At 46.0% G+C, this 144,179-nt stretch overlaps 3 protein-coding genes across 6 annotated transcripts; 1 reads left to right on the plus strand and 2 right to left on the minus strand.

The window, feature by feature from the left end:
* Positions 1-19,571: 19,571 nt before the first annotated feature.
* Positions 19,572-76,171, minus strand: Znf652 (zinc finger protein 652). 4 transcript variants are annotated; one of them, XR_005975618.1, is made up of 7 exons: positions 75,912-76,171; positions 33,753-34,907; positions 30,859-31,006; positions 30,439-30,554; positions 29,877-30,021; positions 27,500-28,290; positions 19,572-20,256 (listed from the first exon to the last, which is right to left on the minus strand). XR_005975618.1 is itself a non-coding variant. In XM_041664117.1 (6 exons), the coding sequence occupies exons 2-6, from the start codon at positions 34,647-34,649 to the stop codon at positions 27,770-27,772; spliced, it is 1,827 nt and encodes a 608-aa protein (XP_041520051.1). In that variant the 5' UTR covers positions 34,650-34,907; positions 75,912-76,171; the 3' UTR covers positions 22,497-27,769. The 4 variants fall into 4 exon arrangements, 2 of the variants coding, with proteins under 2 accessions (XP_041520051.1, XP_041520052.1); XR_005975617.1 differs by lacking the exon at positions 19,572-20,256 and adding an exon at positions 22,497-23,602; XM_041664117.1 differs by lacking the exon at positions 19,572-20,256 and having other exon boundaries at positions 22,497-28,290.
* LOC121456175 (translation initiation factor IF-2-like) lies at positions 75,304-88,336 on the plus strand. The gene is made up of 4 exons (XM_041664050.1): positions 75,304-75,415; positions 75,724-76,476; positions 85,872-86,100; positions 88,071-88,336. The coding sequence occupies exons 1-3, from the start codon at positions 75,304-75,306 to the stop codon at positions 86,018-86,020; spliced, it is 1,014 nt and encodes a 337-aa protein (XP_041519984.1). The 3' UTR covers positions 86,021-86,100; positions 88,071-88,336.
* Positions 88,337-110,957: 22,621 nt separating this feature from the next.
* Phb (prohibitin) lies at positions 110,958-123,143 on the minus strand. The gene is made up of 7 exons (XM_041664763.1): positions 123,057-123,143; positions 121,930-122,044; positions 119,239-119,400; positions 115,667-115,809; positions 115,418-115,534; positions 112,866-112,961; positions 110,958-111,336 (listed from the first exon to the last, which is right to left on the minus strand). The coding sequence occupies exons 2-7, from the start codon at positions 122,015-122,017 to the stop codon at positions 111,124-111,126; spliced, it is 819 nt and encodes a 272-aa protein (XP_041520697.1). The 5' UTR covers positions 122,018-122,044; positions 123,057-123,143; the 3' UTR covers positions 110,958-111,123.
* Positions 123,144-144,179: the final 21,036 nt, after the last annotated feature.

Consider the following 144,179-nt stretch of genomic DNA (forward strand, 5'->3'; position numbering starts at 1 on the left):
AGCAGGAATGTGGGCAGGCCAGAGCCATGTGGCTTGGCTTAACAAATAACAGCCCAGACAATCTCAGACCACAAAATAGAGCTCACTCTGGCGAGCTCCGAAATTAGAACTTCAGACATTAGCTAGTTACAAATTAGGAGTCCTTTATTTACCTCGATCGCCCACAGGGGCAGCATCTTTCTGAGAAGGGCGCCAAAGCAAAGGGAGCGAATAGAAGGAGGGCATGTTGTCGAGGTGGGACATATTTGGGTTGGATCTCTTCAGACCCACACCCACCGATGCCAGTGAAAGAACACGGTGGTGGCTTTTTCCATCCCTTTGTGATCCAAGTTCCTCTGACCCCAACCCAGGTCAAGGGACTTGAGCCCAGAAGACAAGTTGCTGAGCAGCACTGGAACCGCCAACTACCTGGTGAATCTGAGTGAAGACTGGCTACAGCTGGCAGAACAACAGAACACGCTTGAGGGGAAGGTGGATCTGTGAGTTCGAGGCCACCCTAGTCTACGCAGTGAGCTCCAGAACAGCCAGGACTACATAGAGAGACCATGTCTCAAAAAAAAAAATTTTTTTTCAACTTGTGTGTGTGTGTGTGAGAGAGATGTGGGGGCAGGGGAGCATGTGCCATGGTGCCGGGTTAAGGTCAAAGGACAACTTTGTGGAGTTAGCTCTTCTTTTCCAACTTTCCCAGTGCTAGGTGACTGAACAGAGGCCATCAGACTTTCACGGCAATCCCCTTTACTCACTGAGCCATCACGTTGGCCCCATAATCACCTTTGTTCACATAAAAATGCCAACTCTGCCTCAGTGGAATAAAGAAGTTTCTTCTGAGCTAGACTGAAATGGCCAGGGCACCATAGCTTGGAAATACAGATTTCAGTTACCCCGAATGACATGTTCCACCTTGCAAAGGTTGCACGGGCACTAATCTTCAAAATAATAATCTTCAAAATATTGCACATGAATTCCTCAAAATGTTGCAACACATTTTGGATAGTGTACCTTTAAATCTACAAGAGTGGCTGACTCCTTAGAATAATAACAAAAACCCAGACACAGATTTTGGAGTTCAGCCTGAAGATCAGAAAAGCAAAGCAGCCAAGCCACTAGAGAGCTCTTACCTCTATGAAATCTTCAGACTGAAAGAGAGCGAGTTCCTGTCTCATCCCGCCTGATATTCCTCTCTAGTGCTGGGATTAAAGGTGTGCACCACCACTACCCAGTCTCTATGGCTAACTAGTGTGGCTGCTGGGGTTAAAAGTGTGCACCACCACTGCCTGGCTTGTATGGCTAACTAGTGTGGCTGTTTCTCATTCTGGTCTTCAGGCAAGCTTTATTTATTAAAATACAAATAAAATATTATTACATTTCCCCTTTTTGTCTAAAACAAAAAAGAAGGCTATAATTAATATAAGTAAAACTATATATAAGTACAATAACTATATACAATATATACAGGCAATAAATATATCAACAATGTCTAGTCCATTTGCATTTGACAAATTCAGAGAAAATACTCTTTATTTATCCTATCTTGGTGAGTCCAAAGTCTTGTACCTAATTCATTTTCTATCATAACTTGCTTTCTGAGTCTGGTAAACAAGGAAAACTATAACTATCTAGTCTCCAACTCCCTCAGAGACCCAAGAAGGAAATATTATTAACTGAGTAAGCAGGAAGTGCAAGCAAGTGACTTCCAAAAAATGAGAGAAATGACAGAAACAGCTGATTGGCTGAATAGTCACCCAAAATTCCTCTGTAAGATTGGGGCATCCATCTTCAGCCCACAGGCCTAGTATACCCCACAGACTTTTCTGTGAAGCAGAATATTCTGAAGGACTGTCCCTCCTTGCCTTGACCATGTTTGTCAGTCACTTTCTTTTGTGCCCTGCTTGTTCAATTAGGACAGCATACTGTCAGCAGTGGAGGCAGGGGCATTTCCTTGCCCATTGGCTTACTTTTGCCACAAAGAAAGTAAATTCCACATGGAGTTTCTTTGATGTCCATTGAAGTAGACTGGTACTGCCAGGAGCAGACATGTCTCATTGTCATAAAAAAAAAGAATCAATGTTAAGCCGGGCGGTGGTGGCGCACGCCTTTAATCCCAGCACTGGGGAGGCAGAGGCAGGTGGATCTCTATGAGTTCAAGACCAGCCTGGTCTACAAGAGCTAGTTCCAGGACAGGCTCCAAAACCACAGAGAAACCCTGTCTCGAAAAACAAAAACAAAAACAAAAAAACCAAAAAAAAAAAAAGAATCAATGTTTCAACGTTATTAAATTATTAAAACATCTTAAATGTCCTATTCTGTAGATCTCTTAAGTGTTTGAAGATGATCAGTCTATTTAAAATATATCTCTGTTTGACCTTGAAAACATACCTAATGTGTCTACAAGTTCAATTGTAATAGGTGACAGTTACTAACCTGCAATTCATTATTATCCTAAACAATTGGTGATAATAGCTTACAAGGAATAGAAATTTGCATTGCATTGTTAAATGAGTTGTATAGGTACAGCACCTTGATTGTTTTTTTTTTTTTTTTTTTTTTTTTTTGGTTTTTCGAGACAGGGTTTCTCCGTGGCTTTGGAGCCTGTCCTGGGACTAGCTCTGTAGACCAGACTGGCCTCGAACTCACAGAGATCCGCCTGCCTCTGCCTCCCGAGTGCTGGGATTAAAGGCATGCGCCACCATCGCCCGGCTGGTACAGCACCTTGAACAGAGTAGAAATTTATGTTCTTTTTTTTTTTTCAGAGTGAAGTGGGATATTTATTTAGTGGTTTATGGAAGGGAAGGGGGGAAGGAGAGAAGGGAGAAGAGCAGAGAGAGAGGCAGAGAGAGAGAGAAAGAGAGAGAGAAAAAGAAACAGAGGGGGGGGATGGGGAAAAGTGGGGAGAAAGGAACAAGGCAGAAGCTGCCACTTCGGGGGAGAGACAGATAGGGAGAGCAAAATGTATGTTCTAACAAAATTAATCTCAAATTTGTATCTATATACAAAATTTTTATACAATATACAAAAGTCTAATCTAATGTAAAACATTTAAAACTAGTAGTTGCTTTTTAAAAGTAGATTCAATAATCTTCCCTTTTATCCTATTATATCTATATCCTCCCTTTTTTATTTTCAAAACAAGAACTCTGAATCTAATCTCTTTTGTTCAACTTTCCCCCTGGTCATAACCAATAACAACTTGTAACCAACTCCCCTAAACAATGCCAAATATCCATAACCCATTGAACAACCAAAAACTACCCACTCCACCTCTCGGGAATGTGGGCGTCATAGTCTTAAATTTATTTATCTTAGGGGATCCTAAAGAAAAGAAAAATTTGGGTTAGTTTTCTAGTCCTGGGAGAGGCAGCTTTATCATTTGTTGTCCAGTCTTCTGTATAATTGGAAAGTGCAGGGTTTGTCTCAAGTCCTGGCTAGAGTAGTCTGTTAGACTAGATCATCTCAGCTAGCCACCTTGAAACTGTTCTGAGAAGTTTGCAGTCTAAAGTCGATGCTTTTCAGCTTAGCAGTGTTATCATCGTCCTGGAGGAATCTTTGTTGTGGGGCCCCATCCTCCTTTTGGAGACTTCAAAGGTCCCTGTTAGGCGTGCTCATGGTTCACTGCAGAAAACTGATAGAGACTCAAACCCAAAATCATGTACAGGAAGGCAGATGAAACCTTTTTCTAAAATTAGTTAGTATTCTATACAACCATTAATATCCTGACAAAGTTTTTTTTTAAAAAAATATATATATTAAGCCGGGCGGTGGTGGCGCACGCCTTTAATCCCAGCACTCAGGAGGCAGAGGCAGGCGATCTCTGTGAGTTTGAGGCCAGCCTGGTCTACAAGAGCTAGTTCCAGGACAGGAACCAAAAGCTATGGAGAAACCCTGTCTTGAAAATCCAAATATATATTAATCTTATAAATGTTATACCTTAAGAAAAGCTGTTGAAGAGTCAATATAAAACCAAATGATTATAAAATTATAAAATAATCCTCAATTTTTTTTCTTCTGTCCCATATCAAGTGGCTTTTCTGACTGAGGCAGATTTTGGATTTCACTTTAACAAGCATGCTTGGGTTTAGAGAAGGAGAGAGCCACACTCCAACTCCAAAGCCAGCTTTGATCTTTAACTGGACTGGGAATATAAAAGGCCATTTGCATTGTATGTCTTTAGAGAACAGCAGAAACAAAACTTTGGGAAGATTTATGAAATTTTAACCTGTTGTAAATGTGATATACCAATAGGCCAATGCACTCTTTTGCTTGTGACTTTTTTTTTCTGGATGATTTGTCCTTTTTCTTCAGATGTCTCATTTGTCCAGTGGTCTTCAGATCCCTTAGCTGGATACTTTTATTCTCCTGAAGAAAGAAACAAAACCCTTCCTCCACCTAATTTTGGGGAGATTCTTTTTTGGCAAGTTATATCTGATCAATTGAAAAGGATTTGTTAGTTTTATAGATTAGTTTAGGTTAAACGGCCATGTTGTTTGATGAACTATCATCTAATTAAGAGGTGTCTCTTGTTCAAATTGAATCTTTATCAATTTTGATGGTATTCATAGTTTTTCTTCTCCTGTGGAAACAAAAGCAAAACCCCTTCCCCAACGTAACACATGTCCTGGTTTCCATTGTGAGATCAGTACATCTTTAATGTATATCAGCTGATTTAATTCTCTAGCTTTTTTCTACTATCCAACATCTCTCTGCAGCTGTTGTTTCTTTCTCAATAAAAATTAGAAAATTCAAAGCTAATAAAACATTATGCAATCTATTTCTGGGGATATTCATCATCCCTTTCTGTTTATTTAACATATTCTTTAGAGCTTGATTTTATCTTTCTATAACTGCCTGTCCTATAGGATTGTATGCAAAAAACTGTTTCATTTTCTTAGAGACTGTTGGACCCTGAAGTCCAACTACCAGGAGGAGTTGCCCCAAGAGACCATTTCTCACACCACAGTTGATGTAAAAGCATGAGGATTTTATTAATTCTGTCACGACAGGGCCTTCCAGCATTCAAGAAGCCAGAAAGACCCCGAATGGCTGGTACAGGCTACTTTTAAAGCAAAAAGCCACAGAAACAAGGGGGGAATCTGGGGGTTGTCCTTTGACTATTATGATTGCCTTATTTAAAGGGATATTACCAATAATTGGCTGGAGAGTGGTTGCCAAATCAGGTAAGGTAAGGGGGAAACATCTGAGGGTTACTTTGACCCCTTCCCAGGGACTGAGCCAAAACACCAGGAACTGAGTCAACACCTAAAGGTTATCTTGCCCCTATTCAATAACTGAGTTCTATTTGGAGAACATTCACAAGGACTCAGGGAGATGGGAAATCCCCAACATTCCAGTACGTGCATATGAAGTTGTTGGGTCCAAGAGTTTTACAAGACATGCTGGAACATTGTCTGTCTTTATTTGTACATGTATATGGTCATAACTTCTAGCAGATGTGTGGTTACGAAATCAGACTTTTCCAACCAAACTCAAAGGAGTTACTCATTGAAACTCTGAATAGGTATCAATGGTGTGGTGTACATATTTTAGTTTTCCAAATTCTACAAAATGGAACACATCCATCTTTAATTTCTTTGAGAACCCTTTGGGTTACTTCCTGCAGGTAGTGGTGTTTGGTTGTATAAAGAACAAGTAGGACATTTCCTTATAATTTTCTTGGCTTGTTGCCACATGATGGAAAAGTCTTTCTTTTCTTTTCTTTTTTTTTTTTTTTTTTGAGACAGGGTTTCTCTGTAGCTTTGGCTGGAAACTAGCTCTTGTAGACCAGGTTAGCTTCAAACTCACAGAAATCCTCCTGCCTCTGCCTCCTGAGTACTGGGATTAAAGGTGTGCACCACCACCACCTAGCAGAAAAGTCTTTTTTAAAACCTTTGCTATTGACATGATTTTATTCAGGAAGTTCCAAGGCCTTCAGCACATTTCAAATCAATAACTGATTGATTTCTACATTACTTTGTGCTAGAGGATCAGGAAGACCCATATGGGATCAGATGTGTGTTAGTATATGGGATGATTCTATTTCTGATTGCATCTTGTAACTGAATAACTAATAAAGTCAATTCTGCATAATCTGATATAAATTCAGCCATTTCAATATGCAAAACAACTTTTTATGCATATTGAAAATCAGTAACTATGTTGAGATGTTCTTTAAAATCCTTTAGTACCGCCAGGCGGTGGTGGCGCACACCTTTAATCCCAGCACTCAGGAGGCAGAGGCAAGTGGAACTCTGTGAGTTCGAGACCAGCCTGGTCTACTAGAGCTAGTTCCAGGACAGGCTCCAAAACCACAGAGAAACCCTGTCACGAAAAACCAAAAAAAAAAAAAAAATCCTTTAGTACCTTGAGAATATCATATAATTCTGACTTTTGGACAGAACCATATGAATTTTGATCCACTTTACTTAAATTTTCTGATTTGTAACCTGCCTTTCCTGGTTTATTTACATCAGTATAGAATGTAAGGGCTCCATTTATTTGTGTATCCTGTACAAGAAGAATCCAATTAGTTCTCTTTATGAGTTGAATTCTCTTGCTTTTGAGATCATTGTTATTAATGTCTCCAAAAAATTACTACAATCCCTTTGGCAGGATTCACTTTCTTCCCATAATGTGTCAATTTCATCATTATTAAAAGGTGTTATAATTTCTGCTGGGTCTATTCCTGCTAATTGACAAAGTCTCAATTCTCCTTTTCGAATTAACTCAGAACTTTTCGGCCGGGCGGTGGTGGCGCACGCCTTTAATCCCAGCACTCGGGAGGCAGAGGCAGGCGGATCTCTGTGAGTTCGAGACCAGCCTGGTCTACAAGAGCTAGTTCCAGGACAGGCTCCAAAACCACAGAGAAACCCTGTCTCGAAAAAACCAAAAAAAAGAAAAAAGAAAAAAAAAAAGAAAAATAACTCAGACCTTTTCCACATAAGTTTTTAATTTATGTGGTAAAAAGAACCATTCTAAGATAATATCTTCCCTCTGCATTAAAATTCCTGTAGGGGAATGTTTTGAGGGTAATATGACCAGAATGCAGTTAGGATTCGGATCCACATGTTTTGCATGTGCCTCCTGTAATTTCCCTTCAGTCAAAGGCAATTCTCTCTCAGTAACTGATAATTTCCTGGAACTGTTTAAGTCCTTGTCATCATCTAAGGTTTTGTTTAAATTAATCAGGTCATCAGGACCTATCCCAATTGTGTGCTGTAGATGGGAAAAGCCTCCTAGCAATCTTTGGAAGTCATAAAGAGTTTGCAATCAATCTCTCCGAATTTGCACATTTTAGGTCTAATTTTTGTAAACATATTTTATAACCTAAATAATTAATAGACTCTTCTCTTTGTAATTTCTCAGAAGCAATTCGTAATGCCAAACAAGGCAAAACTTTCTTTACTTCTTCAAACATTCTAAAGTATCTATATTTGAATCAGATAGTAAAATGTCAACCATGTAATGGTAAACTATAGAGATTCAGGAAATTGCTTAGGTATCATTACCAATGGCTGACTTACAAGATATTGGCACAGGTGAGGCTCTTTAACATTCCCTGTGGGAAACCTTCTATTGACATCTCTTAGCAGACTGAGGATTATAAGCAGGCACTGTGAAGGCAAATTTCTCTCTGTCTTTTTCTTGTAAAGGTATATTGAAGAAACAATCTTTTAAACTGATAACTATAAGAGGCCATCCTTTAGGCACCAGAGAAGGCAAAGGAATGCCAGGCTGTGGAGAGTCTATTGGCTGAATCACCTCATTAACAGCTCTTAGGTCTGTTACCATTCTCCATTTCCCAAATTTCTTTTTTAACAACAAATACAGGAGAAATCCAAGGGCTGGTTGGCTCTTCAATATGCTGAGTATTTAATTGCTTCTGTAGTAGATGTGCTAAAGCCTGCAGTTTCTCTATTGTTAAAGGTCATTGCTTAACCCATATAGGTTTGTCTGTCAACCATTTTAAAGGTAGGGCTGTTGGTGCCACTGAAGTATCAGCAACCTTTTCTTGTACAACCTGAATGGTCAGTGACTGATATTTCCCGGAAACATACATTAATTTATGGCTTGTTTCTAAGATTTGGGGAATGTTAATCTGAGTAGTCCATTGCTATAACAAAATATGTCCCCATATATTCATTGCTATGTTTGCCACATAATGTCTTAATATTCCTCTCTGTCCTTCCAGCCCTATACATTTGACCCATTTCACACACTGCTTTATCTGAGATAAAGTTCTGATCTCTAAAAACTGAACATTTGCGTCCTGAAGAGGCCAATTTGGAAGCTAAGATTCTGATGAAATTATTGTTACATCCACACCAGACCTTCAATGACAATGTCACTTATTTGTATTTTTAATTTTGATCTTTGTTCATTTATAGAAGTTTGGCAGAAATTGCTTTATGGTTTCTCCTGAATTTTTTGTTCTCTCTTCTATCTATAGCTGCTCTAATATCCAGAGCAAGGCATTAGGTTCTTTAAGTGCTCTGGGAAGGAGTTTCCTCTATGATGGCAGGAAGTGACTCAACTGGATTTGGAATAGGGGCTTGCAATAGGCCCCTGACAGAGCTTCCCAATGGCAAAGGATGCCTGCCTTTACCACACCTTCCTCTTAATCCAGAAGGGAGGGTCATTCTGAATGGATTATTCTTAGAAAAAACATTGGTTCTAAGAAGTACCTGTCTACAATCCCTTTTAAGGTTTTTGTTTGCTACAATTATAACATTTGACATTTTGAGGTTTTTTTTTCTCAGAGCTCTGGAAATCACCTCTGCTATTCATGCATTATCATGTTCGTGAGAGTCAATATAATTCTATCTTGAATCCACTCTTCCAAAGGTGCTGACCTTGCCTTTAATGGTCTAGTTATCCTTTTGCATAGACAATTGGCATTTTCAAAAGTCAGAAATTCAATTATAATTTGTCTAACTTCTGAATTTGGTATCCTTCTATTTACTACTGAAGTCAATCTTTGTAAGAAATCTGTAAAGGCTTCCTTTGGGACCTGTTGTAAGCAGAGACCACTCTTTCGTTCCTGGCCATCCAGACCTGAATAATCACACAGAAACTATATTAACTACAGCATTGTTTGGCCAATGTCTTATGCACATTTCTAGCTAACTCTTACATTTTAAATTAATCCATTTCTATTAATCTTTGAATTACCACGAGGCTGTGGCCTACTGGTAAGGTTCTGGCTGCTGGTGGTGGTGGGGTTGCTGCCTGAAGGCAGAACCAGCCAGTCTAGGCAGGATGAATCCTGTGGCATTTGGAGCCCAGGTGCTTCTGGAGTTTGGGTGGCAGCTGGGGACTGTTTCGGAGAGGCTACAACAGGAAAATCCCAAACTTGCTCAGAGGCTTGGGGAGAAAAGGAAACAACGTCTAGTCGGGTGCAGCTCCAGCCTGTGCCAGTGGCTAAAAAAACCACAGGCAAATGACTTTTTCGTGAATTCATACCCCAAATGTTGGCTGCCAAATATAGCATGAATAGTAAAAACCCAGAGACAGATATTGAGGTTCAACTCGGGAGGCAGTGGCTGGCTTAGAATGAAGAGACCCACTTGTCTCTGCTTTCCAATGATTTCCATGATAGCCAAGGCTATACAGGGAAAACTATATAGTTAAAGACAGTCTGGGTCCCATGGGAAAAAACAAAACCAACAAACCAATGAACTCATCCCAGAATAGGGTGGGCCCTCCATCCGTGATGACAAGGGCAGTTTGGGTACAGACGGGCACACAAAGGGAGCACCTCATGAAGGTGAAGGTCACTGGCAGCTTCCACAAGCCAAGCAGTGTCAAAGGCTGCCAGCCAAGGAAGGAGAAGAGTGGGAGGGAGCGTGTTCTCACAGAGTGCAGACAGGCGGCTCTGTGGTCATCACCAGACCTGAGGGGACTGGTCCAGGCTGGTCTCAGACTCGGTAGCTGCCAAGGACCATCTTGAAATCCCGATCCTCTTACCTTCCCTTTTATTATAATTTAATTTTTCTGAGTACTGAGGATCGACTCTAGAGCCTTGGGCACATTAAGCCAGCACACCCTTACACTGTAGACCCGGTTTCAGCTTTAGACACAGGGTTTTCTAAGTTGTTCAGTTGGCCTTGAGCTTGCCATCCTCCTGCCTCAGCCTCCCAAGAGCTGGGACTACAGGCATGAGCTATCATGTTCAAGCCCATTCCCAAACTTCAGCATCTTTCTTTTCTTTTCTATTTTTATTTTCTCTTTAAAACACATCTTTTGGGAGCCAGGTGTAGTGGTGCATGCCTTTAATGCCAGCACTCGGGAAGGCAGAGGCAGGGGGATCTCTGTGAGTTTCAGGCCAGCCTGGTCTACAGAGCGAGTTCCAGGACTGACTCCATAGCTACTGAGAAACTCTGTCTTGAAAAACTAAAAGGGGAAAAAAAAATCTTTTATGCTGGGTGTGGTGGCACACACTTTAATCTCGACCCTTGGGAAGGGGAGGCAGGCAGATCTCTGAGTTCAAGGCCAGTCTGGACTGTCTATATATGAAGTTTCAGGTGAGCCAGAACTGTATAGTAAAACTCTGCCTAAATAAATAAATAAATAAATAAATAAATAAATAAAACAAAACACTGCTTATAGGCTGGTTAGGCTGGAAATTTTCTAGATCACTAAGTCCTAGCCTCTTTTGGATTTTGTAACCATCTTTTATTTATTTTGACACTTATTCATTTTATATGTATGAATGTTTTGCCTGCATGTATGTATGTATGCGCACCACGTGTTCCTGGTATCTCAGGAAGACAGAATAGGGTGATGTCTTGGGATTAGTGTTATCGATGGTTGTGAGCCACCATGTGGGTGCTGGGAATTGAACCCGGGTCCTCTGGAAGAGCAGCCAGTGCTCTTAACTACTGAGCCATTTCTCCAGCCCCTTCAGCTCTGTTTTATCTCATTTAGAGATAGGGTCTCTTTATGTAGCCCTGGCTGTCCGGGGTCTTGTAGGCTAGGCTGGTTTCAAATTCACAAAGATCAACCTGCCTCTGCTGCCAAAGTGTTGGGATTAAAGGTGCAAGCCGCCAAGCCCAACCAGTTTCAATCACATTTTAGTCTGTGTGTGTGTGTGTGTGTGTGTGTGTGTGTGTGTGTGTGCAGGTGCGCACACGTGCTCACATGATCTAGTTTACATGCATATGCCTGACCACAATGGTGCAAGTCCGGCAGTGAGAGGACAAACTGTGGGAGTCGCTTGTCCCCTTCTCCCATGTGGACCCCATGAATTGTACTCAGGCCTCCCTGGGCCATCTCACCAGCCCCACTTCGTGGTTTTTATGTAGTCCAGGTTTGCCTTGAAGATCCTAACCCTTCTGCTGCCTCTACTTCCCAAGTGCTGGGATTTATCTCAAGCACAATTCACTACTCCCAGCTTGCTTTAAAAAAATTATTAAAGTGTGTGTGCACGTGTGCGTGCGTGCATGTGCGTGTATGTAGTCAGTTCTCTGACGTTTCGTGGGTTCTGGAGACTGAATTCAGGTCCTCAGGCTTTCGAGGCAAGCACCTTACCCACAGAGCCATCTTGCCTCAGGAATTCCTACCTCCCCCACGGCTAGCTTTTCATTCAACAGTTCTTTCCTGGTGTATTTTTTTTCTTCTCACATGTTACCATGAGTAGCAAAAAAGCAGGCAGGCTTTGCCCTGGAATTTGTCATGAGCATTTGCAAACTCTGTTTTGCATAGACTGACCCAACACAGTTCCGTCAAGCTGGCTGCTCCTCTGGCTTCCAAGGGAACATTCCTCTCTCCTACGTGTTCACTGTGTCTAGCTGCTTCTGTTGATGTCCATTCCTGAAGACTCAAGCTTTCTGCTGGGTGTGACCTGTCACTCAACACTTGGGAGCCAGAGGCAGGACTGCTGTAAGCTCAGGGCCAACCTGGTTTACACAGCCAGTCAAGACGGCACAGCGAAACTGTCTCAAAAGGAAAGCAACCGATGAAGTCTTCTCTGCTTAGGATTTCTCTCTGTCTTTCTTCTGTCTGTCTTTCTTTCTTTCATTCTTTCTTTCCCTTTCTTTCTTTCTTTCTTTCTTTTTTTTTTTGGAGACAAGGTCTTACTGTGTAGCCCTAGCTGGCCTGGACTTGCTTATCCAGACAAGGCTGGCCTTGAACATCCTCTGTCCCCTGAGTGCCTCCATGTCTGGCATTTTTAACAAAGGCAATCTAGGGTTTGTTTTCTTATCAAACTTCCCAATGTTCTGTCCAGCCCCCTCTCACTTGCCCAGCGTCAAAGCCGCGATTGTAGGTGTATGCTGTGCCGACTTCAGAACCATGTTCTGGTTTTCTGCTGCAGCAGCTTTTCTGAGAAATGGTCTCACTGCGTAGCTCTGGCTGGCCTGGAACTCACTCTGTAGGCCAGGCTGGCCTCAGACAGACATCTGCCTGTCTCCATCTCCCAAGCACCAAGATCAAAGGCATTTATCTCCGTGACCAGCTTTAAGCAACTCAGAGTCCTGTGACTTCACACTCATTCCTGTTCCTCTGCCACGTGTAACAAAACACCCACTGCCTTTCTTCCTCCAGTTCACCGTCTGTGCTCACCAGAAGCCCAGGCAGACTTCCCTGATCAGATCCTATGACCTGCATCGAGGCCACTCCCCGGCTCAACACTGCACCCTTTAGCACTGTACTTAAACTACCACTAGGGTGGAGACCTCATTACGAGTTGGCTAGAAAGTCCCATGTAAGAACTGCCTTCCTCCAGCCACTCAACCTGTCGGATGTTCTGGCACGAACATCAGCACCCAAAGCCAAAAGCTTGTTAGTGAAGGAAATAGGCCAGATCAGAGGTCGTGTTGGACACCAGGCCTGGCTGTGATAAGTCACCATGAAGTCTGCAGATGATGATGTCACAGGGGTTCAGGAGAGCATGACTCTTGCTCTTGAATTCCATCTCGTCTAAAGCAACAAGTCTGATCTGTATACCAGTCATTGGACGTGGGCCTCCTCCTCAGTGCTGGGTTTCTAGCGGTGTACCCCTGTGTTGTCTGGCGGTGTACACAATCGTGTGTGTGTGTGTGTGTGTTTTGACATAGGATCTCGTGTAGCCCAGGTTGGCCCCAAACTTACTACGTAGTCAAGGATGAGCTTGAGCTTCTGATTCTCTCGCCTTCGTTTCCCGAGGTCTAGAACTGCAGGCAGGCATGTGCACCGTGTCTGATCTATGTGACGGTGGGGACTGACCCAAGGCTTTGTGCACGCACACATTCCTGGTCCTTTCATTGCTTCATAACAAAGTATCCCCAGAAGCAGGACTTGTAGCACAGTCCTGCAATCCCAGCTCCTTGGGAGGCTGAGGGTATGATCTGAAGTTAAAGGCTTACATGGACTACACAGTGAGTTCAGGGCTAACCTGGGCAACTTGTTGAGACTTGAGGCTCACTGGGGCTCAAATGAAAGAGCGCTTTCCCAGCATGCACGAGGCTCTCAATTTCTAGGGCCATCCAAACCCCCAACAAGAAATAAAATTGCCATGCCGGTCAGTGGTGGCGCACGCCTTTAATCCCAGCACTCGGGAGGCAGAGGCAGGCAGATCTCTGTGAGTTCGAGGCCAACCTGGTCTACAAGAGCTAGTTCCAGGACAGGCTTTAAAACTACAGTGAAACCTTGTCTCTCAAAAACCAAAAACAAACAAACAAACAAACAAACAAAATTGCCCCCCAGACCTCATTGCCTGAAAACACATTCCCTCAGAGTTTCTATTGTCAGGTGACTCTCGCTCCCGGCTCAGAGTCTCTAGGCTGTGCCCTGACTGGAGAGTGATCTTTTGACCTTGCTTATGTGACTGGTTGGCAGGCTCTTACAGAACTATGTCCAAGATCTCTCACATGGCCGCTGGCCAGCTTCAGTTCTGTGGTGTCCTGCACAGGCTGCCTGGGTGTCCTCATGACGCGGCAGCTGGTGACTGAAGATGGAGGCCACGTCCAGAAGAGACTTTGCTTTTGAGATTATGTGTCATATAATCCAGACTGGCTCAGGACTTACTGCGTAGCTGAGGATGCCTTGGACTTTCTGCCTTTCCTGACCCGACTTCCTGAGGACTGGGATCAAAGGCCTCCACCCCCAGGCTAAATTTCTCGGGTTTTCCTCTTTTACCTTGTCATTGGCATCCAGTCACTTCTGTCATAGCACACTTACCAGAGGGAGGTCACTGGATACCAGCCAAATCAACGAGGGGGTTGTTTAAGGGTGTGACTGCACCAGGGACACCTGGCAAACATTGAGCTGAGCCCTTCCCCTGCACAGCTTCACTGAATGCTCATGGTGACCTTACGGCAGTGGTTAGGAATGCCACCACTTGCACACTTGGCAGTAAGCTCCAAGTGGCTAGATTGCTTACTCACAGCCATGGACTATGATTCGGGTTCTCAGCCTGTGTCTCGGGGCTCCCACAGGGTCACCTATCAGAGATTTACATCGTGATTCATAACAGTAGCAAAGTTACAGTTACCAAGTAGCAATAAAGCAATTTTATGGCTAGAGATCACAACATGATCTGTATTAAAGGGTCACAGTATTGCGGAGGTTGAGAACCACTGGAGAGATGTGAACAAGCCCATGCATTCCTGCTTCCTCTGCTCTAAGATCCCCTTCTGCAGACCTCGGGAAAAATCCAGGTCGTGCAGATGAGTAGAGCTGAACTGGGGCCCGCCAGAGGGCTGGAAAACCTGGCATGTCCCGACTGCAGAGTTCAGGAACGTGGGGCGCATGCCTGAGGGGAAACTTGAAATGGTTGTATAGGTAAAATCCCTCCTCCTTCCTACAGGACAGAATAGAGGAAGCAGAGGTCTAGAAACAAATGTAAGTGCTGACAATTGCAATCAAGAGTATTTCACTTCTTGTATGGGGGTGCAGGGGAGAAGGGGGTGCAGCGGAGGAGGGGGTACGGCTGTGTAGACCAAAATCTGTGGACCGTTTCAAGTTACCTCCTGCTGCACCGCTGTTGCCTGTCTCACATCTGACGTCCCAGATTCTGAAGGTGGGTTGGGTGGTCATCTCACTGGGGCTCTGAGCAAGCCATCAGCTGTTGGGTCAGCTGACCTGGAGCACTGCAGGCCTTCTATCCTCCGGCCTCCACTGCGGAAGTGCTGCGGGCAGAGGTGTGCGCCGCCACCATACCTGATCATAGCCTGGGCTCCCCCCCCTTCCCTCTTCACGTCTCTCCGTGTGTACACACATGTGCACACGCGCATGGAGGCCTGAGGCTGACGTCAGGAACCATCTTGCACGGTTTCTTCACTTATTGACTGAGCTCACCGGTATGGCTAGTCTTGCTAGTCAGCTTGCTCTGGGGATCCCGTCTCTGCACCCAACAGGCCTGTGGGTTTGGGAGAATCTCGACTCTGGTCCTTGGGCTTGTGGGGCAAACGCTTCAACAGCTGCACCTCCTTCCAAGTCTGTGTCTTTATCGGGAGTCATGTGTAGGGATAAGTCCCGCCCCTTAAGGGGCGTGTTCGCCTCGGGCTAATGTCTGCCTATAAATTTGGCGAGCAAGCTCCGAGCGGTCTCTTCTGCTTTCCTGGTCACCGCGGGAATGGTGGTTCTGTAAGTCTATTTCTACATTAAAACTATATATATATTTTTACAATCTGTCTGCATTCGTTTACGCCGCTACAGTCATGTTCCAAGGGAATAAAGGCAGAAGCTGCCCGATGGCTCCACACACGGGGCATTTGATGAAATCTGACACACTATAAAGGTTGTGGACATAAGGAGGTTTTTGCTTTGTTTTATTGAGACAGGGTCTCACTGTGTATCCCTGGCTCACCTGGAACTCACTCTGAAGACCAGGCTGACTTGGAAATCACAGCCATCCACCCACTTTTGCCTCCTAAGTGCTAGGATTAAAGATGTGCACTGTGCCCGGCACAAAGAAACTTTTTTTTAAATATTTATTTATTTATTATGTATACTATATTCTGTCTGTGTGTATGTCTGCAGGCCAGAAGAGGGCACCAGACCTCATTACAGATGGTTGTGAGCCACCATGTGGTTGCTGGGAATTGAACTCAGGACCTCTGGAAGAGCAGGCAGTGCTCTTAACCACTGAGCCACCTCTCCAGCCCAGAAACTTTTTTAAAAGTCATAATAACCTAGAAAGGATGGGTTATGAAGGGCCTGGAAGGTAGCTAAGTTGAGGGCACTTGCTTGAGAAGTGTAAGCCCTTGGGTTCAATGCACAGCACCCATTTCCCAAGAGAAGGCCTATGTGTGAATTGCAAAGAAGTACTAGTAGTTAGCCACCTGTTGCGGTACTGGTAATGGGGTATGGTCTCCAGTGAGAAGAGACTACAAGTGTCTGGGAGTGAAGCTCTGCACTGCAGGAGACAGGGACTAACGATGGCCAGTCTGTGGAAAGGGGCCTGCAGTTTGGATGCAGTCAGAGAAAGACACTGCTAAGACATTGGGAAATCCAGTTAAAACAGCCTGATTGTCTGTGAAATTGAATTCAGGCTGCTGCTGCGAAGGGACAGAACCGAGCTGTGCACATTGGCTGCTGCGGGACAGGGTTCTGTACTCCAAACAGGACGCTCTAATGAGCCTCAAAATTAATTTAGGAGCTCATGATTCACATAAAAAAAAAAGTAATAAGGGGCTGAGGACAGTTCAGTCTGTAAAGGGCTTGCCAGAGTTCATCTGAGAATCCACACTGAAGGCCAGGCTTTGGTGGCATTCATTATAACCCCGGGGCTGCAGAGACAGAGCATCACTGGGGCTTGCTGAACAGCCAGTCTAGTCTAACTGATTGGCTCAAGGTTCAGTGAGAGACCCTTTCTCAAAGGAGGCAGATGACATTCCTGGGGGTGACAGCTGTGGCTATCCTCTGGCCTACTGACACAAACACACACACACACACACGCACGCACGCACGCACGCGCTCTCTCTCATAAACGAGCAGGCACACACTTGCATCAGCAGGCAGATAAACTGAGATAAACTGGGCCTGGTGGTTCAGTCATCCTAGAACTCGGCAGGCTGGGGTTGAAGTATAAGCTCCAGGCCAGCCTGTGCTGTATTGTGAGCTCCAGGTCAGCCAGAGGCACACAGTGGAACTGTCTCAAATAAATATATAAATAAAATATAAATAAAATATATAAAATATAAATAAAAGCACAGTGTCCTGGAACTGTAGACCAGGCTGGCCTTGAACTCAGAGATTCACCTGCCTCTGCCTCCCAAGGGCTAGGATCAAAGGTGTGTGCCATCACCAGCCAGCTATAAATATATTTCTTACTAAAGTTGTGGTCAATGTCTAGAGCCACTGATGTAATATGTGCCGGGGCAGAGGAAGCTATAGCATGTACTAATAAGAAAAACAGTGGCCACACCTACAATCCTAGCACTTGGAAACAGGACGAACAGAGGTTCAACGTCACCTTCAAACACATAACAAGAAGTATGTAGCCATGGCTACATACACCTGTCTCAAAAACAAACCAGCTGGGTGCTGTGGTGTACCCTTTAATCCCAGGATTGGAGAAGCAGAGGTAAGCAGATCTTTACAGGGAACTTCATGCCAACCATGGTTACTGTGAGACCTTATCTCAAAAGCAAAATGAGGGGCTGGAGAGATGACTCAGAGGTTAAGAGCACTGGTTGCTCTTTCAGAGGTCCTCAGTTCAATTCCCAGCAATCACATGCTGGCTCACAACCCTCTATAGTGAGATCTGGTGCCTCTTCTGCCTTGCAGGCATGCATACAAACAGAACACTGTATACACAATAAATCTTTTAAAAAAAAACAGTGTGAGCCGGGCGGTGGTGGCACACGCCTTTAATCCCAGCACTCGGGAGGCAGAGGCAGGTGGATCTCTGTGAGTTCAAGGCCAGCCTGGTCTACAAGAGCTAGTGCCAGGACAGGCTCCAAAGCTACAGAGAAACCCTGTCTCGAAAAAAACTAAAAAAAACAAACAAACAAACAAACAAACAAAAAAAAAACAGTGTATTAATATCTGTCAGATACAAAAGGACTGGAGAGCTGACTCAGCAGTTAAGAACCCTCAGTGCCCACAACTGGTAGCTCACAACCACCAGTAACTCCAGGTCTGGGGAACTGACACCCTCTTTCTGACACCCTCTTTCTGGCCTCCTAGGGCACCTTTACCTTCTCTCTCTCTCTCTCTCTCTCTCTCTCTCTCTCTCTCTCACACACACACACACACACATACACACACCTTTAAAAAAAAGTAGAGAGTAAAAATGGCAATTCTGTGGTCTGCTCAGCTCTGTTCCATTCTAAGAGGTTTCAAGCAGAGGGAAATGTGAACAATAAGGTTTCCTTCCGAGACATTGGAGTCCCTAATTGGAATCCTGGAAAAGGAACAAACAGGGTGGATGTGAGCTGGGAAGGCTTGTGACAAAGCTGGCTTATCTTCCAGTTGGCACAGCCCTATCTCAGAGGGCAAGCTTCAGGTTGCAGGGACCCACATCACCTGAAACCACATTACATAATTTTAAATATATATATGCACTCATTCATCCCCCTCCCCCAGTACTAAGCATAGGACCCAGGATCTTACTCATGCCAGGTAAATGCTCAACACCAACTCTAGAGCTCTTCTTGTTTTTTTGTTTGAAACAGGGTCTCACTAAGTTTTCCAGGCAACCTTTGACTTTGTGATCCTCTTGCCTCAGCCTCCCAAGTGGTTAAATTATAGGCTTTGGTTCCAAACTCAGTTGACATAAATACTTGTCAGGTTGTCTCCACTGGAAAGCATGCTCCCAGACAGTAAGGACTCCCTCCCTCCCTCGCCCACTGCCGACTCTCTGGGTCCTAGATCCAAGCACTCAATGGACACACGTGGTGTGACTAGCTGAGGGACTGAACTGGGCAGGGGTGACTGAACTGGGAGGGGTGACTGAACTGGGTGGGGGTGACTGAACTGGGAGGGGGTGAGGAAAGGAGCTGCATCAGTACTGAATTTCCCACTGCTACCGTTCACTAACTACACTTGATAAGCTGTCTGCCCTGTGTTTAGCTGGGCCATAGCCGATCCTGATCCTTTCCCAAACACCCCCTCGGAAGTTCTGTAATTCCTGCTCAGCTGGTCAGGGCAGTGTTACTACAGCAGAGGAGCAGCAAGGGAGCAACACTGCAGAAGGGACATCAGGTTAACTGTGGTCGCCAGCCTGGGAGGCATGTCACTCAGCTGAACCTGGGGGTGCAGACCTGTGAGCCCAGACACTCAGGAGGCTGAGACAGGAGGACGGCACATTGAAGACCTGCCTGAGTTCCGGAGTGAGTTCAGGGCTAGCCTGGGCAACTTAGTAAGACCCTGGGTCAAAATCCAAAGTGAGACGAGGGCTGGGGGTAGCAGCGGCACAAGCTTGGGATGCAATCACCAGGACTGGGCGGGCAGGTGACAGCAAGTACGCTATTCATAAAAGTTCAGGCAGCATTTGGGGCTTGTGATAGGTGCTACCAACCAGAGATACCAACCAATAATCCAGGTGTGGCTTGCAGGATTATTTTATATAAAATGAGCAGTCATTAACCAAGGGACCCTCAGAATGTCATCTGAGGAAGGAAGAAATGAAGAAAGACACATAGGAATATGGCTACTTTTTCTTCTCTTTTACTTTGAACATTAGCATGAAGTTGGTTACCATACACATCCAAAGGCCCAGCATGTTGGGAAAAATCATTATATGGCACACCTGTACCAGAGTCTTAATAAGAATAAAATATACAATGCTACATTGAGTGGTTAAAAATATACAAAAAAGTAGTTTTAACAATCTATAAATTTTTTATACTTAAAATCATGATTGAGTTGAAATAAAAAAGTGCATTTCATTGCTAAAAAAATATTGGTATACCTAACACAAGGAAGAAACTTATCACCGCGGGGGACTGGACAGGATGCCAGGCCTTGTGGGCCAGCTCAGAGGCCGCCTAACTCCACCCTTCACACAGCTCCCTGGGCCAAGCAGCCCTCCTCTTCCGCCAGGCTTCCCCATCTCAAGAGATTCTGTCCTACCCACCTGCCAACCCCCCAAGGTCCTCTAAGCTTCTTTACAGCATGACAGGTACCTTCCTTCACTAAGTCCCACCTTGACTTGACCTTCACCTGTGCCTCTACAGAGACGCGAGGGAGACACTGCCTCAGTCTGTACAGTCAGTCTTTTGACTTTGCAGGCAGGACCGGAAGCAAGCAGCTGCTCTCTTCTCTCTCATCTGGACAGACATTCAACAGCAAGCTTTGTAAACCTGAGGCTAAAGATTCCCGGCGAGCAAACTGGACTTCCTTTAAGAAAAGAGAAAGTACAAGTGACCTCAGCACTATGGGGACAGCCACCTGCTACCTAACCTGGTCACAGCTTCCATTCCGCTTCTGCCCAGGGCTGGAATTACAAGGAGCCCTCAACTCTATGCATCCAGCATTGATCAGGTTCTTGGGTCTTGCTGGGGAAAAGGGACCAGGAAGAAAGAAATCAGTAAGGGATGCCCTTCCACGGGTAAATACTTCCTGGTCCTACAGGGTAAATGTTCACAGCTGGTGTTTCCCTTAGTGGATACCCAACTTTTCATCTGAAGATGCGCAATGAGCACAATCAAAATTCCCAGAAAGCTGATGAGGGCCAGGAGCCCAAAGACAAGGAAACTCTGGCCTGAGGGGTGCATGCTGTGGGAGGCCTCCCCACTCAACTGGAAGACCTGGTATAACCGATACCGACTTGGAGCAGACAAAGTGAGAGCATGTGCCCGTACACACACTCCAGCAGTCCTCAGTCACAGATGGGACGGTGCTGGGCCGCAATGGGACGCAGAGGAGGAAATAGGGAGGAGGGTTGCCTTTCAGCTCTGCATTTAATTAGTAAGCACTGGATCCTTCGTGACACGGGCCCCACTTCCAATCTCATGTGACCAATATTAACAAAGGCTGGATGATTATGCTGCCTGGCCCACACAGAGCTCAGACCCAGGAATCTTTGCTCCCATCATGAGGCCTGAGCAACTACTGAACTTAGAGATATGTGAAAATGTTTTCATCAAATTCAGTGAGCCAAGCAATATCCTAGAAGGGCTTTAAAAGCTGAGAGGAAAGTACTTTAGCGCTCCCTTATGGTCAAAACAAGTACTGCAGATGGATAGAATTAGCTCAAAAAATGAAAAAAATTATATTCAAATTTGTGGAAGATAATTGATTTGATTTTCTGAAGTATCTGAGTAACTTGAGAAGTAAACACATATTACACTACACTGTTTCTTTCTTTTCAACTTAGCTAAAGTGAGCAATCATATATGGGAAGATACTTTCCAATGCTGCCAAGTAGTCTCAGGTCCTATGCAGGTGTGAGGGAGACCCTCCTTCTGGCTACATGGCCCCGTTCACCTACAAGGCAGACTGGAGAGCCTTATTCATCCAGGAGAGCCAGGGATGCAGAAACAAGCTGCTTCCTTCTCAGGCCTGGACAGGCCGGTTCTTGACTCCACTGAAACCAGCCAACACAAGCATCAGATTTCCTTTGGATGTTAAGCAAAACCCAGCTTCCAGATCCTTTTGAGCATCTCCATTTCCTATGAAAATCATTTTCAAGTAATTTGTCACATCCCCGATCTCACCAGATGCTCAAATAGGACGACGGTAACCTGGCGTTAAGCAACGGAACACCTCTGAGGGGGCAGGGTTCCTCTGATACCTGGCCAAAGGCATCCTAATAACACAAAACAAGTAGTCATCCTTTCCCAGGGGTGTGGCTCCTCCCAGTGACAGGCAAGTATAGCTCTCCACTACCCGAAAGCCTGGGACTCTGCAGAGAAAACTAGCCGGTCTAAAAGCAGGTACTTTTAGGCATCCGGTGCTCCAGAAGTGACTGTCTAGAACACGGGTGGGAAACGGCAAGGCTGAAGCTAGTTAGTGACTTCTCCAGTCCAGAATCTACATCTGACAGTCTGCATACTGCTCTCGTTCTAAATAGTCAGTGAAACATTCAAACGTCTTGACTTCTCTATTATCGAACCGATTCTCAATTTGGTACTACCCCACCAATTAACATCCTGTCTGTTCCCAGACAAAAAGTATTACAAATTTATCAACAGCTGCCTTTTGAGATGCCTGCCTCATGCAGCTATCAGTCCTGGATGCCTCAGTACCAATAACTTTAAGGATCGAGGCAAGAGCTTGTAAGTCAGAAAGCAAAGACAAGGTCAAAAATGTGCATTAGTGTTCGCTCACCTACAAAAAGTAATTCCAATTCCCTCTCTGAAGGAGCTCGTCTGTCTCCACTTTAGGAGGAGACAATGAACCCATCACACAGCACCAGCTTTGATCTGGGACAAGCGAGACCAGCCAGCTGCTAAAGGAATTCTTATCAATGAAGTGCACATACTACACACAGAACACACTTCGGTTTCCTTTTTATTACATCTTTCATATATTTATACACCAATTACACTTTTTAAATGACTTGTAAGAAGACAACTAGAAAGGAAAATAAACTGGGTTTGCACAGAGGACGGGTGGCTGGATGAGAGGGGCTGCTCAAAAAAAAAATCAATGACGGACTTTCGTTAAACCCCGAGAGCACTTTTAAATTCCTATGACTAAAATAAGATCACGGGAGGAACCCTGTAAAACATTTATGAGAGAAAGGATGTGCAGCAATAGCAGCATTCAGCATTCCTTTAATTTGAAAGGGTAGGCATTCAGGAAGACTTCAGAGGAGAAAGAGATGGCCCAGAGAGACACTAGATGACCTTCGACTGTACAGGAACACCCAGCCTGCAGTGAAAGAACAGAAAGGTGGCAAAGGACAAGAACAGTTCTAGTACTAGAGGTGTCGTATGTGGGGAGTAAGACAAGCAGAGAAGCTACAAGGCTAACCCAGCAGCAATATGGAGGACCAAAACACAGACGTGTTCACAATCCTCAGCCAGGTTTTAGCCAGTTTGTAGCTAAGCCCTTTGGAATAAGGGTGAATTCCAATACTCATGGAGAATGAAACAATCAGAGGTAGGATCCAGACCAGGGAAAGAAGGCTCCAGGACACGGGCTTGTTGAAGGCACTCGAGAGCAGAGTGATAGACAGCAGAGGGTCAGACGGACAGCAACTACTCACTCCTGTGCTACAGTGAGAGAGACAGCTCCAGGAAAACGTCACTGAGTGAGCAGAGTGGAAAACTCCACTTTATCACAGCCTCTAGCGAGGAAACAAGAAAGAGGAACTTGTTTGCAGAATATGTAGGTCTGCAAAGCAGTTCTAATTTTAACGTGATTTTTTAAAATAGTATGGCATCTGATTCTTTAAACAAATTTACTGAAACTAGAGTTTCAAGGTTGGGAATTTAAGGAATTTTATTTTCCTTGGAGTCTTGCAAAAGCTATCCTCTAAGATGAAAAGGTCTAAATGTAAGTCTATAAAAAGTCTAGCGAGTACAAAGGTATAGAACTGCGAAGGTGCCAGACTGACAACGTTTATGGCTTCCATAGAGTGTAGCGAGGATCTCTGGGTTGCTTTATCGAGGTAGTTCCAGGGTTGGAAGGTCAGCGTTACTTCTCATGAATGCTACGGATTTGACAAGCAGACTAGCTAGTGAGTTGCTACTGCGTAACAATGCCATTATTTCTAACAGCCAATGACCTTTTATTCCTGAAAAAGAAAGAAAAAGATGGAGAGAGAGAATTCTTGGGAAATTTTCTAGCTTAGTTTAAGTAAAGAAAAAAACTTAAAAACTGGTAATTCTTTACTCCACTTTAGAGTTTGAAGAATTCCAACTGATCTCTGATCTTTTTTTTTTTTAAGTTGATAAAATGGTTAGATCTAACACACCTCTTTTCATGATGTGTTCCACATATAGTCTGGAACAGCATTAAAATCTCTATCATGCAGACCATCAAAGCAACAAAAGTGGTATTTCCGCACAGCAGCTTAAACAGAAGCTTTAACTGAAATGGGTTCTTCTGATAGACGTTTTAGTTTTTCTCTCTTTGCCATAAAAACTCACCTGTCATAGTGTGTTTTCCTAACCAAAATCTGCAAGAGGGGAATAAATTCACACACACACACACACACACACACACACACTCACACACACACACACATTCACTCTCACACACACATTCACACACACACACACTCACACACACATTCACACACACTCACACACACACACTCTGCAATGGAGTTCTCTATTTCATATTCTCAAATTTTAAATCTTCCAGTGAGATAAAAATGAAACTAAATACATATCTATTCAACGATAATAAAAACTGAAAAAAAGTTCAAGAAGTTAAAAATTCAAAGCTTCAGAGAGTTTGCGTCTGCTTAGCAGTGTGTGTGGGTCACGCTCAGAAGCGAGGTTCTTAGACAGGCAACTTTGGAAAGGCCCATGCTGAAGGACCACGACAGTGCATGGAAATGATTCTCAAAGGGTTTTCTGAACTTTATTAAAGTTCTATATGGAGACTTCTGCACTTGCTAAAAATAAGAATCAAGTAAAAAATATACAGAAAAAATGAAGCTACATGCCTTTAAGTGGTTCATCTTCTCTTCATTCAGTTTTAAAATCTAACCCAGTATGAGCCTACCTGACTCAATTTGAGAGTAGCAGCCTTTCATTAGGCTAAAAAAGTGTGTATCCAAATGATAAATCTATAAGAAAAGAATGAAAGATGTACAACCCAGCCTCTAAAAATGTAATGCCAACTCAAAAACGCCCTTGTGGTAGCCAGGCAGGGTGACGAAGCACCCATAATCCCAGCACTTGGGCAGCTGAGGTGGGGGAGTCATTGGCTGGAGGCTACGTAATCCACATAGGGAGTTCAAGGCCAGCTCTGTGAGACCATTTCTCAAAACAACGACAACAACAAGTTCTTGGGTGCTGGCTGCTGTAGTTCACTCCTTTAGACCCGGTCCTCAAGCTGTGAGTTTGAGGCTTGCCTGGTCTACATAGAAGTAAATTGGTAACAATAAAAACCATTTGAAGACAAAGTAATCCTTGTGACAATACATGCCTTTGAAGATAGTATAAAATGGCAACAAGAAAGCCTCAATTTAATATCTGTTATTTTGAAATAAGGTCTATGTCTTTAAAAGAAGTACAGATATGGGCCTAGAATCAAACTCCTCCACAACCTTCTCCATGAACAGATAACAAGAACTGAACAGGTTCCGCAGAACCTTGGGGCACCGCAGTACACATGGAGAGGACACACATGATGCAACTTTTATCTTAGCAGCGGCCCCCAAGTACATTTTCAACCCTGAGTTTGAGTCTTCAGCATGTTAAACCCAATGCGCCTGCATGTTTCAGGCTCAACCCTGTGGCCCTGGGCTCAGAAGCATCTCGGTATGAATTTCATTATGCATATGTTCATTATTCATACATGACACTGATGAGAGCCATGTTTTAAAGAACAGGTTTCTTACAAATCCCAAGTCAGGGAAGATATACTTATCCAGAAAAAAATTGGCATTTCTAGATTGTTCCAGAATACATTGCAGTAAGAATGCATTACACAGTGTGACAGTGCTAACTCACTTTCCTAATTCCTTACTTTCTGCTTCTGTTAAGGAGAGTGGTGGTTATTGAGTTATTACTGGATTTCCTATGTAGCAGACACTTTCTTATGGCTATAGTCATTTGAATTAAAAAAAATCAGACTTGACTACCTGAATTTTTCAATGAGTATTCATAGTACATCCATAAAATAGTTGATTCAACAGCCTCAAGTCTAGAATTTAGAATCTCTGTCCAATACTGTATTTAGCACAAAATAAGATAAAACCAATTAACTAAGCTATAACATACTTTTTTGATAAAAATATTTTAATATTATAGACTTGACCATGAAATATTGATATGTCTACAAGAAAGTGTAGATCTGCAGACTTTCCATGGGATGCAAAGGAGACTGTGGAAGTGAGCGGAGAAGGAACTGGCTGCCTATTTGGCTTGGGTATATGGGGGCTCCGGGAATGTACGCAAATATTAAAACTACCATTTGTTAAAATTTATGCCTAGAACTGGAGGAAAGGTGTGTCCTGAGATACTTTCCTGTCTCAGCACACAATTTTTCCTATGTATTACAGAAGACAAAGGTAAAACTGTAGTAAATCTAGAAATATGAAACCAAAAAGCTAATGTAGAGTATGATACGTAGAAGCAGGAACCTAACTTCAATCCAGAGTCCATGTGTCCCCAACCAGAGTTAAGTGGCCAGAAAAAAAAGTGCGTGACGCATATCTGCACATTTCATATCAAAGATAAATAAATAACAGCTAAAGTTCTGATTTACGAGCCTGAGGAAAGAGAAATGAGGAAGAGAAGTGGAAGTGGCCACTCTTGGAACTCAGTCTCTAAGGTGAAGAAGTAGAAAACGTGTAGCTTCGTGGTCCACATTTGCCAGCTGACCGAAACCACTGTTGGCCCTTCTCTTCAGCTTCCTATACAACTCGCTCCAGGGTGACCAGGCCCTGTGGAAGTTGCCCAGAGGCAGGGGTGTTGCTCCTTCCTCGCCTAACTGTGGAGGACAACGACGAGGCAGCAGTACTTGGGGTTTCCTCTCACTACAACTTAAATGGCAGATGCAGATCAAAGTGACACCCACATTTTAGACACTGCAGACATTTTAAAACTTAGAAGCCAATTTGTCTTCTCATTCGCATTTCTCAGCCTCTATCAGCAATTACACTTATGATTTCAGCTCACCATTTAGCTTCTCCTAATGGTTCTGGGAAACAAAGCAACCTCAAAATTAGAGATGCCAATTTATCTTCCCTAACAGCTGAGTATGACAAAGTTCCTAAGAGAAGTGAGAAACAGACGTGATCGAAAGGAAACCTCTGCCACTTCCTTCTGAAGGTATTCACAATGTTACTCAGATTTTCAAATCAGACAAGCTTTTGGTGACCCTATTCCAATGCACCACCCCACTGAATCCACAGAGGGGCTCAAAGGGACACCAGGGATGGAGCGTGTCAGTGAGCCGATGGACGGAGTGCCCAGCAAAGATGGTAAGTTCCTGAGTACTTATGAACCTTGCTCTTCCAGTAACCTGGTCTGGTGACCCTCACCCAGTCCCAGAAGCACCTTTGTGTTGTACGGATGTTAGAATAAATTTGAAATAGAAGTTACTATATGCATCTTTAAGAATCACATTTTGATGATTATAAAAATTTATCTATTTTACAACATGGGTTTAGCTACACTGAAAAATTACACAGCTTATTGAAATACATTTCATTTTAGAAACAGACTACTAAAGTCTATACAAAAACTCTAAAATAATTTCTGTAGTAAAATAAAGAGTGTGTTAAAAGAGCTACACAAAGAAGAAAACTCCCATCTTCTCTATAATGCTTGATATTGTGTGAATTGTGACCAGCTCGACTGCAGTCAGCACCAAAAGCTGAAAAGAACTCATTACAATACACAGTGATACAGTTAATGCTCTGGATTAATCTCACAGCCTTCCCGATTAGTATAAAGGAAATCAGGCCTGTCCCCTCTTTGAGGAGAAGACCAGGATATAAAAGCAAGCATACCTCATCCGCTGATATGAAATTATAAAATCCCGCAGTCTGAGTATCTGAAATTTATAAAAGTCATCAGAAAATGCAAGCAAATTGGGCTTTAGTTCAGTGGTTCCCCTGGTTGTGAGGGCAGTCTTCTTGTTCACTCCTTCGGGTCAGTCTGATCGCTCACCAGGACAGTGGTCAAAGTCCTGAAGGAGGCCATGGAGACGGAGAGACCCCAGAGAGGCACAGCTGCACCCCTTCTGCCAACTCACCACGGGGATGGCACTCCGGCGGGCGCTAATGATGCTGGGCCTGGGGCGCGCTGTTCTTCTCTGTCAGATGCCTCAGGAAGGTGTCCTCGCTCTGGCCTCTGTGGTTTAGGGGCTCACTCTTAAAGAGGGCCGGAGGTGGGGGCAGGTGAGGCACAGGTGGGATGGGGAGGTGATGTGCGTGGTGTGGATGCGTGTGGATGTGCAGGTGCGAGAAAGGATGTGGGACCGGCCTTGAGGGAAGAGGGCCACCCACGGGGTTCATACTGACTGCGGGGGCTGGGCTCGTAGGAGTGTTGGCCACAGCTGGAGCTGGAGCAGCTGGCGCTGTGGACATAGGGATCTGGACAGCTGGCGGTACGTTCACTGGGCTGGTCACTCGGAAGCACTTCTCCTTGTGGGCCTTCAGCATGTTGGAGAAACGGAACCGCTGGCCACACACATCACAGGGGTAAGGCTTCTCGCCTGTGTGAGTTCTGCGGTGCCTCTTCATGTTGGGGCGGCTGGTGAAGCTTTTGCCACAGATTTCACAGATAAAAGGTTTCTCTCCTGGGATGAGCACAGACAAACAGGGCTGATGTACCTGCTGCTCATGCTTTCACCCACAGCACTTGGTTCCCCAAACTGAGACGTAACAGGACACAGCAGGCACAAATACAACTTACAGCCTACCATGCTGGAAGGGAAGAGGAGGAAAATGGGAGGTAGTGGTGGATGGTGCAGGTGGGGCCTATGGACACCGTGTCTCTCTCTACTATCTACCACTGTGCCAGCTCACGGTCACTTCACTACTGCCCCCTTTCCTTGCAGCAGGTGCTCATGCTGCTGTGTATTAAGTCGTATTCAGGGAACCTGGCTCTACTCCAATCACTACATCTGGTAGCGTTCCTTCTTACAGCAACATGAGTTAAAGGTTTGTAAGATTCTTATCCCCTGGTGGTGGTAGTGGCTCAAGTCTTTAATCCCAGCACTTGAGAAGCAGAGGCGCTTGGATCTCTGTGAGTTCAAGGCCAGCCTGGTTTACAGAGCGATCCAGGACAGCCAGGGCTATAGGGTTTGATAAGAATATATATATTCTTATCAAATGCTATGGTGCATATATCCTTACATACACAGAGAGGGTTAAAATGTACTTAACTTCATTTAGTGCATGTTTTCTTGAAAGATACCAATCAACTCTAAGAATTTTGAAAGGACTGGGTGTGTAATCCCATGCCTTTAATCCCAGTACTCTGAGACAAGGCCAGCCTGGTCGACAGAGAGACCCTGTCTCAAAAAAGAGGACAAGGGGGCTGGAGAGATGGCTTAGTGGTTAAGAGCACTGACTGCTCTTCCAGAGGTCCTGAGTTCAATTCCCAGCAACCACATGGTGACCACCTGTAATGAGATCTGGTGCCCTCTTCTGGCCTTCAGGCATACATGTAGACAGAACACTGTATACTAAATAAATAAATAAACTTTATAAAAAAAAAAAGAGGACAAAACAAACAAGTCATTTATGGTTGGACATGGTGGCCACACTCGTCTGTAATCCTAGCACATAGGAGCCAAAGGCAGGAGGATTGTCATGGGCTCCAGGATAACCTGTGCTTCAGTATGACAGTCTGTCACAAAAAACAAAACAAAAACTCAAAAGGCACGCACATAAATAACTCTTTTAAAAATAGTTATAAAAGAAAAATTTCAGTATTATAGATTAATTTTTTTTTTGAGACAGGGTTTCTTTGTGTATCTTTGGCTGTCCTAGAATTTACTCTGTAGACCAGGCAGGCTTCAAACTCACAAAGATCCACCTGCCCCTGCCTCCCTAGTGCTGGGTTTAAAGTGTGTGCCACCACCGTCTGGCTATAGATGAATTTTTATATCTCAGGCTTTCTTAAAGTGAGACTTTCATTTACAAAGCAAGTCTGTCCCAGGCATGGTGGAGCATGCCTCTGACCTCAGCACCTACAAGACCAAGGCAGGAGGATTGCTTTGAGTCTGAGACCAGCCTGGACTGCACAGCAAGATTTTTCCTCAAGACAAAACAAAACGGGAAAGTAACACAAATTTATGGTTTAGGTTTAAAGACAGATCCGAAAATGACTACCAACAAGTACTAGGGACTATCTGTACCTTCGCCAAGAGATCCTTACCAGTGTGTGTCTTCATGTGTTCGTCAAAGTACTGCTTCATGTTGAAGTCCTTGCCGCACCACTGGCACATGAACTGTTTGTGCCCAATGTGGATGCTCATGTGCGAGCGGAGCTGGTACTTGTACTGGAACCTCTCGTCGCAGTTCTGCATCGGACACAGGGGATGGTGCTGGATGCCAAACACTCACAGGCTTATAGGTTTATTTTCATACTCAAAACACAAGCTGCTTATGGCAGCTGTTTGGATTTGCTATGTTCCCATAGCTGAGTTATGAATACAAGGGAAATTTTTTCATGTAATTATCACTGGCTCATACTCTACTTCTCTGAATCACTGAGAAAGAAAAGTCAGTGACTGCATATTCCTCCCAAGCTAACCTAACACACTAACTGTGTGCTAATGGGACGTTTCTCTTCCTAGCAGTGAGAGGACAACAGAAACCTGGTGCACGCCCGAAGCTTCAGTGCACACAGCCTTGTGCTTTGCACCCCACACTCCATTCTCGCTGCTGCAGCATCAACACAACCCTAGCTTTGGATCTGTGTGTGGCTTGTTCCTTACCTCACACCGGAAGGGTTTCTCTCCAGAGTGCTGCAAGGAGTGCACCTTCAGTGACATGCTGCGCTTGAAAGACTTTCCACAGGTTTCACATGTAAATGGCATGTCTTTTGTGTGTGCTGTAACACAGAAAGCATTTAAACTCAAAACAATTCTACCAGAAGACCCAGCCTGGAAGAGACAGATGTCATAGGCATGGCACGTTAGCAGCAGTGCTCCAGAGGGAAAATAACAGCGACGCTGGAGAGAATCTGGTGGGAAGACTGCACTATCCCACTCGGTGATGCTGAAGACACGCTGTATTTAGTCTCAACACGTTAAAACTGACTGCAGGATGGTGGCTCTACTCAGTCTGCCCAATGTGGAGCAGACAGAACCCCAGAGACCGCCACGGGCAGAGAGCAGAGGGGCAGACAGACTTACCGACCATGTGTTTCCGCACGTGAGCCATGGTATAGAACTTCTTCTCACAAATCTCACAGGCAAATTTTTTTTCTGCATACCCATGGACAATCTTGATATGTTCATGAAGGGACCAGAGTTTCTTGAAGGACTTGTTACAGGAAACACACTGAGCAGGATAAACAGAAAGAGTCTTCATTTATCAAACTTCAGGAGGCCATTGTGCCTCCTGGCAGATGAAATGGATCTACTTTAGATTCATAGTGCAAGGTCAGAATCTTGACAAAACCTATTCCTCCATGAAGTCCATATTTCAACACCAACAACTGTATGTTCTATTTTCCAATATCTATTTTTATATATCTTGGGAGCATGCAAACAATGGCAGAATCTAAGGTAAGAAGTGGAAAGTTCCACTAATGACAAAGAACCAATTGTTATTACCACTTCAGTGTTACACTTATAATTGTTTGGTGTTTTACACACACGCACGCGCACATGCACACACACACACACACTTGCTGTTTATTTTGAGGTAGAGTGTCTTACTGTATAGCCCACAGTGGCCTCAAACTTACTATCTGGCCAAGGCTAGCCTCAAATCATGATCCTGCCTCTATCTCTCAGGTACAGGGAGCATAAGTATATGCCAGCATATCTGTTAGACCTTCAGGCTTGTTTATGGCATAGACCAGCAAACACAGTTACTGTCTCCTACCCAGGGTGCCATGCAGTTAAGAGGTGTTTACCAGAGAAATAAGTTAAGTTTGAAATTAACACAAATAGTAAAGGCAAGCTATCTAAGCATTACAGATCTGAAGACTATAACAAGATCCTTCTGCATTAGAGAACACATTTTGAAAAGTCCTGTAACAAATGCTTAAGGTTTACTAACTTTCCCTAAATCTAATTTACTCTGTTGCTATTTCCCTCTGACAGAAGCTAATACAACCTCTAAAACGCTGGCCATTCTCCTGCTCCCCTCGCCCAATCCCAGACCTCCTTCCGTCACAATGCCTGGTTCCTTAGACCAAGGCTCCTTAGCACCCTGCACTATCAAGCATAAAGTCAATGTCACAAAGTTCATGACAACTGCCAGGCTCTGAGGAATGAGCACAGGGAACTCAGTCACCAAAGCCTCTTGAGTACCACTGCCACTGCAGGGGAGAAGAACCCAAGAGCTCAGAGACAAGGTGCTGGCTGGACACTGCCCTGGAAAAGGACAGGCTACCCTGTGACCTCCTCTTCTGCCAGGGTTAATTTTCCCTTCTTATGAGGTTGCCAGGATTATCAGGCGCTGTATGAAGAAACAGAGTGCAAAATTCCTTAGGAATGTGAAGGGTTTCCTTTCTAAAAAAAATTCTTTATTTTTATTTATGTATATGAGTGTTTTGTCTGCTGTATGCATGCACACTGCATGTGTGCCTGGTGCCCAAGGACAGAAGAGCGTATTGGATCCCCTGGAACTGGAGTTTAAAATGGTTATGAGCTGCCATGTGGGTGCTGGGTACAAACTCAGGTCCTCTGAAAGAGCAGACAGTGCTCCTAACTGTTGAGCCATCTCTCCAGTCTAGGAATGTGAAAGGTTTTCATTCAACAGAACCCACATAACGTAAGCAAAGAGTGAACATATCGTAATGAGGAAAAGCACAGGAACTCATAGAAAAGAACTGCTATTTTCTGTAAACTTAAGCAAATTCAAGTGAAAAGAAAAAGAACCTACAAAATAAGCAGCTCCTAGAGACAGAAATGAGGAACGCCTTTTCAGTAAGGAGCCAATATGAAATCCACATTTGACCTCTAGGGGGCAGCACTGCACTACGATCCATTGGACTGACCCGGCAACAACTGCCTGCACAGACAACTGCTGGAGAACCCTGAGGAGTCTTCTTTTATTTACCCAGAATGTCTCGATCAAGTCATGATATACAAGTCAAATCAGCAGATTAAAAGAAAAATCTCTTTAAAGGAAGCCACTGATCTCAGTCATTGATTAAAAACAATTGTCAAAAAGAAAATTAAAGGTGGTTACCAATATTAGCAGTTCCCAAAACAAAAGTAAAACAATTTATTTTTTAAAAAGTTAACTTCAAAATGGTAGATTATTATACACATGGAAACATAAGAGACTTACCTTGTATGAATATATATTTATACACCAAACATATGTACAAACCAATAGAGCTGCAATGCCTTCAGCACCTCTTAGCCTGTTATATATATATATATATATATATATATACAGTCTTTCCCAGACGCCAGCCTGGTTTGAATACCATGTTTGTCACAGCAACCATACTGTGCAGCACCATTATATAACCTATTGCCAGGTAAGCAACATTTTCAAACAGCTCAGCCTCTGTTTAAAGTTTGCATATTCCCTTGGGCTTGCCTCTTGACACATTTAGTGTTGCCATCTCTCCACGGGTGAAAGGAAACTCACTGCAGGAGATCTTCCATTTCCACGGGTCTGAGTCGGGGTTTCTGTCCCCATCAGCTGCACTAGACTCTGGCATCCTTTTAAACAGCAAGGAACCTTTCTCTACTCCTGACCTTCACTCAATATCTCCCACCTTGACAGAAGATGCCAGAATGAATTATCGCCCAGGTCCTACAACAGTGACTCTCAGTGCAAAGTCGGCGCTGACTTTACATCCCAGTCAATCATCTACAACAGATCCCCCTTCCAGTGTACCTGGGTTCCCACTAGTCCAGCGTCAGGTAAGCGTAATGCTTTTGAAAGACAGGATTAAGCCTTGGTTTTGAAAAGACCCAAGCAGCAGCGTCTAAACGATAAATTGGTGAAATCGGTCCCTTCAGCCTCTATTGTATTTATTCTCTTGGGCAGACACCAGATGACTCTGAACAGCCAGGTTCTATCCTGGAAAGTTTGCCCTCTCGGTGATGAGACCTACCTGAATGTTTTTTTCACAGTCTGTTTGCTGGTGAAGGGACAGCTCACTTTCCAGGACAAACTTCTTGCCACATTTATCACAGATCTGCATGCGCCTGTGAGTAACGTTCATGTGCTTCTCCAGGTACCAGCGAGTATTAAAGACCCTGGGGCACTTCTCACAGGTCAGAGTCTCTCTCTCTTCACACTTAGCTTTCTGGACAGGAGCTTTGGGCTCCTTGGCAGCCCGCTTCTTCCGCTTGGGTAGCTCTGCACTCTTCCTACGGCCTCGAGTTGTGCGAGGTGCAGGGGAAGTGGCAGCTGCAGCAACAGAGGCAGCTCTTCGGGTTCGCCTTTGTGTAACCCTGACTTTCTCCACTCGCTTCTCCTTTTTCTTCTGCCGTTCATTCTCTCCGTAGTCATTGCTGTCATCTGTGGCCTCCTCCTCACTCTCTTCCTCTCCTTCCTCGCTGCTTGTCTTAAGAACAGGAGTCTCTTTGGACTGAGAAGAGACACCCTTTTCCCCTTTAGATACATTTAATGTTTGATTATTAAGGTTTACCTCCACTATGATCTGCTCCCTTTTGTAAGAGACTTCTTCCTCCTCTTCCGTGTCATCAGAATTCTCCCGGTCTTCCTTGACAGTGTGCACATCAGACACTGCCCTTGTCTCCCTGAAATATGGCTGCTCCTCGGTCTCGTGGAGATGTGGTTTGCTCATCTTGGTGTCCACTAGCACAGAATAAGGGCTTCCAGACTCCCTTTTGTACACTTTGGTGGACAGGTCGAGCTCCTGGCTGGCACTATGGTAGAAGGCGGGTGGCGCCTGACCGCGACGGCTGTCTTCCTGTGCCATTCCGGCTGCATGCACCGCACAGTTCTCAGCCAGCTCCTGGCAAGGACTGGCTGGGTAGCTCATTGGGAAGTGGCCCAGTTTATAAAGCAGCTCAGACTATAGAGAACACCTTGAAAACAGGGCAGTTAAGACTGAAATCGTTCTCCATCTACAGAGAACTAACCACTCAAGTGAAAACAAGGAACTCCTGGAGCCTGCGTGCAATTCTTCCAGCGTCACAGCACCAACGTACAAGTCAAACAGGGCTGTTCTTACGGCAAGAGAAGAGAACTCTCCTGATTTTCTTCTGAAGAGAGCTACAAGGGACTTGGAACATCTTACCTACAAAGAGAAAGAAAACGAGGGAAAAATTATACCACCATTTCCTTCTTAGGTCACGTGTTTCTCACAACATACAAAATTTAAAATCAAACTCTATACACCATGATGTGCTATATTCCTCAAATGGTTTGGGATGGTTATTGTTTTACAGGCTGTGTGAGTTCCTACTTCCAGTCAGAATGTAAATGCTATCAGCCAAGAGCCACATCTGTTAAATTCACCAAGCTACCTTCAGAGCTTACAACAGTGCAGTATATAACATGTATTAGAGAAATAAGTCCCTACTAGTGCATGATGTCTGCCATGCTGGAGGCTGCAGGACCTACTGATATTAGTCTAGAGACACAAGAGGCCATGGAGCACTCAAGAGACTCATGCAGGCAGCTTCCTTCAGCAGCAGCCACCACACGCAGCAGAGTGAGAACCCACAAACAATGGAGGCAACATGGAACTGTGGGCCATGGAAATAAGGCAGCTAAGTGGCATGATCACAGAAGAAAAATGTCCTGGTCTGCAGTATTATAAACCAAGTGTAACTAGACCTGCCTTCAGGCGACGGGAGTCAAGCTGAAGCATTCTGACATTTGTTGACGGCTTACTAGATCCTCTCTACAACTGGGTGATTTTTCATGTGTCAGTTGCGGAGAAGTCAAAATTCTGAGAATTAGCAACCACCAGGTCGATGTGGTTCTAAGAAACTAAAACCATCCATCCATTAAAAAAAAAAAAAATCAGAAGGGCATACAATGTTTGCAACATGCCTTGTATTGCTGTGTGGCCAAGCACTCAACAGCTGAGTCAAATGAGTAACACTGAAGAAACAGTCCTGTCTAGCTGACAGAAGGCAGGAAGCCAGTGTTTGCTGAATGTCTTCATGTGGTAGGCACTTGAGATATATTATTATTATTTTGTTTTGTTTTGTTTTTGAGACAGGGTTTCTCTGTAGCTTGGAGCCTGTCCTGAAACTCTTGTAGACCAGGCTATCCTTGAACTCACAGAGCCTTCCTCTGCCTCCCAAGTGTTGGGATTAAAGGTATGTGCCACCACCTGGTCAAAAATATTGTTATTAATCTACTTCATACCTAGTGTAAAACTTTGGGGTTGATTTTTAATTAGTTAAAAATAAGTAAAGCTTATTTTTTCCTTATTTTAATTGAGACAAGAGTCTCACTACATAGCCCTGGTTGTCCTGAAACTCATTATGCAGACTAGGCCACTTTGGGCTCAAGTGCCGGGATTAAATGTATGGCCACCATTACTGGCTTTTTCTTCATAAAACTGGTTCTACTTGCCTTAAATAAATAAAATCTTGTTATGTTGTCTTTTTTTAAAAAATAACCTTAATAAGAAACTGTTCAGTACACTTAATGATATAACTTTAACAATTGTAATGGGAGTCACTTCGGCCTCTCTGGCCTGTTCTGCATAAAACAAACCATAATATTAAGGAAGAGAAGGTATGAACAACTATGTTCATAAAGGGAACAAAAAGCAGAGTTAATTTCTAATCTGATTTTGTTACTGTCAATCCAACACTGTACCAACAATCTATATCTTAGTAGTCTACCAATCAAAGCATGGGAGCCAAGCAGCACACTGTAAAACTGTAAAGCATGGCTGATTCTCTGGTTTATAAAATAATCATAAGGAATATGCTGGTGGGAATGCAAGCTGGTACAGCCCCTTTGGATGTCAGTGTGGCAATTTCTCAGAAAATTAGGAAACAACCTTCCTCAAGACCCAGTAAATACTACTTTTGGGTATATACCCAAAGGATGCTCAATTGTGCCACAAGGACATGTGCTCAACTATGTTCATAGCAGCTTTGTTTGTCACAGCCAGAACCTGGAAACAACCTAAATGGCCCTCGACCGAAGAATGGATAAAGAAAATGTGGTACATTTACACAATGGAGTACTACACAGCAGAAAAAAAAAAAACGACATCTTGAATTTTGCAGGAAAATGGATGGATCTAGAAAACATCATATTGAATGAGGTAACCCAGACACAGAAAGACAAGTATCACATGTACTCGCTCATAAGTGGTTTTTAAACATAAAGCAAAAAAAAAAATCAGCCCACAAATCACAATCCCAGAGAATTTAGACAACAATGAGGACACTAAGAGAGACATACATGAATCTAATCTCCATAGGAAGTAGGAAAAGACAAGATCACCTGTGTAATTGGGAGCATGGGGACCATGGGGGAGGGTTGAAGGGGAGGGGAGAGGAAGGGAGGGGAGCGGAGAAAAATGTAGAGCTCAGTAAAAATCAATAAAATAAAAAAATAAAATAAAAAAGGTTGGGAGAAAAAAATAATCATAAGCATTTGTATTTAGGCAAAGCACTTTGTCGCACACTTGTTGATCACTTAAGTGCTTCCCATCTGCTAGGGACTTGAGGAGTTGTAGCAGGCTGGCTGGAAGAGGACAAAACAGGGTTGCTTCCAGTGACTACCTAATGACTTGCAAGCATCAACAGTCTCCACATTTCCACACAAGAACAAAACCAAGTATGTATTACTCATCACACAGCCAGCTTAAGCAATTTTAACTTTCACCAAATAACCCCCTAGGGCCAAAGATGCAATCAAATACTAAGTAAGCTACATCGAAAGATCTACGGAATCCCAATGAGTGTTCAAAGCATTTTCCATTATTCAGTTCTATCCACAAACATCATCTCTAGGCAGAAATGTTTTAAACAAAAGGAACTATTTATTTCTAAGGTAAGGAGATTCATGTGCATAACTGACAAAGTCGAGGCTCTATTAAAATTCCACACCTCTCAAGAACCAGAAGAAAATGTGGTGTGACTCTGCCCACCGCTGCACCCAGCAGGAAGGGGCGGGAAGACAAGCCCAAAGTCAAAGTCATTTTTACCTATATATCAAGTTTGATGCTGGGCCACTGGGAGGGCTCAGTCTAGCCATGTTCAAGGGTAGTTCTGTAGGATAAAATTTTTTTTTAATATTTATTTATTTATTATGCATACAATATTCTGTCTTTGTGTATGTCTGCAGGCCAGAAGAGGGCACCAGACCTCATTACAGATGGTTGGGAGCCACCATGTGGTTGCCGGGAATTGAACTCAGGACCTCTGGAAGAGCAGACACTGCTCTTAACCACTGAGCCATCTCTCCAGCCCTGTAGGATAAAATTTTTAATACAGTAGTCTTTAAGGTGGCTAACAAGGGGCTGGAGAGATGGCTCAGCAGTTAAGAGCACTGACTGCTCTTCCAGAGGTCCAAGGTTCAATTCCCAGCACCCTCATGGCAGCTAACAACTGTCTGTGACTCCAGTTTGAGAGGATCACGCAGAAATACATGCAAGCACAACACCAACGTGCATGAAATAAAGATGGCTAACAAAAAGAAAAACCCATGTAAAGAATGAAAATAAATATAAATATTTTCTTTACTTAAAAAAAACATAAATAAGCCGGGCGGTGGTGGCACACGCCTTTAATCCCAGCAGAGGCAGGCGGATCTCTGTGAGTTCGAGCAGCCTGGTCTACAAGAGCTAGTTCCAGGACAGGAACCAAAAGCTATGGAGAAACCCTGTCTCAAAAACCAAAACCAAAAAAAAAAAAAAAAAAAAAAAAACCCATAAATAAAACAAAACAAAAAACAGGATCTCACTATGTAGCCTTGGCTGACCTGAAATTTTCTATATAGACCAGAGTGGCTTGGAACTAAGAGATCTGCCTGCCTTGACCTCATGAGTGCTAGGATTAAAAGTATGTACCACCATGCCTGACCCTACAATTTTGTATTTCACAAAAATTAAAAGTCACAGCCGGGCGGTGGTGGCGCACGCCTTTAATCCCAGCACTCGGGAGGCAGAGGCAGGCGGATCTGTGTGAGTTCGAGACCAGCCTGGTCTACAAGAGCTAGTTCCAGGACAGGCTCCAAAACCACAGAGAAACCCTGTCTCGAAAAACCAAAAAAAAAAAAAAAAAAAAGTCACAAACACTTTATTACTTTGTTTTCCTTTTTTGAGATAGGGTCTCATATTCTTCAAGCTGGCTTCAAACTATATAACTTAGAATGACCTTGAACTTCTTTTTAAAATTACTATTAATTTTATGTGCATGGATGTTTTTGTCTGCCTATCTCTATACTATGGGTACAGCTGGTGCCCGAGGAAGCCAGAAAAGGGCATGGGATCCTCTGGAACTGGAGTTACAGATGGCTGTGAGCCACCATGTGGGTGAAGGAAAGGAACTGGGTCCTCTGGAAGAGTAGCCAGTGCTCTTCCCCCGAGTCATCTCTCCAGATCCCACCTTCATCTTCTGCCCCCTCCTCATTTCCTGGGCTGGGATTACTGGTGGGTGCCACCACTCCGTTTTATGTGGTGCTGGGAACCAAATTCAAGTTTCCATATGTGCTAGCCAAACAGTCTCACTAGATAGCCTAGAGTGGCCTCAATCTTGGGTTCCGTTCTGCCTCTGCCTCCTAAGTGACAGGATTACAGGTGAGTACCACATGGCTTACACACACACACACACACACACACACACACACACACACACACCTACTTTAGATGTGTGGAACAGTGAGTGTCAGGAAAGGTGATCTGTTATTTTCTTACTAGTAAAATTTTTTGGCATCTCAAAAAGTAACACTTTTTGGGGGGAAAATATCAAATCTTAGACAAACAGGTATAAATAAATAGTCTAAAGCAAAAAATACTTCAACAGATAGAAAGGGTTAATCCAAACCATAATACAGCCAAAGGGAAAGATGGATTGCTAATATGCCCCCTCCTTTTGCTCCCAACAAGCCTGCACACATCTCTTCTTAGTAGAAGCTCTTAACACTGTTAAAAGTCTCTTAAAAATTAAGAATCTTCTCTACACCCCTAAAAATGAGTACAGACAATTTCACATGCAGTTTCCAGGTTGCTACCCATTTCTTAAAACCTACCAATGAGTTCCCAGGGCCCCAAGCTCCAAGATAAGAAAAAAAACAAATTTTATTCTTTCTTATCTGTATTGTATATTTAGACAAAGCATATAAACTGAATTTTTCTCTGCCTTTCCCACTTAGCTCCCTACCAACTTTTCTTCTTATTTCAACAGCACATATACTGGTCAGAAATGGATTAACAGGGGCTGGAAAGATGGCTCAGTGGTTAAGATCACTGGCTGCTCTTCCAGAGGAATCGGGTTCAATTCCCAGTACCCACATAACAGTTCACAACTGTCTGTATCTCCAGTTCCAGGGGATGTGACACCTTCACACCAATGCACATAAGATTAATTTAAACAAATTATTAAATAAATAAATTAACAACAGCATAAAAGGAGACCAAGTTTGAAGTTGTATACAGAAAGGTTAGCATGGTTTACAGACGTCAGGCAGGAAGCAAGGTACAGGCTCAAGAGCTTATTATGTTCCACAATGTATGACCTACCTAGGTCTATGACCCCAGACAAGGCAATTAACTCTCACCCATTCTCAGGACGCTCCTCCAATGACTGTTGTGAAGACTGAATCCCACCTCACATGCCAAGTTTGTGTTGTATAGAGGACTGGGTGTTGGCTCCCTCTCCTATCCGTTTGAGGAGGGCTTTCCTGAAGAGATTAGAAGTGTGACTGGCAGATCAGAAGTTTATGTATGGTATGCTACATACCCCATTGCAATTGTAAATGAGAAGGCAATAACGTAAGGAGAAGCTGGGGAGAAGTTTCAGCCAGTGAGATTCTTGCCAAACAAGTCTAAGTTCAGTCCCAGCACCCCTGGTTAAAAAGCTAGGCACAGTAGATGTCTATAATTCAAGTACTGAGGACACAGAGACAGGACCTTGGGGCTTGCTGACAGCTAGTGTAGCCAACTCAGTAATTTCCAGATTCAATTTCTCAAAACTACAGCGGAGAATAGTTAATGGAGACACTTGTCATCAACATCTGAGCATCTCCATGCATAGGCAAACACATACAAACACAAAACGGGAACCACTGGTAGAGAGGCCAGCATGTAGAAGGTAGGAATGAGCAGTCCAAGGTCATGCTTGGCTAAAAGCAAGTTTATGCGTAGTCTGCCTTCCAGGAGACCTTGTCCTACTCCACAGCTGACACACACACACACACACACACACACACACACACACACACACACTCACCTCTCTCTGCTTGTATCTGCTTCCTGACTGCAGATACCATGTGACTAGCCATCCAGCTAACAAACCCTCCATGCCATTATGAACTGTTTTCCCTCAAACTTAAGCCAGTACTTCCCTTCCTTAAGATGTTTCAGTCAGTTTTGTCACTGCAAAAAGAAACACAACTGACACAAAGAAAATGTTTATGGAGAAGTCGGGCTTTTGCTGTTATAAAACTCGACTGTGTTGTTCACTGGCCCAGGCAACTGGCTAGGGAGAGGAATGTGGAAGAGTTTGGACTGCAGGCTGAGAAACCCTAGCATGCTGTAAACAGCGGATGGGCCAGGTTAATGGGAGACTGGAAGACCAGCATGTCAATGCAATTAATGGAGGCCTGGTCTAGAAGAACTGAGCTAATGGCCTTTTGTGTTACATTCTGGCAAAGAATTGGCTGCATCCTTCCCATGTTTTGAAAATCTGAGTGACACTGAATTCGAATGAATGAGCTAAGTTGTTCTGAGAAAGAGATGTCATGACAGCAAATATCCAGGCTGTGGCACAATTACTGCTTACTTCTCTCAGTCACTTCTACAGTGAGAGTAAGCAGAAAAAATAGGATTAACTTGAAAAGAGCTGTGACTAAGGATACAGACAAGGCCAGTACAGAGAACATCGTTAAAGAGATTAGCACCACGGAAGAGAAACCTGCAGTAGGAAAGTGTTCCAGGTCAGGTCTAGCTGAAGGCGAGGCTGGAGCTGAAACTGCTGCAGAGCAGTCTCTCTAGTTTGGGGAACAATCCAGAAGCTTTCCTGGGGTCAGTCACTAAAGTGCACAGAAAGTGAAACCTAATTTTCAGTGGAGACACCTAGATGGTAGGAGATGCTAGGGTTATGGTATATCTACTGAGGAAAGTCTCAGGCAGAATGGGACCAACCCAGCAAACAGGCTCTGTGTGCTACCTGCAGCAGAGCTCGAGACCAGGGCTACCCAATGTCACTGGGCCCACAGGACCCCATCCCAAGCTCCAGATAGTGTGTTTGTCCTAATGGGTTTTGCTTTGGCCTGATTTTTTCTTAGGGAAGTTTACTCTGTGCTTTTGTAGACTGCAAGTACGTAACTTGGTTTTTACTTTATAGGCTCACATCACAATTAAGGCATTTGTTTGAATCTCAGAAGAAGAATCTGGACTTGGGTTTTTGAACAATATTGTGATCTTTATACTTTGGGAACTTTTCAGATATGTGAAATGCATTTTGCATTATAATATAGTCATAAATCTTTGAGGAGGAGGAGTGAATTAAAGCTTAGCAGTGATGTGTTCAGATGTCAAACTAACAAGGGGTGACAATCTTCACTGTCAAACTGACTGCATTTGGAATCACCCACGTCTTTGAGGACATTTCCAAGGAGATCCATCTGGAAGGTGGGTGACACCATCCCATGAAATGTGGTCCCAGATTGAATAAAAAGGAAGACGCCAGATGAGCAAAAACACCCATCTCTCTGCTTCCTGACTGCAGACAGTGTGGCTTGCCACCTCATGCTTCTGTTCAAATGCCTTCCCTACTATGTTCAAGTATATCCCCACACACCGTGAGCCAAACTAAAAGGGGAGGAAAGGAGAGAAAGAGGAGGAAAAGATGGTGGGGAGGGCAAAAGAAAAGAAAAAACTACAAGCTCCCAAAGAAAAACTACAAGTTGAACTTTATTAAGATTAATAATGTTTGTACATTAAAGGATGATTATCAAGCGAATCGGAAGGATATATTAATAAATCATTAATAAATCATAGGTTTGATAAAGGTCTAGTATTCAGAACACAGAAGGAACTCTCACAACTCAATAAAATAACAAACAAACAAAAAATTAAAAAAAGAACAACAAAAAATAAAGTCAGGCAGAGTAGTGCACACTTGTAATTCCTATAAAGGCAGGAGGATCAGCAAGTCAAGGCCAGCCTAGGCTACAGAGCAAATCTGAGGCTATCTAATCCTAGATCTTGCTCTGCAGACCAGACTGACCTGGAACTTACAGATCTGCTTGCCTCTTTCTCTCCAGCTCTCCAGTGATGGGATTAAAGTTGTTCGTCACCACACCTGGCTAAACTAAATCTTAAAATTAACTAATTCAGGGGCTGGAGAGATGTCTCAATGGTTATGAGCATTAACTGCTCTTCTGGAGAACCCAGGTTCAACTCCCAGCACCCACATAGCAGCTCATAACTGTTTCTAACTCCAGTTCCAGATAATGTGACATCCTCACATAGATGCACATGCAGGCAGAATAAAAGAATACACATTAAATAAAAAAGTAAGTAAATTAAAAAATAACTAATTCAAATTTAAAAAATTGAATGGGGAAAATATCTGAATAGTTATTTCTTTGAAGCTAACATTTAGAAGGAAAAAAAGCTCATTAGAAATGTAAATAATCCTCAATGAGATTCTACTTCATATTTACTAAGATGACTACAATTTTTTGTTTGTTTTTCGAGATAGGGTTTCTCTGTGTAGCCTTGGCCTGGAACTCGCTCTATAGACCAGGCTGGACTCAAACTTACAGAGATCTGCCTGCCTCTGTCTCCTAAATGCTGGGATTAAAAGTGTGCACCACTACTGCCCAGCTATATTTTTTTAAAAAAAGGTAAAACAAGAGTTGGAGAGGATGTGGAAAAAACATATACTCCATACATTATTTGTAAATATAAAATGGTACAATTTGAAAAACAGTTTGCTAAGTCCTAAGATGGTTAAGCAAAGAGAGACTGGATGACCTAGCAGTTCCACTTCTAAGCACATTCTAGGACTGGAAAACATGCATCCATCAAAACATAAACACAAACATTCATAGGAGTATCATCCCTAAGAGCCCAAAGTGAGAGTAGCACAGGTCCATGTCAGCCAGAGAAACAGGTGCATAGTCAAAGAGTATCAGACACCCAACAGGGAGATGCTCTGATACCTAGTCTAATACGGAAGAACCCAAAAGCATTATATCAGATACAAACATCCACGCAATTGAAAGATTCTTTTCCTGTAAGACAGCCAGAATAAACCAATCCACAGACACATAAAGTTAATCAGTGGCCCATGGGCTCTGAGGTTAGCGAGGTATGACAATCATTGCTGATGGACTTCAGGGTCAGTGAAAACGTTATGAAGTTATGTACTGGTGATGGTTATACAGTCTTGTGAATACACTAAACAACAACAGCAACAATGAACTATACAGTTAAAAAGCTCTATGGTGCATGAATTATATCTTGAGAAAGGGCCTGAGATGTAGTTCAGTGGTAATGAACTACCTTGCCTAGCTAGCATATGGGAGGTCCTAGGTTCAATCTCTAGCACTGAAAAACAAATAAAAAGTAATTTAAAAATATACTGTCTGAATACAAACAATCCAAAGACTATATGAAAGTAACACAATATTTCACATAAAAGTGATATTCTTGATCCCTTGGGTATCTCATTAAGTATAAATTAGATGACAAGCAAGAGCTAGGCCTAAGATAGTGGAAAATAACAGCTTAGGCAAAAAGATCAAAGACAGGTCTCTCCTGGTGGATGCTGGGAAACCAATCCAATGGCACCTTTCTCCTTTGGGAGAGTACAGGTAAACATAGAGAGGCTGATATTGAACTGGGGTGTTACACTATGCTTAGTGAATATTTTTTTGAAGATTTATATTATTTATGTGTTGTGGGCTATTGTACACTGTGTGAAAATATATTGGTGTAATAAAAAGCAGAATGGCCAATAGCTAGGCAGGAGGTATAGGCAGGACTTCCAGACAGAGAGAGTACTCTGGGGAGAAGGAGTTGCCAGCCTGAGGCAGAGGAAGCAGCATGGGCAGTACAGAGAGGTGAGATAATGAGCCACGCAACAGAGTGTAGATTAAAATAAATGGATTAAGCTATAGGAGCTAGTCGGACAAGCCTAAACTAAAACTGAGCTTTCATAATTAGTACATCTTCAAGTCATTATTTGTGAGCTGATGGCCCAAAGAAAACTCTGACATTTATGTGCACCCATACATGTGTTTCCTGTGTGTAAGGGATGCGACATATATACAGTGCCTGTGGAAGCCAGAAGAGGGAGTTGAATCACTTGGAGCTGAAGTTACAGGTGACTGTGAGCTACCCTCTGTATGTGCTAGAAACCAAACTTGGGTCCTTAGAAGAGCAGCAGACAACCTTAACTGCTGGGGCATCTTTGCAGGCCCCAGAGACTAATGAATCATACACAATACTGGATATCAATATGTTGTGAGGTGACTGTTACTAAAATTGGTACCACTCAGCCTGGGGCACATATGTGAGAGTTCCCGCTCCTTCTCTTTCTTCCAGAAGGCGAGTTTATACAGCAAGTATTTCCTGCTCAACTCCTGCACTTGTGAATGTACAAGCCTTGACTACTGTCTACACAGTCTAAGAGGAAGATTTTCCTTATTTATTACTGCTAATAAGCCCTGTATTTATTTATTCATTTATTTTTAAGACAGGAAATCCCTATGAATACTAGGTAGGCTGGCCTCAAACTCAGAGAGACATCTGCCTGCCTCTATTTCCAACATGCACTACCATACCCAACAACTGTTTGATCTTAATTTTAACAAGCTTAAAATCTGTCAGGAAGTAAACCCTATATACTCAAAGTAAGTCATGAGTGCCAATGACATTATTTAAAGGGGATGAAGAAATGAACTGAACACGATGTACGGCTGCATGAAGAGCCTGTGACCTGACTGGGTTCTGAGGAATAAAGTTGAAATCAGAAGAAACTAAAGCTGTCATGTTCCTGATGAATCACAGTCTACTTAGGAACAGACCAAGGCACTGGTCCACCTAAAGAAACCCAGGGGCTAGCAGAAGATATGGTTAAAAGTAGAGCAGGGACAGAAGATGGAAAGTTTGCTTGTTAGAGGGTTTCTCTGTGTAGCCCTGAACTCACAGAGACTCACCTGCCTCTGCCTCCTGAGTGCTGGGACTAAGGCGTGCGCCACCACCGCCCGGCAAGACGACGATGATGATCGTGTGTGATGTGTACAAGAATTGTGCCATGTGTTAAGTGTGGAGGGGAGGACAACCCGTAGCTGGGGCTCTCCTCTGGTCCAGGGAGCAAACGTAGGTTGTCAGGTTTACACAGGAAGCACCTTTACCTGATGAGCCATCTTTACCAGAACAGAGATGGTTTTGATGGAGGCTGAGAAAGAGGGACAGTGAAGGTAGCAGAGAGAGCAATAAAGGGGAGATGTGTGAAAGAAACTCAAGGCAAGCCTGGGCAGGAGTCCAGTCAGTTTGAGCAACCAGAGCAAGACTGCCTCAGACAACTAGAAAGTCTACTCGTATATTTAATGGAAAAATATAGGTGGGAAAGACAAAAAGTTACATTTTTTTTTATTACTTTGCAAGTAAGTTTTAAATTTAAACACAGTATCATTCTACCTTTTGTATAGTGTATGAAAAACTGTTTTTGTTGTTTTTTTAATATTTATTTATTTATGTATTATGTATACAATGTTCTGTCTGTGTGTATGCCTGCAGGCCAGAAGAGGGCACCAGACCTCATTACAGATGGTTGTGAGCAACCATGTGGTTGCTGGGAATTGAACTCAGGACGTTTGGAAGAGCAGGCAATGCTCTTAACCTCTGAGCCATCTCTCCAGGCCTGTTGTTTTTGTTTTTTTTTTTTTAAATTTGTCTTCAGTCCTGGGAACTTAAGGCTTCAGGCATGCTACAAGTGCTCCACTACTAAGATTACCCTTAGCTCTCTTTCAACCTTTTATTTTGAGCCAGGGTCTACATTGCCTGAACTCATTCTGGCCAAGGTGGGCTGTGAACTTGTACTTCTTACAGGCTGTGCCCCAGTTCTGACTCGTTGTTTATCCATCCTCACGCCTGGCCAGTGGTCTAGAGGCGCCCAGTCAAGCTGGGATGCTGGGAGTTGAGTGGGACTATGCTGAAAAACTTCTGAGAAAATGCTGTGAACAGTCCTAAAAAGCATAAGCAGAGGTAAGCACTACCTACTTCCGAATGCCATCTTGTGTAGAAGTGACGCCAGGAACTGGGCACCATCTTACACCTGTGCTAGGACTGGGAAAAGGACAAAGCATGTTAAGTTGGTGTGGCAGAAAAGTGAGGAAAATGGGTCTAGAATTTTATCACTGAACCAGAGTTGAGCCAATCCTTGACAAAGACTTTCAGTTGATGATGAGAGTAAATTTTGCTTATTTTCAAGTTGCTTTAAATTGGATTTTCTATTATCTGAAGCTCAAAACATCCAAGTTAATCTGATCATGTTTTTTTTTAAGATTTTTATTTATTTATTATGTGTACAGCATTCCTTCCATGTGTGCCCGCAGGCCAGAAGGGGGAGTCAGGTCTCATTATAGATGGCTGTGAGCCACCACGTGGTTGCTGGGAATTGAACTCAGGACCTCTGGAAGAGCAGTCAGTGCTCTTAACCACTGAGCCATTTCTCCAGCCCCTCATATGATCATGTTTGTGAAATAAATTAGACACTTTTTTTGTTGTTAGTTTTTAATGATGAAAACAGAAATATACCTAAAAGTGAAGCTTCTAGAAAACCACTTGTCCTTCTGATGTAAGAGGGTCTTCTGTCTATATGTTACTTTCATTGGTTAAATAAAGAAGCTGCCTTGGCCTTTTGATAGGCCAGCCCTTAGGTGGGTGGAGTACACAGAACAGAATTCTGGGAGAAAGAAAGCAGAGTCAGACAGACGCCATGACTCTCCGACTCAAGATGGACACAGGTTAGAATGTTCCCGGTAAGCCACAGCCTCGTGGTGCTACACAGATTTAATGGAAATGGGTTAGAGCAATATGTGAGTCAGCCAATAAGGGGCTGGAGATAATGGGCCAGGCAGTATTTAAATGAATACAGTTTCCGTGTAATTATTTCAGGTGTAAACTAGCCGGGAAGCAGGTGGCAGGAAAGCAGCCCACTGCTCCTTTTACTACATCCTTCCACGTCCTATATCATCCCTCAGACTTGACCTTGGCCTGCTGCCTAGCCTCACATTTCAGGGCTTGTGGACATTTTTGTCCAAGGGGTTATCCACAGACTATCTTGTGGGCATGAGGTGATTGTAGCTATAAATTTTGACAAAGAACTTGATCTTCTGATCTCTTGATTTTCTTCATGCCCATGGCAGCTGTCACTTTTCAGGGATAGAGGTCATTCCAGCCACCAGGGCATGGCTGTAAGGACGGTCTGAGGTGCCATCATCAACGTTCTTCACGATGATGGCTTTGTGCCTGGAGTGGGACCAGCTCCACTCTCCAGGTTTCATGAACTTGCCCATTTCAACAGCAAGCAAGGAAAGAAGGGCCCTTCTGAAGAGCTGTCAGTAGTGAGGTGGACAGACAAGTCTCCAGGTCACGGAAATGTCAAAGCTGTGTGTGTATATTGATTGTCTCCGATTACAATAACTTATAAATTTTCAACTTTATTATGACACAAAAATTTCATTCAACAACCACATAAAAAAATTAAGTGCTAGGCATGGCAACACATGCTTTTAACCCCAGCACTCAGGAGGCAGAGGCTGGCAAATCTGTGTGAGTTTGAAGCCAGTGTGGTCTACATAGAGGGTTTCACCTCAGCCAGAACTATAGAGAGAGACCTTGTCTCAAAAAAACAAAAAAACAAAAAAATTTGAAAAAATTCTAAAATTAAAAACACTCTGTGAAAGACTATAAGGACTTTTGAAGTTGTACTGAATGAATTTTTTAATTATTATATGTTCTACTCTGGTTTAGTGATAAAATTCAAAACCCATTTCCTTCCCACTTTTCTGCCACGCTAACTTAAACATGCTTTGTCCTTTGCCCAGTTCCCAGCATGGGTGCAAGATGGTACCCTGGTCCCTAGCATCACTCCTACAAGTCTATGGAATAGAATGTGGTGGTTCGAATGAGGCTGGCCCACTTAGGTTCATATATTTAAATTCTTAGTCACCAGGGAGTAGGACTATTTGAAAGGATTAGAAGGATTAGTCGTGGCCTTATTGGAGGAAGTGTGTCATTGGGAGTACACGTTGAGGTTTCAAAAGCCCAAGCCAGTCCAAATGTGGCTCTCCCTCTCTCTGCATATGGATCGGGATGTAGCTCCAGTAGCTGCCTGAATGTCACCACACTTCCCTCCAAGATGACAATGGACTAAACCTCTGAAACTGTTAGCAAGCTACAAATTAAATGCTTTCTTTTATAGGAGTTGCCATGGTCATGGTGTTTCTACACAGCAATAGAACAGTGACTAAGACACATTTTAAAATTAAAATATGACCACTTCAAAGAAAAGGGATAATCTCAAAGTCAAGACCAAGACAGCTTTTGATGCAAACCACTACACATTGCAGAAGCAGTAACCTAGTTTCGTTCTGAGTAGAGCATCTGCTGTCCTCAAGAGAGCTGTGACTTTCGAGCAAGATTTACTTCAACTTCCCATGCCAGATAACAGGTAAAGCAGAGGAGCCAGGGAGGGCCAGTAACACATTCCTGTGCTGCAGCCTCATGCAAGCCTTTTGTCTGGGGGAGGGGGGGAATATGTGCGTGCACATGCACACACATGCACACACTGACAAGCCTCTGTTCATTATTCCTGATCTAACATTGAAATTTAACTGCAGGCTAAAGGCAGGACTTATGATGATGAGATGATCTGCAAGCATGCGTGCATGCCATGCATGTAAATTTTGTGTGTAAATTTCAGTCAGTACACAGAATCATTCTTGGCTGATGTGGGAGTGTCATATATCAATCTGTTGATTTCATTGGTTAAGCAATAAAGAAACTGCTTGGCCCTCATAGGTTAAAACATAGGTGGGAGGAGTAAACAGAACAAAATGCTGGGAGGAAGAGGAAGTGAGCTCAGACTCGACAGCTCTCCTCTGGGGGGGGGGGGGCAGACGCCTCAGAGAGAGGCCATGCTCTGCTCTCCTGGGCAGATGCACACGATGAAGCGAGCCGCCAGGTCAGACATGCTGAATCTTTCCCGGTAAGACCGGAGCTACACAGATTAGAGATGGGTTGATCGGGATATCAGAATTAGCCAGTAAGGGCTAGAGCTAATGGGCCAAGCAGAATGGGCCAAGCAGTGTTTAAAAGAATACAGTGTCCGTGTAATTATTTCGGGCATAAGCTAGCCAGGCGGCCGGGGTGCTGGGGACGCAGCCCCGCTGCTCCTATTACAACACTTGGCTATTCGCTTTATTCACAACTGCTCATGAATAATTTCAGCCAAGAAATATTTGAACATATAAAGGTTTTTCCACATTGCCTGTGTGTCTTCTTTTATATGTATGCGCCTTTTGTCTCCATATATGTCTATTTACCATGTGTGTGCCTGATGTCAGTGGATCCCAAAAGAGGGCATCAGGTTAGGCATGATCCATGTCTGTAATCCCTTCAGGAGGCAGAGGCAGGCAGATGTCTAAAAATCAAGGCCAACCTGATCTGCATAGTGAGTTACAGGTCAGCTAAGCCTCTCTCAAAAGTAAGGAGGAGGATGGGGTTGCCCCAACCTTCAGTCCTTAGAAGAGGGCATCAGCTTCCCTGGAACTGGAATTACAGATAGTTGTGAGCTGTCATGTGGGTGCTGAAAAATCAAATGTGGGTCTTCTGGAAGAGCAGCCAGCATTCTTAACTGATGGCTCACCTCTTCAGACCCTGTTTTTTGTTGTTTTGTGATAGGGTTTCTTTGTGTAGTCCTGGCTGTTCTGGAACTTGCTCCATAGATCAGGTTGACCTCAAACTCACAGGGATCTGCTTGCCTCTGCCTCCCGAGTACAGGGATTAAAGCAAAGGTGTGTGTCACCACCGCCCAGCCTGTTTTTGGTTTTTAATTGCAGTACTAGAGATAGTTCTAAGGGTCTGTGTATGCTAATCAAATATTCTACCACTGAGCAGCCCTCCACATAGAGTTCTTATTCATCCTTCCCCCAAAACATTACATTACGAAAGAAGTTGTACACACCTTCATTTCTGTATTGAACAATCTATTCATTCCATAATGTCTTCATAATCCCAAAGAAATTACTTTCAGAATATAAGATAAATTGTTAGGAACCACGCATTTATGTTTCAGACATTTATATTTTAACTGCACAGGAATGTCTAACGGCATCAATGAGTAACAAAAGCACTGAGCCAAGGTAAGTGAGCAAGACACTCCTGGCTTGCAGACAAGCAGGTGGAGGAAACACTGGGAAGATGATTTTTCACATTAATCATTATGATTAATACACAGTATCTGTATTAATCTAAAGAAAACCTTAACCCCTCACCCCTTACAATGTATGTGGTATGAATAGACACAATTACAAACTTCATTGCTTTGGTTTTTTGGGGATGGGAGGAGGGAGAGTTTGAGACAGGGTTTCTCTGCTAGCCCTGGAACTCATTCTGTAGACCAGGCTGGCCTTGAACTCTGCCTGCCTCTGCCTCCCGAGTGTTGGGATTAAAGATGTGCACCACTACCACCCGGCTGAACACTTTACTTTTTAATTTTTATTTATTTCATTTGGTGTGCGTGCTAGTGTGTATGCCATGGCTCGCATGTGGCGGTCAGGACAAGTTGCCAGGGGGATACAACACAAACAATCTGGTTTGGCGGCCGGCCCTTTACTGTCCGAGCCATCTCACAGTGCCACTTTTCTTTGTTTTAAAACTGCTTTGTCATAACACAACCTAGTTTATGGCCAAACATAAAAGCAGTGATATGAACACACAGGAATATGTCACCACACTTTGCTTGCCTTCATTAATAATGAAGAAAAACTTGAGTAATGAGGATTTTTGCTGTAATATCTTTAAATATAGTTATCTTTCTGAAACTAAAGAATTCTTACGCTAGCTCAAACCATGGGAATTTCATCTTCCTCGTCAAAAAAAATATGTTTAGGACTGAAGAGAGCCTTAGCAGTTAAGAGCACTGGGTGCTCTTTCAGATGACCTGCATTTGATTCCCAACACCCACAAAGCAACCTACAAACATCTGTAACTCCAGCCCAAGGGACCTGATACCCTCTCTGGTCTCTGCAGGTACAAGGCACACACATGGTCCTGACATAGATGCAGACAAAATATCCGTACACGTTAAAAAATAATGTAAATTTTAAATGTGCATGAGACAGATAGATAGACAGGGCACAAGTGCCCTTGGACATCCTGGAGCTGGAGTTACAGGCATTTGTGAGCCAGATGTGAGTGCTGGGAACTGATATTCAGGTCCTCTCAAAGAGCCAAAGGTCCTCTGTTGAGCTCTCTCTCCAGCCCCTGGGAATATTCTATCACTGCCTTTTTAACATCTTCAAGAAATATAGGTAGAGCCGGTGATAATAGTTCTGGCTGCAGAAACATAGCTAAAGGAATCCTTCCATGACCTCACTCCTTAAAAGCACATTGATCTAAGGTGTCAAAAGCCTTTAATCCCAGCACTTGGAAAGCAGAAGCAAAATGATCTGTGAATTCAAGGCCAGCCTGATCTACACAATGAGTACCAGGTCTGCCAGGGCTACACAGAGATGCTATCTCAAAAAACCAAAATCTAAAACATTTTGCTCTAAACTTCACAACGTTCCTGCCAAATAAGTACTCTTCATGACGGAGGAGAAGGCGGCCCTCTGGCTAAAACTTGAGTCAGGAGGACTTTGAGAGTACAAGAGCTTGTCCTGTATGTAACTGTGGTGCCTGTTCTTCCCTGAAGGTAAAATCTAACTAGGTACACAGAACTTTGTCCATTTCTGTTTTTAGAACTGGAAGTGAGGAGTAATGATGAGGTTATCTAGATCTTCTCATTCTTTTAATTTAATTTGTTGTGGTATATGGTGGGGGAGGGGTGTGCACGCACACAAATAGAGAAAAATACTGGGTGTCCTGCTTCATTACTCTCCATCTTATTCCTATGAGAATAACTAGAAACAAACAAGTGGCCTTCCTACAACAGAAGCTAGGTTGGCAGCAGCAAACCCATGATCCACCTGCTCCACCACCCCCCAGCACTGAGTATGCCCAACACACTTGGCTTCTTACAGGGGTGCTGGAAAATTCTAACTCAGATTTTCATGCTTGTATAGAAAAATGTTCATAAATGCGTAGATAACTCTACAGCCCCCAATTTTCACATTTCTTTTTATAATGTTATTACTGTGAGTTTGTGATATGTACATGTGGGTGCATATGTCAGGGGACAAGTTTGTGGAGTCAGTTGACTCCTACTTTATATAGGCTCTAGGGCTCAAACTCAGGTCTCCAGGCTTGGTATCTTCTCTCACTAAGCCCTCTGGCTGGTCTTCCCTCACCCCCTCCCCATTTCTTTACATCAGCAAACAGGTATTGTTTCTACAATAAACAAAATAACTCATCCCAACCCCAAAAGAAGAAATGAGTTCATCAAACCTTTTGATCCAATGTCTAAGATCATTCAGTGTTCATAAGGTGAAAAAACACAAATACAACTTAAGAACCACTGAAAATGTACATCAAGCTTCAAAATCTCATGATTTCATGACCATTCATCAAATATCTACTGAGCACCTATTGCGTATGGCGTATCACAGACACAAATATGAGCAAGCCAAGATCCCTGTCTCAGAAGGCTGAGCATGCAAGCAACAAAAGAGATATAAGGCCATTTGTCCTTATTTGCTCTGGTTCTTGTTAATACCTGTTTCTCCCACAGTAACTTTTAAGATTTCTTCTTCTTTTTTAAAAGTTTTTAAAGTCAAGGTTCTTCTTTGTAGTCCTGGCTGTCCTGAAACTCACAGAAAAATCCAGCTGCCTCTGCCTCTCATGTGCTGGGAATAAAGGTATGCACCACCACTGCCCAGCAAGACTTATTTAATTTTCTATGTATGGGTTGTTTGCCTGCATGTATGTATGTGCACTGCATGTGTACAGTGTCCACAAAGGCCAGAAGAGAGTGGCAGATCCATGTGGGTGCCGCGAATCAAACATAGGTCCTCTGCAAGAGCAGCCAGTATTCTTAACCACTGAGCCATCTCTCTCTAGACCCAGCTACAGTTAATTGTTAATAATGCCCCTTTCACATTACCTCCTTGTGGGGATATCACAGTTATTGTATTTATTAAAAATAACAACCACTGGGGCTAGAGAGATGGCTCAGAGGTTAAGAGCACTGGCTGCTCTTCCAGGGGAGGAGGTTTGGTTTCCAGCATCCACATGGTAGGTCACAACCACCTGGAATTTCAGTTCCAGAGGCTCTGACAGCTCCTTTTACTTTCCGAGGGCTTCGGCACACACATGATGCACATACATATACTTAGGTGCACACACATACACATAACATTTTTAAAAAACAAACCACTGTTCCTCTAGGGCAGCGGTTCTCAGGCTTCCTAATGCTGTGACCCTTTAACACAGTTCTTCATGTTGTGGTAACCCACAACCATAAAATTATTTTTGTTGCTATTTCATAACTGTAATTTTGCTACTGTTGTGAACCATAATGTAAATATTTGTGTTTTCCAATTATCTCAGGCAACCCGTGAAAGGGTCAGTCAACCATCAAAGGGGTCTCAACTCACAGGTTAAGAACCACTACTACAGAGACTTAGGTCTGTAAAACATGTCTTTATTTTTGGTTTGTTTTTGTTTTCTGAGACAGAGTTTCTTTGTGTAGCCTTAGCTGTCCTAGAACTAGCTCTGTAGACCAGAATTCATAGAAATCTGCCTGCCTCTGCCTCTCAAGTGCTGGGATTATAGGTGTACACCACCACCACCTGGCCTACTTTTATTTTAAAGACAAGGTCTCATTATGCAGTTCTTTCTAGCCTGAAACTTACAATGTAGACTAGGCTAGAACTCACAGAAATCACACAGACATACACAGACAGACAGACACACACACCTGCATGTGCACATCCCTCTCATTAACTCTGCCTCCTGCCTGGGTGCTGGGATTAAAGGTGTACAAATCATCCTGGTTTTCTTTCATTTTCAAAATTTTAATTTAAAATTTTTAAAGAATTATTTTATTGTTTGAGCGTTTGGCCTCCACGTATGTGCACCATATGCATGCCTGGAGCCTGAGGTCAGAAAAGAGCACCAGATCTCTTGGAACTGGGGTTACAGGTAGGTTGTGAGCCACCCTGTGAGTAGTAAGAACTGAACCTGGATCATCTGCAAGAGCAACAAGTGCTCTTAACCACTGAGCCATCACTCCAGTTCTTCAAAAAAAATTTTTTTAAAGGCAAACTTTTATTTCATAGCCCAAGCAGGCCCTACTTACTATGTGGCCAAGGCTAGCCTCCAAGTCATAACCTTCCTGCCAGTTTCCATATTCTGGGATTACAGATATGCACCACCATGCTTATAGTTAACTCTACCAACCTATCATTTTCTTATTTAGACAAGGTCTCTTTGTAGGCAAGGGTGACCTTGAACTCACTATGTAGTCAAGGCTGGATTTGAACTTAATCTACCTGGCTCCATCTTCTGAGTGCTGGCTAACATATACCACCATGCTGAATTATCATGTCTATTTTTAACTTCAGTTTTTATTTTACTTGAGGTTTTCACTTCTTCCTTTTTCTTTTTTTCCTGTCTATACGTATGTGGTACTGGGGTTCAAACCCAGGGTCTGGGTCCATGTTAGACAAATACTCCAATACTGAACAACTAATTATGTATGAGATTTCTCAAATTATATAAAACAGTATTTTAGATAACTTACTTTGATAAACACACACACACACCTACCTATTGCATAATGAAATCAAACCTTTGCTAGGATCAAGAGCAATGTCTGTGGGGATTGAGGTGACAGCTCAGTTGGTAATGTGCTACCTCAGAACGGCAACCCAAGTTCAATACCCAACACCTGTGTAAAAACCTGGAGGTAGTCCTTTAATCCAGCACTGGGGAGGCAGAGGCAGGTAGATCTCTGTGAGTTCAAGGCCAGCCTGGTCTACAGGTTCCAGGACAGTCAGAGCTGTTACAAGAGAAACCCTGTCTGAAAAAAAAAAAAAAAACAAACAGAGCTGGTGCATATTTATGATTTCAGTACTAAAGAGGCGAGAGACAGATGATCCCTGGAGCTCACTGGCTGACCAGCCTAACCTATTGATCAGTGAGCGCTGGGTCCCAGTGAAACGCTGTCTCAAAATATTATATTGGCTTATAAGGAATGACACCCGAGGCTGAGGTCTGTCCCCCACATGAATGTGTACACACACACACACACACACACACACACACGCACAATTCAACCCTACCCACCCCACATGCAAATAAATAAACTCTGATTTTGACTATATCAAAATGTACCTTTTTTTCTTTTCGTTTTTTTTGGACATGGGGTTTCTCTGTGTAGTCCTAGGTGTTAGATGTGTGTGTGTGTGTATGTGTGTATACTTTTTTTTTAAGGTTTATTTATTATATATACACAGCGTTTTGCCTGCATGGTCACCTTCACACCAGATGAGGGCGCCAGATCTCATTACAGGTGGTTATGAACCACCTGTGGTTGGGAATTGAACTCAGGACCTCTAGGAGAGCAGACAGTGCTCTTAACCACTGAGCCATCTCTCCAGCCCCTACACTTTTTAATCCAAAATGTGTTTATTGGGAGGTTCCCACTCATCTTAAATCAGGTGCTTTCAGTGCTGTTTCCCCCTGAAGGGGCGTCCTTCTGTCAGCCGTGTTTTTCCACCTGTGGGTTGACAGAGGCCAATAGAGCAGCCAACACACAAGACTACTGTTTGTGCACGGCTAAAGACCATGGCGATGTTACAGCACCCTGGGCATTTCACATCCATAAAGGAGGAACTGGGGCTCTGCACCAGGTGCTTTTTCTTGTGTTTCCTCTTCTCTTCTGGAGAGGGGTATTTTTATATGGAGAACATCACCTCCAGAAAGGGAGAAATTTCTTTTTGTTAGTATTCCAGCTAATAAATGAATTATACAATTGCATATTGCCCGGCAACTCCTGACGAATACCTAGGCAATGCTACTCAAGGGCTAGATAACAATATGAAGAAAGAAACAACATTTCCTGCTAGAATTGCATGTTATTGCCTATTAAATAATCTTCCCCGATGGCAGGCAAGAATTGAACGGTAATCTGATCAAGCATGGAAAGTTAAAACCCAATTTCAGGCCATAAAAAGAATTAAGTATGTCACATGACATCAAATGGATATAATCAGTAATCAGTAAAATTCAGACTATAGGAAACTATACAAGTGACTGCATTTTTCAACAAAAGAACTGCAAAGGTGGGAACAAGGTGAAGCACCACAGTCAACCAGCCCAGAGATCTAAAAGGACTTAACTGGATTAAGCGATTTGCAGTGCCCTCCCCTCCTGGGGCTGCTTTTTTATTTTGAGACAAGAGCATCACCATGTTACTCTGTTAGCCTGGAACTCTCTACATAAACCCTGCTGGTTTCAAATAGAGATCTGACTGCTTCTTCCTCCCAAACTTTGGAATTAAAGGTAATCAAAGTTTGTTTTGAGCATAACCATAATGGTAGTTGTCTTTTTCATTTGTTTTGTGGAGTCAGAGTCTCATGCTGCCCATGATGGCCTACAGCTCGCTCTGTAGCCAAGGATGACCTGGAGCTGATCCTTCTGCCCCTACTTCGTGAGTACCAGGATTTTAAGTGTGTGCTACTAAGCCCAGTTTCCGTGGTGTTGAAGGTCAGACTCAGGGCTTTAAGAATGCCAGGCAAATATGCTATCAACTGAGCTACACCCCAGACTGGTAGCTGTCTTTTTAAAAGAGTCCTTATATTGTTTTTAAAAATAGTATCTGAAATTGCTTCAAATTAGTGATGGGGCTGTAGGTTGAGAAGTATAATGAACATGAATATTCATAAGCAAAACTAATTCCATACGGGTAAGTGAAACTGAAACTGGTCAGATGGATATATTAACTTAACCTCTTTCTCCCTTCCTTCCCTACCCCCAATTCTTTTGAGACAGAGGACCTTACTCGAGTCAACTTGTGGGTTTCCTCTGGATGTTGCTGCCTCTACTCCTGAGTTTCTGGGACTACAGACATGAGTCACCAATGTCTAAATTACATTTCCCTCTTAACTTTCTTATACTTAAGACTTTTTTTAATATAAGAGTTTTATATCTTTATCTCTTTGTTTGCTTGTTTTGTTGTTGTTCAGGGGATCTTAATTTTTTGTTTTGTTTTTTGAAGCAAACTCTCAATCCTCCTGCCTCAGTCTCTTGAGTGCTAGGATTATAATATTTTTTCCCCTAAAGCAGTATTATCTCTCTTTGGGAGGGGGTGACAGTTTCGAGACAGGGTTTCTCTGTGTAGCTCTGGCTGGCCTGGAACTCACCTTGTAGACCAGGCTGGCCTCAAACTCAGAGATCCTCCTGTCTCTGCCTCCCAAGTGCTGAGATTAAAGGTGTGTACCACCACCACCTGGCTAGTATTACCTTTTGAGAGACTCTAAATATCATAATTTTAAAATATATGGAGGGCTAAAACTTGATAACAGAGAAAAAATATTACAATGAAACCCGAAGTAATTTTTGTGAGCATGTCATCTTTCCTTCTATGGAGAGTCCCCTCCCCATCATGCCCCTGTCATAAGGTCCTAATCGTCCTTACAATCCTTGCTCCACAGCACCTTCTCCTCGAGCTTTTCATGACCAGGTCTGAAAGAGCTTCCTGCCTTCTGGAAAGAGCAGACAGATCAGATCTTCTCCTTCCCTAAGTTTTCATAACAGAGAGCTCACCTCAGCATCCTGGTGTCAGCCTTCACCTCAGTATTCTCATGACAACCATTTTCTCTAATCCCACTATGAGTTAAAAGTTCTTTAAGGAGCCAGGCGGTGGTGGCGCACGCCTTTAATCCCAGCACTCGGGAGGCAGAGGCAGGCGGATCTCTGTGAGTTCGAGACCAGTCTGATCTACAGAGCGAGTTCCAGGACAGGCTCCAAAGCCACAGAGAAACCCTGTCTCGAAAAACCAAAAAAAAAAAAAAGAAAAAAAAAGTTCTTTAAGGGAAATACATGTTCCCAAGACACCCAATGCTATGCTCTGCTCTAGGCACTCACAACACACACACAGACATACACACACACACACACAAAACCAGGACTTCTCTTACCTCAGGAGTCTCACTGATAAATGTGACAACTGCCATAGATCTTTCCTGCTTTTTGACTCCAAAAACGGAAGATGTACTTCAGATTTACCGTCCCCTTCCTGCCCCCTGCTTTTTAAATGGGACTCTAAAGTTGTCCCTATGTTACTGTTTCTTAGAATGCTTAAGAAGTTTTTTCAAAAAAAAAAAAAAACCAAAAAACAAAAACAGTGGAGCTGGCGCTCAGCTGGCAGAGCTCTTGCCCAGCAAGCAGAAGACCCTGAGCCGGGCTGCAGCTGCACCAATCTCTCAGCACTCAGGAGGTGAGAGCAGGGTAAGAAGTCCACAGCCACTTTTGGCTACATAAGGCATTAGGACAAACTTGGGCTAAATGAAAGCCTGTTCTTAAAAATAATAAAGGGAGCTAGAGGGAGTCCTCAGCAGTTATGAGCACCGGACATGGGTTCAATTCCAAATCCCACATGTAGCTCACTACCACCTATAATGCCATGCATATGGTATACAGACATACATAAAGGCAACATAAGCAACACATCCACAAAGGCCCGTTTTGGGTTGTTTATTTTGTTTTTTTCGAGACAGGATTTCTCTGTATAGCTCTGACTCTTCAAGAACTCACTATGTAGAACAGGCTGGCCTTGAACTCACAAAGATCTGCCTGCCAAATGCTGGGATTAAAGACCAGACCATGGGCCACTACCACCCAGCTCATACAGTACCTTTAATCTTCCAGAATTTGGAAGGCAGAGGCAGGAGCTCTTGTTTATTTATTTAGGTTTTTTGAGGCAGGGTTTCTACGCAACCTCAGCTATCCTGGAACTAGCTCTGTAGACCAGGCTGGCCTTGAACTCACACAGCTCTGCCTGCCTCTGGTTCCTGAGTGCTGGGAGTAAAGATGTATGCCACCACTGCCTGGCTGACACGGGGGGGGGGGGGGGGGGGGGGGGGGGGGGGGTTATGACTCTGAAGTCAGCTTGGTCTACAGAGTGAGTTACAGGTCAGCCAGAAATACATAGTAAGACCCTGTCTCAAATAAATAAATGAATATATATATAAATAATCCATAGCCTAAAATAAAAAATTATTTTAAAACAATTCATACTTTTTAAATGTAATTTATTTATTTAACTTTATTTTATGTGCATTGGTGTAAAGGTGTCACATCCCCTGGAACTGGAGTTACAGACAGTTGTGAGCTGACATGTGGGTACTGGGATTGAACCTGGGTCCTCTGGAAGAGCAGCCAGTGCTCTCAACCTATGAGCCATCTCTCCAGTCCAAAAAATAATTATTTAAAAAAAATTCATATCTGAAAGCCGTGACTCTTGCAGAGGGCCCAGAGAGTACTCTGTCACCAAGCTGACCAATCTGTGCCTGATCTTCAGAACCATATGATAGAAAGAATTGACTCCCCAAACTGTCCTCTGGTCTCCAAACACACAGAAAACAAATAAAAATATAATTTTAAAATGCCGTACCTACTTGATGTCACCAATTCCTTCTTTCTCTGCCATAAAATCATCTACTAAATGGAATGACTCAAATTAATTTAGTGAGTCTGAATGAGTGGCAGCAGTCAGCCTTGGCAGGGGTTCTATGCACTGAAATACCCAGTGAATGATAACCAATGGTATTCTGCCTCAAAGCCAGTGCCACCAGACAGGGCTAGAATGAGGGAGGCACTTGCCTAGAATGCATAAGGCCCTGGGTTCAGAGCCTAGTTCTAGAAACAAGACAACCCACAAGATATTTAAATGCTTAGCTAACCATCAAAGTGCCTACCTAAGAGACTCTTGACTGCCATTCTCCATTAGGTCAATCTCCAGTAAATGAAAGCGGCTGTTCCCTGTGCTCCTGGAGATGGCAGCTCCTAACTACACTGGAAAAGGCAGCACTGTGCATGAAGCACACTTACAGCTGACTATAAATCATGTTTCTGCAGGAACACAAGGAGGGTGGAGAAAGTTCTCTAGCCCTACCTTAAAACTGCCCTGGGCAGAATTATCTATGAATGTTAAAAGATCATTTTTTGAGATAGTAACGTTGAAGATATTGTTTAAACAATTTCTACTTGTTTAAACAAATAGAGATTCATATATATAACACACACATGTATATAATAAATTTTATAAATAAAATTAATCTATGACAAGGTTCAGGCATTTAATGTTTAAAAGCTTAATTCATTTTCAAATAGAAAAAGTATGTATGCTGAAAAACTAATGAAATCTCAACTCTGAAATCTAGTTAAAAGGAAGAGTAAAGTTGGTTTCTTAGTTCTGAGAAACACTGTTACACAGAACTTCATCAATGGAGGAACTGAGAAAAGTGCAGACAGCTTTTCCAACCTTCTCATCTCCCTCCATCCTTCCACCAACCCCACAGGGTCACTATGTAGCCCAAGCTGTGCTCTAACTCATTAGCCTCCTGAGTGCTACTTTTCTGTAAACATAAAATCATTCAAATTCATAAAGAATAACTTACTGCAACAGCCTATAAAAATTATAATCACCTTAAAAGATTTTCTCTTCCAAAAAAAAAAAAAACCTACTTTGTTTTTCTCAAAAGAGACATTTTTGGGCTTTGGTTGTCCTACTGCCCTCTCAGCCTCCACCCTGCACTGGAAACACATATTCCTAGCTTACTTGGTAAAGATTATCAATGAGCAAATGGGCTTGGGTTTTCACCAGAATCCATGTACAAACACATGTAAATACATTTTATGGCTCAAGTCTCAAAATGACTAATGCCAAGATAACCTGACTGACTTTTGGCATTAACTGGCCCTGCTGCCGACAGCTCACGATACTGTACATCTGGGAACAACTGGCCGGAGTGCAGTTCAGAGCTTTCCCTAATACTAAGGTGTGCCTGTTTTAGGAGCCAGGCAGGGAAGGAGTCACCACTGCTAGTGAGTGGGACACCCCTATAGCATTACCTATTGTAACAAAAACTTTAAACAACAAAAATAAACAATACTGATACAGAAATATTACAGAACCATCTGCATTTATGGTATAGATATATATTGACTGAAACAGATTAGGTCCATGTGGAGAAAAGGGATTTCAGAATATGTGAGAAGGAAACCATGCTTTTGGGGGATACAAATTAGAGTCCCTGTGAAATGGACCAGTTTCAGGCAGTTCCTTATGCAGCACCACAAACACACTCTCCCTGAGCCTGGAGCCTGCTTGCTAGCCAGTAAGTCCCTGGGGCCTTTCTATCTCCATTTCCGTGGCACCACATTCTCTCTCACACAGAGACAACATATGCATGTAATAACGATTAAACTTAAATAAAATTTAAAAATTAGACAGACACGGTAGTTCATACCTGTAATGCCAGCATCAGCACCAGGGAAGTAACAGTAGGGGGGTAGCCATGACTGCCAGCCCAGCATGGTTTTATATGAGAGTTCCAGGCTAGCCAGTGCTACACAGTTAAAGCCTGTCTCAAATACAATAAAATAAAAACTCAAGGAAGTCAGATGTGATGGTACAATCACAGTACTTGGGAGGCTGAGGCAGGAGAAACCTGAGTTCAAAGCCAGGGTAGGCTACAGAACAAGAACTGTTCCAAAAACACAAATACTGCACTAGCCAACAGACAAGTGTCTTTTTATAATGGTAAAATATACATCATGTGACCCAGTAGTCCCCCCAAACCTGCCTGTGAATGTTATAATGACTCTGTTTATAATCACCAAAAACTGGAACTAATCCAAATGTCTTCAAATGATGAGTGATAAACAATCAGTGGTACACACAACAATGGGATATTACCTAGCGATTCTACCCAACCAACTGCTATGTGCACGGAAACTTGGATACACCTCAAAGACACTGCATTCAAGAAGTCACCTTTATAGGTAACATACTGTATGATCCCATCTCTATGATCTTTTCCAGAAGACAAAGCTACAGCGATGGAGGCCGGGCTGGGGGTGAGGGGATGATGCAAAGGGACAGGAGGGAGATTTGGGCGGGAATTATACTATACCTTGATTGTGGTAGTATAGCTATACAAGGGCATACTTATACTGACACTCACTAGTTTCTAAAAGTCAGAAATATTTATGGAATTTAAACCTTTAAATTACTTTTTCAATGGTGAAACTAAAATAGTTTCAAAGTTCTTTTATCAATGCAAAAACACAGGTACCTTGGAGCCAGGTAGTGGATGTACATGCCTTTAAGGCCAGCATTTGGGAGGCAGAGGCGGGTGGATCTCTGAGTTCAGACCAACCTTGTCCATAAAGCAACTTCCAGGACAGCCAGTGCTACACAGGGAAACTCTCTCTGAAAACAAAAACAAACAAACAAAAAGTCACCTCAGAACATTAGCAACTGACCTGTTGGAAAATGGGAATGATAACTGATAATAATAATATGATACAATAATATTTGGAAAGATCCTAAGAAGATTAACTAGTAAATGCTATATAAGTTTGTTAAATAAACCTGTATAAATATGAAGTATAAACAATTTGGGTATAAAAATGAAAGACCACTCCAACTAAGTAATTTGGAATTTTGTCCTCGGGAAGACTAGGTTCTGATTATTGTTATGCATGTAACCTAGGTTCACTGTGAGCAAAAGTTTCTTGCCTCTGCTTCCTGAGTGTCTCTGAAATACCATCTAAATTTCAGATCATTCACTGATTTCTATAGAAACAAATGTTTACTACTGGGTCCTTGTTGTGTTTTTATTCTATAACCATTCTACATGTACACTGCTCCTTAAACAAGACTGCTGCTAAAGGAGATTATACTATAGAGTTTAAAAGTCTTCTGGAAGATAGCTTAACAGGTAAAAGTGTTTGCCGATAAGCTTGACGACCTGAGTTTTGTCCCCAGAGCCCACATGGTGGGAGGAGAGAACTGACTCAAGAGTCCTGAAAATTGCTCTCTGACCTCCATATAAGCACCAAGGCAATGCAGCTTGTGCACTCCACATACACGGTTTTAAAATCTTCCCATATTAGTTCTATCAGTTTTACCCAGTATAACAGGACCCAGTAGTGAATGTATGCGTGTGTACATGTGTGTATATATTAAGCAATGTTAAGCATACAGTCTTATAGAAGGTCATCAATTTAAATGTGATACAAAATGGAACCCAACCTTAACCCCTTTTGGAATCTCAGGTATTGAAAGAACTGCCACTCTGAGGAGGATAAGGCCATACAAACAATGATTTCTTAAAATTACTTCATTATGTGTATATGTGTCCGTGTGGTACTATGAGCACACGTGACACAAGAGCCTGACGAGGTCACAAGAGGGCACTGGATCTCCTGGAGCTGGAGTTACAGGTCGTTATAGACTTACTGATCTGGGCACTGAGAACCAAACCCAGACCCTCTGCTATAATAGTAAATGCTCTCAACTACTGAGTCATCTCCCAAGTCTGTATATATCATGATGTTATCACTATGTTTTCTACTCCCTTTGATCTAGTGAGCAGTTGAACCTCTATTTTTTTTTTTTAATTTTCGAGACAGGGTTTCTCCGTAGCTTTTTGGTTCCTGTCCTGGAACTAGCTCTTGTAGACCAGGCTGGCCTCGAACTCACAGAGATCCACCTGCCTCTGCCTCCCGAGTGCTGGGATTAAAGGCGCGCGCCACCACCGCCCGGCTGAACCTCTATTTTAAGAGGTTACTCTTTGTGAAAAATACAGGGCAGTGGTTTTTATTTTTTAACCTTTATTTTTATTTTACATGGAGAAGTGTTTTGCCTGCATGTATGCCTGTGCACCATGTAGATGCAGTGCTTTGTGGAGGCCCAGAAGAGGGCATCAGATCCCCTGGGACTGGAGTTAAGCAGTTATGATCTACCATGTTGGTTCTGGGAATTGAATCTGGTCCTGTAGAAGAGCAGCCAGTGCTCTTAACAGCTGAGCCATCTTCCAGCCTCAGCAGTAGTTTTTCCAAACTGCCTGCCCAGCCCAATTAAATCTGTCTAAATTAAATAAGCCTGAATAGAAACAGAATGCCCACTGAGAGCAAGGGTAAGCACTGTGGCATGAAGTTTTGATTCAGCAAAGGGTGTAGATGTGAATGAGTGAATGGCATGAGCACATGTCCCGCTCATTTCTGTGGAGTCAAGGTCCAAAAGTTTAACACGACTAGGTGAAGACAATAAATATCAGTTCTAGATCTGAGCAGTCTAGCCTTGCAATAGGTGGCTTCTGTGGCATCTCCCAGAGCTTAGTGTACTGCCATCCCCAGGTGGCATCTTCAAAGACATTTTTTAAAATCTAGCTTTCTATGTGAGGTGATGTGTTCATCTGAATAAAAATCTGAATAAAAAAAGACTTACAGGGAATGGCATTATAGGAGGTGTGGTCTTGTTGGAAGTATGTCACTGGGAGGTGGGCTTTGAGGTTCAGAAGTTCAAGTCAGGCCTAGTGGCTCACTGTCTCTTCCTGCAGCCTGCAGATCCAGATGTAGAACTCTCAGCTACGTCTCCAGCCTGTTTACCTGCACACCACCACATTTCCCACCATGATGACAATGGACTAAACTTCTCAACCGTAAGCCAGCCCCAATTAAATGTTTTCCTTTATAAGAATTGCCGTGGGGGGAGGGGGGGCTGGAGAGATGGCTCAGTGGTTAAGAGCATTGCCTGCTCTTCCAAAGGTCCTGAGTTCAATTACTGGCAACCACATGGTGCCTCACAACTATCTGTAATGAGATCTGGTGCCCTCTCCTGGCGTGCGGGCATACATGGAGGCAGAATATTGTATAAATCTAAAAAAAAAAAAAAAAAAAAAAAGGTTGCCGTGGTCATGGTGTCTCTTTACAGCAATAAATCTCTAAGAAAGGTGTCAAAAGGACAGGGAAATGGAAAGGCAGACTGAAGACCTGACAAGCTGTAATAAATGCACAGTGCTTATTTCTTTACCAAAGACTGACAAAAAATCCCCCTATAAAATCAGATCATTGGCCGGGCGGTGGTGGTGCACGCCTTTAATCCCAGCACTCGGGAGGCAGAGGCAGGCGGATCTCTATGAGTTCGAGACCAGCCTGGTCTACAAGAGCTAGTTCCAGGACAGGCTCCAAAACCAGAGAGAAACCCTGTCTCGAAAAACCAAAAAAAAAAAAAAAAAAAATCAGATCATTGTACTGGGCATGGTGGCTGATGCCTGTAATTCCAGCACTTAAGAGACCAAGGGAGAGGACTGCTATGATTTTTGAGGCCAGCCTGGTCTAAATTTAAGTTTAAGCTAGCTAGTGCTTCATAATGAGACTAACTGATTAACCTAGTTGATTAAATATATTAATAGGGCTGAAAAGATGGCTCAGTCATCGAGAGCACTTGTTGCTCTTGTAAAAGACCCAGGTTCGGTTCCCAGCATCCACATGATAGCTCACAACCATCCTTAACTCTAGTTCTATGGGATCCCACATCCTTTTTTGGCCTCCACAGGCACTGAACACACATGGTGCACAGACATACAGCCATGCAAAATACTCATACATATAAAATAAACACAAAAATGTTAAAAATAAATACATGAACAAATAAAATCCGGTCATTTCTACTGTGTATATATTTATGAATGTTTAATTTTTATATTTTTCCACTAGGCAATATTAGTATACTATATTATTATCAAGATTTAAATATTTAAAGATTTAAATATTTCTAAATTTAAAGATAAAATTTAGGGGCAGGAGAGTGGTCTCAGGGGTGAAGAGCAATGGCTGTTCTCCAGAGGACCCAGGTTCAATTTCCAGCACTAACATGGCAGCTCACAACTGTTTATAACTCCAGTTCCAGAGGATCCGACCACCTCACACAGACTACATGCAGGTAAAATACCAATGCACATAAAATAAAAATAAATATTTAAAAATGTTTAAAAAGATAAAATAAAATTTTAATATAGATATATATTAATATTAGGTCACAGTCTGAAATTTTAGAGCAAAGACTACAATAAAATCATAGATTTATCTGCTTTAAAGATAAATCATTACTATTATATATATATGTATATATTTATATGCATATATATATTTGTGTGTGTGTGAGTGAAGATTTTTTCTTTGTGAAACTCTTTAGTTAAAGGCCATATTCCCAGACAATTTGGCTTTGCCCACTGGAAACTGGAGGCTGTTTTTTTAAAAGGCGGGGGATGGAAGATAGCTCACTGGGTAAAGCATTTACCATGCAATTGTGAGGCCCTGAGTTCAGCTCCCCAGAATGCAAACAAAAACTGGAACTCAGTCATATACTTCTGTAATGCCAACACTCCTATGATGAGATGGGAGGTGGAGACAGGAAGATCCCAGAGCCCACAGGCCAGCTAGCCTGGTGTATGCATAGGTGAACAAGAAACCTGTCTCAAGATGAGACCAACATCTACCCTTGTCCTGTGCCATCTGTACATACACCCTGCACACAAACACCAACATCCACGAACAAACTTGCCAGGTGTGGTGGCACATGGCTTTAGTCCTAGCACTTGGAAGGCAGAGGCAGGCAGATCTCTGAGATGAATGGCCTACATTCCAAGTTCCAAACTGCATAGAAACACCGTCTCTTAAGTGTGTACCTATGACAACTGCATCCCATCAGCCAACTGGCTGATAAGTTTAACAAATCCTAAAATATTCAAAGCAAGGTTTTGTTATATTGCTATTTATTTAGAACTTGTTGCAAGAGAAAATATACTTTTATATGGGTCGTTTATAAAAATTATATTAAATAAATATTTTAATGACTAGCAATGGAACAATATACGGAGGCTGCTTTTTTTTGAGACATGGTCTCAAGATGGCCTCAAACTAGGTATTGAAGAATGCTTTGAACTTCTGATCTTCCTGCCTCTATTTCCCAAGAGCTGGGAATATAGGTATGCACAACCATATTCAGCTGTGATATTGATATATAAAATGAGATAGTAAAAGAAATACTTAGCAATTATAGAAAGACACCTTTCAGACCGTGTGTGTGTGTGTGTGTGTGTGTGTATATGTGTGTGTATGTATGTATATATATATATAATTTATTTATTAATTTTTGAAACAGGGTTTATGTTGCCCAAGGCAGGCTTAAACAATCCTTCTGCCTCAGCTTCCCCAACAGCTGGGACTACATGGATGTCTACCTCCACAGTTGGCTCAGCTGTAATTACCTGAACGACATTTCCCATCATACACATGTACACACATACATCACATCACATCACATATGTGAACAGCAAGAGGTAAAGAGCAGGAGGGGCTTCTGAGACTTCAATCATCTATCTGCTGTTCAGCTGGTCACAGTGGCAGCACCTGTAGTACCAGCTACTCAGGAGGCTGATGCAGGGAGATTTGAGCTGAAGAAATCAAATCCAGTCTGAACAATATAGTAAGAGTTTAAAAAAAAATCAATTTCCAGGGCTGGAGAGATGACTCAGGCTCAGTGATCAAGAACATTGCTGCTCTTGCAGAGAATCTGGTTTGGTTCCAAGCACTCACACAGTGGCTCACAGTCATCTGGAAGTCTAGCTCCAGGAGATCTGATACCCTCTTCAGACCCATGGCACAAGGAATGTATGTAGTACACTTACATATATGCAGGCAAAACATTCATACATGTAAAATAAACAAATCTAAAATAATGTTTATTTTAAAAAACCATATTTCTGTCCCTGGTGTGGTGGTGCACATGGGGCCAGATGCAGGAGAATCTCTGTGAATATAGGCCAGGCTGGTCTGGTCTACATAAGGAATTTCAGGACAGCCAGAGCTAAATGATGAGACCTTGCCTACCAAAAATAACAAAACAACTACTTCCTCTTCTGGGCACTGATTACACAGAAAAAATTCAAACTGTACATTTTTGTAATGTAATGATTTTTCTATTTTTCTGTGTGAACTTCAATAAAATTTTACTTTAAAAATTGAACTACTACTTACCTTCAACTCAGGTTCCCCATCATTCGATTTAACCCCCACAGACAACCAGTATTATTAACTTTTTTTTGGAAAACTACTAAGTTTTTAAGAAGTTACTTTTACACAGGAAAAATCCCCATAATGTAAACAGTGACACACCCACTCAAAACATCAATTTGTGCCTTTTGATTGTTTCTGGTTTTTGTTTTGTTTTGAGACAGTTTCATGTAGTCCAGGATGGCCTTAAACTTGCTATGTAGCTGAAGCTGCCCTTGAACTCTCAATCCTCTGCCTCAACCTCCCAAGTGCTGAGATTACAGGCATAAACCAACACACTAATTCCTCTGGCCTTTCAAAATTAACATTACTGGGGGACAGGAGAGTTGGCTCAGTGGTTAAGAACACTGGCTGGTCTTCCAGAGGTCCTGAGTTCAATTCCCAGAAACCACATGGTGGCTCACAACCTATATAATAGGATCTGATTCCCTCCTTCTGGCCTGTAGGCATACATGCAAAGCACTCATACAGAAAATATAAATAAATAAATTTTTAAATTAACATTACTGTATGTGTTCCACAGCAATACATAGTGTCCTCATTCTCTGTTGCAGTGATTATATATATAAATAATATATTATCCTACTATGTAAATATATGCTAATTTGTGTAATGAATTCTATATTGGTGGACAAGGAGATGGTTTCTGAATCTTTTGTTGTTGTTGTTGTTTTCCCAGATGGGGTCTCTAAGCAGCCGTGGCTGGCCTAGAGATTCCTAGGGAGACCAGATTAGCCTTGAACTCACAGACGAAGAGATCCAACTGCTTTGCCTTCTGAGTGCTGGGATTAAAAACTTGCATCACCATGCCTGACTGGTTTCTGAACTTTGATTAATTTTAATTTAAATGACTCTATATGCTAAAAAGAAAAGTATAAGGAGGCCGGAGAGATGGCTCAGGGGTTAAGAGCACTGACTGCTCTTCTATAGGTCCCGAGTTCAATTCCCAGAAACTACATGGTGGCTCACAACCATCCATAAAGGGATCCAATGCCATCCTCTGGCAAGCAGAGGCACATGCAGACAGAGCAAGCACTCACATAAATAAAATAAAAATGTATAAGACTATCTACAATGAGTAACCTTCACACGAGGTAATTTCAAACTCCAATCATGTCCTAAAACAGGAAAGTCCTTGGCCGTTGCAGCTGCTCAATCATACGGGTTATTCACAGACTTGAGATCACACTCTCTCCTCCAGCACAAGAAGCTGCTTTAAATGTGTTAGAGTGATACACTTTGAAGAGAAAAGTCATTCAGGTCTTCTCATTTTCTAGGTCACACAGTATAAGTAAAACGTTCTGTTCCAACACCAACCTGGAAGATTCTAAATTCCAAAGCTGAGAGGCAGAGATACACTTAAAAATCTACTCTCACAGTTGACACTATGTCTTGGCTTAACTTTCTGATGTCACATGCACAGTAAAGACCAAAATCTCACCCGTTCATGGTTTTGTGAAAGGGGTGGGGGTGGGGCCTCGAAGACTAGCTTTCAGCTAAACCATTTGATTTACTTACTCAGGAAAAGCAGTGTTTGTTAAAAGAAAGCATCCCTTCCAGAAAAAAAATTTACTCAGCAAAATCTATTACAATGGACTAGAACGTGTAGCCCCCTCCTATTTTGTTTGCTCTTTCATTCCCGGCACACAATGTTAGTGTTATTACCATTCTATACTCTGGCCAAGGGTAACTTTGTCTCAGTGCAAAATCTATGACAAGTCAACGACCATTGTTTGCCAATCCCTCTTTATCATAATTTAAAGTTAATGACTGATTCCACCACGAGGCAAGTCACTAGGCAGCTCAATAATAAAGAAAATCAGGATTAGCAGATTCTCTTGAGGTCAATCCTAGAACACTGCTGATATGTATCTTCCTTATCTGAACTATTGTAGGCTCACAGACTTACCACAATGCTATACTGGGGGAAAAAAGACAGGAGTTAATTTACTTTACAGTAGCCAAACTATTTTAAAAGTTATATGCATCAAATAATACTGCATATATATGACCTTAACTGAACCTATTTTTCTTTTTTCCTTTCTTTCTTTTCTTTTCTTTTTTAGAGACAGGGTTTCTCACTCTGTAAACCAGGCTGACCTCAAACTCAAAGATCCAACTGCCTCCTCCTCCCCAGCACTGGGATTAAAGTGTGCACCACTACCGTCTGGCTGAACCTATTTTTCAAAGCAGTCAATCTCTAGCTTTAAAAGAAAACAAGATGTCATATTTTGCCATAAACTTGCCTTTTTGACTAATAAGCAAGGCTCCACACAATCTATAGATCAAAAGCAAACCATTAATTAAATTTAACAGGTACAAGACCTTACCTCTCGTTTCTTCCCCCACCAAAGCAAATATGTATAAAGCACATTCAAACCAATAGCCCTACTGACAGCTCATGATCAAAAAAATCAGATGAGCATTGGGAATTCTCACAAGTATTCTCACAAAATATTCACAAGTATTTTTTAGAGTCAAGCATAACTGCCGTATAAATAAGCATCTGATATCTCCACTGACTCTACCAAGCACTTGATGGCTTGTGCTAACCATGAGAATCTACACAAGGTTTTGCATGTGACTCTGGACACAGAACTCATTGAGATATGTTAATGTCTGAAAACACCCTTTTCACCACATAAGCTCTGGACAAACTTAAAAACAAGCACAGCCTGTGGGGTAATGTTGCAGAATTCAGAGCTAGGTTTTTATTGTCTCTACCAAGTTTGACACAAACAAATCAACTTTATACTAATCATGTTAAACCTGCAAGTTGCAGTCCAGCTCCATGTCAAATAGTTGGGCAATTTTTTCATCCTAAATCTGAATAAACAAAGAAATACATCAAACCTCTAAGTGTGGTCATATGTTACAATGGTCTCCACTCTGGCAAGCTCCGAATCCCACTACTCACTGAGTTCCTGATGTGCACACAGGCCAGGAACTGTGCTGGGAATTTGCATACTTGATCTCTAATCCTCACAAGAATCTCATTGTACTTACGAGGAAACTGAGGCACAAAGAATCAAGGTGATTAGTCCAATGCCATAAGCCAGCAAACAGTGGGACTGGAAGGTCAGCCTCGCCTGCCAGGTTCCAAGGAACTCTTCCTTTAGCTAAAATCACCACAGTCCCAGGTCACCCCATCAAAGTCAGCACACAGGTGTCCAGTCCCAAAAACAAGAGCTAAGAGAAACACCTAAAACAGTGGCACACAACCCAGGAATTACCAAGGACACGCAGTCACCTACTCCAGAAGAACTAGTTTCAAAGACTGTTCAAACTCCAAGACAATTCACTCCCCCCCCCCCCTTCTGGCTATCTTTCAACTGACTTTTTAGAACTAGGGAAAGAACTCAAGCATATAATCTCAATTTTGGTAAAATCATGAAAAACCTGTGAGAAAAGAGACAAAGGTAAATATAGTTTGCATTAGACTTTAGTTCAATAGGCTTCAGACATGTAAAACCAAAGTCACATCCTACTAATCTATACACACACACACACACACACACACACACACACGTAGTATGTATAATACAGACTTAAAAAGTATTTTCTTACCACACTACAAGCTTACTCCCCAAACTTAGTGCACAAATGGGAACGCTCTGGGTGTCTGGAAGCAGATCTTGAGGCACCAGTTGCAGAGAGGAGCTGCTGGTCTGAAACCTCCTAGGGAAGGCTGTCTGAAGAGAAGTGCTGAAGAAACCGAAGCTGCTGGTCCTAATGAGGGTGAGCTGTTGGCATCACTACTCCTCTGTCTTTCTCATTGCTGTGCTAAGCAATTGTTTCCCTGCGTCCATGACCTGAACCTGGCAAGCAGAGAGGATGCTGTCCTCATAGTCCTAAATGTTACCTGACCAGCTGCTCCCTGGTGTGTGGGTGACTTAGGAAAGTGACTGGTTAGAATAAGTGCTGCAAAACTAAACTGCTCCCTGAGATTCCAGTGGTCCTCCCCTAACACTAACATTACATTCACTGATGGGGGGGGGGGGGCGATTTAACATATTTGAAACTTTGAAGTCCTTTGAGTTTAGGATAGTAGGATAGGCAAATAATTCAGATGATTAAAAACTACAGGCGTGCCACCAACAACAAAAAATATAACCTGTAATATAAGTCACTTCAGTCATGCACATTAGGTAATAAAAATGCAACATATGCAGCCTCAGCATATTTTCAAACATCACAGAGTACACTGAATAATTATTAGAATAAATGCTATCCTCCAGGTGTGTGGAACAGGTTCTGTGCAAGATTTCAAGCCTCTCTTGCCTTTCAAAATGCTAGTTAATACCAGGAATTCCTTAAGCTCTCAGAACCCTAATTATTATTTTTTTTAAAGTGAAAACTGTATGCTCCTAGAGACCTGGGAATGTGGTTATTATCACTGCCTATCGCCCACTATTGTAAGCTGGAACATATGTCTCTTGGTTGAATTACGATCCAAAGACAAAAGCGGAATGCAGAGTAATTTAAACACACACACAAACTGACATTTACCAACTGCTTATTGACAGAATAGTGCAAAGTTCATCCTCAGCGCTAGATTCCGAATGTGGGGAGCAAATTTTCCAACTATAACCAAAATTTTCCCATTAAAATGGATGGTTTTGATGGCACCATGAAATCAAACTTAGCAAAGCTGGAAAAAAAAATCCTCAACCCTGAGCAGGTGCTCTACCATGGAGCAACAAAGAGATCAGCCTCAGTCTTTAAGTACCGTATAGTCCCATATGGCCACTACAGAACATACTACACACTTGACTACATTTGCTACATTCAGACTATGCCATGAAGATAAAGGATCAATTGGTCAACTCTAGATTATTTTATCTCTAGTTTTAACTTCTTCTGAATGATTCTTACCCATCTCGCTCTTCACAGGAAGACAGAGGAAGAAAATATCTTGTAATTCCTAACTGCCCTTATTTACCCAAAGAACAAATCACAATAATAAACCACCTGGAGAGATGGCTCAGTAGTTAAGAGCACTTGTTGCTCTTACAGAGGACCCAGGTTCTATTCCCAGCACCTACATGGTGACTCACAACCATGCCTAACTCTATAGTTCCAGGGCTTCCACCCCCCTCTTTCACCAGGCACACATGTGGTACACATACATGCAAGTAAAGTATGCATACAAATAAAATTTAAAAACTGACAATGATACATATGAAAGCTCCTTTGTTCTTTAGTCCAGAGCCAAAGTAAGTCTAATGCTCAACAGAAACAAAACACAAACTCAAACTGCTTTCACTTTTGCATAACGCGGATCTTAACTTGAGGCTCCAGTACCAGCTTCAAGATGACTGTTTAGTTGCATACAAAACCCTGTTACATATTGTTTCACTGCAGAGAGGGCCCTGAAGACTTCCACCGCCCCAGTAAAGAGTTTAGGATCACAAAACTTAGCGGTGAATCTTTTATACTAACGACAGTATCTGTGTGAACACATGTGCGCAGTGGCGATACAAATAAGCCGTTGACACAAGGCGACGTACCCACCACAGACCAGCCCCTCTGGGGAACATCAACTGCCTCAGCCCACAGCACACGTTCCTTTCCTAAGCCAACATACATGCTGTCAACAAAGCATGTGCTCTTTGCCTGTCTCAGAACAATACGGATCCGACTGTCCTCTGGAAAAAAAGAGTATATAGACCTTCATCCCAAAAGATCACACTACTTACACAGGCTATGCCTTGTTACGTTAAACGTTGCAACAACAAAAAAACGACGAAATTACTGTGTGCGGTAATATCTAATTAACTGGGGGGGGGGGCGGGAGAGCACCGTTCAGGTGCTACTGAGAGTGTGCTGGCAAGGCATATAAGGGAAACACCACGACGATGCTTAAACATGGGCAGGATCCAGGGGCAACCAAAGAGTGGTTGACAGAGGAACATCCTGTAGCTTGGTTGTGGAAAACATCTCCCTCCAAAGGCACATTCCTTTGATGGGCATAAGCCATTTCTGACAATGGATCCGCGGTGACAGGGGCCGTTCTGTAATCAGGAAGTGCGCTAGTGTGCGTGTGCATATGTGTGTGCTCGCGCGTGTTCGTGATATTGTTGTTGGGGGAGGGATGAGCTAGATGTAATCAAAGACTGGCCCGCTTCAAAGAGGAGCATATGGGATCTTAAATCTCCAAGACTGACATCAGGGCGAGGCAGGGACATCTAATCATTTCTCCCGGAGACATCCCTCGACAATGATCATGTTTCGTAGAGATGTAACAGGGTGTCACTCTCTTCGGTGTCTCAGACCTGAGACTCTTCAGCAGAGCCTGATTGGAGGGGAGGACGAAGTGGGGGTGGAGAAAGGTCTGCATCGCCCACTGGGTTGAGTGTGGTGCTGCCGGTGGCGAGTGTACATACATCACATGCGTGTTATCTTCTAGTGCCACAATACTCCAGAGGGCTGGAGGTTTGGGCGCAACCGCAGGGCAGGGGAGGTAGTGGGTGCAAGACACCAGCTGCAGGGCAGGAGAACGCTCCCCTCCGCCCGCTAACCCGTGCACCCCGGCCACCCCGTCAGGCCTCAAGGCGAGCCCGCTCGCTGCAAAACTGCAACCAAGCGAGGGTCCCGAAGGGAGGGGGCGGGGGGTAAGGAGCCGGCACCCCCGGCCAAGCCGGGAGCCGCAGACGCACAGCGCCCGGGGCCTGCCCGCCGGATGGGGGCTGCTCCGGCCTAGCGCACGCAGCTGCCTCAGCACAGGCTCCGCCAGCCCCGCCAGCACGGCCAGGCGCAGAGGAAACGCGACTGCCACGGCGCCGCCGCGGCGGGGGGCGAGAGCGCGGGGAAAGGGCCCCTACTCACCCGGGCCGCCGCCGCCGCCGCCGCCTCGGCGGCCCATCCCTGCGGCGGGGGCCTGTCGCCGCGCCGCGTCGCTCCAGTCCCCACCGCCCGCCGGGCCGGCCCCTCCCCCTGCCCAACGTCTGCGCTCTGGGCCGCTCCTCAGACCCGGCCTCGGCCGCCGCCGCCGCAGCGCTACGTGGCCGCCGCTCCGACGTCTCGCGACTCCCTTCCGAGCGCGCGAGGCCGAGCGGGGCCGCGGGGCGGGCGGCGGGGGAGGGGGGTGCGCTGGAGGGATGTGTGCGCGAGGGGGCAGGGAGGCCGGCGGGAGCGCGCCCGCGCGCGCGTACCCGCGCCCCCGCGCTCGCGCCCCCCTTCCCCCCGCGCGGTCGGGATCCCGACACCTCCCCCCCCCCCCCCCCGCCCCATCCCCGGCTGTGGGGTCGGCGCGCATGCGCGGCCCTCGGCTCGGCCTGGGCGCACCTTTTCTCCCTCCTGCCACAGTGTGAACGCTCAGCCGCGCAGATAACCGCCGGCTGCCTGCTCCACCCCCGGCCCGCGCCCACTCCGCCCACTCCCGAGCGCCCAGGTAAAGGCGTGGGCAGCGCATGCGCGTCGTTTCCGGGCGCTGGGGTGGGGGGGCGTGGTTGACAAAAGGAAGCCTAAATGCAGAAGGTGAGGGGTTTGTGGCCAGGGGTTTGGGGATCCCACCAAATAGGGAAAGATAAAAGTGATAAGGGGGAGAAAGTGGAAAAGTGGGTCACAGTGAGATTTGGGAGTAACTGTCTCTGACTTATGGAATACGTTAAAAACAAAACTTTAAAAAAAGTGCTGGCCACCTTGCTAGTGGAGAGAGTGAGTGACACAACAGGAATAAAAGCAGCGACAGACTTACAAGCAGTAGTCATTCTCCAGATAAATGAGAGAGCTGGTAACAACTAGAGGAATTTAGAAACTGCCATCATGGTCAGCAAAACAGATGGGTTGTGGCGCTTGTCCCATAGTCAGGAATAGGGAAGTGTGTGTGTGTCTGTGCTGGAATCCCAGAACTGCTGCAAGAAAGGAAGGCTCCACTGTTAGAAGTATGACCACATTATGACTAATTAGCTATTAATCATTAATATAATTAATGGTACTATTAGCTAACAAGGTAGCATTTATCCGAGCTCTGAGCCAAGCGAGTGTCTGCAATAGAAAGTGCTTAGGGTACAAGGAGAGGAAATGACTTGACAAGGGGAAGGCTCCACAGGGGAGACCCAAGGTGACATTCCTAGGTGAGGAGAGCCCTTTTCCACCAGAAACAAAGCTTCCTGAAGTTCTCCAAGCCTTAACTGGAACTCCTTCCATTACTTTTTTGTATTTATTTATTTTACTTTGTGTCTTTGCATGTTTTGCCTGCATGCATGTACGTGCAACCTATGACTGTCGGAGCCCCTGGAACTGGGGTTATAGATGGTTGGAGGCCACCATGTGGATGCTGGGAACTGAACCCAGGTTCTCCGTAAGAGTAACAAGTGCTCTGAACTTCTGAGCATTCTCTCAAGTCTTCTTCCTTCTATCATTAAGCACATACATTATTAATGCTCTTCACTAAAGCTGACTCCCCCCCCCAAACATGAAACAGTTTCCATATAGATGCAGCTAACTTTTTCTCCCAGTACATCGTCTGTGACCCTGGGCCACCCAATCCTCCAGGGAATAAAATGACCTGAGTCTGGGACAACATTAAGAAAGAAATTGAAACTTTATAAATAAAGGGTCCAAGAGCTGACTCTGTCTTTGGATCCTTCCAGAATCAGATGTTTGGATTTTATTATACTTGGACTCCAGGCCCCAGGGGTCAGAGTTTTGGAACTTTGGGCCATGGTCTTCAGTAGTGAGTGCTTCCAGTGGGTAAATACTAACATCTTCAAGCCAAACAGAAGACAGGAAGCATACACAATAAAATGAAATTCACTGTAAGAATGAGCTCAGGATCTGGTGAACTCAGACTGTCTTCCTGGACACTTGACCCATTCCTCTACCCTCTCTGCTGGTCAGGTTGTCCTGCTTGGATGATGGGTGTGTAGAGTGATGACCAAAAATTGAGGTGACCTTCCAAATGTTATGACTCTCCAGCCAACTCTTTGAATGGACCCTAGTAATCACAGTATTATATTAATTCAGCTTTCCATTTCAACAGTGCTTTGTGTATTTTTTTAGAAAAATTATTACATTTTTGTTATTTGTGTTTGTTTGTGTGTGGTTGGCCACTCCATGTGACAAAGGACAACTTATGAGAGTCAGTTCTCTCTACCATATGGTCCTATGCACTGAAGTCAGGTCCTCTGGCTTGGGGACGAGCTGTTTTACCGGATGAGCCATTTCACCTGCCTCTGTGGTTCCTACAGGGAGTTTATATCCATTATCTCATCAGATCTTCCAACAACTGCAAGGGCAGACAGAACAGGTATTATTCACAATGAAAGAAACTTAAGCCAAGGAATGTTTTGATGGCTTAGCCAGTTACCCAATCCAGTAGACAGCAGAGCCAAACCAAGACCCAGGTTCTCTAGTTCCCACTGTGCTAGTCCTCTGAAGGATTTGATAGCCCTACTCTAAAAACTGTTACAACGTCTTTAAAAAGAAAAGAAAAAGATTTACTGGCCGGATGCCTTTAATTCTAGCACTTGGGAGACAGAGGCAAGTGGATCTCTGTGAGTTTGAGGCCAGTCTGGTCTCCAGAGTAAGTTCCAAGACAGCCAAAACTGCACAGAAAACCTCTTTCTCAAAAAAAAAAAATATTTTTATGTGCATTGGTGTTTTGCATGTATGTACGTCTGTGTGAGGATGCCAGATTCCCTGGAACTGGAGTTACAGACAGTTGTGAGCCATGTGGGTGCTAGGACTTAAACCTAAGTCCTCTGGAAGAATAGCCAGTGCTCTTAACTCCTGAGCCATATCTCCAGCCCTCACATATTCCGAATAAGTGAAAGCTAGTACTTTCAACACACAGTGGAAAGGAATCCTAATTTTAGCTCTGTCTCTGTATCTTCTGTACTTTTTTCCTTCTTTCTCTCTCTTGAGCCCTAGATTTGCTTCTAGAAACCTTTACAGACCCATGTTTTTGCAAGTGTTTGGGATTCAAGTCTAGCTAACAAGATCCAGCTAGAGCGCCCAGTTCCTGTGTTCTCCTTCTATTCTTTTCCCTTTACTCATCACAGGCAGGGGATTGCCTCCCAGTGCTACTAATCCTGCAAACCACAAGAAGAGCTTGGTCGAAAGGCCCCCCTGCTCCAATGGTCACACTCAAGCTTGTCAGTCACTGCAGGAGACCTTCAGACATATTCATTCTGAGTTTTTTGGTCTTGGAAAACTCTTCACTATTTTTTTATCCTTAAGACAGTGAGCAAAAGCCGTCAGAAACCCATCCCGCTTTTATGGGACAGGGTCTTACGTAACTCTCGCTGGCTCAGAAACTCTAGGTTGCCAACAGTGACCTGAACTTCTGATCCTTTGCCTCCACCTCCCAAGTACTGTAGTTTCAGATATTCATCACCATGTCTGACTAGAGGCCTCTCCTGATTCCTTTCATGGAAACAAGCTCTCATTATGTAGTCCTGGCTGGCTTGAGATTCCCTGTATGGACCAGGCAGACCCCAAACTTATAGAGATCCAGCTGTCTCCACCTCTGGAATGCTGGGATTAAAAATGTGCACCACCACACCTGGTCCCATATTAATGTTGTTAACAGCCAATTAAAATAAGGGCCTAATTTTAAAAATCAGATGGACAGAGCTAGAACCTGATGTCCAGGGTCCAAGTCCAGAACTTCTCTGACCCCATCCTGTAGCTCTTTGCTGGATACCATACAAAGCAAATTGAACAGATCTGGTCTCTGCCCTCTGAAAGTTTGGACTCAGATGGACAGCCAGGATGCCGACAGACATAAAAGACCAACGGTGATTAACGGTCAACACATGCCAATAAATAAATGAGCTAAGTAGATAAGGAGAGGCACGTTTATCTGGTCTACTAGTATTCTTTTCATTCCAGTCAGGCAAAAAGGACAGTATTAGTAAAGCAAAGGCTTAGGATGAATCTCAGTCTGCCTACTCACTTTTCCCAGATGGAAAAATATTTGTAGGAGGTAGAGAGATGGCTCAGCCCTTAGGAGTACTGGCCTCTTCCAGAGAAACTGGGTTTGATTCCCAGGACCCAGACAGCTCATAATCATCTGTGACTCCGGTTCTGACCTGGTGACTCCGATTCTGACCTGGTGGATCTCTGCCTACGGCTCTCCTCCCAGTCAGTAACATCTTCAGCGTTACCCTCCAGGCAAGGTCTATAATGATGACAAAAGGATAAACCAATTCAATATCCATTTTAGTGTTGAAGCACACAGTAAAGATACATCCTGACCTTGCTGGACAATGGTGGCACATACCTTTAAGTCCAGCACTTGGGAAGCAGAGGCAGGAGGATCTCTGTGAACTCTAGGCCACCCTGGTCTACAGAGTGAGTTCCAGGACAGCCAGGACTACACAGAGAACCACCGTCTTGAGGGGGCGGGGTGCCGGGGAGGGCAGATACATCCTTACCTCTGTCAAATGGCCAGTTCCCATAATGGAGAGGTGGACTTTTAAATTTGAGAGCCTTTATAGTCTTGCCCTAGAGCAGTGGTTCTCAACCTTTCTAATGCTGCAACTCTTTAATGAAGTTCCTCATGCTGTGGTGACCCCCAACCATAAAATTATTTTCGCTGTTACTTCAGAACTGTAATTTGGCTACTGTTATGAATCGTAATGTGAGTAGCCATGTTTTCAGGTGGTCTTAGGCGGCCCCTGTGAAAGGGTCCTTAGCATCCACAGTTTGAGAAGCGCTGCTCTAGAGAAATGAGGCCACCACCTGCAATCCTTAGCTTCCTTGCGATTTAAGGGAAAGCAGAGAGGAAGCCTGGCCTTAGGGAACTGGGCGCAACTTCCTCCTTAGGGTTTGACCTCCTGGTCTGTCTATAGCAGAGGGCTGTAAGACCCTTAGGTTGCACTTGTGTGTGAGTCTTCAAAGAGGTTCATTCACTCTATTAGGTAGTAGGGTTAATTTGTTTGTAATTGATGTGACATGTGCCTCAGAGGCATGCACTGAGGTCCAATTGAGATTTTTTTAATTGGAATTAATTAATTAAAGAGGGCAGCTGAGAGGGGCTGGAGTCAGTGCCAAACTCTGTAACCCTAAACCAGGCAACCCATCCAACCGGCTGTGCCACCTGAGAAATGTCCGCAGGTTCTCAAGAGGAGACCCCGGAAGTAGGGCCGGAATTGGGGGCTGCTAGGGAATTCTGGGCACCTCAGATTTCAAAGCCCTCGTCCGAGGCATGATTCTTGAAGACTCTTAAGGGTAACTTGGTAGCTGGAAAAAGAGAAAAAAGGGTCAAAGGAGACGCGTGAGATTACCAAGGGGGCTGGAAGAGCGGTGATTGGCAGAAGCTGGAGGATCCGCCTAAGAAGAGGACCCTGTGAGCGGAGTCGGAGGAGGAGGAGGAGGAGCCTGGCTGTGCAGTTGTGGGGGCGGACAACAGGTTGCCTGAGGGCTCAGCCTTCAGAGGTATTAATTAAACCCAGACCTGAGGTTAACAGAGCTGTGGCAGCTTTTCATAGGAGTTGGGTTAATAACAATAACAATAAACAATTACGGGCCAGGAGACCTTATCTGGAGTTTTTCTTAGAGGTTGTACCAGTAAGTCTTTAATTTCCCCAGCCCCTTGGGGCCACCTTTCCTAGAAAGTAAATAAGGTTTGAGGATACAATTGTCCTCGTACCTGAGGATGCATCTGGAATCCCTCACTAGCCCTCAAGGCCTACTACCTTTGGTAAGGTGGCTTTGTTTATTTCTCAGGAATAATGCCCGGGATTTCTTTTAAGATTTCATGGGGGCAGGGGGGCGGAGGGCTGGCTGGAGGAGACTGGAGTGGGGACTGGCTCAGCCACTCAGAGCACTGACTGATTTTTCGGAGAACTAGGATTTGGTTCCCCACCCACCTCCCACCCTCCCACTCCCCACCCCCAGCCACAGCAACTCACAGCCTCCTGCTAATTCCAGTTCCATGAGTTCTGACACCCTCTTCTGGTCTCCAGGGATATCAGGCACTCATGTGGCATACACACATACATGCACATGCTCCAGCATACTCACAAATAAAAGGAAATCTTAAAGAAAATAAAGGATCTCATGAGCCGTTAGAGTATTTTGCTTGTTTAGTCTCTGAAAGGATACTTGGAAGAGTGTGGAAATGTAGGCACCAACACAGATGCTTGGACAGCTTCGGTGGGAAAACCGAAGGCTGCCTCAGCTCACTAGTCAGGACAGTCGGACAAGACCAGGACATATGTGGAGTGGAGAGCTGAGAAGTGCTCCGGAGATTGGAGGTTGGAGGGCTGCAGGGAGAGGTCTGGGGGGCACAGCCCCCAGCCTTTACCTTCAATCATGATGATAACCTAGCCAGGCATGGCGGTGCACCCCCTTTAGTCCTAGCACTTGAGTGGCAGAGAAAGGCCGGCGAATCCCTATGAATTCAAGACTAACCTGCTTTACACTGTGAGTTCCAGGGCAGGTGGAGCTACACAGAGAGACTCTGGGGTGTGAGGGAGGGGGAGAAAGAGAGAAAAGATTGGGGGGAGGGTAAGACAACTAATCCACAGACCATGGAAAGAAATTTAGAGGAGGAGTTGGGGGTGATGGATGAGCAGGGGAGGGGGATGCTAGACTAGATGAGGCATCTGTAATGGATCTTTGGGGAGAAGGCTTTGAGCAAACTTTCTTGTCAGTAGAGAGACCAACCTTGTAGAGTCAAACCACAGCTGGTAACAACAGATCATATTCACCAATCCAGTGCCTATCCCATTGGTTGTAAGACTGCAACATAGAACAGGCTTTGTACAGCATGCAGATGGATTGGCTGATTCAATTTCCGAGCGGTTCAGGTTGGGTTCCAACATGAAATCCTTCTGCCTCAGCCTCCCAGTTGTGGGGTTACACGTGTGTGCCACCATGTCCATTTAGCCCCTGTTTTCAAAAGAAAGCGGGGCAGCAACCTCAATGTATGTCAACAGACTGACTATCCTGAGGGCTCTTTAGATCCCGGGGAACAAGACTGCAGCACCGCGTTAGTGAAGGAGGAAACACAGAGCTGGGCCGCAGAAGGGGCTGTGTCGTGAGGCAGGAGGGACCCACTCTTCTGACCACCATCCACCCAGAACCATCATCTGCCTTCCTTCCTCTGGTTACCACATAGAACTATTTATAAAAGACACTAGAACTTTCTGGAATTGAATATCAATTTACCTTGTAAACTGTACCAGAGAACAAAGTGAAATGTTACTTGGTGATGCTAGGGAATGGAATGTTCTGGTTAATAAAATAACTGGTTAATAAAGCACTCTTTTGAACAGATAGTAATATTTGGAATATACTTACATTAAAATTACTCGTTTATCTGAAATCCAGATGATTTGCATCCATGGTGGTACTTAGAGAGGAAATCAATAAGAGAAAGAGAACAAGGGGCTTCTTGGTTCCTTAGAAAATGGGGACCAGAGATGCTCATATATGTGTAATGGCTTCTAGGAACCCAGAGCAGGTCACTCCCAAATCAGTCAGGTATGTGATCACACTGGGTACCTGGCTGGGACATTACCGAGTCTTCAAGTGGCTGAATGTCAAGTTAAATAGTGTTGCAGAAATCTCGGGAGGGATTAAATAAATAAATATTAACTAAACAAGTATCATATATGATAGTGGCAGCTCATGTTGGTAATCCCAGCACTCAGGAGGCAGAGACAGGTGAATCTCTGTGAGTTCGAGGCCAGCCTGGTTTACAGAGCGAGTTCCAGAACAGCCAGGGCTATACAGAGAAACCCTATCTCGAAACACCTCCCCACAGAAGGTATTTCCAGTTCACTGAATGGTTCCTCCTGTCCTAAGTCTAATCACTGCTACCCCCATATAATCAAAATAACTAAGGCAAAGGTAGGTACCTCTCTTTTACAGACAAGAAAACTAAGGTATAGAGACCACAAGTAGGAAATGACATAGGTCTCATTGTTCTTACACAGCAGAGGCAAGAGTGAACTGGGTAGCCAGAGCCCGCAACTGTGATTTTCTTTCCCTAAGAGTCCATGTATGTATATGCACCATACACATACCTGGTGCCCAGAAGAGGGTGGCAGATTCCCTGGACCTGGAATTATAGCTGGTGATTTACCGTATGGGTGCTCAGAATTGAACGCCGGTCCTCTGCAAGAGCAAACCACTGGGCCATCTCTCCAGTCCCCACACCAGGTCTCTTAGCCACAGTGCTGTACTGCCTGGCACCCCAAGCTCCTCCCAGATTTCTTCACCGGCTCCTGTCATGAGTAGAAGAGTGGTCCCCCAAAAGATCCACATCTCCTTCTCTGAACCTGCAAATATGTTACCCTACATTGCAAGAGGGCTTTTCAAGGTGATTCCCGTAAGGGGTGTGGAGATTATACTGGATTCTTATGGGCCCAGCACTGTAATAGTTCTTAGAGGATTGAGACAAAGTGTTGGACTCTGAGATATAGTTAGGGAAGTCAGGGAAGCAGGATCGAAACCACGTGATCTGACTGTGGCATGGACAAGGCTGTGAGCTGAGGAATGTGGGCCGCCCTGAAAAGCACAAGTAGGCAAGCTAGGACCCATTTCTCCCCATTTCTGACACAATGCTGTCCGCCTCAGCCCAGTGAGACTTCTGGCCTCCAGATCGGAAGGCAACACATGGGTGCTGCGTCCACTACCGGGTCTGTGGTGATTGACTAGCGCAGGCACAGAAAATACATCCCACTCTCCACAGAAACCTGAACTGTTTTGCGAGATGTTCTGGGACAGCTTCACTGTCCCTGACTCCCCGAGGTGTACTTGTTGAATATCTTCAGCGTCTACAACTGGCCATGCTCTAAGCTTTTCCCATATCACGCCTTCCGCCTGGAACACCACATCCTTACTTGTTTCCCTGGCAGAGACCTCACCCTTTACATTTCAACTCAAACGCTGCCTCCTCTGGGAAACCTTCCATCCTTCTCCTAGGGGGCTTTGGGCCACTTCCTCTGTAGTTTACTCAGGTAAAAACTGCCTGAATTCTAAGGGATCCTTATAGTCCCTCCCTGGATTGTAAGCTACTTGAGAAGAACAGGGTTTTCTCTTTTGTCTTTGGTATTCTTTAGCAGCCGTAAATAAATGCTGCCAAGGACTGGAGCTATTCCTTGACCACCAGTGTGCCATGGACCAGTGACGTGGTACTCCGACTCCATTTTCCCACCAGTAGAATGCCTTGGGTGAGCTACTCTTTCCTTTCTAACCAGAGATGAGGTAAAGGAGATGAGACAGCATGTCAGTTAAGAAGAGAAGGCACTGGGCTGGGATGTAGTTCACTTGGCAGAGTGCCTGTCTACATACACAAAGCCATGGGTTTGATCCCCAGGAGGATATCAGCTGAGTGCGGTGGTTCCTGCCTGTAATCCCAGCACTTAGGAAGTGGATGCAGGAGGAGCAGAACTCATGAGAGTCTGTCTCAAAAGAAGGAGGAGGAGGAGGAGGAGGGAAAGGACTTCCTCTTCAAGTTCAATCTCTTGGGCTGAGATATGAGTCTGGAGTCAGTCCTCTCTACAAAGAGCCTTGTCTGCCCTGCTCCTTCCTTACCGTACCTCCAGTTTACCGTTTACATTGGTCTTTAGTCTAGGTGAGTTCTCCCATGTCGACAGGTGACAATCCTACAGAGGGATTTCCCACATTCCTTGGATTCCCGGCTTCTTCCTAAGGTGCACACTGCTATTCGCAACCACTTGGACCGCAGATTTCCCCATAGGTAATTGAACTGCACGGTATTGCAAAAGATGTCCTCCAACCTCCAGACTGCCCCCAGGGCTCTGCATGGTGCATCTAAAGGCAGGGATTCTGTCTATCAGGAATTTAATTGATGTTGTATAATAGGTTTCTCCACCCAAACAAGCTGTGGGCCTTGGCTGCTCCAGTGGCTGCCTCTCAGTGCACATCCTCCCATGTTTAATGAGAAGCAACAGAAAAGAAAAGAAGAAGCTCCATCAAGTCCTACAGTGACTCGTCCCTGTGCTGTGCTCTAAGAGACTCTGAAATGCTCTCACATTTACGCCCTGCCTGGGGAACCAAGACTCAGGCAAGTTATGCAGCTGGACAATATCAGGTGTGGTATAGTCAAATGTATCAAATAACACAGCTTATGCAATGGAATTAGAATTCAGAGAAAGGAGAACTCAACCAGGGCTTGACAAGAGGGGGACAGTGGCATAAAGGACATGAAGTTGAGTTGAGGCACTGTAGAATGAATAGGAAAAGGGGGTAAGTGACAGTGAACTAAAGAGGCCTCCTGATGTGGGGACTCACTGCGAGGTTCCACAGGGAAACAGAAAGGAAAGGGGCTTGGGATGGAAAGGGGGAAGAGGAAGAAGGGAAGAGAGGGAGGAAAAGAGGGAAGAAGGAAGAGAGGAAGGAATGGAGAGAAGGAGGAAGGAAAGAAGGCAGGGATGGAGGGAGGCAAAGAGGGAAGGGTGAAGAAAGAAGAAAGGGAGGAAAAAGTAAAGAAGAAAGGAAGGAAGAAGGAAATGAGAGGAAGGAAGACTGGGAAAAAATAAGGGAGATGGGAAAGGAAGGGACTATTATCTTCCAGCCCCTTTTGAGGAACTTTTTAGAGAAAGGATTTTTTGGTGTAGCCTGGAACTCACTCAGTAGACCAGGCTGCCCTTGAACTCACAGAGCTCTGCCTGCCTCTGCTTTCCGAGTGCTGGGATTAAAGGCACGCGCCACTGCCACCCAGCAAGTCTCATCCCCCTATGGTGTGACCTGCCCTGTGATTTGGGAAACTCCACACTTAGGGCAGCACTTTGACCATGTGATTTTCCACCCTGTTTCACTGTCCAGCCCCAAACACTTTCACCGCTGCCTTCCCGCTGGCTTTCACGGGCACAGCACCTTCTTCCCTGGCATTCTTGGGAGCTATCACAGTTTCATGACCAGGAATTCTACCCCTTGGAGACAGTGCCACAAAGTTGCGGGGAGAGACCCAATTATAAGAGGCCCCTAAAAGAGTACCAGGAGACTAGGCCAGCATGTTCTGGCTCCCATCTGCTTCCCAATTATCATGTCTTTTCAAGATGATCCATTTGGATGTTGATACTTAAGGAAATGAGAGCGAACAGCTCCAAAGGGTTCTTGCTTATGTTGGTTTAGAGTTGCTTATGTGCCTTCAGAGCAGAGAATATTGAACGTTTCATAATTTGCCGTGTTGTCTGGGGCAGATAAGCAAGAAGGAGGAATTCGTAGCATCTTGCCTTGGTGAGACAGTTGGAAGACTTTTCTTCTGCTTATCGTGGTTAAACACCCACCCCACGTCAAACAACCACAGGAGGAGTTAGAGTCTTCCTTCAAGGGCAAGTCTCACATCGCACACAGGGGAGCCACCTACCATTGTAGCTAGAGCTAAGGAGAGGGGGTTTCTTTCCCCACAAGATGGCTGCCCTCTAGGTCAGGGCCTGGGTGCTGTTATTTCCTAACTGGGTGAAATGGTAAGGGCCTTCATAACTTCCGTTGTGTGAAGGGTGTGTGGGCAAGGTGAGCATGTGCATGGGCACACATGTGTATCAATGCCAGACATCCACATTGTGTCTCCCTCAGTCACTCGCCATCTTGGGAGTTTGAAACAGGGTCTCTCACTGAACCTAGAACTCGCGGACTTGGCAGGACTGGCTGACCAGTAAACCTCAGACAGCCACTGGGCCGTGCCTCCCCTGTGCTAGGATTACCATGTGGGCCTTCACACGTGGTTTTTTACATAGATGCTGGAGATTGAATTCAGGTCCTCATGTTTGTGTGGCAAGCATTTTACTATCCAAGTCCAGCCTCGAAGGGCTTGTTTTTTTGTTTTGTTTTTTGTGTTTTGTTTGTTTGGTTGGTTGGTTTTTCAAGACAGTGTTTCTCTATGTAGTCCTGGCTGACCTGGCACTAGCTCTGTAGACCAGGCTGGCCTCAAAATCAGAGATCCTCCTGCCTCTGCCTCCCGAGTGCTGGGATTAAAAGTGTGCACCACCACTGCCCAGTAAGGACTTGTTTTTTAACACAGAAATTTTAGAGTCTAATTTCTGCCCCTGTGTCCTGTAGGGTGCTGACTTCAGGCATGGAGAACAACGTGGTGCCTTCAGGATCGTGCTATGTGAACATCTCGTTAGCATTCCTCCCAGCAAGGCCCTCTCTGTGAGATGAAGAGATGAGGAGGGAAAGCTAAGCTCTGTAGGACCATGGTGGGAGCACAGCAGGACTTGGAGAAGCCAGGGGCACCGCTCTGGTGGGCTCTTCACTGCGTTGTCTTCATCAGTATCCATCCTCCCTGGTCAAGCATGGCCCCCACTCCATAGCGGGAGGCCCATCTTCCCCCAACATTAAAAGAGTTACTTTAGTGACTATCATAGGACCTGGTCATAGCCTCTGTTCTTACATATTTGTCAAATGAATTGGCTGTAGCTATGGAAAGGAGTCCCTTGGAAAAGTTTCTGGTGGTGTTCAGATGTTGACAGTTATGTTACTGATATTTGTGTGCTGTGGATGGGAAGGGACACTATTGGGGATCTGAAGGGACACTATTGGGAATGGGAGGGAAGAGACACTATTGGGAATGGGAAGGGACACTATTGGGGACCTGAAGGGACACTATTGGGAATGGGAGGGAAGAGACACTATTGGGAATGGGAAGGGACACTATTGGAGACCTGAAGGGACACTATTGGGGATCTGAAGGGACACTATTGGGAATGGGAGGGAAGAGACACTATTGGGAATGGGAAGGGACACTATTGGGGACCTGAAGGGACACTAATGGCAGTAAGAATGAAAACTTGTGGCAGAGCCCTGAAAACCCCCAGAAGCTCATATTGTATCTAATTAACTTCAGGAAACTGTTGTGGGTTTTTTGGATCACCAGTAGGAGAAATCAAGCGGGTAGAGGTCTTATAGGCAAAGGGGTGCGTTTGATATGGTGGCATCACAGTGAGTCTTATGGCGGTCCGACATGGTAGGACGCTCAAGGGATGACTTTCGTAGCTGAAGGATGGATGTTTTGCCTGGGTGGGTGTCAAGACACCAGCAGGAGTTCTAGTGAAACTTGCTTTTCTGTGTGTGAAACTCCAGAGAATTAGCAGACTGGTGGCAGAGGTCGAGCTGGGACAGCCACTGCCAGGGAGGAAGGAGATGTCTCCGGGCTCAACTCAGGAGTTCTTCAAAGAGAAAGAGCTGTCTTTCTCCATCTAGAGAGCCTCCTGAGAGCAGAAAGCGTATCTCATGTATTGCGCTACAGAGCCAAGTAGCCTGCCTTGCTCACGGTAGCTGGGTAACAGAAGCTAGCTTCAGGAACACATGCAGGCAATGGCTCTGGGAGATGTGGGTCCTGGGAGCGATGGTGGAGGCTGCAGGAGCACTGTTTATCACCTTCCGTCCTCCAGCTTCCGTAGCCTACTCATTGACCCACTTTCTCCCTTTAAGCCAGAAGGGGTTTGCAGGGGCCGCTGCTCTTGAAGTGGCATGAGTAAATGGAGAAAGGAGACAGGGCTCCAGTCTACAGGCCACTGAACCACTCCCTTCCTTCCCCAGTGGGCACCCAGTGGGCCGGAATCCACGTGTTTTGTAGGATTCCACTCAACCCCGTACCTACTCATCAGCCTGCCGTGCACATTCCCTTCCAGCCCTTCTCGCTTTCATCTCATCTCAGCAAGCAGAGACTCGTCACCGCTGTGGGCTGGTGTTAACAAATGTGCACACAACACACGCAGACTCACACAACACACGCGGACACACACGCACCTTTCTCAGTCTATGATCCTTTGTCTGGCCCTTTGCTCCAGGGCCTGGCCCATCTTTATGAGATCTAGGCTCTTCCTATCCCAGGATGCTGAATCTGGCCTCTGATGGACAGAGCTGGGCATTCTGCACGTCCCCAGCCTTGCCTTCCCTTGGGGGCTTGCAGAAGATCCACCCATATGGCAGAACCTTCCAGAGAGACCTGAAACCAGGAGCCTGACCTCATGATGCCCGCAGCACCTGGCACAGAGGGTAACAGCTCTGATGTCCTGGCCCCAGCCCAGTTCTCTCTTCTGGAATCCACACCTTTCCTGACTCTCCTCCAGCCCTACAAGATCAGCTCCAGCTTGGAGAGAATACACCTGGCCTTATGAAGGACAAGGGAAGGGAGGAAGAGGTCTCTGCTGAAGGACCTTGACCGACTTATTCCTTGCCCGTGTGTCTCAGTTTCCCCAGGAGAAACTCTGCCCTTGTGTCCATGGTTACAAAGGATCTCAGAACTGCTAGAAACCCTAGTCATGTTGTGTTCCCTGGCTGCCGGGAGCCACCTGCCCCACCCCGTGCTAGCTGATGACGCTTGACAGCCAGGCAGGGTCCTGCAGGATGAAAGTTCCAAGAAACCGGAGCAGGAATAATAATGATAATCATCAACACTGACGGCGTCTTAGCCACCCGGGAATGCAGGGCCCCACGCCCTGTGCCTCACACCCCAGGACACTGCAAGGGCTCCTTTCCCTGCATTTTATTGCAGCGATCCCACACTCTGCCATTCCCAGCCCAACCCATCGGAGTTTCCAACAGCTTCAGTCCAGTCACCAGGCTCATCCGCCACCCAGCTTCCATGGGAAGATTTGGCTGAAGAAGACCAAGCCAACAGTCCAGAAGGACGCCCAATGCTTGGAACCTCCAGCTCCGGGCTTTCCCAGAGAAGCAAGCCACCTGCCCCTGGCCCCGGGCACTTTCCCACACACTCAGCTGTCTGGTCAGTACAAAGGCCAGAAGCCTTGCAAGTGCTGTCCATCCGAATCTCTATTTCCGAGTAACTCACCGGCGGGCCCTAGACAAGTTTTGTCTTGGCTTTCATTCATCTAGAAACTTCCCAAGGCTTGTACTGTCATGCGTGAGAAACAGGGGTCTAGGTTGGGGGAGTGTCTCTCATTTCCCACACACATTAGCAACCCTACATTTCTCCCATATTCTGAAGTAACTACTCGGTTTGGCCACACATGTCCCATGTTTCTCCATTTGTGGGATTGGTTCATTCTCTGGGAATGTCAGTATCTCCTTGATCAGATTCCCTGACCCTTCAAGGCCCGGCCTTGATTCATGACTCTGTCTGACCCCTGTCCCACTTTGGTTCCTCTTCACCAGAACCTCTCAAGTCCCTTTCCATCTGTGCCATCGTGACCTGCACATCTTAACTTACTCACGGGTCATTCTGTGCCCTGGCATTTCCTCCGTGTGTGCTGGTACAAGACTTCACAGCCAAGGCATAAGCTCAGTGAACATGAGTTGGATAGGAACTGTGGAGAATCATTTCTACCCTGTTAAATTCCTCACGCAAATGTACTTTTAAATGGGATGCGTAATTATTTTTACTACAAAATATAAGCGGTGTGGAGAAACAGAAAGAAAGACAGGAACCCCACCCTGGCAGGTGGGCAGGTGGGCAGGTGGGCAGGTGGGCAGGTGGGCAGGTGGGCAGGTGGGCTCTAGGTACCTATACCTCCATGAAGACTTCATCCCCATGGCTTTGATCCCTAGGCAGACACATGCAATGCCTTCTATGGCCAGTCATTGGCCCAGTTCGTTATTGTCTAGAAGGAGGTAGGCTCTTCCTTCCGAAGACAGTTACCCTCTTTCGGCTCCATTTTCCTAAGCCCCAGCAGCCTCCATGCCCCCTAGGACTCAGGCCACAGGGACCCCTAGATTCATCTGGCTGAGAGATCAAGAGTTGGAGTACTATAGACCCCTGGCCTACATGTTCACTCGAACCCCTTGGAGGCACACACACACACCAGCTGTTAGTGTTGTTAAGAATAGGAACAATAGCTCGGCAACGTCCTGTATTTACCTAATGCTTTTTTCCAGGGAGCTCAACTAATCTTTCCCTCATCTCCAGAAGGAAGGGAAAAGCTAAGGTGATGAAGGATGAGTGAGCCATTGCAGCCGCACTCCCGAATACAAGGACCCTTTGTTCCGCATGATACACACAACCCTTAGTGGTTCTGACGTGGAAGGCTGTGGAAAGGCAGCTCCTTCTCTGAGATTCAAGACCCATGATTTAAAAACTTCTGCTGAAATTAAGGTGACAATCTCCCACATCAAGGTATTACATCTTGCTGTTGTTATTTTGAGACAGGGTCTCACTGTGTAGTCCTGGCTGTCCTGGAACTCACTATGGTTTTGAACTCATTGAGATTCACCTGCCTCTACTTCCCGAGCTGTGCCATTAAGGGAATGTGTCACTATGCTTAGCTAAGGTATTATATCTTATCAGCAATAGCATTTGAACATTAACCCTCAATATATAATTATATAATTTATAACATATAATTAATGTGTGTGTATTCAAAAGTTATACGTTTGTGTGCTTGTTAGTAGAGGCTAAAGGAGGACATGGGGAATCCTGCTCAATCACTGTCCACGGTTCTCTCACTGAACCTGGAGAGCTAGGCTGGTAGTTAGCAAGTGCCAGTGATCCTCCTGTCTCCGCACTGGGGTTACAGGTCCGTGGACTCAGTCACACTCAGCCTTTTACATAGTTGCTGGGATCAAAACTGAGGTCCTCATGCTTTCAAAGCGAATGTACTTACCCCAAATGAGCCCTGTGTAGCTCAGACTGGCTTTACACTCGCTACTGAGTGGAGGCTGGCCCAGACCTCCCGCTCCTCTTGCCTCCACCTCCCAAGGCATGCATCACACCTGGCTCAGTTATTTCTATATTGTACACACAGCCTGCTACCACTAATATCTCAAGCCATAGTATGTATTTGAGGTCAGTCTCATTTTTTAACAATGGCACAGTGGTCCACTATCAAATTCTTCCCTTAATAATGGCAAAAATTATTTTGACCATCTTCCTGTTCCATGTGGATAACACATCATTTTAACATCATAATGGGACTATCGACAAAGACATATGAAGAAGAGGTCAACTTTGCTCTTTCCTTCTTCCTCGCCTCACTTTTTTTCTTGTTCCTATTATGCTCCCTTCAGCTCCCATCAGCTCCCATCACGCTCCCATCACCCTCCCATCACGCTCCCATCACGCTCCTATCATGCCCCCATCACACTCCCATCACGCCCTCATCACGCTCCAATCACGTTCCCATCACGCCCCCATCACGCTCCAATCATGTTCCCATCACGCCCCCATCACGCTCCAATCATGTTCCCATCACGCCCCCATCACCCTCCCATCACGCCCCCATCATGCTCCAATCACGCTCAGATCACGCTCCAATCATGCTCAGATCACACCCCCATCACGCTTCAATCACGCCCCCATCACACCCCCATCACGCTCCCATCACGCTCCCATCACACCCCCATTACCCTCCTATCTTGCCCCCATCACGCTCCCATCACACCCCCATCACACCCCCATCACGCTCCCATCACGTCCCCATCACCCTCCCATCACGCCCCCATCATGCTCCAATCATGTTCCCATCACGCCCCCATCACGCCCCCATCATGCTCCAATCATGTTCCCATCACGCCCCCATCACGCCCCCATCATGCTCCAATCACGCCCCCATCACGCCCCCATCACACCCCCATCATGCTCCAATCACGCCCCATCACGCCCCCATCATGCTCCAATCACGCCCCCATCACCCTCCCATCACCCTGCCTTCACCCTCACCCTCCCATCACGCTCCCTTCACGTCCCCATCACGCTCCAATCATGCCCCCATCACGCTCCAATCACACTCCGATCACGCTCCAATCACGCCCCCATCACGCCCCCATCATGCTCCAATCACGCCCCCATCACCCTCCCATCACCCTGCCTTCACCCTCACCCTCCCATTACGCTCCCTTCACGTCCCCATCACGCTCCAATCATACTCCCTTCACACTCCCATCAAGTTTCCACCAAGCTCCCTTCACGTTCCTATCACATTCCCATCTTTTATTTTTTTGTTTTTATTGAGCTATATAATTTTACTCGCTCCTCTCCCTTCCTATTCCTTCCCCCTCAACCCTCTCCCATGGTCCCCATGCTCCCAATTTACTCAGGAGATCTTGTCTTTTTCTACTTGCCATGTAGATTAGGTCCATGTATGTCTCCCTTAGGGTCCTCATTGTTGTCTAGGTTCTCTGGGATTGTGATTTGTAGACTGGTTTTCTTGTTTTATGTCTAAAAGCCACTTATGAGTGAGTACATATGATATTTGTCTTTCTGGGTTTGGGTTACCTCATTCAATATGATGTTTTCTAGATCCATCCATTTGCCCGCAAATTTCAAGATGTCAGTGTGTGTGTGTGTGTGTGTGTGTGTGTGTGTTTCTGCCGTGTAGTACTCCATTGTGTAAATGTACCACATTTTCCTTATCCATTCTTCGGTCGAGGGCCATTTTGGTTGTTTCAGGTTCTGGCTATGACAAACAATGCTGCTATGAACATAGTTGAGCACATGTCCTTGTGGCACGATTGAGCATCCTTTGGATATATACCCAAAAGTGGTATTACTGGGTCTTGAGGTAGGCTGTTCCCTAATTTTCTAAGAAATTGCCACACTGACATCCAAAGGGGCTGTACCAGCTTGCATTCCCACCAGCAATGCAGAAGTGTTCCCTTTTCCCCACAGTCTCTCCAGCATAATTTGTCATCAGTGTTTTTGATCTTGGCCATTCTTACAGGTTTAAGATGGAATCTCAGAGTTGTTTTGATTTGCATTTCTCCGATGACTAAGAATATTGAGCATTTCCTTTAGTGTCTTTCAGCCATTTTAGATTCCTCTGTTGAGAGTTCTCTGTCCATTTTTTTTTATTGGATTATTTTGTTCTTTTGATGACCAATTTCTTGAGTCCTTTGTATATTTTGGAGATCAGGTGTTAATAGGTGTGTGGATTGATTGATATCTGGGTCTTCAATTCGGTTCCATTGGTCCTCCTGTCTGTTTTTATGTCAATACCAAGCTGTTTTCAGTACTGTAGCTCTGTAGTAGAGTTTGAAGTCAGGGATTGTGATGCCTCCAGAAGTTCCTTCATTATACAACATTGTTTTGGCTATCCTGGTGTTTTTGCTTTTCCTTATGAATTGAGTATTTTCTTTCGAGATCTGTGAAGAATTTTGCTGGGTTTTTGATGGACATTGCATTGAATCTATAGATTGCTTTTGGTAAGATTGTCATTTTTACTATGTTAATTCTATCTACCCAAGAGCATGTGAGATCTTTCCATTTTCTGGTGTCTTCTTCAATTAACTTCTTTAAAAGATTTAAAGGTCTTCCGCTTGTTTGGTTAGAGTTACTCTGAGATATTTTATGTTATTAGTGGCTATTGTGAAGGGTGATGTTTCTCTGATTTCTTTCTCAGCCCATTTACCATTTGTGTAAAGGAGGGCTACTTATTTTTTTTTTTAGTTAATCTTGGAACCTGCTACACTACTAAAGGTGTTTATGAGTTGTAGAAGTTCCTTGGTAGAATTTTTGGGGTCGCTTATGTAAACTATCATCAGCAAATAGTGAGAGTTTGACTTCCAATCTGTATCCCCTTGATCTCCTTTGGTGTCTTATTGCTCTAGCTAGAACCTCAAAAAGTATATTGAATAGCTATGGAGAGATTGGACAATCTTGTCTTGTTCCTGGTTTCAGTCCTCACTTTTTTTTTTCATCTCTGCCTTTCATTTTTAAAAAGTGTTTATTCTGTGGTGGTGGTGGTGGTGGTGGTGGTGGTGGGGTGTGTGTGTGTGTGTGTGTGTGTGTGTGTGTGTGTGTGTGGTGTGCACACATGTCTGCAGGTGCCAGTGTATACCTGGAGATCAAATGAGGTTTTTGGGTGGCTTCTACCACTGTCTACCTTATTCTTTTGAGACACGGTCCCTCACTGAACCTGGAGCCACGCTGGTGGCCAACAACTTCCAATGTCCCTCCTGTCTGGGTCCCTCACACACCAAGACTACAGAAGCCGACAACCAAATCTACATCTTTTACACAGGGACAGAGTTCTAAGCTCAGGACTCCAAGTAGTGTGGATGCTCACCCACTAAGCCATCTCCCCAACCCTCCCTTCTTATGCTTTTTCTTTTGGAGTGTACCTGTTATTTGTGTGTTCAGGTACACACACAAGTGGAGGGGCTTTATGAGGGCCACTGTTTGACACTGGATGTCTTCCTTAGTCACTTTTCACCTTCCTTTTTGAGACAGGGTCTCTCACTAAACTTAGACCTTGCTGATTCAGCTAGACTAGCCTGCCAAGAAAGCGCAGGATTCTCCTGTGCTACCATAACTGGCTTTTTTTGGTGAATTCTGGGGATCAATTCAGGTCCCCAAGCTTGCCTGGTTAGTACATCTCCTCAACCATGGTTTGTACATCTCAACCTTTCTCTGTTTGTCTTTCCTTCCCTCCCCTCCTCCACTCTCCCCTCCTTGCTTTTAACAGGGTCTCATTATATAGCCCTGGCTGGCCTGAACTTTGTTGTGTAGACCAGCCTGGCCTCACACTTGAGTTCCTCTGCTTTTCCCAAGTAGTGAGAGACCAGGCATGCACCACCATGCCTGGCTTGCCATTTTCTCGTGTGCTAGCATTTTCTGAGTTCAGATGATCTTTATCTGCATTTTTTTTTTGGCAAGAATCTCTTTAAGGCATTTTTCTATTTTGTAAAGTTTAACTTAGCGCAAACCCAATGATAATACATATGCCGTTTACGATGCAGCGTAGACGATGATGTTTGACCATCTTTCTGACTACAGTTATAGAACAAAGGAACCTTCTTGGCCCTGGGATGCTGCCCATCTCCTCTCCCTGGGAGGCTTCATTCGCCATACAAAGCCAGTGACTCTATGTCCAGTGTGCATTAAAATAGTAGTAGGGGCTTTAGTGGCAGAGCTAGGAGTTATAAACTAATCTCTAAAGGCAGTGATGATGAGGTCTGATAGGTATGATGGCACATGCATTTAATCCCAGCACTCAGGAGGCAGAGACAGTGGATTTCTATGAGTTTGAGGTCAGCCTGCTCTACATAGTAGGTTTCAGGACATTCAGGGCTATGTAAGGAGACCCTGCCTCAAAAAAGAAGAATAAGGGACTGGAGAGATGGCTCAGAGGTTAAGAGTATTGCCTGCTCTTCCAGAGGTCCTGAGTTCAATTCCCAGCAACCACATGGTGGCTCACAACCATCTGTAATGGGGTCTGGTGCCCTCTTCTGATGTACAGGCACACATGCAGGAGGAACATTGTGTACACAATAAATAAAACTTTTAAATAAATAAAGTGAGGATTGCTTAAGTCTGAAGGGAATCTTTTGCACCTATCACTTGCACCTTCTCCACATCCGCCCTCCCCCGGCCTCCAGTTACCTGGCCATCTCAGCCTCCTCCTGAAACTCACCTTTCTATAAGATTCCTGTAACCCTTCCTCCCGCCTTAATCAGCCTTGTCTCCAGTAACGTGACTACTACATGTACATCCTGCTGAGGGACCGTACATCATGGAGATTTCTCCTCTCTCCTGTCATCTTTCCAAGTTCCTCTGCTTGCTGAGAGTTTCGTTTTTGTCTTCTTTTGTCTATTGCCTGGCCAAGGTTGGGCCGTTTGACTTGTTGGCTTCCCTGTCAAAATCTTCTTTGCCTCTCATTTACCCTCCTCAGCTCTACTAGTGAGATCTGTCTGACAAACAGATTTGATTCAGAAGCCACCTTCACAACCCTCTTTTTGCCTCATGCCTGTGCTATAAGGTACAAAAGCTGTTGTCATGGTTACAGCACTGGCATTCTAACCCAGGGCCTCAAGTGTGTCAGGGGAGGGGATTCTGGCTTTGAACTACACCCTAGCCTCCAAAGTGCAAACTATTCTTATATTTGATTTTTTTTTTTTGACACAGGGCTCTCTTTCTCTGTGAAAGACCACCCATTGGCATTAGTGCCTTAAGAGCGCCTCTCCCAGGCTGGAGAGACGGCTCAGTGGTTAAAAGCACTGGCTGCTCTTCCAGAGGTCCTGAGTTCAATTCCCAGCAACCACATGGCGGCTCACAACCAGTTACTCTGTAACTCTAGTCCTATAGAACCCAATGCCTTCTTCTGCAGATGTACATGTAGACAAAACACCCATTCGCATAAAATAAAAAAATTATAAAGAACTTCTTTCCCACCTGTACTGCCCTCCATGACATGCCCCCTCCCCTTGCAGGGACCAATAGCTTTGATTAGCTCTCTTAATCCTCCCCATGATGCTCCCAGACCACCACCTCAGCCGGCTACAGAAGCAGGAGAGAGTCAGGCACTGGTCCAAGGTCACACAGTTACTACGGGAGAGTCAGGCTTCCTGTACCCGAGCTCCAATCCACACCTCTGTGGCACTGACACTGTGCTGCCTGGATTCTGCCATCTGCTTCCCTGGTCTCCCTTCCTCCCAAGGAGTAGGTGAGAGTCCAGGTGAGCTAAACCCCCTTTCCACTCTCGCTGGGGGGGAAGGGCTGGTGCCTCCATGGCTCTTTCCTCCCAGACACTATAACAAGGATGACAGGCTCCTCCTCTGGGCCTCCAGTCCCATTGACCTGAAGCTCTCTGCTCGTCCACCTCAAACCTGGCTCAAGGCTTTTCGTGGGGATCTGAACCTTGCTTTCAGTGGACCCAAATCATTGCTCTGGGAGAACCTGCCTGAGTGGCCTGTCCACCGAGGACACTGGCAGAGCGTGCCCCAGAACCTCCACCTGAGCCACTCTCAGCCACTAATAACACCTCGCTCTTTGGGGCTTTTTCTCTAGACTGCCTCCCCGCACTTCCTTCCTGTGCTTATTACTCTTTACAACAAGGCTGGGTATTTTTAACCTGAGGTTTCCATCTATCTCTCATCTGTCTGCTGGGGACTGGGCTGAGCTGGGTGCTGGCATGCCGACAGGGCTAGGAGTGTCTGGCCAGTCATCACTGCTGAGACTGGCCTCTGCCCTGACCTCTGGGCAGAGCTCTCTCTGGCTTGCTTTTTTTTTTTTTTTTCCTTTTATCGTTTCTTTTTGGTTTTTTGAGACAGGATCTCTCTGTAGCTCTTGTAGACCAGGCTGGCCTCTGGCCTCAAACTCACAGAGATCTGCCTGCCTTTGCCTCCCGAGTTCTGGAATTACACCACCGCCCAGCTCTCCCTAGCTTTTGAAATGGCTCTGGGGCAAAGCTTTGGAAACTGCACAGGGTACCGGAGAAGTTCACACCGACAGTGCTGGGAAGACTGTCTGTCTGTGCTAGGTAAAGACCAAGGAACACCCGGAACCTCATGCTCAGGCATCCTTGGATCAGCCACCAGGCTATGTCTCCATCCACTTTCCTGATCTTCACTATGAGCGTGGTCGCCCTTAGGTCTCAAGGACTCGCTCCCCTCTCCCTTCCTCCCTTTGTTCTCCAGTGCTGGGGAGCTGAACCCGGAGCCTTGAGTCTTTTGTGACATAACTCGGAGGGCACCATGCTCCCTCCTGGCCGCTCCCCACATCTGCCTCCACGCCGTCCTATCTCAGTCCCATCCTGGTACACCCATCATTTCCTACTGCATCCTCTCTGCCATCCTCACCTGCATGGAGTTCCCCACCCTTCCACACCTCTCACTTCTCTGCATCCAGGTGCTTCCCGAAGAAACTTATTCAAAGTCCAAACAACCACAAAGAAAAGATGACTGGGTGTTCAGAGTGTTGGTGTGTGTGTGTTTCCTCCCACATCCAGTTTTCTTAAAAAACAAAACAACAACTAAACAGATTGATAGCAGAGAGGTTTCTTTCCCTTCCTCCCCTTCCTCCTCCCTCATCTCCTCTCCTTCCTCCCCCTTTCTTTTTATAACCAACGGTGACTCAGCCCAGGCTGCCAGGCCCACATCTAATGTTCTCCAAGGTAACTGATAGTCATGAAGATCGCCCCAGGCTCTACGGTCTCCTACTTTGTACTCTGAGTCACACTGTAAAGAATTAGATATATGTGCAACCTTGTGTTTATATCTGACGGTAGCTTTCAAAGTTGTATTTATTTATTTTATGTGTATGGCTGTTTCGTCTGCTTCTATGTCTGTGTGCCACGTGCATGAATTCCCACAGAGGCCGGGAGAGAGCAACAGATCCCCTAGGATTGAAGTTACAGAGGACTGTTAGCCAACACGTGGGTGCTGGGACTAGAACCCGAGCCCTCTGGGAGAGCAGCAAGTACTCTTAACTGAGGAGCCAGCTCTCCAGCCCCTCTGGCAGTAGTTTTTATAGTGTTAGTTCCTTTTGAACATTTGCCCTCTGATGTATGAGGGACTTTTCGGTTAGGCAGCCTATCTGCCCTGTGGGCTGGCAGCATTCAGGACTTGTTGACTACACCGAATATCTGTCTTTCTCATCTTCAGCCTCCACCCCAGCCACACCTCTGTTTCCCACTCTGGTAACTGTCCTCACCACTCCTTCTGGTTCAGCTGCCCCACAGCCCTGTGCAGCAATGCCTGCTGGCCCCACTAAGAGCCAGCTCCACTCGCTGCTCCTTTGGTGATGGGTTTGGTGAGGGGTTTAATCTGCAAACATTAATCGGGCGTCCCAGGGAACAGAGAGAGCTGTGTGGGGCAGACACTAAGAAAAGCACAAGGAAATATGTCAGTATCACCTCTAGGGCAGCGCATTCTCATGCCTGTCTCCTGGAGAGCAGCTTCACTAAAGTCCAGAGGAGCACACAGCAGAGAGGCGGGCGCTAAGGGGACCTAAGCAGGGTTAATCAGAAAAGCCTTCCCATGAGGAGACTGGAGCTAGACCTTCATTATCAGGAATGCTGGCCAACCTGGGCAAACAGGTGCACGTGGTAGGCAGCCCATCCTGGCAGTGGGACCAAAATTCCTTATTACCTCCACCAGGAAGTTGCCTTCTGAATCCTAAACTGCTCCTTCCTCTCTGGGTTAACTGGCTCATAAAGACTGGGGGCCAGCTTCACCAAGGAGGAAGTGGACTGGCTTCCTGTTTGTTTGTGACTCTCAGAGCTGCGGGGCCCAGCCACGTACAGCAATCCAACAGAACAATCTGGTCGGAGCCAAGAGTCCTGAGGAGCTCGTCTGCCCACCAGCACACCCTCTGCAGCTGGGCGTCTCAACACTCCATCCCAGAGCAGGGGGTACTCAGAAGAGCAGATCTGGAGCAGCTAAGCCTGCAGATCAGGAAGAAGGCAGCAACTTCCTCAAAAAAGCCAAAGTCACGTAATTCGCAATGCTAAGCCACTGGAAAGCTCAAGGCCCAGAGCATTGCTGTCGTCCTTACCCCAAAGGTCGTTTCCCGGAAGAGACCCTGGGTACAATCTCTTTTTTTAATTAATTAATTTATTTATTTATTAAAGATTTCTGTCTCTTCCCCGCCACTGCCTCCCATTTCCCTCCCCCTCCTCCAATCAAGTCCCCCTCCCTCATCAGCCCAAAGAGTAATCAGGGTCCCCTGCCCTGTGGGAAATCCAAGGACCACCCACCTCCATCTTGTTACCAGTGCTCAAATCAAGTGCGGGGCATCTCAGGTCTTTTTAAGACCCACACAGCAGGGGGCTGGAGAGATGGCTCAGGGGTTAAGAGCACTGGCTGCTCTTCTTAGAGCACCCAGGTTCAATCCTCAGCACCCACATGGCAGTTCACAGCTGTAACTCTTGTTCCAGGGGATCCACTTCCCACAGACAGACACACTTGCGCACAAAACATTAATGTATAAAAAAATCAAAATAAATAAGTTAAAAACAGGAACCAGACAGCAGCAAGTGTAAGATTTTCTTAGCAACAGTAAAAGCCAACTAGAGACAACAAAAACTAAAAACCCTTCATGAATCCACACGAAAGAAAAGATGACCTGAATTTGATTGCCCAAATCCTACAGTGACAGAACTATTTTGTTTCGTTTGGTCTTGTTTTTGGAGATAGGGTTCCTCTGTGTAAAATCTCTGTCTGTCCTGGAACTCAAGAGATCCATCTGCCTCTGCCTCCAGAGTGTTGGGATTAAAGGCGTGCGCCGCCGCCGCCGCCACCAGCACACTGAATCATCGAAGTTCTCCACACGTGTGCTGTGCGTGCACAAACATTCCCTCCCATACACACACACCAGTGTAATGCCAAAAGCACAGAAAGACTAGCGTGCGCGAGAGTCCTCCTACCATTTCTCTCGGTTCTCCCCGAACCACTTTTTGATCACTTAAATTTCCTTCTTCCACAAAAAGAAAAAAAAATTCAGTAGGGCAATACTCTTAGCCTTTGAGAAAGATCATATTTATAGCACCTGATTATCCTCCTCCTTCCAAAAAATGAATATTTAACATGATTCATGTATGCATGTGATGTGTGTGTGTCTGAAATATTACCTGTGGGCCAAGAGAAGATGGTTCATTCTGTTTTCTCGTTTACATTTCTCTGTGTCGTTGACAGTCAGGAGTATTAAGCTGTCGGGATTCTTCTAGACGTGCAGGATGAAGCAGGGTGGGGCTGGGGTCAGTGATTCCCTGAGACTGTGGCAGGGAGGAGGTGGGAAGGACGCTTCGCTCTCAGATCTGAATGCATTAGTCACGGTGCAGAGGATTCCACATTCTGCTTTGTGGATCCCTTACGGCGGAAGCAAAAGCCCTCTAACCATTTGGCTCCCTTCCAACCACTCCCTTTTTGTTTCTTCCCCATTTCACCTCCTTATAGTTTAACTTTTGGCCTGAGCCAGATAATAAAGAAGAGAGATCTGAAGGGAAAAGAAGAAACTCAATATTATAGGACCTTATTTCATCCTCTGGAACATCTAGCCTAGGACTGCCCGCAGTATGTGTCCATGACCCTGGCTGGAAGCGTGAATAAACAAGGTCATATACAGCATTCGCCTTTTCAGGTCTATCCATTCATAAAAAATACCCATAAGACTTCAGGTCCTTAAGCACTTGACCTATCCGATTTTAAAAAATGATTTAATTTTATGCACATTGGTGTGACGGCGTCAGATTCCCTGGAACTGAGTTACAGACAGATGTGAGCTACCATGTGGGTGCTGGGAATGTTTGGACCCAGGTCCTCTGGAAAGGCAGCCAGTGCCCTTAACCACTGGGCCATTTCCCCAGCCCCAGCCTATTAGTTTAACTGTGGCTCTTCTCCCAAGTGTTTTGGGAAACTGAATGGAAGACTAGTGTCTCAGAAAGAAAATCTGATGTTCCTTTCGTGTCCTATAAATTCATTAACAACTGGATAAACTCCCTCAGACTGACCTCAAGCTACTAAAACCTAAACATTCAGCACCCTGAGAACCTCACGAGTGTAAGAACGAGTGGGACTAGGGCTGCCCGGAGGTTCAGTTCTTCCTGGTAGAAACATGGGTGGCACCAGTTTGGCCCGTGGTTGGGACAGTTTGCTTATTTAGAGCCACAGATGCCCAGGGGGTTCTATATCGGGAAGACATCTACAGAGGGTCACCTCAACCTATTTGCTTATCTTCAGCGTTGGCCAAAACACATGAATCTTTTTCTGAACATCTTGTTCCTGTCAATCAGCCTGGAAGCCGCGATGGCAATCAGGCTGCTGCCATCTGGTGGAGAAGAGCGGCCATAGCCGCGGTGCAGAAGAGCAGCCGGAGCCACGCCTGGCTCTGGTTTGGCGCTATGAGGAGGGTGACTTCTAAGAAGAAACTCTGGGTTTAAAACTTGCCCAGCACAGACCCTTCCCACAAACAACAGCAGCTCTAAGACCTCGGCAGGAGCCAGAAACACTCCGCAGCGCTCTGCTGGCGAGTACATCCATGTCTTGCCGCTTATCCTTCCACAGCACTGTCAAGATGACGAGGTTAGCCAACATTATGTTGCTCACGGGGGTGGGGGTGGGGTGGGTGGGTGTTTACTTGGACCTCAGAATTTCTGAGGCGTCAGCCATGGTTATCTGGTTCCATTGCTTTCAGGCCTGTGATGAAGCAGAAACTCAAACCAGTGAGAGCAAGTGGTGGTGGGTGGGGGGCACTGCTCACTTCATAGCGTTTGTTGGTGAAGAGGAGAGGAGGGGAGAGGAGGGGAGGGGAAGGTAGGAGGAGAGGAGAGCCAGTTACAAGCCCAGGCTGACTGACTTCTTCCAATGAGGCCTCACTGCCTAGTTTCCTCTCTCCTAATGTCATTAAATTGTGAATCCATCAATGGACTAACAATGTGTGTGTGTGTGTGTGTGTGTGTGTGCGCGCACGTGTATGTGTGTAGAGTTGTATGCATCAACCAGCCTGTGTGCAGAGACCAAGCCTGGTGTCCTGCTCTAATACTCTGAATTGTCTTAGGATAAGGTATTTTGCTGAACCTGGAGTTTGCTGTTTATTAGTTGTTTTTTGGCTAGGCTGTGGCCCAGAACCCCAGGATCACTGTGTCTCTATCCAAGTCCACGCTAGAGTTACAGGCACAAATAGTGATACTTGCCTTTTTATAGGGGTGCTGGGGATTTGAACCCAGGTTCTCATGCTTATGTGTAAAGCACATCAGCTCCCCCCCCCCCCCCCATCACACCTTTGGACATTGCACTGGGAACCAAGCCTTCAATTCAGGTGCCTTTTCCATCCAAAGGACGAGAGTCATTTCCTCAGGGATTTCTGCTGCAGCCGCTCTTGTTGTGATTTTATTGTGCGGTACTGCAGATGGAAACCCCGGGCCTTGTGCATGCTAAGCAAATGCTCTCTCCTTGAACTACATCTCCATCCCTCTCCATTTTGTTTTTATTTATTAAAAAACAAGCAAACAAACAAAAAACCAGGGGATCAGTATTTAAGAGCACTGGTTGCTCTTCCAGAGGACAGGGGTTCAATTCCCAGCACCCACATGGCAGCTCACATCTGTCTGTGACTCTAGTTCCAGGGTACCTGACACCCTCACCCAGACACATTCAGGCAAAACACCAATGCACATAAAATAAAAATAAATCATAAAGGGTAAACACATATCTAAAAAAACAAACAAACCCAGGATGAAGAATTTGCAAAACTGACCAGCGATCTCCCAAGAGCCAGAATTCAACCCCAAAGCTCTCCAGTTCTAAAACTCCCTCTACTTGGAGTTGCCTTCTAGAGTGAGAAACAGGGAAGCTCCACCCAGTGGCCATCTTCATCCTGGCAGGAGGCACCGCCGCAGGTCACTGGCATGAAGGGGCTTCAAACAAGAAGATTCTGTTCTGCGTCCTGCCCAGTCTAGTCTAGCTGGTGACAAAACACGAGAGACAGGAAAGATCATGCCAGCCCCTGTGAGTGCAAAGGAAGGAGTTTCAAGCCAGGCAGCCCCAGACACTGAAACAGCTGAGAGCCGAGTGACAGACTGGGAACAGCACCAGACAGTGTGCAGACAGCTGGACTTCTCTGGTGACTCTGCTACCTGGATCCTGTGGGATGTCGGGCAAGGCTCCTGGCCCAGCACACCTAAAGGAAGGAGGGTTCCCAAGGAGCTAACAACTCCCTGCTCAGTTCCATGCTGTCTAGGATGTTCCTGGAGGAAAAGATGCGTCAAAGAAGACCTTGACGAAGGTAGAGGCGGTGGTGGCTCAGGGTAAGGGGAAAATCCCACAAATTACAAAAGATCGTTTGGCACAACCTCCCATAAAGAGCATTTGCAAGTTCTCTTTGGGTCTCTGACTGTCTCAGAGGGACATAACCTTAGCTAGAGGCTGGAGCTACCGAACCCTGACTTTTGGGGTTCAGGGGGCTCATCTCTGCCCTTGTCTCCATCCTAGGCTGTGTCTTCTTGCATTGTCAGGTGGTCCAGCAGCAAGCAATTCCCAGAGGACAGAGCTGTGGAAGTAAAGGCATTCGACCCACATCTAGAGCTCCTCAGACCCACTGGAGACTATGTGGTTCCCCTTCTTTCCTAATCCCTGTTTGCTCCCCCATCCTCCTTCCAGGGCCTTGGGGATGTGTACAAGCCAGTGAACAGCAGACAGTGTGGGTCTGTATGTCAGAGTCTCGGTGTAAGTCCTCCTCAGGTCATTGCAGCCTTGGACACAATCAAGGACCCTAGTGACAACACACTGTACCTAACAACTCCTCCTGGGACCTGAGACCTCCAAATTCCAGAGCTCTTCCCAAGTCAGGGGTCAGCCATGCTTTCTAGAAAGGGAGAGACGGTATTTCAGGCTCTGTGGGCCACACGGCTTTGCTGCAACCCTGCAATGCTGCATGCAGACGGAGCACTTAGGAGCATGGATATCTGTGCCCCAGACGAACTCAGCTGTGGACATTAAGCCTGGACATTTTCATGTATCACAAAATATTCTCCTTTGATTCCCCCCTCCAACCCTTCAAACATGTAGAAACAGCTCCTAGCTCGTGAGCTGTATGAAAACAAGAAGCAGTTACCGTTAACTGGCTCGCAGGTGACTTACAGCTCGTGCAGCCAATCTTAGAGGGGCCCAGCCCCTCACAACTCATGGCTTCTCCTGCCAGGCAGTTTTTCCCATCTCCCAGGAGGATGACAGCCTTATGCTCCCCCCACAGTAGCCCTGCCATTCTGGCTTCACCTGCTCTTCGGCAGTCGCTGGACTAGAAGGGACTGTAGAGAAACTTCCTCTCCTCCACCTACCCAGCGTCAAATACGAGGCATTCTCTTCTGGCTACAAACAAGGCCCAGTATATTTCCACCCATTCTCTCTGCCAGTTCTGTTCATCTGGGCTTTACCAAGGTACCTAAGCCTCTACCAGCTGGGGCAAGTTTCATCGCTCCTTTTCCACTGGATTCTCAATCCTGGTGTTGCCAGAGTTCCAGGGCTCTTCTTTATAAAGGGAGACGTCATATATGAGAAAGGCTTCAAGGAGGCCAGCCAGAGGGGAAGTTCTGGGGAAGAGGGGTTGTAAGCTGGGCTGGAGGCAGGGCGAGGATAGGGATCAAAGAGGAATGGCAGAGAGGTGGACAGGTGAGTGGGCTGCTGGCAGGTGACCAAAGAGGGTCAGTCTCTGCTCACAGAGCCACCATATGGAGGGAGGGACAATTCTCAGGAACGGAAGGGTGCTGTGAGCAGGAGACGCGGAGAACACAATGCAGAATGGCTTGACGTAAACTCAGTGTGCTTGGTGCACGGTCAGGTCCTTCCAGCGCTTGGGAGGTAGATGTCAGAAGGATGACGAGCTGCTGGTTATCCTCAGCTACACGGTGAGTTTGAGGTCAGCCTGGGATACATGCGACCAACCCCAAGCAAGAGCCTGTAGCATGAATTCTAATCAGTCTAATAATAAAAACTCAGCTACTGGGGGAGGGGATGGAAGCAGCAGAGCGGCAGCCACTAGAGTTCTTACCTCTACCAATGCTCAGACAAAGGAGCCATCCTGCCCCTACAGATCCTCAGACGGCATCTCAGACTGAATCCTCAGACTGCCTCCGAGCTCCTGTCTCCTCCCACCTTATATTCCTCTCCCAGTCCAGCCACATCCCTCCTGTCTCCACCTCCCTAGTGCTGGGATTAAAGGCCTGGGATCCCAAGTGCTGGGACCACCTTTGTGTGGCCTTGAACTCACAGAGATCTGCCTGCCCCTATCTCCAGAGTGCTGGAATCAAAGGTGTGTGCCACCACTGCCTCGCCTCTATGGCTAACTAGTGGCTAGCTCCACTCTATGATCTTCAGGTGAGCTTTATTTGTTATAGCACAAACGAAACATCACAAGAGCCTTAGCTCCCAGCTCTTCCTTCTAACTCAGCCCCATGAGCTCTGTTCCTTTTTCTATTCACTTGACAAACATCAATTCCCGTAAGGACCAGTCACTCCCAGGGCAGGAAGAGGAACAGTACCCTGGCCCAGTGAATGGTAGAAGAGAGAATACGCATCTGCATGAACACAAACATGCATGAAGAACTCCACTCCAGGCTGGAATGCTGAGGGCCAGGGAGAAGCAGGGGACAGGGGACCATGGGCAAAAGTGTTGTTGAGGAGAAGCAACTGAACAAAGACATGTTGGGGTAGGACAGGCTGTCCAACATGGGGTGACTGTGAGAAGAGGTGCAACACGGTATGGGGGTGGCAGACAAAGGTGAGGACCAGTGTGTTTTCCGGGGAGGGGCTGTTGACAAGTGAGCGGTGTCCCACAGCCTCCTATGACCTTCTTACCCAGGTTACTTCCTATTGGAGATAGTGGCTTTACCCCAAATTAGTGACAGATGGCAAAGGTCAGAGGGAGGTCCTAACTGCATTGCTCCCCTTGCTGTTGCTGGGAGGCCCTACTAGAACTGCATAGCATTTGCAAACTGGGCATGGTGGCATGGCGTGTGTGTAACCCTAGAACTCAGGGAGGAGGCAGAAGGATCCGAAGATCCAGGCTAGCCTGTGCTACACAAAAGCCTGCCTTCAAATAAACAAATTATTAAATAAAGTTTAAAAATAACGAATAATGGGCTGGAGAGATGGCTCAGTGGTTAAGAGCATTGCCTGCTCTTCCAAAAGTCCTGAGTTCAATTCCTAGCAACCACATGGTGGCTCACAACCATCTGTAATGAGGCCTGCAGGAAGAATACTGTATACATAATAAACAAATAAATAAATATTAAAAAAAGAAAAAATAACGAATAATGTCATTTGCTAATCAATATCTATCTGAAAGTCTATCTCTCTCTCTCTCTTTTAACAGAAACCCACAAAGGAATGGCTACCCCCTCACCATGAATCTGTCAAATTCTCAGAAGTGAGAAAAATGGCAAGCCCTTAAGGTTTTCATTCCCTTCCCTGTCCAGGGTCCACTGTCTGAGCATGCAAGCCTTTGAGCCTGAACAACGAAACTATTCATCTTCCATGGAGCCAACAGGGAGGAAGCCACTTCCTGTTCTCTCCCTTTCCTGGCCAGGCCAGGACATGGCTTTCCATCCCAGGCTGGGAGAATGGCATTGATAAAGGCCCATTGTGACGGTCTCACAAACCCAGAGGCCATCAAGGGGCTAAGAAGCCACTTAACAGCTCTTGAACATTTGTGGAAAGAATCACTCTGCGGAAGTGGAGGCAGAGAGAGGCCCCAAAGTTGCCACTGGGAAGCACCTCTGCCACCCACGATAGGGAAGCTGACAGCAAAGCCAGTAGGGGACCAGCCTGCCTGCCACATCACAGGCTGACCTCAGGCAGAAGGGACCCAGGCACTACCAACAGGCAACTTTACAACTCAGGGCTCCCGGACACCTGGAGATGAAACCCAATCTCCTGCCAAATGCAGGAAACACAAGGGTCCTTGAAAGGGCCTGAGGAAGAGGAGCCTCCTGCCTCCTCCTCCCAAGGGTGTCCAAAGTAATAAATGGCAGGAAAAGAGGAAGGCTGTAGCATGGATGCTGGTCTGGAACTTATTAGGAATCAGGCTTTCTGCTGCAGTCTTCAGTGTGCCTGAGTCAGGCACCTCATCATTCGCAGGCCTCCCAGTCTCTCACAAGCAAATGGACAGGCAAGAGGGGAGAGGAGGTCTGGGACAGCAAGGGACACCCAGGTGAGCAGTGATAGGTCTGGGACTGCAAGGGACACCCAGGTGACCAGCGAGATGGAAACTTTAGTGTCAGGCTTGAGGGCCAGGAACCCATAACATCTGTGCTCCTTGGGAGGTAAGAGACCAGATTCTGCATAGGCCTAGGGAAGGGTGTATGAAGAGTAGTGTTGGGAGATGCCATCCTTTAGCTCCACCCCAAATCTGTCCAACTGTTCAGCCTGGTCCGGAGGGAGAGGAATTGGAGGGTCCAGGTCAGACAGGAACTTGAGTCTTCCTAAGGGCCCGTCTGTAAGGCCCGGGGGTAGAAGGGAAGGGGTTCCCACCTTGTTCCTAGAAACACGAGGCGGGTGGTTGGTAGTGTTCACCTCTCGGTCCTACATCAGCGCTCTCTCCACGACCTGAATGCAGGCATTTGGTAACCTCGGATGTCAAGGCCAATCCCACAAGTGAAGGCGAAGCAAAATAACCCAGTGCTTCAAGCCACCTGATGTCTAGATGTGGGCGTGGCTGTGGGCGTGGCTGTGGGCGTGGCTGTGGGCATCTCATACCAACTGCATCCATCCTGGGGAGCAGCGTCCAGAGTTGTGGGCAGAGCAACCCTGTTTGTAGTAATACTAAAATACAGAAGACAATTAACCTCTTGCCCCTGTCTCACCTCCTACACATTCATTTCATGACAAACTCACCCGAGGTTTGGTAGCAAGGCTCGCTTCAGAATGGGGTGGGACCCACCACACACCACTAGGCATTTTCTCAAACCAAAGCATTTTCTGTCTTGCTCGATATTCCTTCCCATCTGGTGATACAAACGTGCACACGCAAGCAACTGTTGGGACACTCTGTTCGGATCCTCTCGCTCGCACAAATTGAAAACAAACCCCGAAGGCAGCTGGAAGGTCTGGGTGTCATTTATTGACAGCAGCTTACATTGTGTTTTCTTCCCTTGATTGCTTCCTTCGGAGCACTGGCCCCGCAGCCCTTGGGAAGGAAGGGCAATCTTTTAGAGGGAGCAGGAAGGCAGATGCACATGTCCTTGGCAGGTGTGCTCAGCCCCGCAGGATGCAATCCTTCAAGCTGCAATCCCATTGGGCATTGGAGAGGACCAATGTGGGGAGTGGAAAGGAAGTCTTCAGCAGGACTCACATCTCAGTCCAGGCCTCTTGTGCTACTCCAAGTCCATCCCGATGTTAGGGCTCTGACAGCGGCAGCACAACTAGGCCCACCCACCTTGCTGGGCGGATTCCTCGCTCCATGCCCTGTTCGCACACACCTGCTTCCACTAGTCACAGTCAGAGGGAATGGGCCTTACGGTTAAGATAGACCACTTCCTCTGGCCTTCCCCAGCTGTGTCTGTGCAGGTTCAAACGGCTGGAAAAACTGAGGGCTTGTCTTTCTGGTTCAACTGTGTGTGCCACCGTCCTCAGATCTTCAATATACGACAGGATGGAGGCTACAGGTCTACCCAGGCCGCCAGCTGTGCGCCTATCCATCACACACTGCCCTGCCTGTCTTCTGCCAACTGTCAGTGCCTGCGGAGGGAGGCCGGCAGGCTCCAAAGGTGCAAAGCCGGTCTGCATAAGTGCTTGGCAACTCTGTATATGAAAGTGGATAAAAAAGCAGAACAACAAAAGTTTCATTTGGTAATTACAGATCTGAAGTGATTCTGCTTTTATTTCCTTCACGTTAAGCCAATCATGGAATTTCACAGTGATTTCTGGGGTGGGGCAGAAGGAAAGTGTGTTCAGAATGATGGAGGCCACGGCCTGGTTGGCCTGAGAAGGTGCAAGCAGGGGGGCCTCATTGGGGAAGCTGGAGGAGCACCGACTGCCCCGCTGGCAGGTAGGTGATGTTCCGAGAGCGAGAGAGCTGGTAAGCAATGTCCTCAGCTGCTTCCAGCTTCCGCAGCTCAATCAGGCCATCGCCTGCCGTGGCCAGGGAGTTGGCGATCAGTTCGGCTGCCTTGGAGTCGCCCTCAGCAGAGATGATGGCTGCCTTCTTCTGCTGCTCAGCCTGTAAGAGAGGGGTAGAGAGCCCGGGATTACAGGATAGCATTGTGTGTCAGGCACCCTCAGAGTCCTCAAGGCACTCTGGAAGAATCCTTCCCTCGTGATGGAGTCAATACTGTCCACCCAGCCCTTCTCTTTCCCTTCAGGCCCACTTGTCATTGTAGGACACACTTCGCTTAGCTGTACAGACGTGGTCACTCCTACTTTGATGCAAAGCCATGGAAAATAGAAAAGGGAAATTGGAATCAATCCTCAGGCCCATCTTTCCCTCCGATGCCAGGTCAAAATGACTTCCACCAGCCAGAACATCCAGGTGTAGTGACTAACTGTAATCTAGCAGCGCTAAGGTGGTAGGGACAGACTGGAGGACCAAGGTTGAGGTCAGCCTGCTTTACAGAGGCCATTTTAAGCCAGCCAGGGTTGCAGAAAAAAAACCAAAACCAAAACCACCCTCGCAGAGTTGGGCTGAGGTGCAGCTCAGCGACACAGCACTCTCCCAGCCTACGCAAAGCCCTGGGGTTGACCCCTAGGGCTGTAAATGAACTAAGCACCCAGAAGAGCTCCATAGCACAGTGTGCTCCCGTGAGTCACCTTGAAGTCGCCTGTGGAAAACACTGACTTCTCAACTGGCACCCAAAGATGACCTTGGCTCACTGTACCAATACCAACAGAATGACATCTATCAGGATATATGACTTTCAGAGTGTGGGAGGGGAATTTGTCCTTAAGACACCGAGATCAACAGTCTTCCCTCCTGTCCTCCGTATTGGTGCTGGACAGAATCCAGCACACAGCACATGCCAGTGAAGCACCCTTCACCAAGCTAACACCCAATTCAAAATGTTAAGCTAACTGTTCAACAAATGTTTCCTATGCATCCAACATCACCAGGTGGTGCTACACCTGACAGGCTCTGGAGCCACAGTAGACACAAAGTAAAGCACATTCCTGCCCACTCAGGGTTTATGCTTCCTACAACTGAGTCCCTCTTCTCGAGTTTAAGAATTAAACATCCTTAGATTAGGAAAACTAGCAGTGGGGAGAGACAGGGAGCAAACAGCCTTTACATACACCAGGAAGAACAGGATACTGGGATACTGCGCAAACACATTGTGTTCTACTCCTCTCTCAAACATCTGGATGGATTCAGCCACAGAACCCCCCCAGGAACCGATAGCACATCTGGCATGTTTGATCTTCTCTGCTGTCAGTTTCACTATGTAACCATGGTGTAAAAGTAATTCCTCAATGAAACTGCAAAGAGTCCAGGAGTAACATTTTTTATGTGTAGGAGAGGGTTTTTGATCTTGGGCGAACAGGAAAAGAGTGACCCTTCCGTGATTTAGAAGCATAACCCCATATCCCTGATGGCCCTCAAAGCCTCTGGAACTGATTGTGGGAGTAAGGTTCCTCAGCCTTCTTCTGGTTATCCAGACAGATGACAGATGACGAATTTCTAGGCCACCCAGCAGATGGGGAAGCCGAGCACAGGAGAAGGGGAAAACTGCTCCCGCCATCTGGTTGAACGCTCACCTTTTCCACCACAAATCTGGCCCTCTCCGCTTCCTGCTGAGCCACCTGTTTGGCTTCCACTGCTTCTGTGAACTCCTTCCCGAAGGTCAGATGTGTCTATGGGGAGAAATTGAGTACAAGCTGAAGCAGTAATTGCTTAGACAGCATTGCTCGGAGGCCTCCCTGGCCACTCGAAGAAAGAGGCCAGGAATGGCTCTAGCAGCAGCTGGAAGCACAGGGAGATGCTCTTCCATCTTGATCCCTCATTCACACCTCTGTATTCTTAGCTGCTCAAATTGTGCCTACACAGAATTTTGTCACACTCGCTGTGGGCACCTGGGGCTTTTGATGGGGCCCATGGACACCAGAAGGATCTACTCAATCAATCACTTCCCTAGAGGAGACTTGTGGGTTCCAAGACCCCCATGAATGACTATTGCACTTCCAACATCTTTTGATGCCCTGTTCCAAGACTTGGGTGGGGGGAAGCAGATGGAAAACTGAGCCCCTGAGAGCACAGGCTCCAGCTGGTTCCCAGGGACGCGAGAGCCTGATGCTCTCTGCTTATGGATTAACCAGTCCACTTCCTTCTCACAGCACATCTACTCCTCGACAGGAAGACAGAAACGGTGGTGTGCAAATCATGGCAACCCCAACACACTAGGTCTGGTAAAGGTTTTAAAGGAAGAGCAGGTAAAGCCATTGGCCAGGGTGAGAGCTTAGGTCAGACAATCTACAGACCTTCTTCATCACATAAATAGCTGGGACATTTGGCTGACATGACTGTCTCTAAAGACAGTACAGAACAGGACCAGAACTCGATGCTCCTAAGAGCTAGCCTAGAGCAAGACACTGTACCCAACTTTCTATTGAAAAAGAAGGCACAGGGGCTGGAGAGACTGCATCAGGAGCATGTGCTGCTCTTGTAGAGGACCCAGGTTTGTTAGCACCCACACGGTGACTCACAACATCTGTAACTCCAGCTATGGGGCATTTGATGCATATTGTAGTACACCTACATACATGCAGATGAAACACAAACACAGTAAAAGATAAATAAATCTAGGGGGAAAACCCGAAAAAGGGCACAAAATGAAGAAAGGCATTGGTTTAGATACCAGATGCAGTCTGCTTCACTTCCTCCTCCACTCCCAAGCTCTGATTTTTAAAATACAAGTACCCTCAAAGTTTAGCAGAGAAAATCCCGGCCCCATAGCTTTCAGAATTTTTCTCACTACACCCTTAAGTCTTTTGGTTTGTTTCTGGTTCTTCGCTTTTTTTTTTTTTTTTTTTTTTTGAGACAGACCCTTTCTCTGTAGCCCAGGTGGGCTAGAACTCATGGCAAGACAGGGTTGGGATTACAGGCATGGGCCAATTTTCCCAACTAAGTCTTATACTGCAGCTGCTCAACTCTGACTGATATTCTTCTGTACTCTTGTTCAAACCCTGGATATGGAAATACGATCCTAAGAACTGAAAAGCTAAATGTGTAATTAAAGAATAAAATTTCTCTCTGAGAGGGCCAGTTGAGGGCAGCAAATTCCCCAGGAAATCTAATTTTCTCCTCGCACCTCTTAGCAGTGGTTTCTTGTGGTCAGCCCACATTTCCCCAGGATGGAGTATGTGGTCAGAGTCTAGAAAGATGCCAAGTTTCTCTTAGGTTTTTACTCCATGCGATCTCACAGCCAAGGTCGTGTTAACAGTGGCAGAGCGTGGGGTACAGTGGGCAGAGCCCAAGGCTGCAGCCTGGCAGGTTGCCAGTAGAGGGAGCCACATGCCTTCTCTTCGGAGAGAGAAGAGAGGCCATGCCTGGGGGGATCAGAGCTTGTCCAGGGAACGGCTGTTTGAACAGCTGCACAGAAGCTGAAGGGAGGCCCAGCCTTTCCCAGGCCAGCCACAGAACAGGAAGCACTCTGCCTTGCTACACGAACAAATCACTCCAAGACTGTTCCCAGAGATTCTAGAAACACACCCCCTTCCCTCACCTTGGTCTGAAACACTATACTGCCCATATTGCTTCCTGTCCAAGTTACAACACCCAACATCACATTAATCCGGAGAATATAAAGTCTCAAGAGGTCAGCATATACCTCAGAGGGGTCTCCTGCCCCTTGAAACGAGGCCTGGGGGACAGCCACTCACTTGCGCTCCGTCACCTTTCACCAGGGGTTCCCAGGCCCCCTTAACTAAGCTCTGGATCCTCAGTGTTGAGGAATCCTGGAGCCAGGCTGGGTCTACTGTAGAGAGGAAGACTCAGCCTCTCCCAGACCTGTCAATCTTTCCCTGTGCCCTATGAGGCCATCAGGAATCACTTTCTAGGGAGCCTGGGAAATAGTTCAGAGGTTAGGGACCATCCAGAGCTATCAGACGTTATAAGAAAGCGTGTGTGGCAGATGGAGCATAAAGAATGCTCAGTAAAAAACAGACCCAAGGCAATGGCCTCCAGCACCTGTAGGTTTTCAAGCCCCACAACCAGTTAAGTGGACATCAGACCTAACCCTGTGTGCCCAGAAACAAAGCCTGTCACCTAAGCAAGAGAAGCCCCTGCCCCCCAGCCTCCCCAAGGATCTTACCAAGGACACATCATCCAGAATGAGCCCAAATGTTGCTGCTCTCTCTGTGAGGTCATCGCTCACCTGCCGGGAGACCAGCTCTCGCTGGGTGATCAATTCTCCAGCATCAAAGCGAGCCTGTCCCCAAGGGAATACAAACAGAGCACAGGTCAGGTTACCAGGAAGGAGAAGACAGCTGCCCCCACCTACCGCCACCTGGCCAGCTCTAGGCTGTGCTCTGGGCATGGGGAGAGGGTCCTGTTCACTCACCACCACTGACTTGAGGATCTCTGTAGTGATGGAAGGCAGCACCCGCTCATCATAGTCCTCGCCGATGCTGGTGTAGATACGAGGGAGCTGGCTGGCCACCGGCCGGAAGAGGATACGTAGTGTGATGTTGACGTTCTGCAAATCTTAGAGTGGGCAACGCATGGGAGTTAAACACAAAACCACAGGTGACTTCCCTATGCCCTTCCTACCCTAAGTCCACTCCAAACCATACACAGAATGTCGGTTAGAGCAGAGAGGAGAGGGGCGGCTCCGTCTGTTCTACAGCAGAGAGCCCAGAAGAGCGCTTGGCACCGCAGACTCAGGAACTGCGGATGGGGATGCACCGGCTTCAGTACGCCCTGAGTGTCCTCTGATGAGAGCAGTTCACACGGTGTGACTGAAGAGTGTTTGGGACTGTGAACACCTTAAGACAAAACACAAGCTAACACCCAGAATTCTAGAGTAAGCCTTTCCAAGGGTTGGTGTGTGCGCTCAAGTCAGGCCTCAGGCCTGGGAAACTTGGACCTGGGACCAACATCCGGAGCCCACTGACCTGGGCCGAGGTACCACTCTGACGGTTACTAATGGTGCAGCCCGATGACGCCTTAGCCAAACTGAGAGTACTAGTCTGTGAGAACGGGGAGAAAGCACAAACGGTGGGGGAAACTGGAGGGGAAATCAGTGGGAAGAACACCTTCACATATAGAGCAGACCAAGGCTAGGGGACCACACTCAGCCAGGGCCCACCTCCTGCCACCTGAGAGAAGGGGGCAGATGGCACAACAGTGCACCAATGTGCAAGGAATTCTGATAAAGTCTAAACAAAGGTAGTTGAGCCCCTGGCAGGGTAAATTCAAAAGGCTCACCATCCACACACCCAGAGAGACAGCCCCTACTGCTCCCTGGCAGGTCAGGCCTGGGCGGAGCTAAAACATAGCCACACTGCATAAGTAACCAACACCAAGGGCCGCCCACGAATAGAGTCCTAACCCAGCTACTGAGAGGGTGGGAAATTCACGAACACACACAGCCTGACCTCAGGAGTCGCCCGCCCGATTTTAACAAGTGCAGGTACACACTGCACCCTTAGCACATCCGTGCAACAACGCAGAAGGGGTCCAAAGGCGGAATTTAGGAGGATTTTAAATCGAACCTAGTCTTCCCCATTACCCCACCTCATTTCACTTTCTCTTTGCTGTGGGCGAGCCAGACCCAGCACACTGCAAAGGAGCAGGGCAGACTTCCTACTCCCCCTCCTCTCTCCTCTGCCCTAACTTCTCACTCTTCAGGTTCTCCAGCCAAGAGTCAGTACAGGGAGACCGGCAGCTCTGTGCTCCACGCATCCTTGGCCATCTTCTCTTACGATTCCAGCTGCTTATTTTCACACCTGCCTTGAGGACCGAAGTCCCAATAGTTCTCTTTTTAGTCACCCCTGAACTCCAGCCTTCAAGCCAGCACCAAGCTTGGCACAGCACTAGAAGCAAGCATCTGCTGGGAACAGCCCTGAGGGCACCCAGTGCTCAGCACACCCAGCCCACAGGATCCTTCTTCCCAAGAGTGTGATTTGCTGCCTGCGCCATGACTGGGAGGGGAACAGTAAGGGCGCACCATTTCAGGCTCTCACTAGATATCCAGTGGGTATCTCAGCGCAGGGCTGCGTGGACCGACCAGTGAGAGAGCAATCGGAGGTCTGCCCCGCTGGAGCAGACACCGTGGAAAGCAAGGCAAAGGGAAAGTCGTCAGTCACAGGGGTTTGGACAGTCACTCTGGGGAGCAGGAGTTGATGGGAAGGGTCAACCGCGGCAGGAAAACACAGGCGCCAAAAGCTGATGGGAAAGGGTCAACCACAGCAGAAAAAAAAAAAATCAGATTTCCTTAAAGTTAGAACAGCATGAAAATATTTTTCCTAAGATTTATTTTTCTTTATGAGTATGATGTTTTATCTGCATGTGCATGTAAGAAGTATGAACACCACGTGCAAGCTTGTTGGCTCCCCTGGAACTGGGGTCACCACATGGGTGCTGGGAATTGAACCCAGGCTCCCTGTAAGAACAACAAGTGCTCCTAACTACTGAGCCACATCTCCAGTCCCCAGTATCAAACTCTTAGGTTAACCCTTTATATGTGTCTCTGAATTTATCCTGCTGCCTATGTTTACCTTAAATATATATTTCGGTCTACAAATCCACACACGCCTCTCCAGGACGATCACATTACGAGTTCTCTACAATCATTTTTTAATTAAATATTTTATTTACTTATTTTACGTGCATGTGTGTGTGGGGGTGCAGCACAGTACACACGCGGAGTCAGAAGACAGCTTGCAGGACTCAGTTCTCTACTTCCACAGCGTGGTTTTTGGAGATCAAACGCAGGCTTGGTGCCAGGAGCTTTTACTCGCTGACTCAATTCACCAGCCTGGAACTTTTTTTTTTAAAGCTAACCTTTAACATTTATTTATTTACCTATGTATTATGTGTACGGGGGTATGGGCATATGCCAGGGTGTGTGTGAAGAGGTCAAAGGACAGATGGCAGGAATCAGTTCTCTTCTCTTACATATCAGACCTGGGAATTGAACTCAGGTTGTCAGGCTTGGCAGTGAGCATCTCTCTAGTCCTTAAATTAACCTTTCAAGTTAGCATTCAGAGTAACAGATTTTATTATGGCATTTCCTTTCCTTCTATTACTTCTGAAACAGGAACTCAAATATCAGAGCTTAGCCATAGATGACCTTGAACTTCTGATCTGTCGCTAAGGAGTGCTGGGGTTACAGGCAAGCACCACTACCCCATTTATGTAGTGCTGGACTGAATTCAGGAACTCAAGCACCCTAGGCCAGCATTCTACCAACTGAGCTCTACCCCAGACACACATCATGGTACTTCCATACGTGAATCATTATACTTTGGTGTGTTCTCTTCCAATGCCCCAAGTACTCCTGCCTGCTCCCATACTAGAAATTCTTTTTTTTAAATATTTATTTATTTACTTATTATGTATACAATATTCTGTCTGTATGTATTCCTGCAGGCCAGAAGAGGGCACCAGACCTCATTACAGATGGTTGTGAGTCACCATGTGGTTGCTGGGAATTGAACTCAGGACCTTTGGAAGAGCAGGCAATGCTCTTAACCTCTGAGCCATCTCTCCAGCCCCCTAGAAATTCTTTTCTAAGACAGGATCTCTCTACATAGCCTTGCCTGACTTAGAACTCACTCTGTAGGCCAGGCTGGCCTAAAGTCAGAGATCCAGCTGCCTCTGCCTCCTGAGTGCTAAGATTAAAGGCGTGAACCACTATGCCTGGTCTCCCCACACAGGAAATTTCTTCGTTTCATTTTTTTGTTTTGATTTTTTAGAGAGAGGGTTTCTCTGTATAGCCTTGGCTATCCTGAAACTCAGAGATTTAGCGGCCTCTGCCTCCCCAGTGCTGGGATTAAAGTTGTGCGCCACTGCGCCTGGCACAGATATTCTTAACCTCTTGCATCCGGGTAACCCACCGATGTTTCTGGGACGAACAGAACGGCAGAGCACACCTCCACATCTCCTCTACCAGCTACACGCAAGACTCACCTTTGCTACCAGTGATGACTGGTACATTCCGTGGTCGCGAGCGGCAGTCAAAGATAATTGGTTTCTGTACCCAAGGGATGAGAAAGTGAGTCCCTTCCCCTACCACGACGTCCTGTACTCCACGGAATCGGTCAAAGATGACAGCTCTGTGTCCAGCATCCACTAGGAAGAAATAATGACAGGTCAGAAAAACCCTGTCACTCTAGCAGGAAGGATTCTACCTTTGCAAGATCCTTGCTTCTTTAAAATTTGCAAAACTTATTTATTTTTGTGTATGTGTACACACCATGATGCTCACGTGGAGGTCAGAGGACAAACAACTGCAGTGGTCAGTGCTCTCCTTCCACCAAGTGGGGCCTGATAACCTGAGTTTTCAGGCTTGGCGGCAAGTGTCTAGCCACTGAGACATCTTGGGGGGGGGGGTCACATGCACGTCATGACACATGCGTGGTCGTCAGAAGACAGTTTTGTGGAGCCTGTCTGGTTCTTCTGTCTTAGCACAGGCTCCAGGGATAAAAGTCCCTCAGGTGCTGTGTATGCTTTCACCCACTAAGTCATCTCACTGTCCCTTTCTCCCTTTGAATTAACATCTGAATCACTTAGAGACCAGTCTCTTTCTCTCGTTTATTACGTTTCCTTCTATGCTGTCCTCTTGAGCAATCGCTTTCTGCCCTGTAGGCCTCCCCAGGTACTCCGAGGCTGCTTCTTAGCACCCCTTCCCCTTTAAAGAACTGGCCACTGAGTTTCTGATTAACCATCCTACCCCACCCCCAACTCCCACCAGCACAATGCCGGGAACTGCCTCCCTAGAGTTCTATAACTCAAGAGAGTCTCACTAGATGGCATGCATATATGAGCTCCAATTTAATCAGCTGTTCCCAGAAGCACGGTCCTCACTATGGGAATCCTGAAATGTAGATGTTCCCACTGTTTTGACCTTTCCTTTGGAGATAAGGTCTCAAGATAAAGCTCAGATCAGCCTGGAACTCCCAATTCTGTCTCACCCCTCCCTGCCAGTGCTGGCAGCGTAAGGGAGGGGGAGTTAAGGGGGGGGTGTCAGCTCCGTGGGATTTTTTGTTTGTTTGTTTGTTTTTTTCAAGATTGGCTCACTAAGTAGCTCTGGCTGTCCTGGAACTCACTATGTTGAACAAGCTGGTCTCAAACTCAGAGATCTACCTGCCTCTGCCTCCAGAGTGCTGGGATTAAAGGTGTGCACCACTATGGCTAGCTTGCCCAGAATCTAATAGCTGTCCCGTGGACTCAGCGTGAAATTTAAAAATGGTTCATTGTACAGGTGAAGCTACATGAGGTGGGCCACACGAGCCCCAGATCTCTCTCTCGCCCTCCTTCTCCTCTTTGACTTTTTGAGACAGGGTCTCACTGTGTAGCTAGGTGGGTGTGGAACTCAAGACCCTCATCACACCTCAGCCTTACAAGAAGTGGGGTTACAGGAGTAATACCAGACCCTGAAGTAGCTACTTTCCCTCTTTTCCTATTCGAATTGAGAATTGGTCTAAAAACTTTCACTCTGAAAGTAATACGAGTGAGAGGTTCAGGAGTCCAAAGCCAAACTGGGCTCCAGGAGACACTGTCTTAAAAAACAAGCCAGCAGGATACGGCTCTGAGCTGCTCAAAGCCACTGCATTTGAGCTGGGTATAGAGGTGCACACCTTTAATTCTAGGACTCAGAGGGCAGAGACATGTGGATCTCTGTGAGTTCTAGACCACCCTGATCTACATAGTATCCCTAGGACAGCCAGAGCTACACGGCGAAGATTCTCTCTCTCAAAAAAAAAAAAAAAAAAAAAAAAAAAAAAACACCAAACAAAAGCCATACAGGAAGTGTATGAAATCTGTTGCCGTTCTGAAAGAATATCAAAGTTGGAGGGAACCCTAAGAGAAAAACTAGTCAGTCCCACTGTCTGCCCAACACAAAAGCAGTGGACCAGGGGGAGGGGCTTGCCTATAAGGCCATCTAATACGGTCAAAGGAAACCCAGCTCCAGCCCTGGGGCACTATGAAATGCCCGGCAGTGCATCCCAGAAATTATTTTCTTTGCAACTAGCTGAGCAAAACCTTTCTCAGGACAAGGTCTCTCAAATTGAGAGATTTTGTCAAGTTATTTCAACCACGTGCAGAAGAGAACCAATGAGATCCTGCTGCTTTGCAGAGGCATCTGGGTAATAGACATCCCTTCAGACTGCAAATCACTGAAAACATCAGCCAGCAACCGGACAGAAGGGGTCATCTTAGACAAAGGTTCTCAGTCATCAGCCCCCAAACTGTGGGCCTTGAGCCCTTTCAGGAGGTCAAACGACCTTTCCACAAGGGTCACCTAAAACCACTGGAAAACAGATATTTACAAATTCTGTTACATATCAAATGTAAATAAAGGTGACACTATTAAGTAGTAGATTCATAACAGTAGCAAAATTACAGTTATGAAGTAGCAACGAAAATGATTTTATGGTTGGGGGGTCAGCACAACATGAGGAACTGTATTCAAGGGTGGCAGCGTTAGGAAGGTTGAGAACCACTGCCTAGGTGAAGACAGGGCCTCTGCTAACACACAGCCATAGTACGTGGGATAAGCCCCCTTCACCGCACACACCTTCGGACAGCTGCTAGCGTCAGGGGTGCCAAGTGGGCTACGCAGGTCAACAGAAAGCACCACCCTCCTCAGGGCCTCACCATTATACAAGGCGGAGTTCACCACGCCTCCTGCCACTGCTAAAGCCAGGCCGAACTTTCCGATGGACTCAAACACTTTGGCAGCCATGATTCCTTCTGTTGCACCCACTCACACCTAAACAAGGGGTAAAAACAACAAACAACTTGACAGGAAATCCTCAGGGAAAGCTCTCTCCGATACAAGAGGTCTTCACGTATCCACTCCTGTGAGCGCTAACCCACTCACTGAACACCCCCTAACAACACTGGACATCTTGCAAGGTGTAGCGTCACGTTTGCTTCTGCAGGTGTTTTTCCTAGAAAAGTCTAGGGCACCTGGCTCATCATAGGAACGATGCTTCGTACCCACAGAGAACTTAGTACCACAGAAAACCACGCTCCCCTTCCCTAGTTGAACAGGCCACAAGAGTGTGTGTGTGTGTGGTGTGGTTGATTCTGTGCAATTTGGGTTTGGAAAAAATAAATCATGTACTACAAGGATCATGTCAACAACGAAGAGGATAAAGCCTGTTAACATTGAAGTTAGGCAGTCTCCAACGGTTTTATTCAACCTTCCGTTCCTTTATGAAAATTATTACCGGTGAGGTGCACAGAGAGGTTAAGTAGTAGAACCAGGGTTAGAATGAGGAGCTCGAATTCTAGAAGGCATCGTAAAACTCCTCCCCATACCGGTTAATAGGAAAGCCAGAGCTGGCAGGGGTGCAGTGAGGCAAAGCAGTGACGGGGTGGAAGTAGGGCTGCGGCGGGGTGGGAGAGAGCTCAGAGCGGACGGACCAGAAACCACTCAGCCTTGAACTTTTTAATGCCCCGCCCCTGTGTCGCCCTCTTCAAATCCTCCCTCCCTTTGCTAGACCTCAACAGCGAGTCTATCCCGTTTCTCTACGCACATCTATCCCCCGCCGATGACACTGAGAAACCAGTCCCTTCTATTTCTACTGGCTTCTGGACTTTTCCTTATCCTGTCCCTTCCCTTGCACAACCCCTGGTTCGCTTTGGATTCCACCTTTTCCCCCTTCTCCACTAGGCGTATCCACACATGCATCCCACGCCCCCACTGCACGCAGGAGAGCAAAGGAGGGCTACAGAGACTTACAAACAGAGGCCTGCACCACCCCTACCACGCTCACCTGCCTCCACTCTGACCTCCACATGAATTCCCCAGCCTCGCGAACTGCGCGTGCGGCAGGCAGCGCCTCCCTTTCTCCCGCCCTCTTCAAGATCCGTCCTTTCAATTGGTGGAGGCGAGTACAATGCATTCTGGGAAGCGTAGTTTACTAACTTCCGTGGGCCCGATGGCTTTACTGAGTTCAACTACAACTCCCAAAAGGTTATGCAGCAGCGGGCCCGAGCAGGAAACCTTCTTTTGTTTGGTGGTCACTGATGGGATGTTGCCGTAAAGCCTTTCGGGGACGGTAGTTCCTAGGTAATAAGTGCACGTGCCTAGTAGAGTAGCAGCGGGGGCTGTTTCAGAAAGCAGCTGGGCTTCCACTTGGTGGCGGAAGTAACTGGGTGGTGAAGGGGATGCATGGGCCTTTTGAAAAGGGTGAGGTAGAAAAGAAAGAGACTCATTCATGTCTTGCACTCCAGCAAAAGGGCTTGATCAGAGTCTAAGTCTTCTGGGCACTTGTTTTTGGTTTGTTTGCTTGTTTTTTGTTGTTGTTGTTTTAGTTGTATTTGTGCACCTTTTCTCAAGTTTACCTGTTGTCAACAAGCGTTTGTTATTTTTCTCCCTGTGCTCCACTTTTCTCTCTGCTACTACTTTGTAAATACAAAGATTCCCTCTTACTTGAGTAAGTATAACCCACGTCTAGTGCTCCAGTTTCGTCAGTTGAGCAAATAGTGACTTTTATAACATTCCTCTCCACGATATGATAAAATCTAAAGTGAAGTACTGAGGTTATTTCTCATGGACATGTTGCTCTGTAAATACACAACTCTTCAGGAAATGCGTGCATATACACACAAAGACATGAAACGAGCTGGGCTTGGTGTGCATGCCTTTAATCCCAGCACTAGGAAGAGGCAGACCGAGATTTCCAAGAGTTCGAGACCAGCCTGATCTATTTTAGCAAGTTCCAGGACAGTCAGTACTCTGTAGAGAAACCCTGTCTCGGAAAGAAAAGACAAGAGAAGAGAACAGAAAAGAGATACAAGGAGGAAGAAAGAGACTGCTGGAAGGTGGGAGAAAGGCATAGGGAGGGTAGTAAGCAGTGAATATAAGCGAAGTACTTCAAATTAATAAAAAATAAACTTTGTCAGAAAAAAATGTAAATGATGCTATATAACCCAAATGAGGATGACTCACTATGCGAAGACCCTGAAATGGACTAAATAAAAATGCTGCAGGATGCTGGGATCCCCGCGACTGCAGTGGCAGAAACAGTGTAGGTCCCCAAGTGGACACGAGGAGAGACAGATGGGCACGCCATGAGACCATGCTGCAGGTCTCCGCCATGCAGAGTGAGGTTGGATATTTATTAAGTGGGTTATGGAAGGGAAGAAAAGGAGGAGAAAGGGGGGGCAAGACTTTTTTCTTAAAGAGAAGAACAGATCATTACAGACCCTTCTCTCCTAATAAACCACTGAATAAATGAACTATAGGCTTGCATTTTAGTGTTTCAAAGGCTGTGGGATTCGCCAAGGAAGGGAAGGGTCTTGCTGGTGAAGCTGCTGAGGCTGGTTGTGTGCCCCAGGTGCAGAACACATTCCTATCATTTGCTAGGTCTTCAGTTCAAACCTCAGCACTTAAAAAGGGGGGGCTTATAAAATAGTCAAAATGGGGGAGGGCTGAAGAGACGGCTTGGTGATTAGGATCACAGGGTTGCTCTACCAGAGGACCGGAGCCTGGTTCCTAGCACACAGCGAGTGGCCCTCAACTTCTTGTTACTCCAGTTCCAGGGGATGCAATGCCTTCTTCTGGCCTGTAGGGGGCATTATCAGTATATACACACAAACACACCCCACACAGACACATACATATACCAATAAAACTTTTTAAAAATCCAGAACATATTGAAAATTTATATTTGCTTAAAGATATTTGGCAGTACACCTATTCAATAAACCCTTATTGAGCACTTACTAAAAACAAATGCCTTTTAAGCCCCATTTTCATGTCTCCATTTGGAAATAGCAAAATGGAGTTTTTTTTAAAAAAAAATTACATTTATGGAACTGGAGAGATGGCTCACGGGTTAGGAGCATTGGTTGTCTTTCCAAAGCACTTGGATTCAATTCCCAGCACCTACGTGGCAGCTCACAGCTGTCTATAGCTTCAGTTTCAGGAGGTCTGATGCCCTCTTTTGGCCTCTGAGGCCACCAGGCAAACAAGTGGTATACAGACATACACGCAGGCGAAACACCCATACACATAAGATATAAATGCAGACATTGATTTGCTGATTTGAGTGCCTATGTGTGTGGCCACAGTGTATGTGTGGTTAGAAGACAGCTCACAGGAGTTGGTCTGAGGAATAAACTCAGGCTGTCAGGCTTGGCAGCAAGCGCCTCATCCCACTGAGCTGTCTTCCTGGCCCTAGTGTGAAGTCTGGTCAGTAAGTAACAGCTTAGCAACGCTAGGTCTGGAACTCCGCACACAGAGAAGGTGGTAACTAAGTAAGCAATCACAGAAGAGTGTCTGATTTATTCACTTAACGCGCACATACAAAAAAGCCCATTCCAGGTATGTTGGATGGTGGGCCAAATGAAGAAGACAGGGGACTCTGGCCCCCCAGAACTTACACTCTGAGGTGGGGCTGGGTAGACCAGTAGTTCTCGACCTGTGGGTCGCAACTCATTGAAAATCCTCCTCCAAAAATATTTACATGACAATTCATAACAGTAGCAAAATTATAGTTATGAAGTAACAACAAAAATAATTCGGGGGGGGGGGGGGGAGTCACCACAACATGAGGAAGCGAATTAAAGGGTCACAGCATTAGGAAGGTTGCGATCCACTGCTAGACAAATCAAATTAGGAATGAAAACTTTGAGTAGTTTCATGAAGGATAAAAGCAAACAGTTGGAGGGGGTGAGGATTTTGTGTGGAAGGTTTGGGCGGCAGCAGCAATATGAACGCAACTGTCTTAAGCAATAAGGAAAGATGTCGAAGGCGGTTGTCTATCCAGTGGCCCTCACACTGTTAGTTACTTATCTAATTGCTGTAACAAGCTCTCCAACAAAAGCGACTTAAGGAAGAAAGAGTATTTTGGCTTACCTTTTGAAGGCACAGTCCACTGGGCAGGGAGAACGGTAGGGTGGGAGGAGTGTGAAGCAGGGTGGGAGGAGTGTGAAGCAGGTGGGAGGAGTGTGAAGCAGGGTGGGAGGAGCGTGAAGCAGGGTGGGAGGAGTGTGAAGCAGGGTGGGAAGAGCGTGAAGCAGGGTGGGAGGAGTGTGAAGCGCAGTCCTTGCATCTGCAGGGAGGAAACAGATCAACATTGGTACACTTTACTCACGTTCTCCTTTATATCTAGTCCAAAAGGCAACCTATGGGGTAGCACCATCCGCACTCAGGATAGGTGCAGCCTATGGGATAGCACCGCCCACACTCTGGGTAGGTTCAGTCTATGGGATAGCACCATCCACACTCAGGGTAGGTTCAGTCTATGGGATAGAACCATCCACACTCAGGGTAGGTGCAGCCTATGGGATAGCACCATCCACACTTAGAGTAGGTGCGGCCTATGGGATAGCGCCATCCACACTCAGGGTAGGTGCGGCCTATGGGATAGCGCCATCAACACTCAGGGTAGGTCTCAGTTAAACCTTTCTGGAAACACCCTCACAGACACACACGGATGTGTGTTTCTGTCGTGATTCTAGATCCAGTCTCATTGATGATGAGGTCCTCCGTCTGTCAGTCCTGACACCTGTAGGTATTGACTCTTGTTTTCACACTTGTCACCTCAAGGTCACAAGATGCTACAGGAGGTCCAAGCCTAATCTAATATAACCAAGAGCCAGGAGGCAAGAATGGGGCATGCCATATTTCGGGGACTTTTTGATAAGAGTGAATAAAAGATTTTCAGATACGCCCATGAGACATCTTCTGTTACTGGGCAGACCTGTGTCCCTGCCCACTTCCAGGCCAGTTCCTGGCAAAAGAACAACATTGACATATTGGGGCTCAAGGACCCAAGAGGAAAGCTCTGACGGGAGGCCTTGACTTCCAAACCTTGTGATCTCCAACACCCTAACAAATCAAAATGAGCATCCTCCCCAGAGAGGAAGAAGGATGGAAGGGAGATTGGGTATTGGAATTGGAGCCCACAGTGTCTTTCAGAATGGTCCATCTTGGACAAGCTAATCAAGGAAGTCTTCATGAGGAGAAGGCGTTGGAGGCAGGTTATAAAAAGGTGAGGGATAGGAAGGGTGGAGGAATGGAGAGCGTGTGACCAAAAGGATCCATATGTGTGTGGCAGACACCAAGTAGGCAGTACCAGGAGGTCTGGCAGTTAAGGCAGTGAGAAAAGAGGAGCCCAAGGTTCCACCTCCTGTTGACCCCTCTGCATGGAAACAGGAACAGTAGCAACAACAAAGGTCAGAGAGATGCGTGTGACATGACAGCCATCCCTTCTGAGGAGCTGATGCCATGCCACACCACAGTGGGCAGCTGTCTCTGTGGGGTGGGGGACAGGAGCCTAGGATGTCATCAGAGTTGGTGGTCTATGACAAGCTGTCTCGCGGCAATGTGCTTGGAGGACAGGAGAGGGCGAGAGGGACCTGTATCCCTTCACAGGCTTCCTCTGTGTTTCAGGAGGACCCGAAGTCATTCCAACAGGACTGCGATTCCGCCCGGCTTCCTCTCAGTCTTCCTGAGGGGGACTGTGAGTGGCTATGTTCCATAGCTGGCCTGTCGTGGTGGAACGGCTTCCCTACAGTGCAAAGGACTTGAGGCAGGTCAAGCTTGGTCCACTGAAGACATCAAATGAAGATGAACACGGCCCGAGTGTAGAGAGTGGGTGAGAAAGTGACCCCCAGGACTACACACTGGGGAAAGGAGCAAGTGCCAGTTATTGTAGGCGTGGCTGGAAATCTTTGTTTTATTTTATGTGTACTGAGGAGTCCTGGAAAGTTTGAAGCACCAGAGGGGATCATTCAGGGGAGAACAGCAGACTCAAGTGTACTAACACTTGAAATTCCCCGATGAAAAAACCCAGGCAGTTCACCCTATCTCAGTGGTTCTTGAATTGTTTTGTTTTTTTGAGACAGAGTTTCTCTGTCTAACAGTTCTGACTGTCCTGAAACTTGCTTTGTAGACCAGGCTGGCCTCAAACTCAGAGATCCCCCTGCCTCTGCCTCCTCAAGTGCTGAGGCATGCGCCACCCCTGTGTGCCACTTCTTGGAATTAAAAAAAAATAAATTTAGATTTTTTAAAAAAATGTATTTTTTTTTATTTGTATGTAGGTGCTGGCAGAGGCCAGAAGACATCAGCTCTGCTGGAGCTGGAGTCATACATGGTTGTGAGCCGTCCGATGTGGGTGCTGGGAACTAAACTCTGTCCTCTACAAGGACAAGCACTTTTAACTATGGAGTCATCCTTCTAGCCCTTAATTTTTATTTTTGACAGCACTAAGATCTGACCCCAGGACCTCAAGCATACTAGGCAAGCACTCTACCGCTGAGTCTCCTCCAGCTATTCTTAAACTATTTTATTATAGAACACTGTTCTATTTTTAAAGCTATCAAGTTCCCCAAAGAGTTTTAAAATATGAATTCCATATACTCAAAATAAAGATAGGACATTTAATACTTTGAATCCATTTAAAAATAAGTGTAGCCAGGTGTGGTTCATACAAATAATCCTAGTACTTGGGAAGCTGAAGCGAAAGGGTCGTAAGTTGAAGGACAGTCTGGGCTACACATCAATATCCTGCCTCAAAAAACAAACAATAGCAGGACTTGTGGGACCATCCTGAATCCCAGTGTTAAAGAGGCACAAAACATAGATCTTGATGAGTTCAAGGCTGCCCTGGTCTAGATAATGAGTAATAGGTCAGTCAGCACTGTATAGCAAGAACCTGTCTCAAAGATGGGCGGTGGTGGCACACGCCTTTAATTCCAGCACTAGGGGGGCCGAGGCAGGTGGATCTCTGTGAGTTCAAGGCCAGCCTGGTCTCCAGAGTGAATGAATTCCAGGAAAGGCTCTAAAGCTACCCAGGGAAACTCTGTCTCAAAAAACAAAAACAAAAAACAAACAAAAAAACACAAAACAAAACCCAAGAAATGATTAATAAAAACCGATGGTCTGCCAGACAGAGTTGTTTGCTGAGGAGAGCGGTGCTGTTTCTCACTATTGTAAATCTTGGATCCTTCATTTAATCTTCTGGGTCAACATAAGTCAAATGGCACCTGGAGAACTCAGGAGAATGACAGTGATGTCGTGGCACATGCCTGCTGTGCGGTACTCTGGAGGTTAAGCCAGGAGAACTGTAAATTAAAGGCCTGTTTGAACTACGTATGAGAGACTATTTCATAAAACAAATAACATGCGCAATCAAACATGACAGACTGGAAGATGCTCTGTTGTGGGATACTAGTTGAAGATGTGTTACATTTGCTTAAGCTGTGGAACATTTGTTTAATGATGCAAAGACGTGTTGCATTCTTTTATGTTGCATTTGTTTAGCTCTGTGAAGCTGTGATACTATGCCAGCCTAAAACACCTGATTGGTCTAATAAAGAACTGAATAGGCCAATAGCAAGGCAGGAGGAAGGATAGGTGAGTCTGGCAGGCAGAGAGAATAAATAGGAGGAGAAATCTGGGAGGAGAAGACCGAGGAGCAAGAAGGAAAAAGAGAGAGGATAGCCACCTATCTACACAGCAAGCCACAGAAAGAAAGGTGTATATATATAGGATAAACACAGAAGCCGAGAGGCAAAAGGTAGACAGGATAATTTAAGAAAAGCTGGCTAGAAATAAGCCAAGCTAAGGCCAGGCACTCTTAAGAAAGGATAAGACTCTGTGTATTTATTTGGGAGCTGGGTGGCAGGCCCCACAGAAGAGCAAAAAGTGAAAAACAACACCAGTTAGTAAAACTAGCTTGAGGACCTGGGTTTGGTCCCACACAGAATGTCAGTTTAATTGCCTGAGCCTATATGAACTCCAATGCTAAGGGGATGGAGACAAGAGAGTCCTGGGGGCTCACTGGTCAGCCAGTCTAGTTAAATTAGCAGCTCTGGACTGAGTGAGAAACCCTGCCTCAAAGGATAAGGTGGGGAGCAATTAAGGAAGTCACCTGACAATGACCTCTAGTTTCCACATGTATGCGTTTACATGTGCACACACAAAAACACATATATACACATATAACCCCCACAGGCACACAAAGAAGATAGAAATTAATTTCTTACCAGGTGGTGGTTGTGCACGCCTTTAATCCCAGCACTCAGGAGGCAGAGGCAGGCGGATCTCTGTGAGTTTGAGGCCAGCCTGGTCTACAAAGTGAGTTCCAGAACAGGCTCCAATGATACACAGAGAACCCTGTCTTGAAAAATAAAAACAAAAAACAAAAAAAAAAAAGGAATTAACTTCTCTTGTAGCTGGATTCCAGGTGTGTGCCACTATGCTTAGCAGAAATTAATTTAGTTTTGCTCTACAGGTCACTCAGAGGCTCAATTTCTTTTTGTTGTGTTGGGTGTTTAAAAATTATTTTTATTTTATCTGTCAGAATGCTTTTGCCTGTATGTATAACCTGTGTACCATGCACTTGCCTGGTGCCCACAGAAGCCAGAAAAAGGTCTCCTGGGACTGGAGTTCTACATGGTTGTGAGCCACCTCATGGTTGCTGGGAATGTAACTCCGGCAACTGAAAGGGCAGCCAGTGCTCTTTTTTTTTTTTTTTTTTTATTTTTCGGTTTCTCCGTAGCTTTTGGTTCCTGTCCTGGAACTAGCTCTTGTAGACCAGGCTGGCCTTGAACTCACAGAGATCCGCCTGCCTCTGCCTCCCGAGTGCTGGGATTAAAGGCGTGCGCCACCACCGCCCGGCCAGCCAGTGCTCTTAATGTCAGAGGCTTCTCTCCAGCGTGTGTGTGTGTGTGTGTGTGTGTGTGTGTGTGTGTGTGTGTAACTGCCCCCTAAATGATAATCTTCATCTTGCCACGGTACATCTGTGTTCTGATTTGCCGGAAGGAGAAAACAGAGGAAACAGTAGAGATTTTATTTCTGGCAAATGAAGCAGAAATGGCACATATATTTCCTGCCCAGTTTTATTGGCGAAAATTCAGTTACTTGATCTCACGAGGTCACAAAGCGGGCTTGGAAATGTAGTTTGTGGCGGGACTGTCAAATCCACAGGAAGAAAGGATCTGGGGGACTAACGAGTCACCCTAGGGGGTCTTACTCTTCTTCCAGAGCAATCAGACAACTGACAATAATTCAATACAAGAAAAACAGTAACAGGAGAGAAAATCAACTAAACAAACCCAAACAAAACAACACAGACAAAAAGCTTAGCATTTTCTGAGACAAGAAGCACCAAAGATCTAAACAAACCATTTGCTGTAATTGACATATTCAGAGAAAGATTTTACCATTCATGAAAACAAGACAGTATTCAGAAAAAGAGGAAGAGATGAAAAATGAAATGTTTTCTTTAAACGAAAGAAGATGCCCAGGCCTGGGGAGATGACTTGATGGCTAGAACACTCGCCAAGTTTGAGGACTAGGGTTTAGCTCCCCAGAGCACACATAAATGCTGGGTGGGCGTGGCCACCTTCCTGTAATCAGGAGCTTGGGAGGAAGCTCCTCTAAAGCAAGCTGACTAGCTAGGCTGTCTGCATCAATGAGTTCTGGGTTCAGCATGATATCCTGCCTCACTAAATAAAATGGGTGGCAGTCAAAGAAGACACCCTACATCAATCATCAATCTCTGGCCTCCATACACATGAACACACACAGGCACACACACCGACACATGTGTTCTCACACACTTGTGAATACTCATACACAGATATATGCAGCTCCCCGCCCCCGCTGAAGACAATGCTCATTCCCATTCATGCAGTATAGTCCTGGGGGTGCATAGCCTGTGCAGAAAAGAAACAAGAGAAGTGAAACTCCATCAGCAGATGACATGGTTACACATGTAGGAAACCCGAAAGAGCATGCAAAACTACTGTTATAGGCGGTGGCTACATATGATGGAAGATGCAAGTGACTCTTGGAAGCTGATCACTGACAGTGGTGTCAAAACCATGGCATATTTAGGGATACACATTTATATCTGTGTGATAAAATGATAAAGGTCACTAGGAGAAATTAAAGATCTAAGTACGTGGAAAGATGCCAGCCACCTATTTGATGAGAAAAGGCTTCATCCAGTATATGTAAAGAGCGCAACTGTGAAAAAAGAAAAACCCAGCGGGGCGGTGGTGGCACACGCCTTTAATCCCAGCACTCAGGAGGCAGAGGCAGGCGGATCTCTGTGAGTTCGAGGCCAGCCTGGTCTACAAGAGCTAGTTCCAGGACCGGAACCAAAAAAGCTATGGAGAAACCCTGTCTCAAAAATTAAAAAAGAAAGAAAGAAAGAAAGAAAGAAAAACCCAGATGTAAAGTGTTTGTGGGATGTTGAGCGGACTTGGTGGGTAAAGATGCTTGCCACAAGACTGGTGACCTAAGTTCGATTCCCTGAACCCACATGGTGGAAAGACAGAGCTGACTCCCACAAGCCGTCCTCTGGCAAAGCTATCAGGAGACATACTCTAAATATAAGGCCACAGAAATGTTTTATCTTGTACATTTCTCAAGAAATTACTTAAGGATGCACTAGAGCAAAAGAGGAAGGAAAGTTGAAAAAAGATAGGGTTCAGAAAACAAGACATCGAACTGGAAGGGGAAAAGGGGGACCTAAGAGGATGGAAGTTATCCCGAGTTATCCGGAAGCTGAAAAATGTGGAGAGCAGATGGGAGCAGAAGGGGAAGGAGGAGGAGAAATGGTTGAAGATACCAAGAGAGGGGCTGGGGAAATAACTCATCCAAAAACATGCTTCCTGCCCGAGGAACTAAATTCAATCTCCTAGAACCCATCTAAAAAAATCTAGGTGTGGCAAAGAGTGCCCAGAATCCAACACTGAGAAGGTGAAGACTGGAGGGGGCCTCTGGCTAGTCAATCTACCGGACGGGTGTGCTCCGGGTTCAGAGAGAGACCCTCTCTGAAGAAGCAGGTAGAGAGGGATTGAGGAAGACACCTAACATCAACCGTCGATCTGCACTGACCTGCACACACAAACACACACACACAAACATGTACACACATTATGAACATGCACACACCAATAAGAGGGAGAAAAATTGAGAAAAAGACTGATATGTTGATATCTGGTTTCCACACACATGTCCACATGCGCGCGCGCGCGCGCGCGCACACACACACACACACACACACACATACACACACACACACACACACACACACAAAGTTTGTGATCCCAGTAATGGGAAGGCAAAGATAGGAGAGATCCTGCCTCAAAAGAAAACAAGATAGGGGCTGGATTTAAGATTATTTGCTGCTCTTCAGAGGACCTGGTTTGAATTCCAGTACCCATATGATGGCTTATGATCTCCTATAACTCCAGTTCCAGGGGATCTGATGACCTCGTCTAACTTCCTCAGTCTCCAGCACAGACACAGAAATAAAACAAACAAATAAAACATAATGAGAAGCCAGGCGGCGGTCGTGATGCCTTCAATCCCAGCACTCGGGAGGTAAAACAGGTGGAACTCTATGAATTGCAGGCCAGCCTAGTCTACGGAGTGAGCTTCCAGGACAGCCAAGGATACAGAGTAACCCTGTCTCAAACCAAAAATAAAACAAACAAACAAGAGTATTATGAGAAGATTTTACTTATATCAATGTGAGGATTAGTCGGCAATAGGTGTATAGAAAACAAGTCAGAATTGTTTAAAAAATATTAATTCATCCCTAAGATGCGAGCATAGGAAATAGCTTAGTGTAGGGAATGTGTTCCGAGTGATGAGGGTAGCCCTTCAAAGATTGCCTAAAGTACGAGATGGCTGCTCCAGGTAAGAGGGGACAGGGAAGAGGACACGCATGCGCTCAATCCTCATCGCCCTGATGGGAGGCAATAGGCACATATTAACAGTAGGGATTTCTGCAAGTAGTGCACCTGTGTTCAGAAACACGGAGGGGGCACCAACACTAACAGGTAAAAGAGAGACGCCAGGTGTGGTGGCACACAGCTGTCGTTCCAGCACTTGGGAGGTGGAGACAGAAGAATCAGGAGTCCAAGGAAGGTTATCCTTGCCTAGACAGTGAGTTTAAGCCCAGCCTGGGCTACAAAGGCCCATTCTCGAAATACAAACAAATGAGACTTGGAAGGGGCTGGGTGTCATGGCGTCTACTTACAGTCTCTCCACACCACGGAGACTGTAGCGGGGAAGTTAGATGAGTTAGAGGGCAGTCTGGGCTACATAGCAAGACCTGGTCTAAGTTAGCTAGTTAGTTAATCAACTAATAAACTAACTAGTTAGTTAATTAAAATGTGTATCTTTGGGAGCAGTGAGGTAGGGTGTTTCTCACTCTTTTTTTTGGGGGGGGGGTTTCGAGACAGGGTTTCTCTGTGGTTTTGGAGCCTGTCCTGGAACTAGCTCTTGTAGACCAGGCTGGTCTTGAACTCACAGAGATCTGCCTGCCTCTGCCTCCCAAGTGCTGGGATTAAAGGCGTGTGCCACCACCGCCCGGCGGTGTTCCTCACTCTTTATTCAACTTCTGGAACTCTGAGTTCCTTTTCAAAAATTTTGAGACTAGGCAGGACTTGGCTGAGAGAGAGCCACCTGTTCCTGCCTTTCCGGTGTAATGTTTAAAGGTGTGTGCCGTCACAGTTGGCTGGAACGCTGAGTTCTATATGTGTAGGTACTATATACAAATCTATCTTTGACAACAAGAAGAGGGGAAAGACAAGCACGGTGGCACGTGCCTACGGTCAGAGAACTCAGGACGAGACAGGAGGATCACGAGGTGGAGACAGCCTGGCTTACATAGCAAGACACAGTCTCAAACAATAGGAGGAGGGGAAGGAAAGAGAGAAAGAGGAGGACGAGGGAGGAGAGAGTGAGGCTAAAAAGAAGACAACAGACAAGAAAAGTGACAGAACTTTATGTAAATGGAACCCTGTCATCAGAAAAAAAAAGAAAGAAGAAAGAAAAAATTCTAAATGTAACCAAAGTTGCTTTCCTAGACTTCTAAAAATAAGCAGAAGGTGTTAACTCGCTTGATTGGAATAATCAGCTCATGATATGTGTATATCAAAATAATTACTCACAGTATTGATTAATTAATTACGGAGAACATGCCATGATAATTATGCAGCAAAAGAAAATGCTTATTCAATTCCTCTTAGGCGTAAACACAAAACATCTAGTTAAAGGCATTTTTCTCTTCTTTTCTATAATGCTGTTTTTTGGATCACAAAAACTGAAATAAAACCCAGCGAACCGTAAGAAACAGCCACTGTTAGAATTTTGGCATCCTACCCTCGTTTATAACGTATGGATAATTGGGATCCAACTGAACACCTGGCTTCCTATGGCGCCCCTTTCACTTGGCGTTCTCCCTGGGGAGTCCTCTAGTCTCTGAATGTTTTTGCAAGCACAGGAGAAGATGACAAGCAGGGCACAAGGAAGTGGCAGTTGAGCATGTCAGAGATTCTCTAGGGATGGGAAAACAGCAGTGGGGGGGGGGGGGCTGCAGGATGTGGCAAGGAGACGTGGAGACAGGGTCCCCACCCTGGATGGGGCTGGAGTTAGGCAGTCCTGGAATCCTCTAGCTCTTTCCCAAGAGGGGAAGTTGGGTAGAGAGACTGGAATCTGGGAAGGCCTATCAGGTGCCTGACTGGGAGCCCTTGAGGGAGAGTTGCTACGGGGATCCAAGAGAGTGAGGAAGGACATGAAGTGCCTGTCAGGAAGTAGGTGTTGGGATGAAAGGGTTAAGAGATGTTCTGGGTAGTGGGGGGGGGGGGTGGTCACTGTGTTAGTCAAGGAACAGGTAGTCACAAGGTGGGGGAAAGTGAAGGGTCTTCAAAAGACTGGGGCGGTCATCAATTAAGCAATTAAGAGTGTGCCTACTATGTCCGAGGTCCTGAGTTCCACCCCCACCAAACCAAAGCAAAGAAAGAAGGGTAGGAACGAGAAAAAGTAAATTTGAAGCAAGGAGGTGCTTACCTTTCCTGGATCCCTGCAGGAAAGCTGCAAAGGAGACTGCCAGGAACAAGGGGCTTTCTGGGAAGACCGAAAGCAGTTTGTGCATCAGAGACCAGGGCACCGTGAAGAGTAGGGATGAGGTTGATCGGAGATGTGCAGAATGGTGGGACGGAGGAGAATCAGAGTTGGGCATAGTGACACTAAAGCCAAGGCTTTTCTCATGGTGATGGTGGAGGGTTATGAGGGAGAGAGTCGGAGAGACCAGGCCCCCTCTCTTTCCTTCCCCTGGCAACTGCTGTTCTTCCACAGTGGTTCCCAGGTCCCTTCTAAGAGTGGTACACAGACTCTTCCTGCCTCTCCCACACCTATTCTGTTCAGTGAGATGAGGGCATATCTTCCTAACCACCTTGGCACTTGTATATTGGTGTGTTTGCTGGCTTGCTGCAGGCTCCTGGAGGCCTGAGCCATACCACAGAGTGTATCTTGGAGTATTGCACCAAGACCAGGCACTGCACAGGTGGCAGCTTTTGTGGGCGTATTACTTTAAGCAGAATTAGTTTAGGAGATGAAGGGGAATAAGACACACTCTGTGAACATTTTCTTTTTTTTTAAATTATTTATTTATTAAGTATACAATGTACTGCTGGCAAGGACGGCACCAGGTCTCATTACATTACAGATGGTTGTGAGCCACCATGTGGTTGCTGGGAACTGAACTCAGGACCTCTGGAAGAGCAGCCAGTGCTCTTACCCTCCGAGCCATCTCTCCAGCCCATCTGTGAACATTTTCTGTATCTAGTCACAGGCTGCCCCACTTGAAGGCAGAAGCTGACTTCCTGGAAGGGTGTTGACCCTCAGCAAGTATCCTTGCTTATCTAAACACCTCCTTGAGGGGGACATTGCTACCCCTAATCTATCCATTCACTGTTCATGGATGGCTCTCAACCGCGTACCTCGTACATCTCAGACACTCTACTAGACCCAGGAAATACTGTGTTTGTATTAGTGTGCTGGTCTCCTCCCACCCTCTTTCTCTCTGTGTGTGTGTGTCTCTGTCTCTCTCTCTCTCTCTCTTTCTCTCTCTCTCAGCTCTGGCTGACCTGGAACTCACTATGTAGACTAGGCTGGCTTCTAACTCACAGAGCTCCATTACTGTCCTGGAGCTGGGATTCAAGGCGCGCATGCACCACTATGCCCAGCTTCCGCTTGGTTAATTTCAACTCCGCACACGTTCTTTCAGTCCTGCCCTGTGAGCAGAGGCCTCGCTTACCAGGTCCTTCCAGGAAAGGTTGGCTCACTGGTCAGCGCTGGTGGTGGTGAGAGAGGGAGCGGGAGGGTTTCCTCCCTATTGCTTGTCCTCTGGGCTGGGTTCCTTGCTGCGGCACAGTTGTGCTTCTCTAGGGTCAGCACCTGGACACTGCTAGCTCTCAAGGGACACCATACACTGCTCTACCCTGGCTACCACCACTTAGCACTCACAGAGAGCAAAATACCATTCAGATCATTCCAGGGCGCCAGGCTTGGCCCAACTCCGCAGCTCCTCAAGAGTGAGCTCAGAGAAGCAGATCTTGAATGTCGGCCCCTTCCTTCTTTGATGGAGGAAGGTCATTGGTTAAATAAAAAGAAACTTCTTGGCCCTCATTGGTTAGAAGATAGGTGGGAGGAGTAAACAGAACAGAACGCTGGGAGGAAGAGGAAGTGAGCTCAGACTCCACAGCTCTCCTCTCGGGAGCAGACGCCTCAGAGAGACACCATGCTCCCAGCTCCCAGGCAGACGCACGCGATGAAGCTCCGACCCAGGATGGACATAGGCTAGAATCTTCCCAGTAAGCGCACCTAGGGGCGCTACCAGATGATTAGAAATGGGCTAAATTAATATGTGAGAATTAGCCTAGAAGAGGCTAGATAGAAATGGGCCAAGCAGTGATTAAATGAATACAGTTTGTGTGTTGTTATTTCGGGCATAAGCTAGCCAGGCAGCCGAGGTGCTGGGGACGCAGCCCTGCCGCTCTTATTACTACACTTCTTCTAACACAGCTACTGTCCAACTATGGCCTGCCAGGTTCCCTGCTGGGGCCAATTCTCAGAAGTGACAGAAGCCCAGCTCTTAACCTTCCAGGGCCTCCTGACCTGCAGTCTGATGCTAACATATGGACTGGAAGGGAAGGAGGGGGATGGAGGCGGGCCTGTGTCTGAGTGGGTCCTGGGAATCCATCTCTCCAGGTGGCGAAGCCTGTGGCCATCACCAAACAGGTCTCCCAGAGGTCCTGGCCGGACTGTGCAGAGGGAGAAGTTATGGGAAAGGATACCGGAGTCAGGAGGCCCAGTCATCACACTTGCCAGTTCTGTGACCACAAGCAGCACGTGTGACCTGCTTCCACTCCTGCAAAATGGGGGTGATGGAGCACATCTCTCACCCCGAAGTGGTGCACAGAAGCACCTCAGGGCTTGAGCAAATGCCAGCTAGTCCTGGGATCACACCCAAGGCTATTCCAGGATAGGCAGCCCTCCCTAATCAGGACCTTTGTGTGTGTGTGTATGTGTGTGTGTGTGTGTGTTGTTATCCCAGAAATACAGCCCATTTGGAAGGAGAAGACATAGTATAGCACCTTAGGTGGACGACCGAGCAACCAATTTGCCCTGGGAAAAAGAGGTAAAGTCACAATATGGCATCACCCATCTCCATGGTGCCAAGCATGAAAAACCCTTCAGCTCTTGGGCTCAAGGAGAAGCAGCAACAGGGTTCTTGACAGCACTGAGAAGGCCCCAGTTGTGGCAGCTGCTTACTGCCCTCCAAGGGAAGAAACAAGGAAGGAGCTGGAGGCCACATGCAGACTGCACTAGAGAAGTGCATCACAGAAGCTCTTCACTACCACTGATGCCGCCAGCGGTACCTGGAGTCTCTCTCTCTCCCATCGTGTGTGTGTGTGTGTGTGTGTGTGTGTGTGTGTGTGTGCGTGCGCGCGCGCACGCGCACGCGCGCGCACGCGCACGCGCGCGCACATTTCTGCCTGCACACTAGCACGCACATGTAGAATCTGGAGGCTAGAGGCTGATCTTGGGTATCTTCTTCAATCACATCTCTACCTTGTTTTTGTCTTTGTTCTTTTTCTTGAGACAGGGTCTCACTACGTAAGACCAGGCAGGCCTTGAACCCACAGAGACAGGCTTGGCTCTGTCATCCAAATGCTGGAATGGAAGGCACGTGTCACCACACTCTGCCATCTTATTTACTGACATGGTGTCTCTCTGGGCCTAGAGCTGATTCAGCCAAACTGACAGACCAGCAAGCCCCGAGGACCCTCTTGCCTCCATCTTCCTAGATCACAAGCAAATACAGCCGTCCTTCATTTTTCTGCCCAGTGCTCCTGTTTGAGGGGCAAACTACCAACTGAGTCATTTCCCCAGGCCCTGGAAACTGTTTTATTTAAATGCCTGGGCTGGGCATAGATCCCTTGCCTAGACATGCTAGTACATGCCAGACTCTGGGTTTGATCTCAAACACCAAATAACACGTTACTAACTTCATGATGGTTTGAACTGTGGAGGTTCCCTGCGTGTGGGTATTCCAGTCAGGAGTGAGAGGCTGATGGTGGAGTGGGCTTCCATCTCCAACTGAACAGCAGCGTTGCAAGCACTGTGTTCAACCTGGAGGAAACAGCAGGGAAATCGAGGTGACTCTGGTCCTCCAGGAGCTCCCGGCTGGCCTGGCCGTGAGAAACACAGATGTGGATTGACTCTTTAAGTCTCCCTGCCCCTTGCTGGAAATCATTGAAACATTTCTGTCCCTGAGGAAGCAAGCACCTGCGGGCCATCTCAGCCTTGTTGAGAGTGACCGTGTCCCCTGTGAGGAGGAGGGTCTGTCCCCAGTGAGGGTCACTGGGACTTGGCTCAGTTTGGACGGATCAGAGGAACTGAGCCCTATTCTCTTGGGACTTCAACTCCAAGCCAACAGGGGACCAAAAGCAATGCTCCCATCAGCCACTAGGGGGAGCCAGTGTCTTTGGGTACAGGGTGGCATGCTCTAGAGATTGGGAGTCATCCACCGGGAAGCCATTCCCAGGTCTCCAGACCCTCTCTCAGAACACCCCCCTCCCCTGCCCCCTTGACTCTGTGTGCCACACTTACGCTCCATGAAAATAGATTGTGCATGGATCAAAAGTAAATGCAGAATCCACCTCCCCAGCAGAATGCAATCATTTTTTGGCAAGGCCATTCTACCCACAGAGTCTCCATTTCTGCATCTGAAAAATATGAGGATTTGTTTAGTCAGGTATTTTCTAAGGCATAGTTGGTGGGGGGTTGAAGCTCACTTTACCCTCTGGGTGGTGCTGGTTTCTGCAGGTACACAGCAGTTCCTGGTTCACCGTGCACAGGCATTCCTCTGGAAGGTGAGGGGCAGCAACCTCCTTGGAACACCAAGAGGGAGACTCTGGCTATCCATGCTCTTGACATGACCTCCTGGGCCCTCTCCCCAGAGCACATTTCGTCTCCAAGGGTAGACTAGGTCACCAGGTCTCTACCTGCATGTCCCTCAGGAATCGACACTCCAGCGCACCCCAGCCTTCCCCTCCACCAGTCGCCTGAGCTTGAAATCCAGGTGTTGCCATCAACCCTCCGGTCTCACACATCCCACTCTCTGGTCACGAAGTCTGGACAGGCTTACTTTGAACAGGTCCCCACCCCCTCTGTCACCATTCCTTCCGGAACCAGTCCGTCTCCCTGACTCCAGCCTGTCCCCTCTCCGGTCTATCATATCTCTCTGCTGCCAGAGAGAGCTTTCTGAGGCACAAATCTGATTATGGGCTTTTCTGCTCTAGCAATTCCTCTGAAGCCTTGTGGTCTGAAGACCAAGCCAAGTCCTAACAAAGCTTTGGAGTCCATTCATGGTCTGACCCTTGCTTTCCCAGACCGAGCTCATTTCCCAGCATGCTCCTTGACCTGTCTGTACCACACTTCATATCCTTTCAGGGACTTTACCTCTCTGCCAAGAATTCCAGCCTGGACTTCTGCCTGACTCCTCTGTGAAGGCTGAGTTGAAGGACAAACATTTGTCTCTTTTGCGTCCTTCTGTCCTCCCCACGTTACTTCCCCAAGGTTCCAGACAGGCTTCCCATGACATCTTCTGTCTCCCTGTAATCTGCCTTCCGCCAGGCCATAATTCCTATTTATGTGCCGCCATTCCTAACCAGGGCTTGATTTGGTTGAGGGATTCAATACACGTGCTGAGTGATTAAATGCTTGCACAAGTGGTCTGGGGAATTACATACTGGGTTGTAATCTCCCCTTCTCTCTGCCGGATCTCATGGAGTCAAGGAAAAGAAGAACGACAGGGGCTGTGGGTAGGAGGGTGGCTTCTTGAGTCACTGCGGGATCTCGGTACACAAGTTTGATCAGTCCAATGTCTTCCTCAAAATAAGACTATCGGCCTCTCCGTGTCATTACCACCTGATTTTGGCAGCACCGGGGTGGGGGCGGGGTGAGCTCCCTCCTCACACACAATGAAAAATCAAAATCCTTTTTCCTTGTCCTTCTTTCGGCCCTCCCCACCTCGCTCACGGCAGAATCTGAGTTTCATTCTCTGGGCAAGGAGAAGTCTGTGGAGGCTTTTAAGTGAGGAAGTGACATGATTTGATTTCCATTTCATAAAGATTGCTCTGTCTGCTGTGTGGCAAATGCGTCGGAGGGGGACCAGAGTGGAAGCAGGGAGGCGGGAGGGAGGGGGCTGGTGCGGGCAGGTGAGAGAGGGAGAGGGACAGATGATGGGACCTGACTGGTAAATAAGACATGGGGTCAAAAGAGAAAAAGGCCTCCCCAGAGCAGGGTCTAGAAATATACAGAGAAGTATATAGAGAAGAAGTCTTTTGGTTGGAAAGAGAACGGGAGAGGTTGGGTTTGCCTAGCAAGCACATAGCTCTTATATGGTGTAGACAAACGGGCTCTTAGGGAGATAAACGGGGAGGGTGGCGATTCTGTCTCTCCGAGCCAATCGTTAATGCCACCACTGGTCACAGAGCCTTTATATGGAAAGATTCCTGCCCTAAATCTATCCAAACAAGTATCTCTTCAGGGGGCTCTCAGCCTAAAGGTCAGGCCAGCTTGGGCATAGTGGCTGGAGAGGAGAGAGAGTCGGTCCTTACCCACCACTTCTGAGGATGCTTTTTCTTTGTTATTGCACTTTTCAAAGCTTTGGTACAGTTTCCTAATGCTTCGCTCTGGAGTCCCTTCCCAGCTCTCTGGTACAGAGGCCCTGGCCAGTTTTGATGCCGCTGCCACCGCGGAGAGGAGAACCAAATAAATACAGGAGATTGTGGGGCCTGGAAGATAGTTCAGAGCAAGAAGGTGGTACCTGCCCCCCCCCTCACCGCCGCCCTGACTGCCGCCCCCTCCCCCAGCTCCACCAGCTGCTGAGGAGGGAGGCTGGGGAGGAAGGAGGCCAAGTGATTAAGAGCTCCGGTTGTCAGGGCTGGGGGCCAGGGGGCACGCCCCCTGGGTGACATTTTCTCGCATTGTGTCCTGCGAACAAAAACGAGTCTTATTTGAGGAGCTGGAGTGGGGAGGGGCAGGGGGCGCCGGAGCAGCCGAGTGGAATCGTGGCTCCGGGGAATGGCTATTACTCATCAAAGGCCGGGGCAGCCCGCGTCTTTGTGTGCCCTCCGCAACCCGCCCGTGCCTGGCCACAGGCCCTGGCCGAGACGCTCAGGGCTGGAGGCGGAGCTGGGATCCTGTGAGCTGGGATCCTGTGTGGGTAGAGCTGGCGCTGGAGCCCAGACCCCGGTGGGCTTCCTGGAGGAAGGGGTGTGGAGCCGGGGCGGCGAGGAGCGCAGGGCCAGCAGGTGAAGCGCTTCGGGCTGAGTGGGGGGAAGAAAGGACGGGGCTGGAGAGATCAGTGGCTAAGCGGGGAAGGGGTAGAACCTCTAAGGTGTCAAACTCAGCCCCCGGATGGAGTGCCCTGGAGGGGTTGGGGGAAGGGGCCGCTTCCTGCTACAATGGCTATTTTGGGGCCTGAATCAAATCAAATCCGCCGCAGCCCCTCTTCCCCCCACAAGCCCCCAGCAGCTGCGCAGAACAGCTGTCCGGCCACCGAGGGCGAGGGGCGACTGGAACCGCGCTTCCTGCCCCCCAACCCATCTCACCACTGCTCAAGGGTGTGCTGCAAGAGGGCGAGAAAGGGCTTTGGGCTCCAAGCAGAAACCTGGGCTCCCCCTACCCCGTGCTGTGCCACGGTTATGGCTGAGAAGGGCCTCTCTGTGTTCTTTTCTGCACATCCCCCCCCCCCAGGGTAAGCCCCTTCCTGGTATATTTCCAGGCCCAAACGAAGCCTGCCAGAGCAAGTCCCCCCACTCCTACCCACGTGGGCCCTTCAGAAGCCTTCTTGGCGATCTCTTGATGGGATAGATTTTTCTTCTCTGAGCCTTTATCCTCAGTAAGGTCTCTCAGTCTCTCACTTTTGTCCCTGACTTTCTTGGACATCTGTTTGGTGAGCACCTCTCGTCAGACTGAACCTTCCTTTCTGAGGGACCAGGAAGGGAAGGAGCCAGGGTGTGTTCTGAGCTCTCCTTCCCCAAGCAGGCTCGGTTAGCATCACCGCCCTGAGCTCTTCCTCCAGCCTCCCTGCTCTGGGAGTCTACTCATTAGGCATCAAGTGTTGGCACCACACAGGTCAGCCCGGGCAGGTTCTCCACAGGCTCCAGCCGTGCCCGGGAGAGCCCTCTCATGCCCAGGCACTGACTGGTCAGAGAGTGAGGAGAGCCCCTCTTTCTCCTTTGTCCACCCTGGCCTAAGGCCAGCTAGTGACCACAAGTGTGAGCAAGGCTAACCATGGCCTGGGGCAGGCCTGTCCCTCAGGTCACAAGCCCATGACGGGTCCTCTCGTGCCCATCTTATGCAGAAAGAACCCCATTGTCCTGGGGGCATAGCTGAGGGGTGAGTTCAGAGGCCAGAGATGGAGACCACTGGCTTGGTCATGGTTTTCTGACCACAGCAGGGCCATAGTCCAGGAAAACATCCACTGTGGGGGCTGATGGGACAAGGCACACAGAGCTAAAAGCCCCACCAGGGGCCCCAGCACGCCCCCTCACCCCACCCTGGG

The sequence above is a fragment of the Microtus oregoni genome, unplaced genomic scaffold (assembly GCF_018167655.1).
Source record: "Microtus oregoni isolate MIOR12 unplaced genomic scaffold, Mior012 000015F_ref0000493, whole genome shotgun sequence".
NCBI lineage: Eukaryota > Metazoa > Chordata > Mammalia > Rodentia > Cricetidae > Microtus > Microtus oregoni.

Excerpts from the sequence above, each read along its gene's own strand:
- LOC121456175 (XM_041664050.1), top strand. The coding sequence starts at position 75,304 with ATGATCATGTTTCGTAGAGATGTAACAGGGTGTCACTCTCTTCGGTGT. Across the intron at positions 75,416-75,723 it reads CGAAGTGGGGGTGGAGAAAG|CCGGGAGCCGCAGACGCACA; the intron begins GTCTGCATCGCC and ends CCCCCGGCCAAG. Across the intron at positions 76,477-85,871 it reads GCCCACTCCCGAGCGCCCAG|GTTTCTCCACCCAAACAAGC; the intron begins GTAAAGGCGTGG and ends GTTGTATAATAG.
- Phb (XM_041664763.1), bottom strand. The coding sequence starts at position 122,017 with ATGGCTGCCAAAGTGTTTGAGTCCATCGGAAAGTTCGGCCTGGCTTTA. Across the intron at positions 119,401-121,929 it reads GAACTCCGCCTTGTATAATG|TGGATGCTGGACACAGAGCT; the intron begins GTGAGGCCCTGA and ends ATTTCTTCCTAG. Across the intron at positions 115,810-119,238 it reads AGTCATCACTGGTAGCAAAG|ATTTGCAGAACGTCAACATC; the intron begins GTGAGTCTTGCG and ends GCCCACTCTAAG.
- Znf652 (XM_041664117.1), bottom strand. The coding sequence starts at position 34,649 with ATGAGCTACCCAGCCAGTCCTTGCCAGGAGCTGGCTGAGAACTGTGCG. Across the intron at positions 30,555-30,858 it reads CGTGCGGAAACACATGGTCG|CACACACAAAAGACATGCCA; the intron begins GTAAGTCTGTCT and ends TCTGTGTTACAG. Across the intron at positions 28,291-29,876 it reads ACACATGAAGACACACACTG|GAGAGAAACCTTTTATCTGT; the intron begins GTAAGGATCTCT and ends TGCTCATCCCAG.